The 144,179-nt window shown below is 35.2% G+C and overlaps 2 protein-coding genes and 1 long non-coding RNA gene across 4 annotated transcripts; 1 reads left to right on the forward strand and 2 right to left on the reverse strand.

Moving 5' to 3' along the window:
* The first annotated feature begins 12,252 nt into the window (after positions 1–12,252).
* LOC141544520 (testis expressed protein 56-like) lies at positions 12,253–43,568 on the forward strand. The gene is made up of 3 exons (XM_074270802.1): positions 12,253–12,816; positions 17,608–17,797; positions 43,301–43,568. The coding sequence occupies exons 1-3, from the start codon at positions 12,624–12,626 to the stop codon at positions 43,566–43,568; spliced, it is 651 nt and encodes a 216-aa protein (XP_074126903.1). The 5' UTR covers positions 12,253–12,623.
* ECI2 (enoyl-CoA delta isomerase 2) lies at positions 43,215–76,258 on the reverse strand. Of its 2 annotated transcripts, none has more exons than XM_074270778.1 (10): positions 75,735–76,258; positions 66,044–66,206; positions 63,559–63,657; positions 63,159–63,338; positions 60,248–60,317; positions 54,841–54,943; positions 52,518–52,638; positions 46,155–46,244; positions 44,964–45,107; positions 43,215–43,867 (listed from the first exon to the last, which is right to left on the reverse strand). In XM_074270778.1, the coding sequence occupies exons 2-10, from the start codon at positions 66,164–66,166 to the stop codon at positions 43,712–43,714; spliced, it is 1,086 nt and encodes a 361-aa protein (XP_074126879.1). In that variant the 5' UTR covers positions 66,167–66,206; positions 75,735–76,258; the 3' UTR covers positions 43,215–43,711. The 2 variants fall into 2 exon arrangements, with proteins under 2 accessions (XP_074126879.1, XP_074126872.1); XM_074270771.1 differs by having other exon boundaries at positions 75,599–75,759.
* A 55,365-nt stretch (positions 76,259–131,623) lies between these two features.
* On the reverse strand, positions 131,624–139,671 carry LOC141553171 (uncharacterized). Its single transcript, XR_012485298.1, has 2 exons — positions 139,472–139,671; positions 131,624–132,759 (listed from the first exon to the last, which is right to left on the reverse strand). It is a non-coding gene; the product is annotated as an uncharacterized LOC141553171 (long non-coding RNA).
* Between the last annotated feature and the right edge of the window lie 4,508 nt (positions 139,672–144,179).

The following is a 144,179-nucleotide window of genomic DNA, read 5'->3' on the forward strand; positions in this document are numbered from 1 at the left end:
GATGATAGTTTTTTTTATTATAGGTTTTAATTTACAAGACATATGCATGGGTAATTTTTCAGCATTGACCCTTGCAAAACTTTTGATGGGGGTTGAGGTCTCTTTAAGATTCCTTTCTGATTTCCCAACCCCCATGGCTGACCTTTGATTCACAAATCCTGGTCAAAAAGCACCCTTTTGAATTCCGGGCCCAGCCCATACTGGATCTGAGCTGGCTTGAGTTTTTCAGCCCCTACTATCTGCTCAGGTTTCCCCAACCCCCCCTCCCCCAGTTTCTTCCTTATCTGAAAAGCCCGCTAGGAACTTGGGGTACCACCCAGAACCCCCTTTTAGGTATGAAAGAGCTAAGCTGGAGCTCTCTCTTAGCAGGAGCTCTTCCCCCCAAACATGGTATACTTCTGGCCATGTAAGGGTTCCTGCCCGCCCAGTGACCACCTCTGGCCCTGGCGTCTTCCTACCTTCAACTTTACTTCCAAATCCCTACAATAAACCTTTTATCAATCTAGGTTTTCGGCCTGTAAATTCATTTACAGGGGACACTGCGCCTCATGGGATTATCTTTGCGCCGACCAAAATGGGGTTCCCCCTTTCCTATCTCTCATCACCTTCTGTTCCAACTTTCTCCCTCCTTCCCCCTATCCTCTCCTCCAGATGGCAGGTAGTCCAATACATGTTAAATATGTTAAACTATAAGTTAATTACAATATATGTATACATATCCATACATTTACTTTACTGCACAAGAAGAATAAGGCTTTGAAATAAGGTAACATTAACCTGAGAAGGAAATAAAAAATGGAAGCGGACAAAAATGGAGTGGAAATGCTATGTTGTGGTTCACACTCATTTCCCAAAGTTCTTTCACTGGGTGTAGCTGGTTCTATTCATTATTGAACAAACACTTCTCCTTTGGTGATCTTATCGCTTTCATGGGTTTATCTATCATGTCTATGCATATACTTCGCAAATCTTTATATTCAGCCCTCATCTTTCTCCTAAGCTCTCACTAATTGTCTTCAGGTGGCTCTATCACAATTTTTCATATATTTCTCAAACTTAATACTTCTCAAACAATTCATTGGCTGTCCTACTAAACTTGCTCCTCCTCCATCCCTCTAGAATCAAAGACTAGAAATCATACTCAGCTCTTCCTTTTCCTTTGAATTGCACCCCACCCTATATATCTAATCAACTGCCATGTTCTGTTGATTGTCCACATCTCTTGTTGTCTGTACATTCTTATACAACCTTAGGCCAGGCTCTCATCATTACTCATTCAAGCTGATGGTAATTCCTTCCTCCTAATTTGTCTTCCTACTTCCATTTTCTCCTTTCTCTATCAACATGACTATCAAAATAGGCTTTCTATGGCATGGGTCTGATCAGGTTACTCTGCTACCTAATGTCTCTAAAATCAAATGCAGATTTCTCAGACTAGTGTTTATATATCAATACCCTGTATTACAGCCAAACTTGCTATTTCTTGAACTCATCATTAAATCTTTTTTCTAGGTATTTTTGCATAATCTTTCATATAAGCCTAAAATATACTTCCTTCTTATCCATCACTTTGAAATAATTTCTTTTCTCATTGAATGAATGAATAAAAAAAAGTATTTATTAAGTTCTTATTATGTGCAAAGTGAAGCTACAAATAGAAGGGTAAGATAGATCCTGTGGAGGATACAATACACATAGAAAGTTTATCTGCATGTTAAGTGGAAAGCTGCAAGAAAAGGGTTTCTTCCTAACAGAGCAGGTCTAGATTCTTATTTGGAAGCACAATCTACCTCCTCAAATTACCTTCTGTTTACTTATTTATATAAATGTCCCAGTAGAATATAACCTCCTTATTTTATAGATGCTATCAGTTGATGATCATCATATTGTCAAGGATAGATATAAGTGAGAAGGTTCTTAATAAATTTTGTTGTGCAGTTAGGAAATGGGGTATGCAAGAACAAAGTTGCTCATGGCTGCATGTTGCTTAGCACTAGCTTTTAATTTACTTTTATTTATTATTATTATTATTATAGCTTTTTATTGACAAAACATGCATGGGTAATTTTTTAACATTGATCCTTGCAATCACTTCTATTCCAACTTTTTCCCTCCTTCCCTCAACCCTCTCCCCTAGATGGCAGGCAGTCCCATACATGTTAAACATGTTAAAGTATATATTAAATACAATATATGTGTACGTATTTATATAGTTCTCTTGTTGCACCAGAAAAATCAGATTTATAAAAGTAAAAATAACCTTGGAAGAAAAACAAAAATGCAAACAAACAACAACTGAAAGAGTGCAAATGCTATGTTGTGATCCACATTAGCACTAGATTAAAAAAAACAACAACAATGACCACTCGAATTTCCCAGTGCTTATATATACCACCATCATTTTTCCATTTCCCTGCTATATCTATGTGCAAATGAAGAGGAAAGTTGCCAATTGTGCCAAAATTTTAATCAGCATCTTTTTTTTTAATGTTAATCCTCCTTTTTTCTTTATTTTTAATTTTACTTGATGTAATATTATGTGTAATTGGTATAATATTAAATATTTTGTGATCATTGGAAAAAAAACAAAGAATAAAACCTCCTTGAGAGCAGCAGTTGTTCTTCCTTCTATCTCTATCCCTTGCCTAGAAGAATGGATTTCCACCTATTATTAACTTACTTATTGGATTGAATTGAATTTTAAAGATCCAGCAAGTTCTATCAAACTAGAAAATTTTCAAATATGGGTCTTGTAATATATGATTTTATGCTTCATCCTAGGAGCTAAATTCAAAGAGGCTCACTAAGAGTAATTATGAAATTTGGAGGTGTGGTGGAGGAGACTGAGGAGCAGCAAAGCAATTCATGAGATCATCAATAAGGAGGGATTATGATCTGGGAATATCAGTGAAATCACAGATTCCAGAAAGGTACTCTCAGGCAAATTTGTGTCTTCATTGTTGTTCAGTTATTCAGTCATGTCTGACTCTGTAGGACCTCCTGGGACCATACATAGCACTCCAGCCCCCTTCTATCCTTCACTATATCCTGAAGTCTGTCCCAGCTCATGTTTGTTGTTTCCATGACATTATCCATCCCATCCTGTGCTATCCCCTTCTCTTTTTGCCTTCAATCTTTCCCAACATCAGGGTCTTTTCCAATGAGTCCCGTCTTCTCAACTTGTGACCAAAGTATTTAAACAAGCATTTGGCATTCTAATGAATAATCTGCATTATATGCTTTAAATATAGACTAATTTGACCTCCTTGCTGTCCAAGGAATTCTTAAAAGTCTTCTCCAGGGGGAAGCTCAGTGGTGCAGTGGATAGAGCACCAGCCTTGAATTCAGGAGGACGGGAGTTCAAATCTGGTCTCAGACACTTAACACTTTCTAGCTGTGTGACCCTCGGCAAGTCACTTAACCCCAGCCTCAGGGGAAAAAAAAAGTCATCTTTAGCAACACAAATCAAGTGTTTATTCTCTAGTGTCAGCATTTTTTATGGTCTAACTCTCAGAGCCATACATTACTACTGGAAAAGCCATAGCCTTGATTATAGGGACCTTGGGGAAGGTGGTATCTCTGCTTTTTAGTATGGTGTATGAATTTGCCATCTTTTTTCAAGGAGCAAGTGTCTTTTAATTTTATGGCTGCAGTTACCATCTACAGTCATCTTTAAGCCAAAAAATATAAAATTTAATACTGTTTCCATTTCTTTTCCCTCTATTTTCTAGGAAGTATTGGGATCAATTGCTATAAACTTTGGGTTTTGGATGTTCAGCTTAAAGTAAGTTTTTACATTCTCTTCTTTCCCCTTCATCAAAAGACTTCTTTATTCTTTACTTTCTGTTATCAAAGTGGTTATCTTCTGCATATCTGAGATTGTTGATATTTCTCTAGAAACCTCAATCAATCTTGATTCCAGTTTTTGATTTGTCCAGTTTTCACTGTGAGAAATTTTCCTTATCTATCTACAATAATGTTGCTGCTTTAGGTGGGAAAAGTGCTATTGGTTTAATTTTTGTTTGTATGGGATTTAGCACAGTGTTCTGGTTAATTACATTTAACATAAATAGCTACTCTTCCAATTAATTACATTTAACATAAATAGCTACTCTTCCACAAATTATGGTGGTGGTGGTGGTGGTGGTAGTAGTAGTAGTAGTAGTAGTAGTAGTAGTAGTAGTAGTAGTAGTAGTAGTAGTAGTAGTAGAAAGAGAGTAAATACACAGAGGACATGCATTAAGTCAATAACCACCCTCTAAATGATATGCATGATCAGGGCATGACCAGAATGTAACATGTAATTAAATATAGTTATTTAATGAATTGTTTGATAGTGATGATGTCATCCTTCTCTAAGGTTGGGAACAGAAGAAAAAACAACTCTGGAGAGAATAAAATCTTTTCATATATTAATCAATTGATATTTATTAAAAGTTTACCATGTTAGGCACTGTATTATAGTTGGCATAAGTGCCTGCATTTCCCCTAGTTTATCTTTGTCTTTCCTTTTTTTGAAGGATATTAATGGCCTTCTACTATCTAAGGGAGTTCTTTTAGAGATTTAAACATATAAACAAATCTAAGAGGACAACCTTTTTTCCTCTCATCCTAGCTAGAAGGGATTCTTGAAACACTGGTAGAAAGTCAGGGAAAAGTAAGTAAGAAAAAGGTCACCAGTTTCTTTCAGTTCCATTGAGCTCTATGATTCACATAGACAGATGAAAAAACTTTAAAATAATTCTCTCAGTTAAAGAAGAGGCTGTATCCAAACAACCCTTTTCTCTCCCCATTGACCTCAGGGAAAAAAGGATTTCAAGAGACAAATTTACATTCCCTAAGGACTTTTTTTTGTGAACTTGCAGGATAGCTGAAATCACCTGAGGTTATGAGCTTTTCCCAGAACTGAAATTCTAGCAGCTATAGCAGGAGTTTAGCTGACAAAGGATGCATTTTCTAACCGAAGACCAGCACAAACTGCAGCTGCTCAGAGAAGATGCTTAGCTTAAAGTGCAGGTGCCTTGTAAAAAGCAATAGAGAGCAGCATTCTTTTTAATTTTTTTTTTTAATTTTTCCTGAGGCTGGGGTTAAGTGACTTGCCCAGGGTCACACAGCTAGGAAGTGTTAAGTGTCTGAGACCAGATTTGAACTCTGGTCCTGAATTCAAGCCCGGTGCTCTATCCACTGAGCCACCTAGCTGCCCCGAGCAGCATTATTTTCACCTGAAGTCGAGGGCAATTCTGAATCATTCAAGGTATGAGATGCCCTGGTCAGGCATGTCATTTAGGGGATGGTTATAGGCTTAATGCATGTCCTCTGTGTATTTACTTTCCTTCCACTACTACTACTACTACTACTACTACTACTACTACTACTACTACTACTACTACTACTATTACCACCACTACTATTACTATTACTATTACTTATTATCAATACTACTACTACTACTATTACTACTATACTACTATCACTACACTATTACTTACTATCATTACTACTATTACTACCTACCACCAACACTACTACTACTATTACTACTATCATTACTACTACTACTATTTATTATCAATACTACCACCACTACTACTACTTATTACCATCACCACTACTATTACTAGTACTACTACTACTTATTACTACTAGTACTACTATCACTACTACTATTTACTATCAATACTATTACTACTACTACTTGCTACCATCACCACTACTATTACTAATTACTAGTTATTACTACTACTACCACCACCACCACTACTGCTTACCACCACTACTATCTCTTCTACTAGCTACCACTACTACCAGTACCATTGCTATTATCACTACCATTACTACAACACTACTGTGATAATTTGTGGAAGAGAATATACCCTTATCTATTTAGGGACAGAACATATGAATCTTGTACTTCAGGACACATTTCAAATCAATGAGGGCCTGGGCTTCTTTCCTGGCCAAGTTTCTTGGCGTTATTTTTTCCACTTGGGTTCTTACTGCCACAAGATCATAGACTGAGGACAGAGTTTATGTTCATGAGATGGACAGGAAGAGACAGGAAGTTAACATATCTATATTTTAAAAATATACAGAAGCTATCTGTTCAAATGCAAGGTGATGGCTGGGTAAATACCACTTTCTCATTATAACTACACTGAAGTTCAAGAAAAGAAAAAGTGTCTAGAGACGAAAAAGGTAATTGCTCTTGTCAGAAGAAATCCCATGTATTCCATCAAGCTCTGAATAATCCCAGTTAAGGAGAAATAATCACATTGCCTTCCTGAAAAATAGATCAGTTCCAGTCAGCCCTCAGATTAGACGCCCCAACTAAAGTCGCAGGCTTGCCTTGTTCAGTACCTACCCTATTCCTCATGAGTGAGCCAGAAATAAACCTAACCCTGTAGAGGAGAGCTATTTTCAAACTGGGTGTTTATCTAACTGATGGTGTTTGGGATAATTTATTCATCAAATATTAGGTGCCTTGACATGTAAGATACTGTGCTAGGCACTAAGGGAATATGAAGATTTTTTTTTTAAATCCACATGGTGTTAAGAGTTCCATGGGGAGCACTTAAGGAAATCTCCACTGATCCTTGGTGATTGTCCATTCTCAGAGGACCAAAATGGCATCACTATTCTACAGTCAACTTACAGGACTGTGGCTGACTAGAACAGTACAAGCTTGGAATGCCCTATCACATGTCAGGCAAAAATAGTCCATAGGAACGTTTGGGGTGGATTCTCTAAAGGTGCACATTTCCATCTCTCCCTCCCTCTCTCTTTTCCCTCTCTTTCTTCCTCTCCCTCTCCGTCTTTCCCTCCCTCTCTCTGTCTCTATCTATCTCCCTTTCAATTCTGCTTTGCTCATAGAGCACAACACTTTCTTTGATGAGGGCATGCCATATGATGGATAGTGCTGTGACAGTGTCTCAAATTACACAATCAATTTCAATTTTTTTTCTTGTTGTATGACCTGAGAGACCAATCCATGAGCCTCTGTGTACTTAATTTTTTTCAATTGTTAAATGTGACCGATATTTACCTCTATATAATATCTATAAAATGTTTTGCTTTTTTCAATTAAATAGTCTAAACAATAGCATATAAATATAAATGATACTCAGCTTATTATCTGATTATTCTGGAAGGAAAAGTTTTTTTGACTCCTTTCAATATCTTTCATACTAAATATGTATTTGCTACTACCTGAAAGATGACTGGTTAAATATTATGAAATTATATTGTGACATAACCCCCAGATTTTCTGTGTGGGCTTGCATTGCTTTATGTTTATAGTAAATTACTTTCTGTCCAGTTTATTAGAAACAATTAGAATCCTGGAGCAATATCCGTCAGATGTTTTGCTTAGTTGGTCAACTGGCATTTATTAAGTGCCTATTATATGCCAGGCACTGTGCTAGGCAGTGGAGATACAAATAAATGCAAAAATCATTCTTTGCCACCTAGGAACACATAACGATTGTGATAGGGATGGTAAGAGAAGATAACATGCAGATACAAACAAGATATATAAAGGATAAACTAGGGGTTATCTTGGAAGGAAGGTATTACAACTAAGGATAACTGGGAAAGTCTTCTTGTAGAAGTAGAACCCCAGATGAGACTTAAAGGAAACCAGCAAAGCTCTCGTTCCCATGAAAACTTATCTATTATAGATACTAATGTTTAGGAGTCTATTTTCATTCTTCTAGAGAAAGGAGGGAGTGAAGAGACAGCAAGAGAAATTCTATCCTCTCAGGCTTTTTAAATAATTTGAGATGAGTTAAGAAATCTTTTGTTGTATCAGCCTAGAAATTCCCATGCTCTATTTAATTGTAATTCTAAATATAGCTACTGATAATATTTTTTCTGGTTTATAAAGTGTGTTCTGGTCCTCAGTTTGGAAGATATAATATAGGTTAAAAAGCATCTTAATTTAATTTTGTAAATTTTATATATAATTTGTTGAATGATTATTTGGTTTAAAATATCATTTAAAAATAGTAAGCTCCATTCTCTGTTTGCTCTTTCAATAAAAGCCAATTGCTGAATAAAACACTTTTTAATGTTTACCCTAATTAAATTCAATATTTCATTTTTATGAGTATATACACTAAATTAAATAACGTTTATATATTGTTTCTTTACATAGAAGCATGTGAAGAACTTGCTTTAATAGGCTTCTTTCTCTTTCCCTATTTGATAACCTTTACAAAAAGAGGTGAACGTTAGAAATGAACAAAACAAACCGTAAGCCAAACCTGATTTTACAATTGGGCATAATAAATTTATCTACTAACCCACCCCATGATTAGATTTCTGCAAAGCAAATAATACATTTTAAACTATATATTTTCATTTTCTGTGAAAATTGCTACTGGCAATAATTTCCCTAGACATGAAAATATGATCTATTTGTGTTATTACAAGCCTTACTTACATCCTTCTTTTTGAATCACAAGAGTTGGAAGGTCAAAGAGTTTATCTGTTTCAATTCGCCACCAAACGGAGATATTTCTTACTACAGTAATTCTGACAGATGGTTACTCTATCCAGTCAGTCTCTGCATTATGTTTTCCTAAGTTTAAGCCATTAAAATTCACTCTCTTTGGAAACGAACGCCAAGCACAGCCATTGTTAGTATGAGAGAAACTCACTTTTCAGATCCAGAAAGACTGCAATTTGAATCTTCTCGCTTTAGCTCCGAGCAGGTGAACGTCCTTTGTTCAGAAGTGGAAGAACGCTTCAGAACACTTTCCTTTATTATCTTGGAGATAATCTTCTCTCTTTGGATACAAGTAAATAAATTGTCCTCAGATTCCCAGCTGTGCTTGAATGGGTCACCGTAAGAAGTGGTCAGGATTAAGTCTGCCGGAGTCACAGTAGTCTTTGAAGTCAGATGAGGAATTGGTGTCCACTTAAAAGTCATGTCCCAACTAGAAAAACAAATGAGCACTCCGCTTGCAGCTATGCTGTGGGATCAATTTAGTTAATGAGAAACAGCGAGTAGCCGCTCGGTGGCAGGAGATATATACAGCAGCTTCTCATCACAGGAAAAGTCAGTGCGCTCCTTTGCAATAGTTATTGCACTAATCTGGGAAGCAGAGAAGAAAAGGTTTTACTTATTGATAAGAGTTCTCCTAGAAGAAGATAACCCCTCCAGGGTAAAGCTAACGAATGTTGTGGAGAAAAGTCTGCTAGCTGTTGAGGGGTCTCACTGGGTTCAATAAGTAGTGAGATCTCAAACTCAAGCCTTGCCTTCATCACAGAACGCTCCTGGAAGCTGACCCGAGAGCTGAACAATGGTTTTGAGCAAGCTGATTCAATGTATTTTCCTGCTATCTGTTCTTCAGAACTTTATTGAATCATTCATCTTTTAAGCCATAATGACTTTCCCTTTTCCCTCTCCTCCTCCCTCCCTCCAAATACTGGTATGAAAACTTTTATGAAGGTTCAACATTTAGGAATGTTTATTTTCATTCGCCTTTTCCTAGAGGAGAGCAAGAAAGATTCTATGCTCTAACAGACTATATTCTTAAGACTGTTAAGAGTATAGAATCAGACTTGGTCATTTAGAGTACTTAGAAGCTATGGACACTGATAAGGAGACATTCATAATGATGGCATTTTATATTTCCATAAAGTTCTCAGGAATATTCTGTTGTTTATTTCGAAACTGTTAGGAGTGTGCAGGTCTGGAAAATGCCTTTTCTCCAGATTCTTTCTAAAAGGGCTAGATTTCAATAAGCCACTATAGTAAAATATCTACATGTTTAAAACTTTCCCTTTTAAGATTTCTGTGCAAGTGTTGTCTATTTTGCCCAATAGTCCTTTTTAAAATTACTTTCCATTATCAGTTTACATCTATTACTTCTTCAAAAACATAGAGAAATGTTTCAATGGATTTGTGATCTCTTTAATATGAGCATTTCCATTAGCAATTGTAAAATTTTAGTTTACTTGTGCTAACTAAAAACAAGGACTTTTTTCTGATTATAATAACAGTTAATCTTTTCAAAAAATTATCTATTTTATGTTTAAATTATGGAATTAAACAATCATTTCCATAGCATAGTAAAGTTAAAAAAAAATAAGATTGCACATGAAACTGCAAATCTATTATGCAAAACATTTCTTTTAAATACATAATGAAGTTAACATGTAAATGACTTTTTTCCTTCCCTCAAACATTAGACACAAATATGTGTGTGTCTACCTATATCTCTGTGTCTATATATATGTATATGTAATATCTTCCTTCATATATTCTTTGTAGTTAATTTGAGTATTTATTGTCAAAATTACTTATTTGCTCAAAGGTGTTCTTAAAACAATTTTGCTGTTATGGAAAGCCTTAATCTCTTATGATATGTTTAAATAATGCTGAAACCACTGAATAAAACATGCTGTGTTCAGTTAAACCTTTGGATGTTTTCTCATTCCCAGACCAAATAATCAGCCAAAACAATTATAGCACAATAGCACTCTCTCTTTCTCTCTATGTGTGTATGTGTGTGTGTCTCCTTTTTTGTCTCTGTCTATATCTCTCTTTCTGAATCTCTCTCTCTCTCTCTCTCTCTCCATATATATATATATATATGTATATATATATATATATATATATATATATATATATATACACATACACACACATCCATATATTTAAAGAGAACCCTTCACACATTTTATTTCATTTAATCCCCATAAAAACACTTTGAGTAGATATTTTTATTCCCACTTCACAGATAGTAAATTGAGATTCAGATTAAATAATTTGCCCACTGTCATAGCTAGTAAATTATTTGAGACAAGATATAAAGTCAGGTCTTCCCAGAGCCCAGTACAAGACATTGCCCCCTGTGCCACATTATTCACATGCCAGCTATATGGAACTATCAGGTTGAGTGTTTGAATTTCTCTATTTTCATCTAATTTTTGATAGTATATAAACAGATATTTTTCTTGTGTTTTTTTATAGATACAGGAATCCCATTTTAATGTGTTTTTATGTGAAAGTATTTTTATCTTGTATTTTTTAACTTGAAAAAATGAACAGCAATGCAATCTTAGAACTTTGTGATAACAATTGCATTCACAACATTTTAAGGCTAAAAAGAACTTTTTCATTTATTTTAAGGCTAAAAAGAACTTTTTCATTTGACAGCTTAGGAAATTTAGGTGCACAGAGTTTAAGTGATTTGCCCAAATTAACATAAGCTATTTAAGGTGGAGATTGGCTAGGACTCTGTTCAATGATTTTTCCATTTATTAGAGGAAAATTTATGAGATACATTTCACAGAATCCTTCCATCACTGAAAATATGTCTGTCATATACATTTCAAAACTTATAAAATGTTTCTTTTGTGGCCTGTATATGGTTGGACATTCATTAATAAACTCATAGTAACTTTAAATATTCTATTTTTTGCTGTTCAGAATAACAATTACTGATGTATGTATCAATTTCATACTTTTTGAAAAATGCTGAAATATCAAAAAATCCTTGAAATATGAATGGCTTATTATTATAATGGATAGGAGTTTTCCTATTTATGTGGCAGATTAAGTGAAAACACACTTCTTGAATGTATATCTATGAAGGAAGAAACCAATACCTATTTAATATTACACTCATATTTTATTAAGATGGTTTTAGAAATATTGTTTGTTTGCTAGTTGCAAGGATGGGAGAGTAGAGGGAGATAGCAGGGGACAGAGGGGCAGAACATTTGCTATTAAAAACATGAAATTAGATTTCCTTATATAGATGTCCACTATATAGACTGAACCATTTGTTTATGTTTGCCTCTATAGGCATATTAGGATTAAAAAAAAAGTCTATGTGCTTATTAGAACACGTGGTTTTCTTCATAGTAAATATCCTCCCACTTGATCCTCATTTCATCCCACCACCTACTTTCAGTTCATGAACTATAATTAACCAAACTACTAAAACAAATTTATAGTCAGAGAAATTGAGTCTTAGAGAAGTAGAGTGATTTGTCAAAAACCACAATTATCTATTTCTACTGGCAAAGGTAATTTAGATTATTTTTTAAAATAATTTTTTAGTATTGATTTAGACAAGAGAACAAGAAGCAATTTTCTTTGTTTCTTACCTGTATTAATCTGGTCATTTCTTCAACTTGTAATGATCCACTTTCCTCAGGCCTATTAGAGGATAGTGCTGATGTAACAATGGTTCCCTAGGGACTCTGGTAGGTCTTTGGAGTTTTAATTATTTACACTGTAGTGTACAAGGTATTTTCTGAGGGATAGCAAAGAAAACCAGTGTGTTAGTTCTTTGTACTCTGTTCCTTAGGAAAGTATACAGGTTGGCGTTTCCTTTCTCTGTCCAGAGTCATGGAGAGTTTTTGAGAATCTTATTTAGAATGCCTGGCTTTCTCCGGCCCTTGAAGAAATAGCTTGAGAACTCAGAATTCTGATGCCCTGTCCCGGACATTTATGACTCGCAGAATGTTCATTATCCATGGAGAATAAGAAAATAAAAGGAAAAGGTTCCTGTGCTGTCTCTTTTTAAGAGGAAAAGATCAGGGAAGGAAGGATTCAATTTCATCAGGAAAGATTCAAATTCTTCTATCCCTGTATCTAAATTATCATTATGTCAATGCCACTGGACATCCGAGGTTCCCTGAAATTGCCACCCTTGGCTTTGTATCAGAAGGGGGAACGCTTTCACAAAACTGAAGATATCTCTAGCACCTTTGACAAGCTCTACAAACTTCACTGGATCCTCCCTGATCCTCTGAGGGACTTGCTGTGCACCTTCGTTAGTGAGGAGGATGTTCGAGAAAGTACGTAGGCTTAGGCTGGATCACGGATTTTTGTGTGTGAACATTCCTTCCTTCCTTTGCATGGTCTAGGCAACTCTTGACACTTACGGAATTCTGTCAGTGTAACCTATGCCATTGTTGTAGACTTATGTTCTTGGAACTTTGTGGGCAAGTTGGATTTGTGAGCTTGCCTGTTCATAATTTCCTAAAGGAATTTTTTTGCCTTCAATTTAATATAGCTCAACAAGTACCAATTAAGCTTGTGTCCTCCTTTGTGTCCTAGGAGCTAAGTCAGCAAAAACAAAAACAGTGTAGCCTGTGCTTCCAAGTTTTTACATTATACTGAAAGGAAACCACGAATATAAATACATGTAACATAAATAAAGTAGTTGGGAGCTGGAGGTCATTAACTGGGGAAATCAGGAAAAGCCTCTTCTTAGAAGAATTTTTAGAATTTTGAAAAGAGGCTAAGACCAGGAGGAGGAGCAGAGGAGGAGGGATTGCATCCCAGGTATGGAGGGCAAACCTAGGTGAAGACACTAATGTAGAAAAGTGAAATTATCACGAATAGGATGCAACTGCAAGTCAGTTTGTCAGGAAATCTAGAAGAGAATAAATTTTGGAAGCAGGGAGTAATATGCATTCAGCATGAAAATATAGATTGAAACCAGATTTTTTTTTCCTGAGGCAATTGGAGTTAAGTGACTTGTCCAGGCCACACAGCTAGCAAATGTTCAGTGACTGAGGTCAAATTTGAACTCAGATCTTCCTGAATTCAGGGGCTGGTGCTCCTACTAGCTGCCCCCTTGAAACCAGATTTTGAAGAGCTATTTAAATAGGTTTGTATTTGCAAGGCAAATTCTTTAAAATAACAGTATATAAATAGCTAACATTTATACACTGGTTTAAGATTGCAATATGCTAGACATGTCATCTCATTGACTACTCATGTGATGTCTTTTTGACTGTAGCAAGTGCTTTTAATACACATTAAAAATTTCTATGTGCCTATAATAAAGTTTAGTTAGAAAAACTTCTTGAGGCATTCCTTAGCATCTAATTTTTTTTTTAAAGCTAAGGACACAGACCTAGAATTCCTTTCCTACTTTACAAATATTTTATGTTGGGCTAAATATTGTGGTCCAATTAAATAAACAATGTATACTCTTAGGATTTAGTTTTAGCATATGTAATTGGTTTGTATACTTTTAAATATGTCTCAACAATTAGAAAGAACTGTGAAAAAAAAAGTAATTATCAGATAGCAGAGATGAGTTCTTCCTCATTGCAGGTCGTAAAGCAAACAAAGGTTGAATGACCACTTGTCAGTTAGGAGAAGATTCATATCCAACTCTAGAGTAAACTAGATGGTCTCTATGATCTCTTCCAATTCTGAGATTTACTGTGAGTATATATAAGATTTCTGGGTTTCTGGCTATCAGATTGTTTTTTAGCTGGACTTTAGAAGATATTTATGAACAAAAATGATATTTTGACCTATTCTGCTCTGCAACTGACATGGATTGATCTTGAAAAAATATCTCAGTGTCCCTAGTCATGAGCCTCTTAGAGACAACTTGTACATATGTCCATGTGTGAATGTAAAGTAACTTGGGCTTCTCAAATATGGATATGATGACAGTCTGGATACATTGAGAAATGTTAAGGAATTCCCTGAATTGTCTTTTTGAATTGCTATATTTTCCAGAAACACCCTGATCCTGAGTATGCAGAAGATCCTGAATGAAGGACAAAGCTCTTCCTGAGCTGACATAATTTGTTGTTTGCCTCCCAGGGTGGATTCCCTGTGTGAATTTGGGAGTCAAGACAGGCCCCAGGCAGTCTGTGCTAGGCTGGAAATGCTTGTGCAGTTGGGACCTTGTAGATAAGCAGACCATCATATTTTCAAGGTCTAGCAGTTCCCAAGAGAAAAGAATACCTCTTTTACCATTGCCTTGCTTCTCCTCTTGGGGGGGAGTTTTATCTTTTTTCTCACTTTTGTTGCCCTCTTTCCCTTTTCATGCTACCCACTTTTAGGTGGTGATTTGTGTTTTCTCCTTCCTTTATTGTACACTTATAAATATGCAAACTTCTATGGATTGTGAACTCTTTAGGTTCCACATACATATTCATTCCTTTTGTACTAAACCTAGTTTTCATGTAAGTTTCATGAAGTTGTGATTGCCTATTGACACATAGCATTGTGAAACGAATGGTGAACTAACTTGTCAGGAGCCTAGAATTAAAATCCTAAACCAGATGATTTCTAACTGTATTGTCATGGGCATGTCACTGAGCATCAGTCTACTTCTTTTGAAAACCAGAATACATGTGATATGTGATAATTTTTATTATTATTGTATTTTGTATTATTTGTATATTGTATTATATATCACTAATATTAGTGATAAACTTGTGAATTTGAAAGTGTAATATATGTGTGTTTATGATTGTTAATACATTTTAATTTTATATTAATGGGTCTGTGAGTTCACTAATGTATATTTTCTCTCCATACCCAATCATCTTATGTGATTCTTGTTATACTTGCCCAGAGATCCTCAGGAAGATCTAATTAATTTTTCAGAGGGCTTCCTCTAGGTCTGTTTATATTTTGTGAGTGCCAAAATAGCACTCAGACTGTTATTATCTTTCTGTAATGTTATACATTGCTGGAAATATATTGCACCTTAGTTGTGTCCACCATGCATCTATCTTTCCAGTTACTACTGACTTCTTTGCAACTTTGAATCAGGGAAAACTGAGGTATTCCAAATTTATAACTAGATAACATCCCTGGAAGAACATTTGACTTACAAAGATGAACTTTCAGAAGAAATGGTAAAAGCACAGTGTAATTCCCCAAATTCAGTTCCATCTATTCTTTTCCTATTTTACTAAAGTCCTGAGTCATTATTCCACTATAATGTCTATATGAAAATATGTGTACTGAAGTTTTTGATCCAGGTCAAATTAAATGGCGTAGTCTAAATAATAGACAATTTCCATCCATTTAGTTTTTTCTGTGCAGATTGTTTATTAATCAATCTTTTAAATAATTATGGATCTACACTCATTTCAAGGATATAGCGAAAATATAAGAAAAAATATGTAAATTATGTTTTTATTATGGACTACAGCTTTTTTTTTTCAAATAATTGATTGAAAAATGAAGAGAAGTAAAAGGTCCTAATTGATTTATTATTTGTTGATTACAAAAAAGCATTTAACTTGGTAGAAAAATTCAATTAGGAATGTTTCATGCATATGTTAAGATCACACAAGACTCCTTGTTAAATAAAACCAGGGAATCCTCTCATGTTATTGTAACTCTTTGATTATCAATGTTGATATTAATATGATGAGCATGAGACAGAGAGGTAAATGCTCACCAAAGGTGTTTATCTCTGTTACTGAATATCCTTTATTCTAGAGCCAATACATTTACAATAATCACATGGCAACATGCCACCAGTCTGAGAAACTTTTCAGTATTAGTTATGATCTCTCCCTGTTTGCATGACTGCAACTCTTCAATGAGATTCATGATTTTTAAAATTATTTTATAATTGTTACAATTATCAAAAAATGCAAAGCATATAGTAATAGAAAAATAATCTCATGTCAACTTGCCACTAATTTAAGAAACATTTGAATATTATTTAGCAAAACTGTGCCAATTATTGCTTCATACTTATTTCATCGATCCATTTGTCAAATAAAAATATTACTGCTATGCTCTGTATTTTTGGGAAAAGAGGACCAGAAATAATTTTTTAATTAATTTGTTGTTATTCTAAGTTCAACATTGATCAATTTGAGAGATATCCCAACTGATAGTTTTCTCATCCCTTTGGGCATATTTCTCCAATAATAACATTTTTTAAAAGAGAAACATTTATAGGAATCATGAACAAATATAATTTCACAATATGATAAAACATAGTTACCCAACTAAGAGTAAGACAAAAGTTAATATTTTGCTTTTTTATCAGAACTAATAGTGACTTGAAAGAATGGAGAGATTTTTTTTATTCCTCTCATCTTAATACTTTTAGGAAAAAGTAAAGGAAATGAAAAATCTTAGAGGAAAGCTGTTTCCATCTAAGTTTGGTTCCAATCCTTAGATCATTTTTCTAAATTTTTAGTTTTATTCTTTTTTTTTTTAAACGTAGTTTTCTAAATGAAAAGCATTTTGGCTTAACATAAAAGGAGAAGGGATTTCAGTAGTGAGTGGATATTGTTTCTTAGGAAATTTGATTAAGTACCAATCAAGTTTCCTTTCTTGAGGTGATATTGGGAAGAACTCTAAACTAGAGAAGTATTTATTAATATTTTTAGTTGAACTAAAATTTGAATGTACTTCCACACTTTCAAAAGTATTTTTTGACTATCAGCTACTTGAAAAGTACCATGCTTTTCAAGTACTAAATTACTAAGTCAAGTATCAAATGGCTCAATAATTCTTGTTGAATAAATGAACTGATTAACAATTAATTATTTAATAGCACAAACATTATTGCTTATCAATATTTTCATGGTTAATAAGTGGCCTATGCATTTTGCTTCTTAGTAGGCTTAATGTTAGAATTAGTAGAATGCTAGAATTAGTAGAATTAGAATTAGTAGCATGTTAGCTTCTTGAGGGCAGGTACTGTTCCATTTTGTACCCCAACAATTAATATTATCTTGTAGGAATATTGATAATAGAAGACTATCATTAAAAGTAGGAGATTGATAAATGTTTGCTAAATTGAATTGATAAAATGATACTGTAAGAAGAAATAATACTTTTTTTATTCCCAAGTATAGATCATGAATACCCTAAAGTTGAAAAGGTTTTGAAAGTTAAGAAGCTGCCAAGTGAGATTTATATATCAAAAGAACCAAATCCAGCATCCAGGAAAAGAACCATGTCCAGCATAAAGTATGAAGGAAGTAGAAAATTCAGCTTTCAGGAGAAAAGACTTAAGGGGATTTTAATGTCAGCTATAATTGTAAGGTATAGCTTGCCTCATTTTTCATTTTTTTTGCCTGTATCTGTGATTTCTTTGATGTAAGGAACTCCTAAGTGAAGAAATTCCTACCAATGCAGGTCAGCATCTGACCAGCAATTTACAGAGAATTGACTAGAACACCAAGAAGTTAAGTGGCTTGCCTACCATCACACAGCCAGGCTGTGTCAGAAACCATATCTGCCTGAAACCCTTAGTTTAGCATACTCTCTAGTCACCACACCATATTACCTCAAACTGTTTTCATTACTAAAATGCTATTTAGAGATAAACAGGAGATGCAAAATTCCCTGTGTATCCCAACTCCAAATAGCTCAACTGGACCTCAGTGGGACACATATAACAACCATGATGACAATCATTGTCTCCATTGCTTAAATGGTATTCCCGTCTAATATCCCCTTCTTTAAATCCAGCTTTATAGGTATTTCTTCTGATGTAAGGCATTTCTTGATTTCTTTATTGCTATCTCTCTGCCTCTTCCACTTATTGAATATGTCTTTGTACATACTTCATTTTTATTTATCTCTGTCCACGTTATTTTCTCTAACAGATTATAAGCTTCTTGAGGGCAGAGATAGCTCTTTCTATCCCCAGCATCTAGCACATAGTAAGAACTTAATAAATATTTGTTGAACTACATTGAACTACATTAAACTACTACATTGCTTAAAAGCAAGTGGGAACTATGAGAGACCATGTGGTATACTAGAGAGAACACCAGACTTAACGTCAGGAAGCAACTAGGTAGCATTTGAATAGAGCTTTCTTTGGCTCTGGAGTCAGGAAGACCCAAGTTCAAGTCCAATCTCAACATTCACTAACAATATGACCCTACTCTGTGTGACATAAGTTTACTTGACTCTAAAAATGGGGATAATAATAGCACCTGCTTCACAGAGGAGTTGTGAAGACCAAGAGAAATAATATTTGTAAAGTGCTTAGTGGAACTTAACAAATGCTTGTTTCCTTCTCCTGTCTTCACCCCTTCCCCCTTTCCTTCAGGAAACTTGGTTCTCATATTTATTTGATTATGGGTGAGTCACTTAATGACTTTGGATATTGAGAACAATATCAATGCTCCTACCACATAAACTACTATATAACAAGTAACTTTCTGTATAATAACAATATTACCTACTTCCAAGAGTTGTTGTGAAGAAAGTGTTTCATAAATCTTAGAAGTACTAGATAAATATGAATTACTAAAGTATTATCAATGTGTTTTATTCCTGTGTACTGTTATAGTTTTTTATTAAAAGGTATATAACTCATCATATTTGGTATTGCTCATTGAATAGATAACATATTTAAGATACACCAATGTATATTGATATTATTGAAGTTAACATGACATTTTTCCACATTTTGATTTTGTAAAACATATATGACAAAAGATGAATTCAACAATAGGGAGGAGACTTTGAAATGGCATAGTAGCATCTTCTTAATGCAGCTCCAACTTATCTTTAATTTGTGGCAATTTGTATGCAATAACAAGGACAAAATTACAGAATTTTCAAATTCAAGGGATGTCCGAGTCATAGATTACAAGCAGAATCTGAGTTGGAAAGGGTCATCAGTGGCTATCTGGTTTATGTCATACTTGAAAGAAATCTTCACTGGCATATAAAGGAAAAATAAATATATTGTGCTGTGACAATTATGGAAAGGGTATCTCTCTTAGTTATTGCTGGCAAAATTCTTGCCAGAGTCTTCCTTAATACGTAGTTCCTTCACCTGGAAGATGGACCTCTATCTGAGAGCCATTTGGCTTCAGAAAAGACCAAGGAACAGCTGGTATATTGTTTACTGACATACAACTCCAGGAGAAATGCCAGGAATAGAACAGAAGTCTGTTTGATAATGTTTGTCAATTTGACCAAGGGCATTGATACTCTCAGCTTGTGAGGAATTATAGGAAATTGTGTCAAAATATGGTTTGCCCACAGTTCATCAATTTTTTATATGTCATTTCATGATGGCTTAGGCTCTGGATAATTGATGATACTCTTGCATTTTTTCAATCACTAATGGAGTAAGGTAAGGTTGTGTGCTTGCTCCATGCTTTCCATTATTTATTTGTTTATTTTCTTCCATTTGGGATTTTATTTTTGTTAATTAAATAGTTTTTTATTTCCTCTCAAGATACATGTCAATACAATTTTTAGCCTTCATTTTTACAAGATTTTGAGTTCTAAATTGTTCTCCCCTTCTCCCTTTCCTTCCCTGGTCTGAAGATAGTAGGCAGTTTGGCATTCAATATAAGACATATTTCCATATTAGTCACAGTTGGGAAAAAAGAAGCAGGACAAAAGTCAGGGGAGGGGGGAAAGATTATGAGAAAAAATAAGATAAGTGAAAAAATATGCTTCATTCTGCTTTCAAAGTCCACCAGTTCTTTAACTGACTATGCATAGCATTTTTCTTTTGTGAATCCTTTGTACTTGTCTTGGATCATTATGTTATTGTGAGAAGAGCTGAGTTATTCATAGTCAATAATCACATAATGTTTCTGATGCTGTGTACATGTTTTCTTGGTTCTGATCATTTCACTTTGCATCAGTTCATACAAGTCTTTACAGGTCTTTCTGAAATTTACTTGTTCATTTTTTCTTATTGCACAAAAGTATTGTATATATATATTCAGTAATATATTGAATAATATCATGATAATAGGCATCCTTGCTTCATCCCTGATCTTACTTGAAAGGCTTTTAATTTACTTACATTACAGATAATACTTGGTGATAGTTTTAGATAGATATTGATTGTTATTTTAAAGAATATTCCCTTATTCCTATGGTCACTAGTGTTTTAAAAAGAAATGGGTGCTGTATTTTGTCAAAAGTTTTTTCAACATCTATTGAGATAAGCATATGATTCCTTTGTTTTGTTATTCATATGGTCAGTTATATTAACAGTTTTCCTAATATTGAGCCAACCTGCATTCCTGGTATAAATTCTACTTGGTCATAGTGTATAATCCTTTTGGTATATTGCTATAATTGCCTAGCTAGTATTTTCTTTAAAATTTTTTGCATCAGTATTCCTTAGGGAAATTGGTAAATCATTTTCTTCCTCTGTTTTGGTGCTTCCTGATTTAGATATCAACACCATTTTCTTGTCATAAAAGGAGTTTGGTAGGGCTTCTTTCATCCATTTTTCTAAATAGTTTATATAGTATTGGAATTAATTGTTCTTTAAATGTTTGGTAGAATACACTTGTGAACTCAGCTAGCTCTGGGGATTTTTCCCTAGCTAATTCATTAATGGCTTGTTCAACTTCTTTTTCTAAGTTGGACTACTTAGGGTTTCTATTTGCTGATCTATTAACCTAGGTAATGTATATTTTCATAAGTATTCATTTATTTTGCTTAGATTGTCAGATTTATTGGCATACAATTGAACAAAATATTTCCTAATAATTGCTTCAATTTCTTCTTTATTAGTGGTTATTTCACTTTTTTCATTTTTGATGTTAGATATTTAATTTTCTTCTTAATTTCTTTCTTTTTAAAAATATATTAATCAATGGCTTATCTATCTTCTAGGTTTTTAATAAAATTAGTTCCTAGATTAATATACAAACTCAATAATTTTTCTTGGTTTGTTTTTGATTTTACCTTTCAACCTTATTAATTTCACCTCTGATTTTCAGGATTTCTAATTTGATGCTCAACTAGGGATTTTAAATTTGTATCTTTTTAAGTTTTTTTCTTAATTGCATTAATTGATTTATTCTTTTTTTCCATTTAGTTAATTTTAAAATTTAGAGAAATAAATTTTCTCATAAGTACTACTCTGGCTGCAACCCATAAAATTTGGCATATTGTCTCATTGTTATCATTCTCTTTAATGAAATTGTTTTGTGATTTGTTCTTTGATAGGCTTATTTAGGAGATTATTTAGTTTTCAATTAATTTTTAAACTATCTTTACTACCTTTTGCTGAATATAATTTTTATTGCATTATGATCCAAAAAGAATACAATTAATATTTCTGACTTTCTACATTTGATTTTTGAGGTTTTTATGCCCTATTACATAGTCTATTTTTTGTGAAGATGCCATATGCTGCTGAGAGAAAGGTATAATTCTTTGTTTCCATTCATTTGGATACTATAATACTTGGGGCATATATGTATGATATTGATATTGCTTCATTGTCTATAGTCCCTTTTTTTTTTTTTAGCATGATATAGTTTTCTTATCTTTTAATTAGGTCTCTTCTTGTTTGCTTTGTCTAAGAATAAGATTGCTATACCTGCTTTTTTTTTTTTTTTAACGTCAGCTGACGTTCCAGTCTCTTAACTTTATTTTATGTGTGTCTCTCTGCTTCCAGTATATTTTTTATAAACAAGATATTCTAGAATTCTGATTTTTGATCCATTTAATTAGACAACTTCTGTTTTATGGGAGAATTCATTAAATTTACATTCACAGTTATGATTACTACCTCTGTATTTTCCTCCATCCTCCTGTTTATCCTCTTTCTCTTTTACCTTTTGCCTCTCTACTAGTGTTTTGCTTCTATCACATTTCTTGAGCTACCTTTTTTTTTTTTTTATCAATTTCTCCTTCAACATACCTACTTCTCATTTTTCTACATCCTCATTTCTCGCTCCCTCTCTTTCTCAACTTTTTTCTTTCTTTGAAAGTTAAGCTCTGCTTCCTAGGTAAAATGAGTACTGTCTCAGGTTGATTGCTTTCTAGTTTACCAGTGGAGATAAGGACTACTCTCTATCCTTACAAAAATGTGTATCCAGAATTTAGCACAGCATTTCATAAGGAATTTTTTATATTTTCAGTTCTCCAGTCTTGGATATTATGCTTCTCTGATCATAATCCAAGTTGACATTAACTCTTTTGATTACCATGTTGCTCTGTTAACTCACAGAGAAATTATAGTTCACTAATGTTCTTGCATATTATTTGTTGTTCATTTTCAAAGAGAAACAATGACATCGCAGGGTGAAATTTCAAAAGTTTTTGGATATTTTTCAGCTGAACATGTCTCTTGCTGTACCACTCCCATCTTGTAATTGTGAAATGAATTATTTGAACCGTAAGATTTTACATTCATCTTTATTAGCTTTTATTTTATATCTGACTCAAAGTTCTAACCTTTTAAGATCTTTTTATTTTATTTTTAATTTTTAAATTTTAATTAGTTTATTTTTTGCTGAGGCAATTGGGGTTAAATGACTTGCCCAGGGTCATACAGCTAGGAAGTGTTAGGTGTTTGAGATCAAATTTGAACTCAGGTCCTCCTGACTTCAGGTCTGGTGCTCTATCCACTGTGCCACTAAGCGGCCCCTCTTTTAGGATCATTTTGAGCAAAGGAAGGAAGTGTGGTTAAGGTGCCACTCTTATTTCACTTCAGAGAAATTGTATGTAACAATCATTTCTTCATATGATGTTTTAGTCACAGAAGAATGACTAAGTTGTTTCCATATACATAGGAAAAAATGGAAATAAACTGAAAGACTAGGAGTTTATCAAATGCTTAATTCCTTGAGAATAAGGGGTTTTATATTTGACAGGGATATGTGACTATTTGAAAGTTAAGGAAGATTAATGTCAGGAGGGAGATGAGTGCCTGATCTCACCCATGCTCTCATCAATGTAGGACTTCTATCAGTTCAGATTGTAACTCATGAGTGCTTTTTTTCTTATTCTGTTCTTGTCCATCTTTCCATAAATCTTCCATGGAGAATTTTAGGTACTTAACTGTAGTCTATTTACAATGGTAACAAGTCTTTCCATTGTCCTTTGAGTCATCTACAATTTTTATTCTTTTAATAACATGGTATTTTGGAATTCATCATTGCAGGGATAATGCTGATGTTTAAAAGTCATTGGTTAGGGTTTTTTGTTTTTGTTTTGTGGCAGTGAGCAGCCTGGAATCATTGAAAAATGTTCCATTATTTACCAAATTCTTTCTAACCTGTTCCTATGTTCATTTCTGGTCCCAGCTTGTAATTCTGCACATCATCTATCCTCAAGATAAATGTACTAAAGGCCTACTTCAGTGGGTTATCTATCTAACTGTATGCCATAATGTGTGTCCTATGGATTCTTCATCCTCTTGTTTTCATGTGTGTGACTTGCTCTTTCAATTTTATATTGCATGACTATGATTCTTATAGAGGCGGACCAACAGTGTTCTGAGACTAATACATTCAACACAGTGTAATCCAAGAAAAGGAATATGGAAGGACCTTACCCTATGTATGGAAGCTCTTTTCCAATTGAACTTGGAGCAAGACATCCTTTGTTTCAAAATTCATATAATTTTAATAAGTATCTGTCTCCTTCATTTTACTTCCTTTGATGTTAAAGTTCAAAGGGTCATTGAATAGAGTTGTTTCTATTTTTTTTCCTTCTGTTAAGCAAGATAAAGTATTATCTTAACATATGTACACAGAAGACATCTTGGTAGAAGAGAATTTTCAAATATATATTTTGCTCTGCTGAGTCACCGGTTTTTTGTTTTTGGAATTAACAAATATGGTAAGATTCAGCATTATTTATATTTCTCAGTTAATCGTGACTAAAGATATAACCTGCTATAGAAAATAACTTATGAAAGACATTGACAAAAAATATCATGTTAAAAACTATAAACATTATATACTTGAAAAATTTTCTCTAGCTCTTAACTATCTTTTAACTACAATAACTAGGTAAAAAGAAAAAGAGAACATTATTGGTACTGGAGAAAAATTAGAAGATGTCCTCAGTACAAGCAGGGCCAAAGCAAAAAGATATAGTCCCTCTTCAGTACAATTTGACTTGTTAAATAAGAAAAGAGAGGGGCAGCTAGATGGCGCAGTGGATAGAGCACCAGCCTTGAATTCAGGAAGAGGGGAGTTCAAATCTGGTCTCAGACACTTAACACTTTCTAGCTGTGTGACCCTGGGCAAGTCACTTAACCCCAGCCTCAAAAAAAAAAAAAAAAAAAAAAAAAAAAAAAAAAAAACATAAGAAAAGAGAATGAGAGTAAAGGGACAAAATGACATAGAAAAGACAGATTATCCCCATTTGCTAAGGAAATAATTTCCCTACTGAATCTCAAGAATGAAGAAATTGGATGTGATTAGTATCTTGAATAATATAGAAATACAAAATAAATCCACAAAATCACCATATTTTGATAATATTAACAAAACCAGAAGGAAATACAAGAAAAATTAAAATGACTACTAAGTGGATAAAATAGTTGAAAACTCACCCACCAAAATCTATTTTGTTGTTTAGTAATTTTTTCAGTTGTGTCTGACTCTTTACGACTCCGTTTAGGGTTTTCTTGAAAGATATACTACAGTGGTTTGCCATTTCCTTCTCTAGCTCACTTTATACATGAAGAAATAGGCAAACAAATAAGATTAAGTGATTTGCTGAGGGTCTCACAGCTAGTAAGTGTCTGAAGCTAGATTTGAACTGATGAACATGAGTCTTCCTGACTTCAGGTCCACTGCTCCACCCATGCACCATTTAGTTGTCCCACCAAAGAGACATCTAGAATTTATATAAATATGATTACAATAATACTTCATGAAAATATTTTAAGAGCTATTGAGTACTACATGCACCCTATCAATACATATATTATCTAAATTAATTTATGGGTTCAATTCATTCCAATCAAACTACTAAAAGGACACTATATAACTGGACAAAAAATTAGTAAAATGGTCTTGAATCTCAAAAGAAATGATGACAAAAATAGAAATTAAAAGACATATCTCTCAAAGAAAATGATGACAAAATAGAAATTAAAAGACATATCATTAGCAGAATTCTAATCATAAAATAGTAAGCAGGAAACTATTTGATACTGACTAAAAAAATAAAAAAGTAGATTATCAGAACAGATTAAAAAAGCAAAAACCAGTAGTAATTAAAAACAATAATCCAATGTTGGATAAATTTAGAAAAATAATCCCAGTGCATGAAATTTACTACCTGTTTGCTAGAATTGCTGGGAAACAGGGAAGCAGTTTAGACTTTTAGTTCAGCATAGTATATAATACAATAATCTCATAGTCAATCTGAAAAGATAATAGCATTAAAATGGAGAAAAACATAAGGAGACAGCTTGTATAACTATGATGAGGAAGAGAATTCATATCTAACATTACTCATAGAAGATAAAGTTGGAAATTTCAGTTACATTAAATTAGAAAAGCTTTTGCAGGACAAAAGCAAACAAATACAGCCAGAATAAGAAAATATGATGAGAAAAATTTTAATGGCAAATATCCGATAAATGTCTACCATCCAAGATATATAGCGCATCTGATACAAACATGTAGTAATAAGAGCTATTCCCCAATAGAAAAGTGATCATAAGGTAAGATTTCAAAAGAATGAATATAAGCCATTAACAGTGATGTCAAAGAATTTTCCAAATCTTAATGATGAGAGAAATAAAAATAAAAATTAAAATAACTCTGACATTTCACTTAATACCCACTATATTAACAAAAACAAATGTGGAAAGACAGGCACAAGAATGTAGCTGTGAAGTAGTTCAATTGTTTTGAAAAACAACTTGGACGTATATTAGAAAAATCACTAAATTGTACATATGTTTTGAGTTAGCATTATTCCTACTAAATATATACTCCAAGGAGTTTGAAGATATTTTTATATGTGCACGTTTGTTTATAGCAGTACTATTTGTAGTAGCAGTGAAATGACATAAAAGTGGGTGCCTACCAATTGAGGAATGGATTAATATTTGTGGTATATGAATATTAATAGAACATTATTATGCTATAAGAATGATGGATATAAAGAATTTAGAGAAGCAAGAAGACTTGGATGAACTGAAGTAGTTACATGATGATCCCAAAACAACTCTGAAAGATTTTAGAACACTGTTCAATGTAGTGACCAGTTGTAATATCACTGTTGACAGTGAAAAATGCCTTATACTTCTTCTTAGACAGGTGATAGATTATTATAGATACATAATGAAGTATAAATTGTTAGATTTAGTCAATACATTTTATATATAATTATACTTTCTTGTTATAAGGAGAGTTGTATTATTGAAGAGGAAGCCGTTAGAAAAAAGTTATAATAAAAATTTAAAAATTTAAATATAATAAAACATTTAAAAAAGAAAACAGCTTATACTTGTACCAGAAAATTTACTAAACTGTATAAACTCTGAATTCATATTCCTACTCTGTATCATTGATCCTAAAGGACAAAAGTAGAAAGATCCAGTAAATGCTAAATGATTTATAGTAACACTTTTTGTGGTAGCAAATAAAAAAGTGTGTGAACATCAGTTGAGGACTGGATGAACAAATTGTGGTATATAAGGTAATGAAATGTTTCTGGGCCATAAAGAAACAAATTTCAGTAATTTTGAAAAACATGAGATTTACATGAAGTAATACAAAGTGAAGAAAGGAGAATCAAGAGAACAACACAAATGAATAGAATACTTAAAGGAAGCAAAATTCTAAGTGATTGTAAAAATTAATATTGGTTTCAAAGAACAGATAATGAAGTAGATATCTCTCCTCTTAGCAGAGTGATGAGAAACCATACCGGGAAAACCATTGTGCATATATTTTCATTTTTAATAACTACAAATTGTTTTTGTTTAATTTTTTCTTTCTTACAAGAAGGGTTAATTTTGCCAAGGGCAGGGCAATATAGAAATGAGAAAAACAGAAATGAGTGCGATATAAAAATAAAAGCCATCAAGAAGACATTTTCAAAACAAAGAAAAAAAATCTTCAAAACTACTGTTACCTTCTAGTATTTTTACCAAAATTGGACTATCCCGAAAAGTTTGTTCCCACACTAGTCAAGATCATATCAGGGCAAAGGTTCATGATTTGGGTACTGTCTTATCCCAAGATAAGGAGGATAATGTGAAGTGACAAAATCAAAAGAAATTCAGGAATGGAGAACAATCTTCCAATACCAGGATCCAGGTGAACTGGTTGATTAGTTGGAAAAAGTCAGAGAAAGTGGTCTCAAAAACAGAAGCAGAGATTCCTAACAAGACTCAAGAAGGGGAGGTAACAAGATGTTCAGGCTACAAGATTTGATGTCAGGAAATGGTCAAGATTTTTGTCCAGATTTAGATGAGGAATGAGAATGTAATTTTTTTTGGTAAATTTCTGGGCATATATGAGTTTTAAACCCCTCTGTGTAGCAGCTTCCCTCCATTCTCCCAACCCTACCTTCCCTTTTTAACTTCCATCAGTTGCAGAACTCATTTTGCTTTCACTGTGCTTATTTATCTTTTACAAGTAGTACTATGTACTACTATATAGTAGTAGGTGTGCTCACATCTGCATCAGCTGGAGGGCTTTTTGTGCATCTTTATCTTAACATGTAAATTATGAGGAGACACTATTCCAGGGGGTCTTTTGGTTCCCGAACCTAAGGCAATGGTTTGACATTCGTGAAAGGTCTTCATCAATTCAGGTATATCAAGATGGAAAGTTGGCTCCTAGGTCAATTTCTCTGTTGCATTCTTCCCCCAGCAAATTTTGGCGATGTCTGTATTGTCTACAGGAATAATGGTTTTCTTTCACCAGCAATTCCTCAACATTGAGGGTAGGTGCATATATGGTGAGTGCAGGTCTATGCTTGCTTGCTATGTGAGTCCTGGGAAAAATTATTGATGAGACAGAGTGAATAAATATGGATGAAGAGCATACTAGATGGGACAATGAAAAGGGAGAAGTGAATAAGCTTTTATTTTTTATAAATACTTGCTATATTTCAGTCACTAGGCTAAATGCTCTACAAATTATCTTATTTGATCTTTACAACCCTTGGAGGTAGGTGCCGTTAGGCAGAAAGAAATTACATGACTTGCCAAGAATCACAGAGCTGGTTAATGTCTGAGGATGGATTGGAAACCAAATTTTCCTGATTTCAGGCCCAAGATGCTCTTCACTGTGCTTCTAAGGAAGGCTTCTATTACTGAGTGGGTCAGTTTCTTTTGATAGCCTTTCTGTTTTCAGCTAAGCCTGGGTTCTCATGTGTATCTGGGCTTTCTCATAATATCTGCTCATTTTTCCTGGGCCTCTTATTATTGTGTGAAATGGATCTTGAGTTGACTCTTAACACTCCTTGCTATTGTCTGTTGCTAGCTCCAAAGCTCAAATGTAAAGACAGGGCTGTAAGAGCAGGAAGGAACTAAGAGCAAAAACCATAGTCTGAGTGAAAAAGGAAGAATAAAGAGTTCTTATAGTTTAAAAAAAATGGTGATTAACCATAGCTTGTTAGGTATAAATTTTTACAACTCTCAATGTCTTTTCATCTAAGAAAATTTTACATGATCCCAGGTATAGAAAACAGGTATACTAATCAAACATTTACTGATAATAAATCACATTTTTGTGTCCCCCACATTCAATTACAAGATCCTAAATGGGATCATGACCCACAATTTAAGAAGCTGGGATGTGAAGATGCACATATTGAGCCCAGTTTTGACTAAACCTAATATATTGCATCTATCTTCCCTTAAAGCTTTCAATTCTGTGAGACTGATGATCCATATCCTTACAGAACTTTCAGGTGTGAATACAGATCCTCTTTCAGTGATCATTGAGATATTGTATAGAATATGAGGTATTTCAGGACTGGAAAATGGCCAATATTTTCCCACTTTATAGAGAAAGGAAGGTCAAGTCTATAGATAATTCTGGGCAAAATTCTTTGACATAGTACAAAAGATATGCATCATGAGCATTTAGAAAGGCAATCTATGATCACTAGAAGTATGATTTTAGTTCATGTTAGACAAACTATTTCTCTTTTTTGAATAGGTTATTAGTAGATTGGGGTATGTTGCGCTAATAATAATAATAGGTGATATTTTTATCACATATCAATAGCACAGTGTATAGAGTCAAGAAGATTCATCTTTCTGAGTTCAAATCCAACTTCAGACAATTATTAGCTGTGTGATCCTGGGCAATCCACTTAACTTTGTTTTCTGCAATTTCCTCATTTCTAAAATGAGCTGGAGAAGGAAATGGCAAACCACTTCAATGTCTTTGTCAAAAAAATCCCAAATGGAGTCATGGAGAATTGGATACAACTGAAATTATTGAACAACAAATTTATATACAGCTTTAAGTTTGGAAAAAATGCTTTGCATGGTTTATTTTTTCAATTGTTCTTTTTTTTTTTCTCTGAACTTAACCAACTCCAAATAAAATGAGAATTCCCATATATAAATTAAAACAGAAAAAGAGGATTGTTAATGAAACTTGAATCTTTAATTCTTGGCATATATTATGTATTTCTCTTTTTTATTAATTTTTTTATAGTTTTTATTTACCAGATTATATGCATGGGTAATTTTACAGCATTGGCAATTGCCAAACCTTTTGTTCTAATTTTTCCCCTCCTCCCTGCTCAGATGGCAGTTGACCAAAATATGTTAAATATGTTAAAGTATACATTAATGTATATTTCTCTTTTTTAAAGCTTGTTTGAATAGTCAGGTTGGAGCCATTTTAATTCCATTTTATATCTCCTCATCTTTATCCTTTCTTTGAATTTGGTGCATTGATTTTTCTTTTCTTTTAGCAAGTAAGTGATTTGACTGTACAAAGATGGCTAGTTTGGAAATGATTCCCATGTTGATAATTGGTCATTTTCTATTTGTTAAAATATAACATAATCAAATTCCCCCCCCCCCCCCACTTTTTGGTGTTTGGGTGGTTGGTATTCTCTATGTCCAGAACTATCAGGTTTTCTTGAAGAAAGAAACCAGAGGATAGTAGGACCATAAATTTAGATAAGGAAAGGCTATTGGAGATCATATGGGGACCACAGAGGGGAAAGGGTCACAACTATTGTGACCTGCCTTTGAATCTGAAATCCATCCAGGGATCTTGTGCATATAGGCAGTTTTTAAATAAAGTGTAGACAAAAGTAATTTTTATTCAAAACCAAGCAACTTTCCTTTCCAGTGAAACAAAAAAATTCAAAATAAATGAAAAAAATTGTAATATTACATACCATCTCCAAATAGGATCCTGCAAATTCTATTGATTCTCTTCTAAGTGACAGGACTCATAGGTCTTATTGGGAGAAAATTTTATTTTAAAATCCATCATTTTAAATGGAAAGAGTCTGTTACACATCACAAATAAACATGCCGAAGAAGAAGCCATGACGTAAAATGGCCACTTAATCAACCCAAAGATGTCAAATCTATCTTTGCTGTTTGCTGACCTCATTGTCTCCCCATCAAGGAGGTAGCAGATATGTGTTGGCAAATACCAACTCTACATATTCAAAGACACAATATAGTCTCATTGCCCAATATGTAGAGAAGGAAGGAGGGAAAAGGTGGAGAGGGAAGCTAGAATTCTATATATACTTTTATGCAGAAGATTAGCACATTTCAGTTTTCAGTGATGTGAGAAAAACTTTTTGGCTTTTCCTTTCTTCATAGACTATAATTCCCTAAACAGCTTTCCTCTTTCCATACTTTTTTTATTGTTCTCTTAAAATCATCAAAACATTATATATAACCATTTCCAGGCTCTCTAATTAAACTTCCTCTCTGATAGTCTCTCTCCCTGATATGCTATATGTAACAATTCTCCACATTAAAATGCAAACAGTTCATCCTTATTTAGCTCTTTATGATTACCTATATTTTCCTGTTTCTTTTGACTGCTATGTCAAAAGTTATGTCAAAGTTATGTATTTCTGATTTTATTATCAGGAATGTTTGAAAGTACTCTACTTCATTAAATATCTATTTTCCTTTCCCATTTGATTATACTTAATTTTTCTTGGCAAGTTATTTTTACCTTCTGGACTAATATCTCTGCTGCTTTATAGTGATGATTGCTTAATCCTATATGATCCTGATTGTAGCTTCTCAGTATATGAATTCTTTCTTTTTGACTGCTCGCAATATTTTTCCTTTAACCTGGAAGCTCTGGATTTTGCCTTTAATATTTTTGGGAGTTTTCATTTTGTATTTTTTTTCTAGGAGGAAACTGGTAAGAAATTGGTGAATTCTTTCTATTTCTATTTTGCCTTCTGGTTCTAAGAGATCTGGGAAGTTTTATGATTCCTCAAAATCTAAGTCTTTTCCTTCTTTGATGTTTAAGTTCTTTTTTTTTTTTTTTTTTTTTTGGCCATAGCTTTCACATAATCTAGAGATGCTTTACATATTTTGGGTTTTTTCAGTCTTTTAAATTTTCTTTTAATATTTCTTGATGCCTCATAGAGTCATTGACTTCTATTTAATACATTCTAATTTTCAGGAAGCTTGGGACCAGTGACTACTCCTCCTTATTAGATTGTGAACTCCTAGTGCTCTCCATAGAGGATAAGGATTGTCTTTTTCCTTTCTTTCACAGTGCTTGACACATAGTAGTTGCTTAATAAATATTTATTGACTGACAATCTAGAAAACACATCTAGATTCAGGTGGCCCCTGATCAATATGGTTATTTTACTTGGAATTGGGTAGAGAATGATAGTACTAGTTGGCAGCCATTCCTGAAACTTGCACAAAGTCAAGAATCTCTTTTTGCCCAATCATATTGATGGGAACTCTAAACCAGCTTGTGAACTTTGGTTTCTAAAGGAATCTTAGGGACAATTAAATCTAATTCTCTGGTTTTACAGATGAAAAAGGAAAAGCAGGGAAAGTAAATGACTTCCCCAAAGACCCAGAGTTAATAAATGTCTGAAATGGGATTTGAATGCTGATGGTCTAAAAACTCTGATTTTGGCCCTTTAATAAAACCCATTTGCCACCATTCTGCCTTTAACATTAAAGCAAAAGAGAGCCACACAGAACAGAAGGTCATTTTGTATTTTTCTTTTTTTTCATGAATGCCCATGGCCAAAAAATTCATCCCTTAAGTGTCTAGACTACTGGTGATGAGCCTTTCTCGTATTTAGTTAAGTTGGATAGCAGACTCAAATTTTTGTTGTTGTTCAGTCATTTTTTGTTGTTGCTTTTTTTAGTTGTGTTAGAATAACTTTTTTTTTAAAAATCCCATTAAGGGGTTTCTTGGCAGATACTAGAGTGGTTTGCCATTTCTTTCTACAGATTGTTTTATAAATGAGGGAACTGGGGCAATAAGGTAAAACAATCTGCCTAGGATCACACAGTAATTGTCTAAGGCCAGGTTTGAACTCATAAAGATGAAATCTTCCTGATCTCAGGGCCACACTCAACCAGTTGTACCACTTAACTACCAATTGAATTTATTACTGTGCCCATAGTTGAAGCCTTTCCAATTAGGGCCTGTCAATGCTTGAACACATAGCTGTTGAAAAGTTAGGGCCACCTTCACTCCAGAGTTGCATCATCATTAAAAAGCAGAATATTTCTTAGTCTTCATTTACATATCCTTCTCATGCCTCACTGGGAGGCCTTTCTCACATTTTACAATACTTAACATTAGGGATGCTGTAGCAAAAAAAAGAGGCCCACTAACTTGGATCATTCTTCTCAGAATTCTGTCAGTTATTCAGCATATGCCCAAACGAGACATCTCCAAATCATGTCTTTAATACATTTTCTGAAGATGTACTGCTACAGATGTTATTACCGCTTTAGAACTTGGCAGAAGATCAACTTTCAACTTTTTAAACTACTACAAATCTTTGCTTGATGATGCATACAAGTCAAAACATTACCTTTGTGATGTCACTGGTCCACATAAAAAAAGGACAAATAACATCGCATACAAAAAACAATTACTTATAAATTATATTTATTGATTATGTTGATAATTCAGGTTGTTTTTGAAGGCTCAAAACTCAGAATTTGAACTGGAGAAGCCACGGGACAGCTTATCACAGTATTCTAGATCATTGTAGAGGTTTAATAGGTTCATTTATGTCCTTGCTTACTTTGTCCCTTTCTCCTCCCATCTCAGTAATCAAGAGGTTTTTAGTTTAGTTATTGTTAGTGTCTGTAAATTATAAATGATTAACATTCCATTGCTGGTTACTGAAGAAAGTCATTCTGGTTAAACATCTCTTTTAGCAGTGATGACAAACTCAAATAGTATGTCACATGATTAACTTAGAAAACCACAAACATTATGTTTTAAATTGTTAACCATTTCTCAATGACATTTTAAACTATTTGGGGCTATGCCTGGGTTTGGCACCTCTACTCTTGGGCATAGAAAACGAAATGTTCCCTACATTTCACCCTAAGTCTCACCACAAACCAGGTTTCTAAAACATTAACATTATCTACAAAATATTTATGAAGAAAACCTTGTAAGGTAAAACCACTTTTCAGATATGGCGATAGAGGCTCTGAAAGTCATTTGCCATAAGTCACAGGAATAGTAGTTAAATGGCAGAGTCTGGGCTCAAACCTGTCTTCTACCTTTAAGAACCAGGTTTTGTTCACTATTAGAATTAGAAAAATTAGGAAAAAACTATTCACTAAACTGCTCACTTATTAGAATTAGAAAAAACAACTTAAAAGGTCATTCAATTCTATCCCCATTTTTTTAAACCCAGTTTTTTTTCCCCTTAGGCATTGGGGTTAAGTGACTTGCCCCAGGGTCAGACAGCTGGAAAATGTTAAGTGTCTGAGGTCACATTTGAACTCAAATCCTCCTGATTTCAGGGCTGGCGCTCTATCCATTGTGCCACCTAGCTGACCCACAAATCCATTTCTAAGGCTTTCAAAGGCCAAATGACTTACCTAGTCACATAGATAATGGCAAAGACTGGTCATTTAGTACTCCAGTCTGCAGACTATTTCTTTGTTTTTAAATCAAAATGAACTTAAATACATAAAGAATTTTTTTCTATGTACATAACACAACCTAAAAAGAGGATTCACTGCAAGCCATTTCCTAATTGGTAGTGGAAAGATTCAATTGAAGAAATTATAGTCATTTCTAGTCATATGAAAAAATGCTCTAAATCACTATTGATTAGAGAAATGCAAATTAAGACAACTCTGAGCTACCACTTCACACCTGTCAGATTGGCTAAGATGACAGGAAAAGTTAATTATAAACATTGGAGGGTATACTAGAAAACTGGAACACTAAGGCCTTTTTGATGGAGTTGTGAAATGATCCAGCCATTCTGGAGAGCAATTTGGAACTGTATCCAAAGGTATATCAAATTGTGCATACCCTTTGTTTCTCTTGGATCTGTATCCCAAAGAGATCATAAAGGAGATTTTCCACATGTGTAAAAATGTTTGTGGCAGTTCTCTTTGTAGTGGCAAGGAATAAAAAATGAGTGTATGTGCATCAGTTGGGGAATGGCTGAATGAATTATGGTATATGAATATAATGGAATATTATTGTTCTATAAAAAATGTTGAGCATGCTGATTTCAGAAAAGCCTGGGAAAGACACGAACTGAAGGAAGTGAAGTGAGTAGAACCAAGAGAACATTGTACACAGCAACAAGATTATGTGATGATCAGCTGTGATAGACTTGGCTCTTTTCAACAATGAAATGATTCAAGATAATTCCAATAGACTTGTGATGGAAAGAGTCATCTGCATCCAAAGAGAGAACTATGAAAACTGAAAGCAGGTCAAAACATAGTATTCTTACCTTTTTTTTGTAGTTGTTATTTGCTTTATTTTTCCTCATAATTTTTTTCTTTCATCTTTTGATCTGATTTTCCTTGCACAACATGATGAATATAGAATATATTTAGAAGAATTGCACATGTTTAACCTACATTGAATTGCTTGATGTTTATGGGAGGGGGTGCAAGGGAAAAAAGGAGAAAAATTTAGAACACAAGATTTTACAAAGATGAATGTTGAAAATTATGTATTTGGAAAAAATTTTAAAAACTACTAAAATATGAAAAGAGGTTTCACTATAAAATCATGAATTTATAATTTATGTTTCTCACCTATTTTTGGAAAAAATATATAAGTATGTCATTCCCAAAGTTACTCTGCTTTCTATGCTTCCTTCTACATTTTCTTTTATTCACTACTGTGCTCCCTTTATATTTTTCTCCTTCCCCTCCTATTTTAGACATGGCTACCATTAGACACAAATGGTTATGCAAATATGTAAGACCATACCATATATCTATTTATCATTTCTTTATCTGGAAGTAGATAGAATCTTCCTTCATAGCTTCTTTGTGGTTACTCTGGATTTACTCTGGATACACAAAGTAACTAAGTTATTCAAAGTTGTTTTTAAAACAATATTGCTATTACTGTATACAGCATTTTCTTGATTCTGCTCATTTTTCTCTCTTATTTCATTTATGTCTTTCCATGTATTCCTAAAATTGAGTTCATTTCTAATCTCATATTTCCATTACAACCATATATCTCCAATTGATGGATTGCAATGCAATGTGTCTTCACAAAGAGAATTACTATAAAAATTTTACAACATGTAGTTTCTTTTCCTTTTTCCCTAATTACTTTGGGAAACAAACCTAATTGTGGTATTGGTGGGCATAGATAGTGTAATAACTCTATAGGTATAATTCCAGATTGTTCTCCAAAAAGGTTGGATTAGTTCATAATTCCACCAACAGTGAATTAGTGTCCCAATTTTTCCACATCACTGAAAACATTTTTTTTTGCTTTCCCCTTCTATCATTTTAGCCAATTTGATAGGTATAAAGTGTTATTTCAAGATTGCTTTAATTTGCATTTTTCTAATAAATAATGATCTAGAGCATCCTTTCATATGACTGTAAATTGTTTTGCTTTCTTCATCAGAAAATTGCTTGTTCACATTCTTTGATCATTTATCAGCTGGGGAATGACTCAAATTCTTAATAGATTTTACCAAGTTTTTTTTTTTTTTTTTATGTATTTGACTTATGAGACCTTATCTGATAAACTTTCTATAAAACTCACTCCTGCCTCAATTTTCTGCTTTCCTTATGATCATGGTTACATTGGTTTTATTTATACAAAATCTTTTTACTTTAACGTAATCAATTGTCCATTTTATGCTTCACAATATTCTTTATCTATTGTTTATTCATAAATTGCTTATCCATAAGTCTGATAAATAATATGTTCCATATTGTTTTAATTTTCTTGTTATACTTTTCTGTATGTCTAGGTCATGTGTCCATTTTGACCTTATCTTGGTGTAAATGATGTAAGATATCAGTCTATGCCCATTTTATATCATTGTTCATTCTGATTCCTTCTATTTCTTTTTCTTCTCATTGTAATTACTTGGATTTTCAGTACAAATGGTGATACTGTGCATCATTATTTCACATCTGATCTTACTGGAAAAGGGTCTAGGTTAGTCTCATGAGAAATAATGTTTTTTAGGTAAATGTTTCTTCATTTAAGTAAAAATATCCATTTACACTTATTCTTTCAAGTGTCTTTACTATGCTGTATCTGATAGGTTTTGATATGTCTCATTATTGTTATTCTCTTAAAGAAGTTATTGTTTCTATGATTTATTTTCTATGGTCTCTTATTAAACATAATTTTTACTATGATCTGGAAGATATATTTAATGTTTCTGCTTCTAAGTATAAAATTTTTATGCTTTACTATATGGTCAGTCTTTGTAAAGATAACATCTATCACTGAGAAAAAGGTTTATTATTTTCTCTTTCCATTCAATTCTCTGTAGATATCTATCCTATCTAGCTTATCTAAAATTCTATTCACTGTCTTGACTTTTTCTTACTCATTTTTTGGTTAGATTCTAATTCTGGGAGGGGAAGATTAAAGTCCCTATTATAATTATTATTTATTATAATATAATTAAATTATTTATGCTATTATAATACTAATATTTCTATTTGTGACATTTAACTTTTCCTTTAAAAATTCAGATGCTCTAGTATCTAGTGCATCTGTTTAGTAATTGATATTGCTTCATTCCTGGAGATACTTTTTTTTTATCATAATATAGTTTCCCTGTTTATCTCTTTTAATTAAATCTATTTTAGTGTTACCTTTGTCCAAGATCATGATTTCTTACCCCTGCTTTGCTTTTTTTTATATCAGCTGAAGCATAATAAATTTGATTCCAACCCTTTAACTCTGTATGTAGCTCTCAATTTAGAATGTTTCTTGTAAGCAACATATTGTAAGATTCTGATTTTCAATCCATTCTTCTATATGTTTCTATTTTATGGGTGTGTTCATTCCATTCATATTTAAAGTTAATTGTTTTTTGTTTATTACCATTCATTCTCTTTTTGCTCACTATTATCCTTAACTTTTCAATTTTTACTTTCTCTATTTATCTGATTTACTTCTAAACACTTTCTCTCCAATCTATACTCCCTTTTTTTCTAGTAAATTTATTTATTTTAAATACACATTGCTTTATGAGTCATGATGGGAGAGAAAAATCAGAGCAAAAGAGAAAAATCATGGGAGAGAGAAAAAAAATCAGAAAAAAAAGTGAACATAGTATGTGTTGATTTACATTCAGTCTCCTTAGTTCTTTTTTTGGATGCAGATAGCATTTTCTGTTCCAAATCTATTGGGATTTCTTTGGATCATTGAACTACTGGGAAAAACCAAGGCTTTCACAGTTGATCATTGTACATTCTTGCTTTTATTATGTACAATGTATTACTGGTTCTGCTCATTTCACTGAGCAATAGTTCATGTAAATCTTTCCAGAGCTTTCTAAAATCAATTCATTCATCATTTTTTAATAGAACAATAATATTTCATTACCTGCATATACCATAACTTGTTCAGCCATTTCCCATTGATGGACATCTACTCATTTTCCAATTCTTTATTACCACAAAAAAAGAACTATTATAAACATTTTTGCACATGTGCATCCTTTTTTTTCCCTTGGGATACAGGCCCTGTGGCACTTGGGTCAAAGGGTATGCACAAGTTTTATATCCCTTTGGGCTATATCAGTTGTTATTTGAGATTTTTTTTACATTCTCTTCTACTTTTTTGGTTCTTTTGATTTTGTTTTATTATTGATATCTTATAATATATCATTAGCTTCTCCTTGCCCAGTTCTAGTTTTCAAGGAATTTTAAAAAAGTTTTTAAATATATTTTCCCAATTGATTAACTTTTTCATAATTTTCTTGATTTGCTTGGACTGCTGTTATTTTTTCCCCTAACTTTTTCTTAATTTCTCTTATTTGATTTTTGAAATCCTTTTTAACTTCTTCCAAGAATTCTTTCTCTGCTTATGATCATTTGATGTTTTTCTTTGAAGTAGGAGTGACTTTTTAAACTTCATTCTTTTGCTTTTAACATGAACTCAGATCTTCTCCATCCTCATGGTAACTGTCCAGGGTTGGGTTCTTTCTTCTTTGCTTACTCATTTTTATTTTGTTTTATTTTATTTTTAGCAGTTTATTACTGTAATCAGATTCTAGTCCTGAGGTATGGGGAGTGGTGCCCTAGGCTCAGGTTCATCTTACTCTAATTTTCTGAGCTCTATGTGGGGACCCAACCTCTAGGCCACCCTGAGGGGACCCCCAGATAGTTGTTCCATAACTGCTCTTGCTTTCTTCCACAGCTGCCAACTTCAGTTGTTCAGCTTTGGAACCCAAACCAGGAGCTCTGCTCTCCTGCAACTTCCCCTCTGAGCTACACTCACCAGGTGTGGGTGTATTTTCTCTTGCCCATAGCTGCAGTCTGGGGCTGTGTTCTGGTCAAACTCGGCTCTTCTTGACTCCAGCTGGCATCCACCGCCTCCTCCACAGGTGCACCAACAAGTCTGAGTCTGTATTGTTCCAAATGGACTACATTGCCCTTTATCTTTGTGCTCATTAAGAAGAAAAGTTTCCTAAGAAAATAATGTAAGAAAGACTACTAAAGAAGATGAATATCTGAGAGGAGAAGAGAAGGGGAGATTTGGCCTGAGGTGATGGAGAGAGAAGGGACAAGCCCGGAGCGGAGCGATAGCTTGTGCTTCTGCAGTGGATGGTGTAAGAGGTACGAGTCAGAGGCTGCCATGGCAGGCATAGAGGGGAATCAAGGGAAATTGCCATGGGTGGGCCAGGTGCTAGACCCTCTTACCCAAACTAACTGCTCAGAGACATCTTCAGATCCAAAGAAGCACTTATCAGGTCCTTGTGAGGAGAGGCCCAAGTACTGAGCACACATAGAGCCTCTCAGCTCCCATCTCCGGCATGTGCCCAGCCTAGTGAGCCACAAATAATGAGTCTAGTTAAATAGCAAAAGACCCAAGTCTTTTTATTGGATGGACTAAAATGGAAGTAACCATTATTGACCAATGGTCAGCAATGTTGTCTGCTTCTTATTGGCCATATCACTTCCTGAAGCTGGGACCTAGGGGTCTGACTTTTCTTGCCCTACAGAATCCTTGACCTAGAGATCATGTGACTTCCTGCAACTTGAGCCTAAAGCCTGACCTTCCTGCCCTGCAGACCCCTGGGAATAGGGATCATGTGACAGGCCTGCGAGCCTAACATCTGACCCACTCCATCCCATAGACTTTTTGAGACATCTTCACCTGGTCTGTTCAGCAAGAAGTAATGGGCCAACACTGGAGCAGATGACCACAGAATGCTCACTCAGTCGCGTGCTTTTGGGTCTAAGAATTGTCTGAGCAATGGGAGAGTTCAATGAGGCAAAAAGTAGGCCTAAAAGCTCATCACTTCAAGCAGAGCTGTCCAGTTACCACAAACAGAATATCATTATTTATGTATTTTCTTAAAAGACTCACGGATACTGGGAGAGACTTTAAAAATCATAGTTAAGCTCATTCAGGTTTACAAATAAGGATACAGAAAATGTTACACGGAAGTTACAGACATCCTAAGGACTTTCAGACACAGTGTTGACTTGAGGATGTCTGCCTCTAATAGAGGTGCTCCACAGAACAGGCAGCTTGTACTTCATGTCACAACATAGATCTGTGGGAACTGCATCTTTCACTGACATGTTCTGAAGTAATCCCATGCATGGGCGAATGAATTAAGAAGGCCAGAATTGTGAAGTCAGGTTCCAAAGGATTATCAGCATGGATATAAAAGCCACAATAATGGGGTGAAGAAGCTCTCTCATTGACTTTCAGTAAGGACATCTTCTAATGGTGATATAGCCAGAAGAGGGCTCTCAGGATGATGAAAAGCTGAATGCTGGGAGAAGGGAGGGGAACATGATCATTGTCTTTAAAGAATCTGAATATGGAGACCGCTTTTCCTTGGCTCTGGAAGACGGATACTAGAAGCAATCCATGGATTACAAGTTCAGGAGAAGCTAGTTTAAATATAAGGGAAAAAAAAAACTTTTTAAACTATTGGGATTGCCCAAGAATAAAGATCAAGGACTTTGCTTATCCTGACTCCCGCTGATTCTAAGGCATCCCAGGTTAACTTGGTCTTCACTCTGGGCACCCAATGTGGGGCTCCTATCACAAAAGCAATTTATCCTTGTTTAGTTCTTTATAATTATTCATTTGTGTTACCTTTTTGTTTCTTTTAACTCATGTTGAACTTCAAAATTTCTATGCAGCTCTGATCCTTTCATCAGGAATGCTGAGAAATCCTCTAAATCATTAAAGATACATTTTCCCCTGGGTTTTGCTGGATAAATTATTTTTTTGACTGTAAACCTATATCCTTTGCTTCTGTAATATTGTATTCCAAGCTCTTTGTTCTTTAAGTGTGATGCTGAATGTGACTCCTCGGTATATTAATTCTCTTTTTTTTAACAGGTTGAAATATTTTTTCTTAGATCTCTTAGATTAGAGCTCTGGATTTTGGCTACAACATTCCTGGAAGTGTCCTTTTCTTTCCCCCAGAAGGTGACCAGTGGAGTCTGTTTTTTTATCCTGATTCTAGAAGATCTGGGCAGTTTTCTTTTAAAATTTCTTGAACATGATGTCTAGATTTTTGTTGATGCTTGTCATAGTGTTCATGTAGTCCAGCATTTCTTAAATTACATTCTCTCCATCTGTTTTCTAAGTTGTTTTTGCTTATATGTTATATCTCCTATTTTTCCAATCTTTTGACTTTAATATATATTTTTTTGTTGTCTCATAGTTAGTGGCTTCTATTTGGATTTGGGGTCAATTTCATTTTCAGGAAATTTGTTGCTTGGGTAAGGTTTTTATCTTTTGTGCCAAGCTATTAATTCTCTTTCCAAATCTTCCACAACTCTCTTTTTTCCTCATTATTCCACTCTAGTCCTCCCATTACATTCATTAAAAAAATTCTAGAACTCTTTTAAAATATATTTGCTTCATCTCTTCCAGGAATTTCTTTGAAGCTTTACTTGTAGATGGTTTGAAGTAATTCTCTTTAGGATTTTTTTTTTTTTTATCTTGGGTAGACTTCTCATCATAGCTTTTTATGGAGGGATTTTTTTTTTTGTTCATTTTTCTAGCCCTCTTCCTCTGCACATTACTTATTAGGTTTAGTTCCTTCTGGAAGGAAGATCTCAGCTGGTCTTGTGGTCTTTTTGGAGTATTGAATATTGTATTATTCTAGGATCTCTGAGACAGCTGAGGTTGAGAACCTATAAGGTTTCAGCGCTCCCACAACGTTCTGATTCAGGACAAAATCACAAAGGACAAATTCACTGCTAATTCACTGGTTTAAGCTCTTTAGATTCCTTACCTGGGAATAAGAGTAAACTGCCACCATCAGTTAGGAAGTTCTGTTGCTTCTGATGCACAGAATTGTAGACTGCTCTTTGGTCTGATTTCTGCCCTGGCTGTTCCTCTTTTAGCTTCAGACTAAGCTATAAGTTACAATTGAAACCCTATTTTTCTCCTGGGGTTAGTCACAACTGCTGCTGTTGACTTCTGGACTTGTTCTTCTCAGGCTAGAAACTATTGCTGTTCCACATCAGAGAATACCAACCCCAGGTGCAGAGCTCCTTAAATAAAATGCCTTGAATGGTCGATCCAGAACTGAGGACTGGCAAAACTGCTAGTTGGCACCCATTCCTAAATCCTGTGTTCAGTATATTTCTGAGGTCTTTTTTTGTCTTGACACACAGCCTCTGTGTGTGCGCTGGAGGGCAGCCAGCTGCCTCTGGCTTTACTTGTTCCTAGTGTTCACAATTCTGTTTCCAGCTGGAAAAATGACTCACTATGATATTTTCTTGTATTTCCCCATTAGGATTCCATGTGGTACATTTTCTAGATCTGTCTGGAGAAGTTTTGTGGGGAGGGAAAGCTTTCTGCACTGATCCCTGTTACTCTGCCATGATAGTTTTGGCTCCCTCAATGCCTGGATCAGATGCCTTCAAATCCCCTTTAATATTGAGATTCCTGATTCAGATGCCAAAATTATCTATGAATGATTTCCAGAGGCTATGTTCCCATATCTAGTCTTTATCCTATAGTAAATGCAAATAGGTAGTTGGACAGGGACCTTATTCATATAATACCAAATTCAAATAGGATATAGTAAGCACCATGTATTAAATAAGACAATATTATTAATCACAGGGTTTTTCTTTTATTATCTTTATTACACTATAAATGAGTATAGCTAAGTTAATTTTTTTGACAACATTTTCTCCTTTCATTATGTTAGATGGCTGAGAAGAAGTACAAAACCACCAATGAGTCAAGAATCAGTTGCTGAAGAGATGTTAGTATTTGGCCCTATTGAATCAATAACTACTTTGGGAAAACAAAGTGCTCTAATTATATATGAGAACATAATTTCAGCTTGTAGAGCAGTGTCTGCTTTTTCTACTGATACTTCAGGCAGAAACATACGGTGTTATTGGTTCCATAAATTCATGTCAAAAAACAGAAGTACAAGAAGTTGCAGAAAAGCAATTCTGAATGCTACTTAATATGATTATGTGGTTTCACAGTGAAATATAGTCATCAGAACAGTAGTTTGATAATGGCAAAAGGCATCCTGAATTTAGTCTATCTTAAGCAAGAGAAAATTAATTTTGGCTTCAGAAATGTTTGATCTTCATTTTCAAAATCTTCAGAGTTTTGACTTTCTGTTCATGAAGTTTACAACGGCATTCAAGAATTCATCAGAGACCCATCTTTCACGAAGTAAAATACATTCTTCAAGATTAACTTTGTGCAGTGTCTCTTTTTCAAAACTTCGAATTAGCTGTTTTGAAAACTTCATAGCCTGTAGAAAAATGGAGACAAAAATAGGATAAATATAAAATTATTCCTTCACTCATTCAAGAAAAAATGTTACATGTTGAGTACCCACACATGCAAGGTCCTGGGCCAAATGCTATAAAGTATACAAAGAAGTATCAATTATAGTCTATGTCCTCAAGAGCCTTGAGATCTAATTAGAGACATCATACACACTCTCATAGTGAATATATATATATATTTATATATGTATGTAGATGTACATATATACACATACCACTGCAGTAAAAAATAGTGTTTTAAATGCTATATCAAAATTGTTTCCCTCCAATGAACATTCTAACACCTTACTGTATAAAACCTTTAGATACAGGTTTGTATAAATGCACAATGAGTGATCTAGCTACCATATTAAAAAAGCAAGTGGTACAGTTAATAAATCTACAAGGCCGTCACTTTAGGTATTTGTATTATCAGCTTAGAAGACACCATTTACAGCCCTTTTGTCTCTTGTTCACTTTCTCATAGGGAAATGCCTCCATGTGTCATCTCTGTGGCCTTCCTCTAATTCCATCTATGATAAATTGATGGAGCTGAATAGTCTGAGAAGGCCCTTGTATCACATATCTGCCCCTATTTATATAAATGCACACATACCAACTCACGGAGTTTTCAAGACTCCACCAGGGCTATTCTGATGGAAAAATTCCAGTCTATTAAGTGCCTTGCAAATGACTCAAGATAAACATGATTTTCTTCATTTTGCTGAATTGTGGAGTATGCTTACTAGAAACTAAGGTAGAGAAGGGAAGGAAAAGGATGTTTGTAAACTCAGACTTAAGCTAGTGACAAATAACATGTATTGAAGTCTCTCTCTAAGAGCTTTAGGTTTTCTGAAAAATAAATTGCAAGTCATTGACTTCAAGATTTAACAGTGTTTAAATGACCAAAGATAGAACTTTCAAAGATAACTATCACATAATCAAGATTTCTGAAATGAAAATTTTAGATGCCATTCCAATTCTTATCTTTCTTTTCCAACTCATTCCTTTAAGGCTAATTTCCTCCTTTTTCATAAAGTTATTTCCATAAATCTAATATATGAAAACATGAATACTTACCTTTGGGGGCAGTTGTGCATAAGCCTTCAACCTGGTCCAAACTTCTCTCTGAAAAGTGCTATCAGGAAAAACTTCAGTAATAAGTCCTTGAGCATAAGCTTCTTGGGCAGTCAACTTCCTTCCAAAAACAAGCATCTCAGTTGCCTAAATTGAAGAACAAGGCGAAGATGTTAGCCTGATGAAATAAAGATAAGGTAGCCTGGGGCTGACTGATGCTCTGTGGGCACTGGGACATTTGCTTGGTGTAATTTGTACCTCTCTGGAAAGAGAAAGAAAGGTGACAAGCAGGGATGGGAAAATACAAAGCTTGGTCTTCACTGCATGCTAGTTTCTACCCCAAAAGATTTCATATAAAGTACCAACAGCTCCTAGGAGGCCGTCCCCACAGACAGCCTCTGTGTATGGTGGGGAAAACGAGATATGACCTCAGTATATTTTACATCTGAGTAGCATGATTCTACAACATTATTATTATCTATTAAAAACTTGTAAAAACTTACATAACCACCCTTGTGAACATGGGCCATCTTTCGATACTAAGTCTTTTTTGTTCTGTTACTATATGACTTCTGGCCAGGGCTGATCACCACCCAAGAACTGCCCTGTAAGAGCCTCAATCTACCACGCTGTTATGGACTGATTCTTTCTTCTGCATCTCAGTACTTCCTTATGGGGCTGTCCATCTAGATGGTCTGCTCCCTGACCCTGGGAATTCTGCCTCAAGGGTCAGCCTACTTGATCAGAGTTTGTCTGATCCTGGAGCGGTCAGACCTTGATTAACTGGGAAGAACCTTTTTATAAAAGCTCAGCTCAAATTCAGTTAGCCAGCATTCCTTCCCTCCAACCAATATCTCTTCAGTAAACGCCACAGGTTACTAGGCAAATGTCAAATTCCCACGAGTTAGCTTTGCACAATTCTTCAAAACAATATACAGTGTTCTTTTCTACTTAAGATGATCTTTTAATTTTTTTATTTTTTTAATTAAAGCTTTTCATTTTCAAAGTATATAAGTGGATAATTTTCAATATATTCACCCTTACAAAATCTTGTGTTCTAAATTTTTTCCTTCCTTCTCCTCACCTTCTCCTAGATGGCAATATATTTAAAACAATGAACAAAATGTTAAAAGACATTCTCCCTCATTGGCCTCATTCTCCCCATGCTACCCACTAATATTTCAATGATTTTACCTTGATTGGACCCATTATCTTTGGAAAGGTATAAGAGGAGCATGCCTCTGGACTCTGGCCCAGCTGAATAAATGGAGTGTGAAATGTGGCCTGTTTGAACAAAAAAACAAACAAAAGTTCTTTTGTGATGACTTCTCAATTGACCATATTCATCCATATAATCTATAATTTTATTTTTTGGGGGAGGAACAGATCTTCCGATTTTGACTTGGCTACAAGTACAATGGGACTTGCTCCTACCATTGACTGGCACCTTTTGACCTGTTCTGTTTCTGACATGGGCTGGTTTGTCCAGCTTCCTGCGGGGGAGAGGGAAGGTCACATTGGTGGTGGATTTAATAAGGATACCTGATCAGCTTAAGTCCTATTATAGCTTAAAACTCCTGAACTCAAGAGAAGGCTAACCTTTCTCAATAGCAGGGATTACATGTATGTGCCATCACCATGCCCAGTTTGGTTTTAAATGAATATCAGTTAGTTTAAAATGATTTTTAGTTAACTTGAAAACTGCTTAAAACATGGGCATTCTTAATTTTTCCTCAGGCTTTGAATTTTTTCTGTGCTACAGAAAAAATAAAAGTCTTCAAGAATTTTTGATGGAAGAGAATTAATTTTCAATTATAGTTTAAACTGAAAGTTTAGATTTCATTTAGACTATTATTAGATACTAGGGCTGATTTTTTCCCTCAAGTGCTTTAAAAATTTATAGTTGAATTAGCAAGCAAGAAAGAAATCAAGAGCATTTTAAATCTTCCTCATTCATTTTTCAGATGAACTCTTACCTTTAAAAAATGCTCCTTGATTAAATAAAGCAGACACAATTGCAAATAGAAGCATATAAACAGAATATCTCAGCTATATGGAAAGATCAGAAATCGATATTGATTAGGTATATACTACTAATAAAATTGTAATAGATATATGGGGTATATCTTGGAAAGGAATTGGCTTCAAAGATTTATTGGGGGAAAGGATGTATTTATTATATGACTTTTTTAATATGTAGAAAAGAAAAAAGCAGAGAAATATGCTTTTTTCTCATATGGAAGAAAAGGAAAGTCTTAGAATTATGGAGTGTTCAAGATAGAAGGAACTGAACAAAGAATGCTGAAAATTTTGACAAGAATAGGGATGTTTGGAAGAGAGGTTTTGAAGGAAAACGAAAGAGTGCAGACAAAACAAAGAAAATGTCCAAAGCAAATATGAATACTGAAGAATACTCATAGAGAGTATGATACGGATGATGAGTCAACAAAAGAGACTTATCAGACAGGAGAACCAGGAGATTGTAGTGTCATGAAGCCCCGAAGAAGAAAGAGGTTCTAAATGGAGAAAATGGTCAATAGTGTCAAAATGTTAAGAGGTCAAGAAGGGTAAGAATTGAGAACAGATTTTCAAATTTGGCAATTAATAGATATCTGATAATTTTTGGAAAGAGCAATTTTAGTTTAGTGATGAAAAAATGGAAGTCATTGTAAAGGGTTGAGTAATGACAGGAATTAGAGAGCATGTAAATATAGTGGTTTTTTTTCCCCTAGGAGTTAAACTTAGAAAAATAGGAACAATATTGGAAGTGGATTTTAAAAGAAGAATAAGTATGTAAAATAAAAATAAGTAAAGTAAAATAGGGCTAAAAAGACTTAGGCACATTTGAAGGCAGTAAAGGAGGAATCAGTAGACAGGGAAAGCTTAAGATTAGAGAATAATGTATTGTCCATAGACAATGAAAGTGTTTATGATCAAACAAGAGATAGAAAGAATTACAGGAAATAAAATGGATGATTCGGATTACATGAAATTAAAAAGTTTTTGCACAAAAAAGTCAATGGAGCCAAGATTAGAAAGAAAGTAAAAAGAAAAAATTTAAGGGGGAAGTTTTACAGTTGGTTTCTCTGATAAAGGTCTCATTCCTTAAGCATATCAGGAACTGATCCAAATTTATAAAAATAAAGGCCATTCCTCAATTGGCCAGTGATCAAAGGATAGGAAGAGGCAGTTTTCAAAAGAAATCAAAATTATCAACAGTCATATGAAAAAAGTGTTATAAATCATCACTGATAAGAGAAATGCAAATCAAAACAACTCTGAGGTACTGCCTTACACCTATCAGATTGACTAACATGACAGAAAAGGAAAATGACAGATGATGAAAGGGATGTAAAAAAATAGGTACACTGATGCACTGCTGGTAGAGTTGTGAACTGGTCTAACCATTCTGAAGAACAATTTAGAACTATGTCCAAAGGACTATAAAACTGTATATGCTCTTTGACCCAGCAATACCACTATTAGGTCTGTATCACAAAACAAATAAAGGAGAAAGGAAAAGCATATTTATATATATATGCTTTTTCTTTCTCCTTTATTTGGAGAGAGAGAGAGAGAGAGAGAGAGAGAGAGAGAGAGAGAGAGAGAGAGAGAGAGAGAGAGAGAGAGAGAGAGAGAGAGAGAGAGAGAGAGAGCATCTCTTTTGTGGTAGCAGAGAATTGGAAATTGAAAGGATGCCTATCAATTGGGAAAAGGCTGAACTAGTATGTGGCATGTGATTGTGATAGAATATACTATTATGCTATAAGAAATGATGAACCCACGTAGTTTCAGTTTCTGCAAAATGAACAAAGAAAAACCAGTAGAACGTTTTACACATTAACAACAATGTTGTATGATGATCAACTGTGACTTAGTTATCCTAATTAAAAAAATTATTTAACATAAAACCAGAGAATCCATTGGCAAAAAAATGCTATAATCCTCCAGAGAGAGAATTGATGAATATGTAATACAGATTGAAGAACAGTTTTCTTTATTTTTTCTTGGGTTATCTGTTTTCTTTTGCAAAATGGTTAATCTGGAAATATATTTTGCATGATTTTATATGTATAATTCATAATAAATTGCTTGCCTTCTCAAGGAGGGGGGAGTTCCAGGAGGAAGGGAGGGAACTTAAAAATCAAAAATTTTCAAAAGAAAAAAAATGATGTTAAGATAATAAAATATTTTTTACATTTAGAAATATTTAATGAAATTTAAAAAGAAAAGTGCTATCCATCTCCAGAGAGAAAACCGACAAACTGAGCACATATTAAAAACATAATTTTTTCACCTCCTTTATCTTTTTTGTGACATAGTTAATATAGACATATATTTTTCATAAGAAAAAAGATTAAAAAATGAGAGGGGATGATTAAAGGTATAATCTATTAGAGAAGACAGGAGAAGATGAGATCAAGAGCACATGCAAAGGGCTTAGTCATGGCAAGGAGAAGCCTTGTCTCATAATTACAAATTAAAGGAGGTAAGAGTCAGAACTTCTGAGATGATGAGGAAGGAAGAAGAGGGAGCTCCTGATACAAAGACTCAATTTTCTCAATAAAATAAGAGGCAAGGTCCTTAGCTTGGAATTTCAGAGTTGGAAAGGTCCTTTGAGGATCTCTAGATCAATCCCCTTCACTATACAAATGATAGAATCTGTTATAGAAAAGTGATGATATTAATATTAAATCAGTAATGGAGTTGATTAAAGTTTTGGAGTCTGGATTCCCAGTACAAAACTCTTTCCTTTTCTTTACTAATCATTAACTGATGATTCAGTTAACTTATGTGGAGTATTCTCTCATCAACAGTGGCTTGTTTGATAGGGAATAATGCTTTATTTATTTTTATGTCAATGACAGGGGATATTCCCCCACTTTTATTTATAATACTGTTGGGCAAAATGCTTTGACAAAATCACCTTTTTCTCGTCCTAAATTCTAAAACAGATGAAAAACAATAAAAATTAAGGCAGGATGTAACGTCCTACAACCTGGGTGCCAGCTTTGACTCACCCTGTACTCTTTTATACAGTTAATGCTCTAGTCAAATTGCCCAGTATCTTTATAATCTGCCCTCTGTACCATTGCCTCCCTATTTCTGAGATCTCTTCTTCCAGTAGCTTAGATGTTCTCTCCTATGGGGAGTCTTTCCTAAATTTAAATATCTAAATATTTTTTCCCTTCTTATCTAGCAGCTTTGTGGTGCAGTGGATAAAGTCCTAGACCTGAAGTCAGGAAGATCTAACTTTTAATCCAGCCCTGGACCTTTATGTTGCTGTATGGCCACTCGGTGTATTTCATTTAGCTTTTGCCTACCAAAGTTTCTCCATCTATAAGGTAGAAATAATAATAGCACATACCCCACAGGATGATTGTGAGGATCAAATGAGATGATATTTATAAAGTGCTTTGCAAATCCTTTAGAAAAGCTAGTAGTTATTCTCAGTTTATGCTATATTTATTTATTCCTTATTGCGTTTTTCTAGTTTCCCCCTAGAACACTGGGGACAGGATTTTTTTTAAATCCCTGTATCCCTAGCAGTGTTTTCTACCTATTTAAGACCACTTTACGGTCCCTACTCTATGCTTGTCGTGTACATACCAATTCATATATTATCTTGCTTATGCTATTAGAAGGCAAACTCCATGAGGGTGGGGACTTTTTTCTAATTGTAAAGATATTTTAAAATATATTTTAAAAAATTGAGATCCAAATTCTCTCTTTCTCTTCCTTCTTCTCTCCTTGAGAAGATAAGCAATTTTATATAGGACATATGTATACAATCATGCAAAACATTCCATATTAGTCATGTTTTTAAAGAAAACACAGACCAATCCTCCTGTTCCATCCCTAAAAAATAAATAAAGAAAAAAAGTATTCTTCAGTTTGCATCCAGGCTTCATCAGTTGTTTGGAGGTGGGTAGCATTTTTCATCATGGTTCCTTTGGAATTATCTTGGCTCATTGTATTGTTGAGAAAAGTTAATTCATTTTAAAGCTGACGATTATACAATATTGCTGTTACTTATGAAACATTCTACTAGTTCTCCTCACTTTACTTTGTATTAATGTATATAAGTATGTATATAATGTATATGTCTCCCCAGTTTTTTCCTGAAACCATCCTGATTGCCATGTCTTACAGTACAATACTATTTCACCACAATCACATATCACAATTTGTGTAGTCATTCTCTAATTGATGGGCATCCCATTAATTGCCTATCCTTTGCCACCACAAAAAGAGCTGCTATAAATATATAAATAAATATATTTATACATATAGGTTCTTTTTATTTTCTTTTTTAAATATCTTTGGGATAAAGATATAATAGTGGTACTGCTAGGTCAAAAGGTATTGAGAGAAATAATTCTTAATTAAGTCCATTGAGAAGGGAGCACAAAACTACAACTTCCTTGGTGGATAGACTGATTGATGTGGTATCTAGATTAATTGTTATTTTTAATAATTAGATTAATTACTAAGATTAAATGGCCTGGTGACTGTCCCTTCTCTGAACTGCCCCCTTTCACTTTCAAAATGTCTATAAACCCAAATCTAGAATATACCTAAGCTTAACATCTAGTCAAATGATCTGTTTCATTCATCCCAACAAGGTTCACAAGCTTCTATAAGTTTCCAGCTTTATTACAATAAAAGAAACTCTGGAAAAGAAGCTACCTGGGAAGATGGCTGGATAAGTCAGAAAACCCCAAACACTTCATATTTTCCCCAGAAACAAAAAAAATTGTGCTTCATGATGAATTCAGACCAGTGAAAAACAAATAAGACTTGGGGCAGAATGAGGGTTCTCCTGGGACAATTAGAAAATCCCCAAGAAAGACTCCCAGAAAGTTTGGCCAGTGTAAAGTGTAAACAGATATTAAAAGTGAAATCAGAAAGATTGAGAAAAAAATTTTTAAAGAAAAAAAAGCAATCCAAGAAGATTATGAAAAGAAAGTCAATTAGAAAAGGAGACCCAGAACCTATCTCAGAGAACCATTATGAAAAGCAAATAAGATCATATTTGTTTAAAAAAGGACTTAATAGTGCTTGGCACATAATAGGTGTGGTATATATGTTTATTCCAATGCCTATTTTCTCTTATCTCATTTGATTTGATTGTATAACTTTTAAAGTTGATTATAGCATTAACATCTTATGGTTCTAAGATTATACTTGGGAGAAGTGGATTACAAAGTAATTGATTATATTCATTCATAATTTTTATGATAAATCTTGTATTATTATCAAGCAATATTTTTATAAAGTAGTCTTAGAACTGAAGAATGAATAATATAGGCTACTAATATATTGAACAGCGTGCTTCACTAAGAACAAATCAGCTAATTTTCATGGAAAAAAAAGAGGAGGGTAATCATTCATCTTCTAAACAAAAAGTTGCTTTTATTACAAACAAACAGACTCTGGAAATCTAAATGTAGCCACCAAAATTCTGTGCAATTCATTCAGTAATTATACCACTGTGACAAAGTATTATATTAATAATAATGATAATTTAAAAACAGAAATGAAAATATAATTTACCCTGTCAGTTGCATATACGATGTCACATAGCCCAAGAAGTGTAACTGAGATTCCTACAGCTGGGCCATTTACTACAGCAACTAAGGGCTTGGAGAAATCTATAAAATGATCAACAAATGTCCTAAAAGACAAAGAAAGAAAAACAATAATAATCTACATTTACCCCCAGAACATTAATAATGAAGTTATATAATATAGCAGAAATATTTCTAAGCCTGAGTTAATGGATGTGATCAGATGAAGAGTGTCCAATACAACAGCCTATTTTTTTACATTGATTTTAAATATTCTTTGATCTTCCATTGTATTCATTTTAGATAGTCATCTAGGTAAGGTGTTAAAGGTGTCTGAAAAATCTGACATTGTAAATTTTCATTAGGTTTTCCATTACAATTTTGACACACACGGCCTTGGATGTGTGTATATGTTTGTGTCTGTGTGTATTCCACAAAATTCAAGACTCCAAAATTTTAATGTCAAAGGGTAATATTGACCCAATGGTCTATTAAGAGACTGTGATCCTTTAGCTAAGAATTATCTTTTAAGTATCATGCTACAGTGTCCTAATAGTGGGAATTTGAGACCCTAGAAGGAACACATGGGCCCCCTTCTCCCACTGAAATGTTCAAACAAAAAAAATTATCAAGTTATTATTAAAAGACAAGATTATTAGTTACATTAGCAATTATCATTTTGATTACTAACATTATGACTATTAACACTATTATTTAAGATATTATTAAAAACTTTTATGAAAATAAAACGGGACCCATGCAGAAGACTTGATCATTGTAAGTTGTTCTAGTCATGAATTCCTCAGGGGAAGAAGGCATTGAATGCAGCTAAAATCTGCTATTTGTTACCTCAAGAAATATATCAATTGTAAATGGTCGAAGGATATGAACAGACAATTCTCAGATGATGAAATTGAAACTATTTCCACTCATATGAAAGAGTGTTCCAAATCACTACTGATCAGAGAAATGCAAATTAAGACCACTCTGAGATACCACTACACAACTGTCAGATTGGCTAAGATGACAGGAACAAATAATGACGAATGTTGGAAGGGATGTGGGAAAACTGGGACACTGATGCATTGTTGGTGGAGTTGTGAAAGAATCAGGCCATTCTGGAGAGCAATCTGGAATTATGCCCAAAAAGTTATCAAAGTGTGCATACCCTTTGACCCAGCTTTGCTGTTATTGGGCTTATATCCCAAGGAAATACTAAAGAGCGGAAAGGGACCTGTATGTGCCAAAATGTTTGTGGCAGCTCTTTTTGTTGTAGCTAGAAACTGAAAGATGAGTGGATGTCCATCAGTTGGAGAATGGTTGGGTAAATTATGGTATATGAAGGTTATGGAATATTATTGTTCTGTAAGAAATGACCAGCAGGAGGAATACAGAGAGGCTTGGAGAGACTTACATCAACTGATGCTGAGTGAAATGAGCAGAACCAGAAGATCGCTGTATATTTCAATGCTGTATGAAGAGGTATTCTGATGGAAGTGGAAATCTTCAACATAAAGAAGATCCAACTCACTTCCAGTTGATCAATGATGGACAGAAATAACTATACCCAGAGAAGGAACACTGGGAAGCGAATGTAAATTGTTAGCACTACTGTCTATCTACCCAGGTTACTTATACCTTCGGAAGCTAATAATTAATGTGCAACAAGAAAATGGTATTTACACACATATATTGTATCTAGGTTATATTGTAACACATGTAAAATGTATGGGATTACCTGTCATCAGGGGGAGGGAGTGGAGGGAGGGGGGAGATAATTTGGAAAAATGAATACAAGGGATAATATTATAAATAAATAAAAAAATTAAAAATTAAAAATTAAAAAAAAAAGAAAAAAGAAATATATCAATTGATTCTTAATCAAATTTACGTGGACAAATTGCAAAAAATAGGAATGTCAAATAAGAGATGGGAGCAGTTTAAAGAATTATGTTTTTTTTTAACTTTATTTTTCTTGCTTTTGTGTGTGTATTTGCAAGGGAGATATGTTTTGTATGACTTCACATGTATAAATGATATCTCTTGCTTGCCTTCTCCATGAGTGAAGGGACAAAAGAGAAGAAAATTTGGAACTCAACATTTAAAAATATTATTATTAAAAGTTTAAAAAATGTAATTGAAAAACATTTAACAATAAAAATATAATTTAAAAATAAAGAACTATGCTGGTTTGCTTACTTAGTCTTCTTAATAGATATATGAGGAAAAGTTTTTACTTCTGTTCACAAAAGTACAATTCTGATGAAAAAAAGAAAGGTTCTTTAGAACCAAGTAAATGTTATTCTTACCTTAGTAACACAAAGCCTTCTTTAATTTTCTTTTGAATTTCATCTGGTGGAACTTTTGCCAAATCACTCAAGTCATTCCCACTGGAATAATAATCACCATTTCCTAAAACCAATAAAATCAATATCACCATAAAAGATTTTCAGAAGGAAAAATACAACAGATAAATTACAGAATTACATTTGTTTTTGGTCATATATCTTGACATATTTTTCTTCCTAATAGCCTGAAATGAACTATAAGATATTAATAATGGGGGATTGATAAAAATATGTAAGAAGTTCCAAAGTTGAACATATAGGCCCTGTGAGTTAGAACTTCAAAGGAAGGGTGACTTTCATTATCAGCTATTTAAGGCACACTAACATTACCTAGAATGAAGATGATGGGAGACCAAAATTTAAACTCATGTGGAGATATAGGAAAATAAATCAGATTTTAAAAAGTATTTAGGAGAGAAGGAGTATATGCCATGACAACCAATTGCCTGATTTTGGGAAATCAGGAAATTGAAAAAAGGCCAAAACATTGTGTAGTTAAGTTAGCCTATATATCTAGAGGAAGAGAAAAAAATGGAATGACTTATTCTTGAGAGAGAATCCATTCAAATGGTTAGGAGATATGTAGTAGAGTGTGATTTTTTATCTTATTTGCAATTCAAAATTAATACAGCATTAGGTGAACAATATCAGCAGTGACATCTGATTGTAAGTTGTGGGTTATTTATATTTGTGATATGATTTATTCTAAATTTTAGTTAGAGATTAATGAAAATAAGAGTATTTTTTCTTATTCAAATTCATAGACTCCTTGAAATAATAATAAATAGGATTTACATAGCACCTTGAGGTTTACCAAATACTTTGGAAATTTCATCTCATTTGATCCTCACAACAATCCTTAGTAGTAAATGCTATTGCTTTCTCTACTTTACAGGTGGGGAAATGGAGACAGAAGTTAAGTTACTTGCCTAGGGTTACATTGCTAGCATTTAGCTGCTAGATTTGAACTCAGATCCTCTTGACTTCAAGTTCCAGTTCCCCTGTAGGGAGAAGGTGCTATGCTCCATGAGCAAAGCAAGACTGAATTAGCCCAAAAGAAATGCACAAAAACGAGAGATTTTACCCCAAATGTTCATATGGACTATTTGTGTTAGACCTGTGGCAGAGCATTCTGGGTTTGAATTGTTCTAATGAGCCACAGGTAGACACACCATAACTCAACTCCAGCATAGTGATGTCATTCTGGTACTCTTCAAGAACAAAGGCCATATACAACCAACTGGGGAGCAGAAGGCCCAGTGAACAAAGCTTCCAGGGGCACTTATTCTTCAGTAGGCTAAATATTTACTCTCAGGCTGAACTTAGCAGGGGGCTGAACACTGGGAATCCATCTAGCTATGCACAAACAGGATCTTCTACCTATTTATATGAAGTATATCTAGAAGTCAAGAGGGTAAATTGGAGAAAACAGGACTTGGTTCTCCCACTTTAAGTACCTCTCCCAAAGTCTAACACCCTCTTCTTTGATTATCAATCTATTCTAAATCAGGATTTGCCTAAGAGTCTATATTCTAGGCAAAATCCCAGACTATGATTACTAAAAGTTAAGTTAATTAAATTAAATTAAATTAAATTAAAAGTTAAAAGTTAATAAATATAGTTCGTTTTGGGGGGATATATTCTGATTTTTTTGCTTTAAAATTTTTTAATTTAATATTTTATTTTCCCCATGTAAACACATTTTTTGACTTCTTTTTTTTTGGGGGGGGGTAAGTCCAAGGTCACACATTCATAAGTGTCAAGTGTCTGAAATTGTATATGAACTCAGGTCCTCCTAACTCCAGTGCTGGTGCTCCATACTACTGCACCATCTAGCTGCCTTTTTTTTTTTTTTTTTTTGGCTAGGCAATTGAGGTAAAGTGACTTGCCCAGTATCACATAGCCAGTAAGTATTAAGTGTCTGAACCCAGATTTGAATTCAGGTCATCCTGACTTAGGCTAGTGCTCTAACCACTGTGCCATGTAGCCATCCTTTGACATCCATTTTTGAAAATTTTGAGTTCCAAATTCTCTCTCCCTTCCCTCCCTCTCATTAGAAGGTAAGCAATTTGCTATAGGTTATATACAGGTTATATATGTATATAATATATACATATGTATATATATGTATATGTATAAATATATATATATATATATATATATATTTCCATATTAGTCATGTTGGGAAAGAAAAGACAGACCAAAAATAAGAAAAATAAAGTGAAATAAAGTATGCTTTGATCTACATTCAGACTTATCAGTTCTTTCTTTGGAGGTGGATGGCATTTTTCATCCTAAATCCTTCAGAATTGTCTAGGATCACTGTATCACTAAGAACAGCTAAGTCATTCATAGCTAATTATTGTACAATCTTACAAGTTGCTGTGTACAATGTCCTCCTGGTTCTGTTCATTTTACTTTATGTCAGTTGAAACCCAGGGTGTTTCTGCATCTTGTTCATCATTTTTTATACCATAATAGCCTATACCACAACTTGTTCTAAAAGATTTTTTAAAGTGGACCAAATATTATGTTCTATTACACTATGCAGAGTAAGGTGGCAAAATATAAAGAGAAATTAAACATTATAGTATTGGATATTGTTGATCACCTTCTCCCAAATCTTTGCCCTTTTTTTTTTTTCTATGACACTGCATGATCTTCTGATTCTGTTGTTTTCTTTGCTAGATCTTTTTCCTTTGCCTAACAGTGGTCCTCAAACTTTTTAAATAGGGGGCCAGTTCACTGTCCCTCAGACTGTGGGAAGGCCGGACTGTAATAAACACAAAAGCTCACACTCTGTCTCCGCCCTTCAGCCCATTTGCCATAACCCGGCGGGCCGCATAAACATCCTCAGTGGGCCGCATCTGGCCTGCGGTCCATAGTTTGAGAACCCCTAGAATTCTTAAATGTAGAAATTTCTGAAAATCCTGTCTTTAGTTTTTCCCCTCTCTCTACTCTCTTAGTGATCCAATCCACTCCCGTACTTCATATACTATTGCCACATGCATGATTCTCAAATTTGTCTTTATCCAATTTTCTTTTCTGAATTCCAGTTTAGCATCTCAAAAATAAAAGGTCTAAAAATGACCTTATCTTCTTTCCTCCTATCACTATCTATCACTATCAATATCATCTGTATTCCCAAAGAAAAACTACTTCATATTTCTGTCAATGGAACCTCCATTCTTCTAGCTACCAGGTTCAATACGATAATCCTTTTTGACTCTTCCTTTTCCCTTCTTTTCCCTAGATAAATAATTTTCAATTCCTGACAATTCCTCTTTTGTCTCTCTTTTCCACCCCCTTCTTTTCATTCCTAGAGCTTTCACTTGAATTTATGTTCATGTTACAACATACTTAAAATAAGGCAACAATTGCCTCCCATTTACCCTGTATACTTCTATCAGATGGTTGTTTTTTTTTCCTAACAATATATTGTGGTATCATTTACAAACATTTACTGGTTCTTCACTTTTCATTTAATAATAGTGCAGATTCCAGAGCCTGATATTCCCATAACCTGGCCCCATCTTCATTTTCTAGCTTTATCTTCCAATATTATCTATTCTCTAAACACCCAACATACCAGTCATGCCCTAAACTTGCCCTGAACCTTCTCTTCTTCTGTTTGCTACGGGCTATTTCCCAGGGTTTCTCCTAACTAAATGCTGCCCATTTCTCAAGGCTTGGCTCAAAGACGTCTCCCCACCAGCAGACATTTCTAGCTTATCTGACCTCAATACATTTTTATTAGTATCCATCTCACCTACATTTCTACCTATATCTCTCCCTCCTTTCTCCAGAGTTCCACTCTTATGGCACATAATTAAAGTGTATTTAGTTAAGTTAATATGTATATGCATAATATAAATAGCATGTTATGTTATCTGTTGTTTATGTCTCATCTCTCCTATTAAACTATAAGCTTCTTAGGGAACTTATTTCCTTTTTATCTCCTTTGGCATTCAGCATGGTTTATTCAACAGAGCAAATACACAGTATTTGTTTTATTAATAGGTGGGATAGATGGTTTGCAATCTCCAAAATCTGGGTTTTCTTTCAGTTCTTGAAAAAATAGCTATTTTACGAGATTTTTCAAAATCCTTTAATCATTAGTAAGTTGGAATTAATTTACTTTTATTTTTTAGCAACAGAAATTCATGAAGTTGCCTATAATGGTGTGATGCATCAAGAAAGTATGGAAACCAGGATGTGGATCCTGATTTTTTTTTTAATTTTATAATTATAAAATTTTTTTGATAGTACACATGCATTTTATAACATTATTCCTTGTATTCATTTTTCCAAATTTTCCCCTCCCTCCCTCTACTCCCTCCCCTTGATGACAGGCAATCCCATACATTTTACATGTGTTACAGTATAACCTAGATATAATATATGTGTGTAAATCCAATTTTCTTGTTGCATGTTAAGTATTAGAGCGAATCCTGATTGTTGAAACTTGTTGTGTCACTCTGGCATAGTCCCTTAACCCTTTGAAGGTTCAATTTTTTACTTGTAAAGTAGGGACACAAGGAAAACATTCAATATCATTGAACTACTATATAATTATGAGTAACTATTACTGAATAAAAAGATAAAATTGATGGTCATTCTAATACTAACGCCCTTTTATGTATAAAACTCAATTATTTCTGTAATTAGGAATTTCAATACATTATATCCGGAAGACTACCCTAATAAATTATTAAGATTAAAAGGCAGATCTTAAAGAAATCCTCTCTGGACTCGAGGTCAACACAGTAGAACTAACAAAAAAAAATGGAAAATACAACTTCAGGCACTAATGCTAATGAAATATTAATCTTTAAACTACTTGAATCTACCTATAACTACATGCTTTTATATTATGTTACTAGATTGTATGAAGAATTCCTATCAGACAAAGGAGGGGAGGAAAATAAAGTTGAATGGCTTAAAAGATTTTAAAAAATTGATTAGGCTTTCCTATATGTGGCCCACATATTCTCACACCTAGATAGGGCCTGTCATATATATTTTCACATCAGATTTGGAGGAATGAAGCAGAGAAAAGGTAAAGTGAATTCTCTAAAACCTAAGTACACAAATGGCAACCCATTTATCTAGATTCACAGGGCGCTGATTTGGTAGTGAGTAGGCAAAATGTTGTTTTTATGTTCCTCTTATAGACACTACAACCGATGAAGTCTGAAAGCCAAAATACAGAGAATTCCAACACAAAATGTGGGAAGAAAATTATTTCCCTAGCATCAGTGGATGAGAACGATAGAATTTTTGCAGTTGGAAAGGACCCTTCAGGTCTTATAATTCAACCTCCCACACAGGTCAGGGAACTATCCAAATGTCCCACAAAACAGAATACCTGTGAGAACGGTTAGGGACGAGTCATCCTTGTCCGCAGCTTCTAGGGCTAGTATAATTTCATTATACATCTATAGGAGTTGGGAGAGAAGGGAAGAATTAACTTTGAGAAGAATCATCAACCAATGGCTTTACTAAAGGCCTCTCTGTTAGCAAGCTGATGGGACAGATTGTCCCAAGTTGGTCTTTATCCAGGAGGAGGGCTAAACTCTCTTAGGTTGAATATTCACCCATTTCACTTAGATTATCAGATTTATTGGCACAATTGGGCAAAATAGTGCCTAATTATTGCTTTAATTTCTTCTTTGTTGATGTTATACACTAATGTATAACCTTTTCATTTTATATACTGGTAATTTGTTTTTCTTCTTTCCTTTTTTTTTTTTTTTTAAATCAAATTAAGCAAAGGTTTATCTGTTTTGTTGAGTTTTTCCTAAAACCAACACTTAGTTTATTAATTCAATAGTTTTCTTACTTTCAATTTTGTTAATCTTGTCATTGATTTTCAGAATTTCTAATTTGGTACTTAACTGGGGGGGATTGTCTTTAATTTGTTCATTTTCTAACTTTTTTTAGTTCCACATGAACTCTCTTGGTTTAGTAGTTAAGTGGCTTAGGAGATCAGGGTGCTGTCCCTAGAGTCAGGAGGACATGAGTTCAGAGCCAGCTCAGATACTAACTAGCTATGTGATCTGGGCAAGTACTTAACACTCTTTGTCTCAGTTTCTTCATTTGTAAATTGAGCTAGAGAAGGCGGACTCAACAGCAACATCCTAATTTACTGATATCATTGATGTTTATATATGGTTTGACAGAAAAATGACTTGGAGGACAGTGGTCCTGTACTGGAAGAAAAGGACTCCAGGGGCCATCTTCCCTTCATTTTACAGAGGAGGACAGTAAATCTTAAGTGCTTCCCAAGGTCATGCAGACATGAAGTGAGCTCAAAAGTCCTGCAATTCCAAGCTCTGTTCTTTTTATACTCTACCATGCTGTCTCTCATAAACAACATGAGTGAGATGTAATATGTGATCAAGGATCAATATGTTGATCCTTGCACATGACCCATGGCCCCCAACACTCCCATTAAAATGTAATTGTAAAACATTTAATCAAATAAAAATAAACAGAATGTAGAAAATATTAATATGTGGTTTTCTAAGTCAATGTGTGGCCTGCAGGGATGCTTATGTAAGGATCCTTATCCCCTGTTTCTATTTGAATTTGACAATACTATTCTCTGGGATGGGGAAAGAAAGACTAGTACAGTTACACACAGCAGTGTTGGGAAAAACAGAGATAACATATTGAGAATTAAGATATTTAAATAAATTATTTTATCTAGACTTTGTTTATAAATATTCTTTTATTATTATTTATTATTTATGATACTGTAGAGTATGAATCCAATGGACAAGGTGTACAACCATGTCTCATTCTAGTGTATAAATATTGATGACAACTAACTGCTCAATCTAATTTTTTTTTTTTTTTTTTTTGCCAAGGCAATTGGAGTTAAGTGACTTGCCCAGGATCACACAGCTAGGAAATGTTAAATGTCTAAGGCCAGATTTGAACTCAGTTCTTTCTGACTTCAGGGATCTGTTTTTTAAATGGGGGGATGAACAATTCAATGATGCAGAAGTAGGGAGGCAGAGTGGAGTGAATGGTGGGCTTGGGGTCAGGAAAACTTGAGTTCAAATACTGCTTTGAGTACTTACTACCTGCGGGACTGGTGCATGAGGTACCTTCTAAGACTTATTTATTAAGTCAAAGACTGATTATAATCTTTATTGGTAGAAAGAGATGCCACACTAGGATTTTCCTATGCTACGGAGATTGTTTTGTATAATTTTATGTTTTTGTATTTGTATACAAATTTTTGTATAATTTGAATAATTCAATGATGGGAAAACCAAAGATGAAGGATGGATTGATTCAGGAAGCAGTTCAATTTGTGCTCACAATTCAATAAAAATACTAATAATTAGGATTAATGCACCCTAATCATTGCTTGATTTTAAAGGGTATCTTTGAGGTCTCAGAGCACCTTCCTTCTTCCTGGCAGATCACAGGAGACAAAGCCAGAAGGGATCATACTGGCTATCTAGACCAACACCTTCATTTTATGGATAAGGGGAGTTATATGACATGTCCAAAGCTAGTAGTGTCAGAGATCAGATCTGAACCCGGATCCTTTGATTCCAGCATCAGCTCTCTTCCTACTGTACCATGTTGTTTACTAAAAAGCAAAATTTGGGAACTCACAAGTTCTAAATGCTGACTCAGGGTTTAGTGACTACTTCTCTATTTGCAAAAAGTCTATTTGAAGAGGAAGAAAAAACTTCCCTCTCTAATTGAATAGTATTTTACAGATCACAATAAGGGATTATCTGAAAAACACTGACTATTCTGAAAGTCCATAGTACTTAAATGAGAGGTTTTTTGGGGAAAAAAAAAGGTAAAGGGCAAACTAGCTGTGTGACTTTAGGCAAGTCACTTAACCCTGTTTGTTTCAGCTGTAAAATGGGCTGGAGAAGGAAAAGGTGAACTATTCCAGTATCTTTGCCATGAAAACTCACAATGGATGCAGTGAAGGGTTGGACATCAGCAGTGAGAGTGGAAGGGCAGCTAGATGGTACATCAGATAGAGTGCTAGGCCTGGAGTCAGAAAGACTCATCTTCCTGAATTCAAATTTTGACTCAGGTACTTATTAGCTGTGTGATTCTGGGCAAGTCATTTAATCCTGTTTGGCTCAGTTTCCTCATCTGTAAAATGGGCTGGGGAAGCAAATGGTGAATCACTCTAGTATCTTTGCTAAGACAACTCCAGGTAGGATCATGAAAAGTCAGACATGACTGGAATGAATTAACAATAATAAAAGTACTATTTAAGTATAATTAGTCCTTACCTTATTATTAATCGCATTTTTCTTGGTGGGGCGGTTTAACATGATCTTTGTAATATTGTCTTCCCTGGTGACTACTAGGGTTTCATATTCAGATTTTTTATCGATAGATGTCTCTTGGCTTAAGGATTGAGAGGAAACCAGACTTGATACTAAATCCACATAATTTTGTCTGGCACTATCCTAGAAGAAAGATGACAGACAAATAGATAAATATGGCTAGATAGTTTAGGAGAAATAACAATTCTGTTAATGAAGGAATGCATCATATAGAGCAGCAAAGGAGTCGGGCTGCAGAGCTGGGAACACTGAGCTCAGGCAATTGAACTGCAAATGTCACCGAGAAAAGATCTCTTAATATATAGAAGGGAAAGGACTGACAGTAGCACTGACTGTGACTCACCTTAGACAAGCTGCCAAGAGCATTCCACGCATCCCATTTTGCCTTGTTGACGAAGTCAAGCATTCCAGGCTTTGGTGAGTTACATGGCCCCTCAGTAGCCTATAATAAGTGCAGGAAAAATTCAGTGTCAGCCCTCAATTACAAGTGTATGTCGGAGCTAGACAAACTCGAAAGGTAGGCTAGAGCCAGATAGTAGGGATCTTCCAAGAGGTAAAGGGAGCAATTGAAAGTTTGAACAAGGAACTCCATCTGCACCCAGGGAGAGAACTATATAAATCAACACATGCTATGTTCACTCTTTTTTCTGTTTTTTTTTTTTCTTTTTTTCCTCTTGTGGTTTTCCCTTTTTGTCCTGATTTTTCTCTCCCAACATGATTCATAAGGAAATGTGTTAAAAATGCACATGTATAACCAGAAAAAATAAAACAATAAAAAAAGAAAGTTTAAACAAGGCAATGACATATCTAAGATTATTAGAAAGATTATTTTGGTAGTATGTGAAGGATGGTCCAAAGAAAGGAGATATCTGAGGTAGGAGACTCTTTAGGAGGATCAATTTTCTAAATAAAATAGGAAATGAGCTTATCTGATGAAAGACTACATTTTGAAGGCAGAACTGACTGGGGGGTTGAGGGGAAAGATGAAGGTTTGGAATGATTGGTGAGGAGAATATGATAGGAAGTAAATCTAGATGAATAAAAGGGTAGCAGGGGGAGCTAAATTGAATTTGAGAAGCATTAATTTGGAGTGGTCCTAGTTGATTTGGTTTCATGACCAGCATTGTTTGGGAGTTTTGGAGAAAAGGAGGGAAGAAAGTAGATGGTGGAGGGCTCAGAACAGCAAGAACAATAAGTGGTTAACCTTAAACATTTGTTGTAATTGTTGAGCTGTTTTTTGTTATATCCTGACAGTTATATTGTGACTCCTATTGGGGTTTTCCTGGCAAAGATCTTGGAATGGTTTGCCATTTCCTTTTCCAGCAAGCAAACAAGGTTAAGTGACTTGTCCAGGATACGAAGTGTCAGAAGCTGGATTTCAACTCAGGAAGCTAAGACTTTTTAACTCAGACCGGCACTCTATCTGTGCTGCCTAGATGCCCTCTTAATCCTAAACTGAAATTCTCCTCTCCTCCTTGTCAAAGCCTACTTTCTAATCATGGTGCTCGAATGTCTTCCTTAAAGCAACATTTTTTAAACTATGGGTAGCAACCCTATATGAGGTCATGCAACTGAATGTGGAGGTTATGAAATTATGATTTATTATCAATAAATGTTTGCTTAGTTGTATACCTATTTTACATACCTATAACCTGGGAATCATACAAAAATTTCTCAGGTGAAAAGGGGTCACAAATATGGAATTCACAATATACTTTCTTTACTAAAATCCCTCTGAGACAAGTAAAGAGAACAAATACATTGAGTAAACTGATTTCAGAAGATGAATTGTTTTTTTGCAAGGATCTCATAGCTTTAGGTGTCAGAGGTACTTGGTACCATATCATGCTTTTCTGAGAAGGAAAACAATAAAAACAAAGGATTTGGATAAGTTGATATAAAGCATAATCAATCAATTTAAGGATAATTAATAAATAAATAATTTATTATAATTGGTCATATATGAAAATATTCCAAAAATATTTTTGACTATATTTTCACTGAAAATACTTGTTTTATAAAGGAAACCAAATTCTTCATCATAGGAGGCCAGTAAGTTGAACTCTAAATCAAATTTTAGGAAAGTAGATAATACTCTCCCCTACTAGACTGAGATCCTTAAAGGGAAAAGTTAGGTTGTGTTTTTTTTTTTAATTTTTATTTTTGGGTACTTGTAATACAGCACTCAACAGTCAATCAACAAACTTTTATCAAACACTACTAAGTGTCAAGGGGCAGCTAAAGTCTTTTCCAGGTCTCACTTTGTCTGAGGTAACACACACCATTTAGTGAACAAGCAATTAGGACAATTAGGAAATAACCAAGAGAGGGAAGGTTATAGAATTAAGAGATTTTAGAAAAAGTTTCCTTTAGAAGATGGGATTTAAGCTGAGGCTTGAAGGAAGATAGGAAGCAAAGATGAGAAAGGAGAGCATTCCTGGAATGGCAGATAGCCAGGGGAAATGTCTGGATTACAGAGATGGTACGGGATAAGCATTTCATAAATGCTTATTGATTTGACTACTTACATTTGATGACCTTCAATTATACTTTTTTAACTTTATTTTTTTTGTTTTGTTTTGTTTTTGATCTGTGTTTTTTTCACAATACGACTAATATGGAAATATCTTTTGAATGACTGCCCATGTGAAACATGTCAAATTGCTAGCCTTCTCAATGAGGAGGGAAAGAAGGAAGGGAGGAAGAGAAATTATTTTTCCACATAATTGGGGAAAATAATAATAAATTACAAAAAAGTTTATTTAGCAAAAAGAAAAAACTACCTTTAATTACCACCTCCCCCCCAAAAAAGAACATACTTTGTTTACCTGTTTAAACAGCGCATAGAGTTTTAACTTCACTTCATTTCCTGGATCCTCCTTCAAGAGCTTTATTTGCCCCTTTGCCCTTTCAAAGTCTTCTTGACTGGCTCTCAGAGCCATATTTGTCATGTGCAACTGAAGTGCTGGAAAACCCACGGCTGGAAGTTGCCTACAAACATTCAAGGATGTGACAATTTATAAAATGATTTTTAATGACCCCTGATAACCCTCCAAAGCAATATTGACTGACCCCTTAGCTATACTGTAAATGTTTCCTCCAATGTGCTAACAGTGAACAACAGTTTGAGGTTTTTGTTATTTTTTCCAATAAGGAATCAATGGGAAGAAGTCAATCACACTAACCTAAAATACAAGAAAAAAGTGAAATCTTATAGACATTCATCTCAACCCAGGAAGAATTTTGAGTGAAAAGAGAAATAAAGGCTTCAAAGCAGAAACAGGAACCACATTTTACTTGTAAATCTTTGCAAAGAAAGGAAAACAAAATGCCAATGGTGAGATGGGGATTCAAACTCTGGGCATAGGCTAAGGGAACAAATATACTACCTACCACCAAAACAGCAAACTTGAGGATTGGGCCCTGACCTTAAACCAAATTACAGGCAGCTATTTGGCAGCATAAAACCAATTATATTTTATGCTCTTTGGAACAGAGTAAGGAACTTTACTCAGGCCACAATGATGCTTTCTAATTCATCCAAGTTAGAGCTGAAGGGGCCTTAGATGTCCAATCTCCTTATGTTATGGCTAAGGGACAAGAAGCTTAAAAATGGGAAGGGGTTTGTTTGCCAGGGGCCAAGAAAGAACTAAGTAGCAGAGACCATATTGGATCCAAGGTCTTTGTATTCTAAATGCAGCAGTGATGAAGCTTTTTCCTTTGCCATCCTTAGAATGCTTCATCTTGTCAATGTGTTTACAATCATCCAAACATAGTCTCTCAGAAAAAGTAGTAAAATATTCAGGAGGATCAAGAGTATCAGATGTACAACTTTAGCATGTACATGCAATAAGGCAAATAAATCTTACCACATACTGTAGAGCTAGAAGTAAATAAATACTTAACAAAAAATGCTAAGAAATATGTTAAATAATAAGACTATTACCTCATTTCACCCTCACAACACGAAGATGTAGGTGCTATTATTATCCCTATTTTATATCTGAAGAAATTAAGATGGAGAGAAGTTAATAATTTGTTCAGGTCATACGAGTATTATGTGTCTCAAGCTGGATTTGAACTTTTGGTTTTTTGGACTCCAGGCTTTGGAGCTCACCTCATTTTTTTTTCCCCAGTTGTCCAACTTTTTATGACCCTACTTGGATTTTTCTTGGCAAAGACAGTGGAATGGTTTGTCTTTTTCTTCTCCAGCTCATTTTACAGATGAGGAAACTGAGGCAAATGGGATTAAGTGATTTGTCCAGGACCACACATCTGGTAAGTATCTGAGGCTATATCTAAACTCACAAAGATGAGCCTTCCTAGCTGCCCACCTAGGGGAGCTCCCTCAATTTCTAGTTGAACAAACAGGCCTAGAAAAATTAAATGACTTCCATGGGTTCACATAGTAAATAATTGCCTTATTAAAATGATTAATGCTTATTAAATTAAGATTGACAATGAAATGTTCTCAACTGTAAGAGCCATAGCGTTTCTGGGGCAGTAATCTATTGCTTGGGACCCAGGAGTCTTTTGATATTAGAATTTACGCAGTTTCTCCTTTTTGGAGAATCTGTGAATAACAAGGCAGAAGGCTTAATCCTAGATTCCCCACTGTTGCACTAAAAAGCCAGAAGTTTGCTTCCTTGATATTTCCAAGGCTTACTGGATCTTTGCCCAACCATAGTGCAGGGAGCATTAACATTCAATTACAATCTTGCCTTGATCAAGTGATTTAGCGGATAATCCAAGACTTCATGTGGTGGAGGCGGAACTGGTTTATAAGGACATGTCAAGGAGCAAGTACCCAGGTTTTGTCTCTTTTTTGCATTCCCAATATTTAACACCACATCTGACACAGTGTGAGTATTTAATAAATGTTTTTTTGACTGGAAACTCCTGTGTAGTCTAGGGTCATGATGATGTAGTATTTGGGTGCAAGGGCTGCCTCTGGACGTGTGGTTGGGTTGGTTCTGAAGGATGGGGAATGGGATCAGGATAAACAAATGAAAGAGATGGTATCTAAGCAGAGTACTGGGGAATTCAGGGGATTTGTGATGGTGAAGTGAAGTGGGAGGGTATTTCAGGTAACAGAGACGCAAAGATGCAGATATGGAAGGTAGCCTGCAAGTGGGGTGTTTGGAGAGAACACAGACTATGAGAAGTGAATACAGAAAAAACCTGGAGAAGTTGGTTAAAGTCAGATCGTGACTAGCTTTAAAAACCAAATATAGAAGTTTTTGTTTTGTCACAGGGAAAAGAGGGAGCCACAAGAATTTATTTACGAAGTAGCACTGTCAGAGTAGTGCTTTAGGAAGATCTTTTTCAAAATTGATGGGATAATGGGGAGAAAGTGGAGGCAGGGAGACCCATTAGAAGGCTATTTCGATAGTTCAAGATAGAGGTGATGAAGACTAAATAAGAATGGTGGCTCTGTGAGTAAAATACACATAGACTAAAGTATACAAGGAACAAGACTTGGTAGCTGAGGTTATGGGAAGCATAAGTTGGGAAAAGTTATGGGTGGCTAAAGGTTCTAACCCAGGTAACTAGAAGGATGCTGGTACCCACTACAGAAATAGGGAAGTTGGGAAGTGAGAAAGGTCTGAAGAAAAGATAATGAGCTTCATTTGGGACATGATCCTATGTTTTTTAATTCTGGTGATTCTTAGGCTCAAACTAGATCCTCAGCTTGATTAAAGAAATCAGAATTGCTCTATCACTGTTTCTCTTTTGCTACTAACATTTATGTCTCTGTAGTTTCTGTAGAAATTCCCTGATTCTTGTCCTTGTTTCTCCAATGTCCTCTCTCCAGGGAACTGAGAATAATCAATTCTTCTATAATGCTTGTTTTGAAAATATGAATTTGTAAAATAACTCTGAGGTACCACTTCATACCTATCAGATTGGCTAATATGACAGAAAAGGAAAATGATAAATGATGAAGAAGATGAGGGAGAATTGGAATGCTAATGCATTGTTGGTAGAGTTGTGGACTGATCCAACTAATTTAGAACTATGCCCAAAGAGCAAACTGTGAATAATTTATGATACATCAGTGTATTCCAAAGATACCATAAAAAGGGGAAAGAACTACATATACAAAGATATTTTGCAACTTTTGTGCTGGCAAAGAATTAGAAATTGTTAATTGGGGAATGGTTGAACAAGTTGTGATATGTCAATGTAATGGAATACTATTGTGTAAGTTGGAGAGAGGTAGATTTGTGTTTAGTTAAAAAAAAGAATAAAAAACAATAGTGGAAACAACTAGTCTTACAAGTCAGAAGAGATCTGGAGTTGACTACCACCTAAGACTATTTTTTTTAACCAGTGCATGATTTTGGATATGTTACAATATTTCTGAGTTTAAAGTTCTTTATCTATAAAATAAACATAATCCTCTCTCATCAAGTCTAAGCTCTTTAACAGAAAGACTTTTTTTTTTTGCCTTTGATAAAAAAAAATTATTTTGAATTGAATAGTACTCACAAATAGTACTCACCCATAACTTCTAAGGATCAAATGAGATAAGATATATAAAAGAGTTTTTCAAACCTTAAAGTACAATAAATACAATAATTAAAAATGTTCAAAAACAGTATGGTCTGACTCAAGAGATAGTAGCTCCTATCGTAACAGATCTTCAGAGTTAGAAGACTATTCAGGTAGAAAATGGGTTCTTTTTCACAACTTGGGTAGTACAGTAGATAGAGTGTTGGACCTGGAGTCAGGAAGGCCTGAATTGAAATCCAGTCTCATTGAGAAAATAGCAGAAATCAAGAGAGAATAACTAATATAGGGAAGAGGCTAAAGAACTAGAGCTATTTATTTGAAGAAAAAACTTGTGGGGCAATTGATCTCTATCTTCAAGGACCCTACTTGGACAAAGAGATCCCCTGGATATGACTTACAGAACCCCAGAATTTCAGTTTGAAAACAACTACCTTTGGGTAATAGACCCAAGTCTCCTGCACTTGTATGGATGGGCAAACATGTCTTGTTCTGTTCCTTGTGGTTAACTGCCTTCGTAAGAATTAATTCAGCCATGACTAATGGCTCAGAAATTCGTAAATGTGAGACCTTTATCCTAGTATACTGCCAGTCCCTTAAGGACCAAGTCTGCCTCTCTATTCACAATAAAATCTGCCTTGACTGAGAACAAACTTGTTCCTTGAAATTCTTTTACAGAGACTCCAACTATCCTGACTGATCCTTATCAATATCAATAGCTACAGGAAAAGTTTTTGATAAAATACAACAATTATTTTTATTAAAAACCCTTGAAAGCAAAGGTATAAATGAATTTTTCCTTAAAATGACAAGAAGTATTATCTGTAACAGGGATAAGCTAGAAACCTTCCTAATAAGTCAGGAATCAAACAAGTATGCCCATTATCACCACAATTATTCAATAAATAATGTACTAGAAATGCTAGCAATAACAATAAAAGAAAAAAAGGAAATTGGAGCAATCAGGATGGGCAATGAGGAAATAAACTAAGGCCTTTATTTCTTCTTCTGAAAACTGCCTGTTCATAGCCTTTGACAAGTTATCAATTAAGGAATGATTAATATTCTTATAAATTTGACTCAGTTGTTCTCTTTATTTTTGTGATTAAGCTCTTTATTTGAGAAACTAGTTATAAAATTTCTTTCCCCCCAATTTTTTGCTTTCCATCTAATGTGTTACATTGGTTTTATTTTTACAAAAATTATTTTAATTTAATGTAATCAAAATTATTTATTTTATGTGCCATAATACTATCACTTGTTTATTCATAAATTCTTCACTTAACCATAAATCTGATAGTGTTCCACACTCTTCTAATTTACTTGTGTATGGGATATAAAAATCCTAGAGATTCAACTAAAAAACTAGTTGAAATATGTAATTATTTTAGGTAAGGTACCAGAATATAAAATAAACCCATATATATTATCAGCATGTCTACATATCACCAACCCAACCTTGCAAGAAAAAATAACAAGAAAGATTTAATTTAAAATAACTGTAACAAGGGGCAGCTAGGTAGTAGAGTGGATAGAGCACCATCCCTGAAGTCAGGAGGACCTGAGTTTGAATGTGATCTCAGACACTTAACATTTCCAAGCTGTGTGACCCTGGGCAAGTCACTTAACCCCAACTGCCTCAGCAATCAATCAATCAATAAATAAATAACTGAAACAATAGATATATATCAGGGTACTATTCAAGACAAACTCAGGAACTATCTAAATATAATTTTTAAATGTAATAAGCATAATTATAAAACAGTGTTTACACAAATAAAGTGAGATTTAAATAACTGCAGAAATATTAATTATTCATGGATAGGCCAAACCAATATAATAAAAGTGACAATTTTACCTAAATGAACCTGCTTATTCTGTTTCATTTCAATTAAACTACCAAAAATTATTATTTAGAGCTAGAATAAATAGTAATAAATTAACTGTTCATGAATGGGCCAAATCAATATGATAAATATGACAATTTAACAAATGAATCTGCTTATTCTGTTTCATAACATTTAAACTATCAAAAATTACTTTTGGAGCTAGAATAAATAGTAACAAATTAGTTGTCCATGGATGGGCCAAACCAATATAATAAAAGTGGCAATATTACCTAAAAGAATCTGCTTATTCTGCTTCATCTCAATTAAACTACCAAACTTATTTTTTGGAGCTAGAATAAATAGCAACAAAACAAGAACAGTAGGTCAAGAATATCAAAGGAATTTTAATTTTAATTTTAAAATGTAAAGGAAAGAGGTCTAGTAGTACCTGATGTTAAACTATATTTTAAGGGGGGTAATTATCAAAACTATCTAGTACTGGCTAAGAAAAAGAATAGTGGATCAATGGAATATAAAAGGCATATGATATGCAGTAGTAAATATTATAGTAACCTAGCTTTGAGACAAGAACTCGCCATTTGATAAAAATTGCTAGGAAAAATAGAAAGCAGTCTGGCAAAAACTAGGTATACAGCAGTATCTTTTACCATTTACCAAGATAAGTAATAAAATGGATAAGGAATCTAGACATAAAGGGAAATGTCATGAGTAAATTGTTATTGTTCATTCTCCATTTTCAAAGAGGACCATTCATATCATGGGGTGATGTCTTGACTTTCCAGTGAATTAAATTGAAATGAGGCAGAGTTGCACAAAATTGTCAGTCTCACTCCCCCTTTCCAGAGTCATCAAAGTCCAGTGGCAAATCAAAAGTCAATTCAACCAGCATTGGCCAGGGATGACCTTGGCGTCTTCAATGCTGACCAGGTTCTTGGCCCTCCACAGCATCTGCTTCAGCCACCTTCAAGGTCATTGGAACAAACTGTTTTCATTTGTCCATTTGATGGGTGAAGCTTACATGCTTGGGTAGCCATTCCCCTGACTCACAGGTTACCCTTAACCTAGGTTAAGCCATCTGCTGAGAGGCAGTTTAGCAGGTTTGGACACTAAAGCTTCTTGGAAGCCTTACATGTGGGCCTTGGGTGAAGATGGACACCAAAATCGATGAATGGCCCTCAAAAAGGACTCAGCAAGGCCTTACACAAGAAGTGCTAATTTCCCCTGAACTTCCCATTCACTATTAAGTAAACTAGATGAATATGGAAGATATTATCTAACAGATTTATGGATGAGAAGACTTTGTGAATAAACAAGAAATGAGAGTACTGTGGCATATAAAACAGATAATTATGATTATATTAAATTAAAAAGGTTTTGCACAAATAAGACCAATGTAGCAAGGATTAGAAGGAAAGCTGAAAATTTGGGGGAAGAATAATTTTATAACTAGTTTCTCAGATAAAGGGCGTAATCACAAATATACAGAAAATGGGGTCAAATTCATAAGAATAGGTCATTCCTTAACTGATAAATTGTCAAAGGCTATGAAAGGCAGCTTTCAGAAGAAGAAATCAAAACCATATATACAAAATTCTCTAAATCACTATTGATTGGAGAAATGCAAATTACAACAACTCTGAGGTACCATCTCACATCAATCAAATTGGCTAACATGATCAAAGAGGAAATTACAGTTGTTGGAAGCTATGTGGATAAACTAGGACCCATACATTTTTTGGTAGAATTGTGAATTCATCCAAATATTCTAAAGAGCAAATTGGAATTCTGCCCCCAAATTATAAAACTATTAGGTCTCTTTCCCAAGATGATTGGGAACGGGAAAAGGAAAAGAATCTATAATATTTATAGCAGTTCTTTTTGGGATGGCAAAGAATTGGAAAGTTAAGAGTTTGCCCATCAACTGCAGAATGTTTGAATAAGCTTTGGTACATGACTGTGATGGAAAGCTATACTGAAAGAAGTGATGAACAGGTTGGTTTTAGAAAAAAAATGCATATAATAGAGAGAAAGGTGCATATAGTAACAACTATATTATTCAAGGTAACTGTAAATGACTAAACTATTCTGAAAATATGATAATTCAAATCAACTATAAAGGACTTATGAAGGAAAATGCTATTTACCTGTTTTACATGACTGTACATGTCTAACTATATCAAATTGCTAACACTCTCAATGAGTGGATGTTGGGGAGGGAGGAAAGGAGAGAATCTAGAATGCAAAGGTTTTTTTTATTTAAATAGTATTTTATTTTTCTAATTACTTATACATGTTTTTCATGTAAATGACTTGTAAAACATGTTTTTAATATTCATTTTTAATAAGATTTTGAGTTCCACATTTTTTTTCTTCCTCCCCAAGACAGCAAGCAACCTGATACAGGTTACATGTATAATAATTTTAAACATATATCCATATTTGTTATGTTATAAAATAAATCAGAACAACAAGGGAAAAAAAAACACAAAACAACAAAAGCAAACGCACCCAAAAGGTAAAAACAGTATAAATTCAGTCTCTATAATTTAAATTAATTTGCATTAATGGATGTGAATGGCATTTTCTATCCCAACTCTATTAGAATTTCTTAGATCACTGCATTGCTGAGAAGAGCTAGGTCTATCATAGGCTTTTTTTTTTTTTTTTTCTGAGGCTGGGGTTCAGGGACTAGCCCAGTCTGAGACCACATTTGAACTCCTGACCTCAGGGCGGGTGCTCCCTCCACTGCGCCACCTCGCTGCCCCACACAAGGTCTTGCTGTTACTGTATACAATGTTCTCCTGGTGGAACTCAAAGTTTTCAAATAAATGTTAAAATTTGTTTTTACATATACATAGGGAAAATAACATTTTAAAAAGTTATACACTTCCATAGGAAGAACCGTATTGTATGATTCCCTACATGAAATGCGGGCCTTTCCAAATGTGGAGTGGGGAGGAAGGGAAGGAGACAAGTCAGAACTCAAAGTACAGCAAATAACAAATAACAATTAAAAAAAGTTCTGATTTCTGCTTTCCAGTGCAGATTTCTCAGCTTCCTTTGGGAATGAGTGATACAACCCAGTCTCGGTAGAGCTCCAGGAAACTGGAGTTTAAGTAAAGTTCAGTAAAGCCCCAGTTGCTCTGCGGCGGGTGTGGGGGGAGGGGTGAATCTAGGACCGGACGGAGCTAGTCCGTAGTGCCCTAACCCTGCCGTACGGGTCAGCCACTTCGGATGCCTTGCTCTGTTCCCCGGGGGTGCAGGTTTTCTTTGAGGTGGGCCAGCGGCTCCGGACGCCAGGCCCTTGCAGTGGGAGAAACCCGCTCGGGCCCCGACTGGCGCAGTCAAAGGCCCTAGTCAGTGTTTGAGCTAAAAGGGCTTTTCCGGACTGCAGCAAACGCCAAGTGATGGTTGAAAACACTGGGGTCGCGCGAATTAAATGGTTGCCTAACTAAGGAGTGACAGACTGAAAGGGGTCTCAGGAGTTATTTAATTCGACTTGTTTCTGAATTCCCCACAAATGCAGAGCCCTCCGTTACCGAGCACTCCTGGGAGCTGACATCTAGTTCCTTGTAACGCCCCGGTTTGCATTCTATTCCTGCCTTCGGAGACCAAACCAAAGCTATGACCATTGTGCCATAAGACAACCTTACTCAGTACCAACCAGACCTTTTCTGCGGGCGAAACAGGCAGTAAGAGTAAGGAAGGGTGCTGCTACGGGTGAGGAGGGAGGCAGTGAGAGGAGAGGAGGAGGGAGGGAGGGAGGAGAGGGGACGGGAGAAAAACAAAGAGGACGGACAGTAAGAGGAAGAGAGAACGGGGCAGGGCAGCTGGCTTCTGGTAATGCCCACCAAAACCTGTCCAGAAGGTGGGAAGGCGAGAACGGGAGGACGGCGGCTCCCGGGCCGGAGAGGCAATGTCAGCGGTTCAAGAGCTGGGGCTGAGCCCGGCCGTTAGCTTTCAGGGCCGGACTCTGGCCCTCTCCGCCCGGCCCGGGGCAGCCGCGCTCCCCACGCTTACCTCCTCCAGAGGCTCCCGGGAAGAGGCGGCCGCCTACACGCCAGCAGAGCCGCGGCCGACATCGTGCCGCGGAGCCGGGAAGCGGCAGCAGCCATAGGTTAAGCGAGCAAAGGGCCGCGACTGCGGTTTCACTTACCCTCCGAGGGGCTCCTCCTCTGCCAGCCGCCGCAGCTGCGCCGCCCCGGACACGGCCCGGGATTGGGGAGAGAGGCAAGCAGGAGGAGCCGCGGAGGCGCTCCAAGGATGCCCCGCAATTGTCTGAGGGCCCAGAGGCCCCCGAGCCGTGGGAGCGAAGGCCTTCAGCCGGCCACCGTCCGGGGTTAAGACAAGGAATAACCCGGGGCTGGGGGCTTTCAGCTTCTGCAGGAGAGTGCGGGAAGGGAGGGAGGCGAATTTAGTGCAAAGAGTTCTTTGCAGCGACTCCCCCCGAGCCGGCGAGCCTGTGCTACTTGTAAGCGGCTGTCAGCCCCGCATAGCTGAGAGGAAGTGTGTGTGCGCGTGTATGCGTGTGTGTGTGTGCGTGTGTGCGGTCAAAGTCCTTCCTTTGCCATCCTGAGTGCTCAGGAAAGTGTGTGTGTGGGGTACTGCTAATACTTTCGTGGACATTGCTTGTTTACATCAACCTGATAAGCTGCGGTTAGAAGCGCACGGTCGGGAGAAGTCTGTGTTTGTGATCAAAGTCCTCTCCTTTCCCAGCCTGGTGAGCCGCCTAGGAAGGGGGAGGGGCGGGAAGAAAGGGTGCCGCCAATACTTTTATGAGCTTTGGTTATTTACATTTACGTGATCCGTGCTCAGGCCAAGGTCATCTCCACTTCCCAGCCTTCTGCATCCCTGTCAGTCAACAGGCGTGCACCATCGCTCGCTTCGTGAGCCAGGCTGGGGATACAAAGATGGCAAAGATGCTGTCCCTGCCCTCAATGAGCTCGCACTGGACCGGAATCTCAGTGACTTCTTAAATGCCTCTTCAGAGAGATTTTCTTTTGTAGCTTTTTTTTGGGGGGTGACCCCCCTCTTCCCTTTTAGAGCCAAGAAGGGGGGTAAGCACGGTAGGCAGCCCCCTGGTGGATGTACAATAAGAGAGGGGAGCACAGGAAAACTACTGCTTTTTAAAACTCCAAATAACTTCACTCCAACGGCCTGGAGGTAGTTTTTTTGTTCCGGCAGGAGGCGTGCGTAATAGTGAAGGCAGAAGAATTGTGGTGGGTCCTGGCACAGTGGCACTCTGCTATCATTACTTGGTAATGCAGCTTGAAAACCCCGCACTGCTGGCTTCCTCTTTCCCCCCCCCCCCCCGCCCCTTTTTTTTCCAGTGCAGAATCTTGACCTTTTGTTCCTTCGATGAATTGTGCTATTATTCTTCTACCTCTACAGAATAATACTAAAGTAGTTTGATTTGCATGGCATTGAACATGTAAATTAATTGGGACAGTATTGTCATTTAGGCCCACTCTAGCTATAAGTAATCAATATTTCTCTACTTGTTTTTTTATCTATATTTCTGTAAAGCGTTTGTATTTGCCCCAAGCTATGAACCCCAGTGGGCAGCTAGGTGGTGCGGGTGCTGAGCCTGGAATGAGAAAGACCTAAGTCAAATTCCGCCTCAGACCCTTGCTAGCTGTGACACCCAAGTCACTTAACCCTGTTTGCCTCAGTTTCCTCCTCTCTGGGCAGCAACAGTGAAGGATTTCCCCGAAAAAGCCCCAAGATAATGAGAAAGATTCACAGTGAATAAAAACCTTCACAAGGAGGGCCTTGGAGCCTCTGTAAGAGAGGCTTAACCAGCCGGGGAATGCCTTAGTGCCTTAACCAGGTGGGAGTGGATTGAAACAGGACACAGGCCCAGGTGCTACTTTGGTCTGAGGTGCCAGAGAGGACCCTGAAGACACAGCTTTCTAAACTTCAACCTAAGTCCAAAAGCCAAAGGATTTCTCCGAATACAGGGGACTCTCCAGGAGACCACTCCACCTAGAAACTCAGCCGGGCGAGCAGGCTTAGGGTGGAACAAAACTCCAAAACTAATTAAAAGTTAGGAGCAGGAATAAATCAGAGAAAACACAAACTGTATAAAAAAGATTATTTTGATTCTAAATATCCCCTAAAAGAAAGATTAAGTGACTCAGAACAATTACAAGCAGATTAAAAAAAAAAAAAGATTTTTCTAATAGATTATATGAATACCAAAAAAGAAGTGAATAGAAAGATAAGAAACAAAAGTTTTAGAGGAAAAGATTGTAGAGAATAAATAGCTTGAAATGAAGATGATAAAATTTACTAAATTTAGAAATGAACTTAAAAATAGGAAGGGACAAACAGATATCAGTGATTCCCTGAGACAGCAAGATAACATTAGAATAAAATCAATAGATTTTTAAAATAGAAGAAAATTAAGCTATTTGATTATCAAAAAGAACCAAAAGAAAGGACAAGGAGAAATAGTTTAAAAATCACTATAAAAAAACACCCCATGATTTTAAAAAAAGTCTGAATAATATATTTTAAGCTATCATAAATGAAAACTTCCTATATCTATCAAACCCAAAGAGTAAAGGTAGAAAGAATCCACTGGTTATTCCCTTAAAGATACTCCAAAAAGAAAGGAGCTCATATGGAAACAAACAAACAAACAAAACAAAACAAACCAAACCAAAAAAAAAAAAAAAAAAACAAAAAAAAAAAAAAAAAAAACGTTCTAAGCCTCTGGAAAGAAGTAGTTCTTTTGGCAAGGTATTACTGTCAGAATCTCACAAGACTAGGCAGTTTTTCCTAAAAATGGGTTATCTTGGAAAAAAGTGTAGGCTTACAACTAAGACTAATTACCCTACAAAGCTAAATTACACGGGGAAAAGAAGACTTTTAATGCTATATAGATTAAAATGTAGTTGAGAAATGTTTAACAAAGTGAAAATAGACCATAAGTCTCTGATTTTGATAACACTGGCCAAAGATTTTTCAGCATTTCTGATTAGGGGACCAGAGTTGAGTAAGAACTTTGAGGTTTAAATACAAGTGCCCAGAGAAACATAGAAAGCTAAATTTATATGAGCAACTAAAAGGAGTTTCCATGTGCTACATTCCCATTCGGGATCCCTTTCCTAGTTATTGCCAGTTTGTGGTTGTCTCTTTGTCCAGAACTGAGCTGGCAAAATACACTTACTCTACTTAGATTTCTTGGTTGTTATTCAGCACTTTTAAGAGCTGAGTGGGCTGTTCTACTTCACTTAACTCTCTTATCTTGAGCAGAATTCCCAAAACTGGTATTCTTGTCTCAGTGTATCCCAAGGAGAAGGGTTTGCACACAAATTAATAAGAACTGCCTCCCTTTTAACTTGAGATGGAAAATACCATTCATATCCAAAGAAAAAACTATATAGTCTGGATGTAGATCAAAGCATACTATTTTCACATTTTTTTTATGACTTTCCCCTTTGTTTTGATTTTTTTTCACAACCAACTTAATATGGATATATATTCAATATGATGTATATGTATAACATATTAGATTGCTTGTTATCTTGGGGAAGGGGGAGGGAAGAGAGAGAGGAAGAAAAATTTAGAACTCAAAATCATATAGAAATGAAAGTGGAAATCTATATGGGGAATGGCTGAATTACTGACATGAATATAATAAATACTATTGTTGTTATAAGAAATGAAGAGCAGACCGATTTCAGAAAAACTTGAAAAGACTTGCATGAATTGATACTGGGTAAAGTGAATAGTATCAAAAGAATATTGTACACAATAACAGCAAAATTATGGGATGATCACCTGTGAAAGACTTAGATCTTAGTAATACAGTGGTCCAAGACAATTCTAAAAGATGTAAAGAAAATGCTATTCCCATAAAAAAAAGAACTATAGAATCTGAATGCAGATTGAAGTATTCTATTTTCACTTTTTAAAATTGTTTTTTTTTGTTTTTTTCTTTCTTATGATTGTTCTTTTTTCATAACATGACTAGTATGGAAATGTTTAACATGATTTGTACATATTTAGCCTAAATCTGATTGCTTTCTGTCTTGGGGAGGGGGCAGAGAAGGGAGAAAACTTTGGAAGTTAAAATAATACAAAGATGAATGTTGAAAACTACCTTTACTTGTAACTGGGAAAAATATCAAGTGCAAAATAAAATTCATTTAATGTATACATGGCAAAAAGAAGACCAAGAGCCTTTGTACAAAGAATAAGACAAATTCCACATAGGTCTAGCCTTTTTTATAGCACCATCTCATATCCTTTCTTGTTATGATTTTTTAGTTAAGACTGGGTTTGAGGTACATAAACAATAACAATAGGTAGAGTGCTAGATTTAGAGAGAGGAAGGAAATAAGCATTTATTATGCACTTTCTTTGTGCCAGACACTTTACAGTCATTTCACTTGGACCTTACAACTCTGGGAAGTAAGTGCTATTATCATTCCCATTTTACATTGGAAGAAACTGAATCAGACAGAGATTAAGTAACTTGCCCAGAATCACATAGATGGTGATTGTCTGGATCTGGATTTGAACTCAGATCTTTTTAACTCTAGGCCCAATGCACTTCCTACTTCATTTGACAGGAAAAATTGAGTTCCGATTCTGCCCCAGATATTCATTGGTTGTGTGATCCTGGACAAATTTCAATCACTCTCACCCTCAGGTTCCTTGTCATTAAAATGATAATAATATTATCTGCTCCACAGTGTTGTTATGAGCATCAAAAGTAATAACATATTTAAAGTAATTTATGAACCTAAAAAAGTTGTCTTAAAATATTTTCTCCTTAACAAAGTGGTCTAAAATAAGTTATGAGGGGATACTTAGGTGTGAATGAATCAGCTCCTGTTGTAATAAATTTTAAGCTTTTTTAAAAATTAGGATTAAAATCAGGGAATGAACAAACCAGAAAGATTAAGCAATATGGAAAGAAACCATGAACCAAATTATCCAGAACTCAAACATTTGGTAGTTAAACAGGAACAGTAAATATTATTTTCCAGCTATGTTCAATTGTGTTATCTTGTAATTAAAAAAATCTTGCTTCCAGCTTACTCAGGTCATGATCTCTGTAGATTTCTTAGCCAAAATTTGAAGAGAGAGAGGCAATTTTGAAATCACCAATATGCACTTTCAATACTTTAGCATTTTTGTCATTCATAAACACTCTGAAAATATTTGATATTGTGTAAATACCGATCTTTGCAGACCAAATATATTGCCTCTAGTAATTCACCAAAACTCATCTGATCAGTCTGCTTCTGGCTCACCGGCTAACCTTATATCATCAGCCCCTATACTGGTCTCTTAACTAAATCTGTTTCTTATTCTTCTTTCCTTTTTACTCTTGAATAAAGGCAGCTAAGCAAAATGGTTGATAGAACACTAGGCTTAAAATCAGGAAGACATCTTCATGACTTCAAATCTGGCCTTAGACACTATATCACCCCTGGCAGGCCACTTAACATTGTTTGTCTCAGTTTCCTTATCCATAAAATGAACTGGAGAAGGAAATGGCAAACCACTCCAGTATCATTGCTAAGAAACCCTCCAAACAATCAGACCCAAATGAAAACCACTCTTGACTGTCTCTTAATTACATTTTTTCTTTTTGTTGTCATTCAGTTGTTCAATTTTTCTGACTTTTCATGACCCCATGGACCAAGAACAAGCCCTTTTATTCTCCACTATCTTTTTTTTTATTTTTTAAAATTTTTTTTTTATTCATTTTTCCAAATTATCCCCTCCCTCCCTCCACTCCCTCCCCGCTATGGCAGGTAATCCCATACATTTTACATGTGTTACAATATAACCTAGATACAATATATGTGTGTAAATACCATTTTCTTGTTGCACATTAATTATTAGCTTCTGAAGGTATAAGTAACCTGGATAGATAGACAGTAGTGCTAACAATTTACATTTGCTTCCCAGTGTTCCTTCTCTGGGTGTAGTTATTTCTGTCCATCATTGATCAACTGGAAGTGAGTTGGATCTTCTTTATGTTGAAGATTTCCACTTCCATCAGAATACATCCTCATACAGTATTGTTGTTGAAGTGTATAGTGATCTTCTGGTTCTGCTCATTTCACTCAGCAACAGTTGATTTAAGTCTCTCCAGGCCTCTCTGTATTCCTCCTGCTGGTCATTTCTTACAGAGCAATAATATTCCATAACCTTCATATACCACAATTTACCCAACCATTCTCCAATTGATGGACATCCATTCAACTTCCAGTTTCTAGCTACAACAAAAAGAGCTGCCACAAACATTTTGGCACATACAGGTCCCTTTCCACTCTTTAGTATTTCTTTGGGATATAATCCCAATAACAGCAATGCTGGGTCAAAGGGTATGCACAGTTTGACAACTTTTTGGGCATAATTCCAGATTGCTCTCCAGAATGGCTGGATTCTTTCACAACTCCACCAGCAATGTATTAGTGTCCCAGTTTTCCCACATCCCTTCCAACATTCATCATTATTTGTTCCTGTCATTTTAGCCAATCTGACAGGTGTGTAGTAGTATCTCAGAGTTGTCTTAATTTGCATTTCTCTGATCAGTAGTGATTTGGAACACTCTTTCATATGAGTGGAAATAGTTTCAATTTCATCATCTGAGAATTGTCTGTTCATATCCCTTGACCATTTATCAATTGGAGAATGGTTCGGTTTCTTATAAATTAGGGTCAGTTCTCTATATATTTTGGAAATGAGACCTTTGTCAGAACCTTTCCTTTTAAAAATATTTTCCCAATTTGTTACTTCCCTTCTAGTCTTGTTTGCATTAGTATTGTTTGTACAGAAACTTTTTAGTTTGATGTAATCAAAATCTTCTATTTTGTGATCAATAATGATCTCTAGTTCTCCTCTGGTCATAAATTCCTTCCTCCTCCACAAGTCTGAGAGGTAGACTATTCTCTGTTCCTCTAATCTATTTATGATCTCATTCTTTATGCCTAAATCATGGACCCATTTTGATCTTATCTTGGTATATGGTGTTAAGTGTGGGTCCATATCTAATTTCTGCCATACTAATTTCCAGTTTTCCCAACAGTTTCTTCCGAATAATGAATTTTTGTCCCTAATGTTTTCATCTTTGGGTTTGTCAAAGATTAGATTGCTATAGATGTACCCTTTTTTGTCCTTTGTATCTAATCTGTTCCACTGATCTACGGGTCTATTTCTTAGCCAATAGCAAATGGTTTTGGTGACTGCTGCTATATAATATAGCTTTAGATCAGGTACACTTAGACCACCTTCCTCTGAGTTTTTTTTTCATTAGTTCCCTTGCAATTCTCGACCTTTTATTCTTCCATATGAATTTTGTTGTTATTTTTTCTAGGTCATTAAAATAGTTTCTTGGGAGTCTGATTGGTATAGCACTAAATAAATAGATTAGTTTGGGCAGTATTGTCATCTTTATTATATTCGCTTGGCCTATCCAAGAGCACTGAATGTCTTTCCAATTATTTAAATCTGATTTTATTTTTGTGGCAAGGGTTTTGTAATTTTTCTCATATAATTCCTGACTATTCTTTGGTAGATGGATTCCCAAATACTTTATACTCTCAACATTTGTTTGGAATGGAATTTCTCTTTGTATCTCTTGCTGTTGCATTTTGTTGGTGATATATAAAAATGCTGAGGATTTATGTGGATTTATTTTGTATCCTGCCACTTTGCTAAAATTCTGAATTATTTCTAATAGCTTTTTAGCAGAGTCTTTGGGGTTTTCTAAGTATACCATCATGTCATCTGCAAAAAGTGATAGTTTAATTTCCTCATTTCCTACGCTAACTCCTTGAATCTCTTTCTCTGCTCTTATTGCCGAGGCTAGCGTTTCTAGTACTATATTGAATAGTAATGGTGATAGTGGGCAACCTTGTTTCACTCCTGATCTTACTGGGAAAGGTTGCAGTTTATTTCTATTGCATATTATGCTTACTGATGGTCTTAAATATATGCTCCTGATTATTCTAAGGAATAGTCCATTTATTCCTATACTCTCATGAGTTTTTAGTAGGAATGGATGTTGGATTTTGTCAAATGCTTTTTCTGCATCTATTGAGATGATCATATGGTTTTTATTAATTTGATTATTAATATGGTCAATTATACTAATAGTTTTCCTAATATTAAACCAGCCCTGGATTCCTGGTATGAATCCTACTTGATCATAGTGTATTATCCTGGGGATGATTTTCTGAAGTCTTTTTGCTAATATCTTATTTAAGATTTTAGCATCAATATTCATTAAGGAAATTGGTCTATAATTTTCTTTCTCAGTTTTCGATCGACCTGGTTTAGGTATCAGTACCATGTCTGTGTCATAAAAGGAGTTTGGTAGGACTCCTTTATTCCCTATTTTTTCAAATAGTTTATATAGCATTGGGGCTAATTGTTCTTTAAATGTTTGGTAGAATTCACATGTGAATCCATCTGGTCCAGGGGATTTTTTCCTGGGGAGTTGATTAATAGCTTGTTCTATTTCTTTTTCTGAAATGGGACTATTTAAGCAATTTATCTCCTCCTCTGTTAATCTAGGAAGCCTATATTTTTGGAGGAAGTCATCCATTTCACTTAAGTTATCAAATTTATTGGCATAAAGTTGGGCAAAGTAACTCCTTATTATTTCTCTAATTTCCTCTTCATTGGTGGAAAGATCCCCCTTTTCATTTGTAAGACTAACAATTTGATTTTCCTCTTTCTTTTTTCTGATCAGATTTACCAAAGGTTTATCTATTTTATTGGCTTTTTCATAAAACCAACTCTTGGTTTTATTTATTAATTCAATAGTTTTTTTACTTTCAATATTATTAATTTCTCCTTTTAATTTTTGTATTTCAAGTTTAATTTTTGGTTGGGGGTTTTTAATTTGGTCTTTTTCTAGCCTTTTAAGTTGCAAGCCCAATTCGTTAATCTTCTCTTTCTCTATTTTCTTCAAATAAGCCTCTAAAGATATAAAATTTCCCCTTATTACTGCTTTAACTGCATCCCACAGATTTTGGTATGATGTCTCATCATTGTCATTATCTTGGGTGAAATTATTAATTGTTTCTATAATTTGCTCTTTCACCCAGTCATTCTTTAAGATGAGATTATTCAGTTTCCAATTACTTTTTTGTCTATTTATCCCTAACTTTTTACTGAATGTAGCTTTTATTGCATTGTGTCTCCACTATCTTTTTAAGTCTATTAAAGTTCAAATTCATTGTTTCCATGATACCACTTATCCATCTTATCCTCTTCAATCCCATTTTCCCCTTTCCCTTCAATCAATCCTAATGTCAGGGTCTTTTCCAATGAGTTCCATCATTTCATTATGTGTATTTGACTTTCCAGTGATCAGCCTAAGTTAATTATTTTAAGTATTGACCTACTTGACTTTCTTGCTGCCCAAGAGACTCTCAAAAGACTTCTCCAGCACCACAATTCAGAAGCATTGATTCTGCAATGTTCAGCTTTCCTTATGGCCCAACTCTCACAGTCACGCATTGCTACTAGAAAAATCATAGCTTTGACTATATAGACCTTTGTTGGTGTCTCTGCTCTTACATTTTCCCTAGACTATTGCTAGATTACCTTGGCCTCTAGTCTTTCTCTTTCTATAATATATCATACACATAGAAACCATAATACCTATAATGTATTCTACAACTATGTACACAAAGCTAACCCTTTTCATAGAACTAATCACTTTACTCCATGTTTAAAAAAATCAGTGGTTCTTTAGTATTTGTAGGATAAAATCTAAATTCTACCCTACCATTAAAGTCCTTTTATTACCTGATTCCAGGCTAGCTTTCTAGTCTTGTCTCAAATTATTCCATTCTTGAACTTTATACTTTAATCAAATTGAATTTAACATCATTTCACAAATCTCTCCTAAGCTTTCCCACTTTTGTCTTTGTTCATATTTTTTCTATATGCTTGGAATACATCTATCTCTACTTTCCATTCATTAAAATTACATTCAATCTATTTAGGATTCAATTCAAATGTTACCTTCTCTAATACTGTGGTGATACTTTCTCTCTACAGCCCAATACAACTGGATGCCATTTCTTTTCCCTCAAGGTTCTTATAGTGCTTTGTTGGTTTTTCTCTATGCTGTTATTTTCTACTTTGTATTATAGTTATTTATCTACATATTTCATCTATATAGCACTCTACCTGAGATTATTCCTTCAACTTGCTCTTGCACCATAGGGTGGCTATTGTTTTGGACTCTACAATTAATTCTGTGGTTCTGCATTCCTAATGTTATATAGTCCATAAACTCTTTGTGCTTTCCATTAACAATCAGTAGAAACAATTGTTGTTCAATCAATTCAGTCCTATCCAAAATCTTTGAGATCCCATTTGGAGTTTTCCTGGCAAAAATCCTGGAATGGCTTGCCATTTCCTTCTCCAGCTCATTTTACAGATGAGGAAACTGAGGCAAACTGTGTTAAGTGACTTGCTAGTAAGTATCTGAGGCTGCATTTGAACTCATGATGTAGAGTCTTCCCCATTCCAGGTTCAGTGTTCTATCCACTGCATTACCTAGCTGCCTTAGATACAATTAGCCTTTAGCAAAATCAATCAAAACAGACATAAATATCAGAATTTTTAAAAATTACTCAGATGGTACATGTGAAAACATATAACATAAAAATTAAAACATTTTCCCTGAGGCTCACAGCTTCCATAGAAAGCATGGAATCAGATTCTAAGGTAGTGGGGCACACGTGTGGATTGCATGTGGTTTCACAGTCTGGGGTTGTAGGGTTTAGAAGTTTGTTATCAGTTTGTTTATTTCATCCTCCCAGCTTCCAGGATCTGCTTCTCTCCCCAGTCCAGCTCTTGATTAGGCAAGGACCACAAGCTGCTTCTTTTCTGGTGTAACTGTAGACATGCCTATTTAGAGTGTGTATTTCTGCTTGCTCAACTGTAGCTCTGAGTGCATGGAACCAATGAGTCATTGGATATCTGTCTGGGTATCTCCCACTATACCTAGAGTCTAAAATGAGCTCATTGTTGTAGCCAGGTTGGGTTGCTTTGATCCCAGGTATCTGAAGCCTTGAAGACAAGGTGGTGGGGTAGAGCTGGTGACCAAAGGGAAAGTTAGTCCTGGGAGGGCCAGTATGGAGAAAAAGCCCTGATCTGGGAAGAATTCATCTCCATCCTCTTTTCTCCTTGGGAGTGGAAATAAAAGGATATGTTCAGCCAACTTTATTCTATAGTGACACCTGCTGGTTAAACCAAGAGGAGCATGAATACATTCAAATTTCACAATACTTTTAGTCACATGCAGAATCTCCCATTTGGAAGACATTCAGAAGCTACTCTGTCCGTTTAGCTCCTGAACAAGAAGTTTCTCTATTACTTAAATAAATTCAGGAAGAAGAAGTCATCCAAGGGTGCTCATTCCACTTTTGGATAACTATCTTTGTTAGGGAGACTTTCCCCTTTACATCAAGTCTAAATCTGCTTCTTCTCAATCCCAGCTGCTCCTGATTCTATAAGGTTTGGCTAAAGCAGAGCTCTCGCCAAATTTTGGCTTCTAGCCTTAGGACAATTTGGATGTGTCTGTGAGCTATATTAGTCTATAGCGGAGTTAACAGCATTCACTGCCTCTTAAGGCTCATGGTGTCACTGGAGGGGTGATGGTGGAAGAGGGATTAGAGCTATCTGAGTTTCAGGTGTGGGGTCTTAAGCTGCTTGGTTTAAGAAGCAAGAGGCATTTGGCTGAGATCCCAGGCTTTTTAACTCCAAGAAAACTGGTCAACATAGCATATCAAGACTATTTAAATACCACTGATTTCAATCTCTATGTAGCTCTCTACACCGAGGGTATTCATTTTAAGGGAAGAGAAAGCAATTGGGATGGTTGAGACTAGGGTAGCCAACCTGAGAACTACAGAGATGTGGAACATGAGAGTGGGAGGAACAACTGTCCAATTCAATTTTCAAGCCATTGTGGCAAGGCTTTCTGTACTGAGAGGTAGTTACCCTCATATTAGCTATGAATGTTAGAGAAGTTTGTTTCACAAATACTTAAGAATGGGGGGTTTGCATTCACTCTAATAAATGTGTGATTGTTTTAGTATTATTTTGCTATTTGTTGATTAATTTATTAGTAAAAATGCATATACCTTGCCTGTTTTTTGGCATGATTTTACCTGTGAAGCACAGAGTAAGACAACATCAGTGATTTAGTACCTGAGACCATTCATTAAACTCTTATCTGGTCTTCATGTTAGATGAGAGCTGGAGCCATATATCAGGACACAACAATCTAGTGGAAAGTCCACTGAAAATATACTTTTGAAACTGGAAGAGATTATAATTATTTAGAATACAGCTAGGTTCCATTTAGTACTAATAATGAATCCCCCTGAAGTGGTCCCATTATTTGAATCTACACTGCATATTTTCATTAGTCTGGAACCAATGACCATATTTTATATAATTATAACTTGCAATAGTGTGAACTCCAATACATTAGTATTTCATGGAACTCATTATTTGCATTAATCCAGGACCTAGCTATACTCTCATATTTGAACCCTAATTTGTATGAATCCAGGCATTGGTACCCAGACTTCATGTACTTGGCATTTTATTCCTGTTTCCATTTGTGTTCTTGAATAATCATCTGACATGTAGAAATATAAATTTATAATAACTATAACTAAATTTACAATAATTATAAATATATTTAAATTGAACTTATATTAAAATATATTATTAAATATAGTAAAGTATGTGTGAGTTATGTAAATATATTTGTATTTTATAAAATATTTATGTAACCACAATAATGTCAATATAGCTAATAACATTTAATATATACCATTTAATAATTTATATTAAGTAAATAAAATATTTGAATGTTAAAAATATTTACTTAAGAATAAATTAAATTTTGATTTTAAAATACATAAATATCATGAATATACAAATATTATATATGATTAGAAATAAGTATACACGGTTATACATATAAGTATATATATATTAATACTACATACATGTGCACACACACACACATATAGACAGCTTAACTGGAAATTTCACAATAATGCTGGCAAATGGACTGCTAGAAACCAGATCAGTTTTGTAAATGCTTCATGACAGACCCCTTTCTGATAAACTTTAGACCGAAAGTTATCTTTATTATATGTACATCTTTGACAGTGTAATCCTTTAGTGATAAGATCATAGAAAAAAAATCCCTAAGAATACATAAGTGAGGAGTCATCCACAAGAATTGAAAAAAATAAATAACCTGAGCCCATGAAGTCATGATCTATCTCTGGACTTATATCTGATCTTCAAGTTAGAGAGGAGGTAGAGCTGTATCCCATATATAAAAAAACCAAAACAAAACAAAAAACTCCGTGGAAAGTCCATTGAGGATATACTTTTGAAATTGGATGAAATAAGGAATCAGTATCTGGTATTTGGAAGGGACTGATATAGACCACTAGATGGTGTCATTAATAGTCCTGAGCCTGGAGTCAAGAAGGCTCTGATTCAACTTTGTCCTCACACACTTCCCAGGTGTGTACCCTGGTTGTCACTTTCCTCACCTGTAAAATACAGATAATAGGAATATTAATCTTACATCATAGTTGTGAGTACAAATGAGATATTTGTAAAGTGTTTAGCACATTGCTTGTTTCTTTTTCTTTTTTTTTTTTTTTTTTGATCTGAGTTTTCTTGTGCATCATGATAAATGTGGGAGTATGTTTAGAAGAATTGCACATTTTTAACCTACATTGGATTACTTGCTGTCTAGGGGAGGGGTAAGAGAAAGGGAGGGAGAAAAAAAACTGGAACACAAAGATTTGCAAGGGTGAATGTTGAAAACTATCTTTGCATGAATTTTGAAAATAAAAAGCTATTTTTAAAAGTGTTTAACAGATTTCTTAACATTTATTAAGTGCTAAATAAATGCTAGCTATTGTTATTAACTTAGACAAGATCCAGAGTGATGGTGTCCATTAACAAGGTTTCATTCATGGCTTTTAGAGATGGTGAATTGAAGTGCTAATACAGAATAATAGATGAGAAAGTTTAACTTCATGAGAGGGTAAAGCTAACTTTAACAAGTAGTTAGTGAGTATGCTTCAGTTGGTCTCTATATACAGAGAGGTCAAGTGGAAGAAAAAGAACAGGTTGTTTGTCAGCCAGTCAATGGACCTTACTAGGTCCTTACTAAGACCTAAGTTCTTACTAAGTACTAAGTACTGGAGATGCAGAGAAAGGCAAAAACACAGTACCTGCATTAGAATGAAAGAGACACCATGCAAGACTCACACATACATATCTATAGATAGGTATAATTATCTATAGACTGGTACACATACATATATGCACCTGTGTATTGTGTGTATACATATACATATATGAAAATGGAAATTAATTTCAGGGAGAAGTACTAGCAAGAGCAAGGGGAGGGGAGAGTGGTAAAGACCTACTATAAAATGTAGAATTAGAGCTAAGTCTTGAAAGAAATTAAGAATTTAATTGGTAGATGTTATGAGGAAGAATATTCTAGGTGTGAAGACTACCAGTAAAAAGGGCAAAAAAGCTGAAAAATTAAGTGTAGCATTTGAGGAACAGCAAGAAGATCAGTGTCAAAAGATCACAGTAAGTGAATGGGACCAAAATGTAAGAAGACTGAAAATGTGGAAAGGGATACAGTTTTGAAGATCTTTAAATGATAAAAAGAACATTTAATTTTGATCCTGGAGGTGATAGGGAGCCCGTGGGGTTTGCTGAATTGGAAGTTGGGGGGTAGTGACATGGTCAGAATTGCTCTTTAGGAAAATCACTAAATGATTTTTTGAATTGAAAATTGAATGAGGGGTGGATTTGCATTTGAGTAAGGAAAGACTTGAGGTAAAGGAATCAATTACAAGTCTAGTGTAATAATTTGAAGGTAATTAATGAAAATTCATACCAGTGAATAGAGAGAATGGAACCTATATGAAAGATGCTGTGAAGATAGAAGCAAGACTTGACAACAGAATTGGTATATGTGATGAGTGTGAGATAATAATAGGTTTTAAAGTGTTATGAATAATTGAAAGACATCATTATGTGTCACAAACGCCTGAATGACTGGGAGGATGATGGCACCCTTGACAGTAACAGGAAAGTTAGGAAAAAGGAGATTGTTTATTGGGGAAGGATAATGAGCTCTGTTTGGGGCATGTAATGGGTCAACTGATTTAAGATTTACAAAAGGCAGCTGATGATGTGAGACTTGAGGTCATGAGAGATATTAGCGCTAGATTTATGGGTCTGAAAATCAATTGCATAAAGATGAGAGTTGAATCCATGGCAACTGATAAAATCACCAAGTGAAATAGCTTTGAGGGAAAAGAGAAGAGGATCTAGGACTGAGCCTCAGAGGACATGCTGGTGGTATGGATTACATAGGTAAAGATCCAGCAAAGAAGATGGAATATTTAGATAGGAGAACCAGGAGAGCCAGTGCCATGAAAAAAATAGAGAGAAAAGGGTGCCTGACAGTGTCACAGGCTGCAGAGAGGTCATGAAATTTGAGAAAAGACTATTCAGTTTGATAAATAAGAGATCAATGATAACTTTGGCAAATACAGTTTAAATTAAATGATGAGATTGGAAGACAGAATGGAGAGGGTTAAGAAGCAAAAGTAATAAAATCTAGTGTAGTCAGACTTCTCAAGGAGTACAGCCACAAAGGATACAGGGAATATAAGATAATAGTTATGTTGAATAGTGAACCACATAACTAAACATTAGACAACCAATTAATGGCAATCATGTTTCTGTAATTTCTTTGTTTTTGATTTTTGTTTCCTATAAAAATTCCTTTTGGAAAATTCCAACCTCATTTGACTTAAATTAAAGGGGGAAAGGAAATTTATACAACTAAGTCAAAAGGAGCATGAGACTGCTCACAGAGATCAGGCCATGGTGGTGGTATTGGCCATTCCAGCTTGGAATTACGGGAAGAACCTTTGGAACAAGGGTAGCTATCATAGAACCACATAATTCTAAAAACTGGAAGGAGCCTTAGTGGCTATCTTATCTAACTCTACACTATGTACACCAAGTAAGAGATTATCTACTCTCAGTTTACAGCCCTTCAAGGGGGAGGAACCCAGCTCTTTTTAGAGGTAATTTATTCCACTTTTAAACAACTCTTAATTGATAAGGACATTTCTGATATTTAGTTTAAATTTGTCTCTTTGCAATTTCTATCCATTACTACTGGTTCTACTCTTGGAGTATGACTAGGATGAGTCTAATCTTGACTTTTACAGCTTTTCAATCATTCTGGGAGGAGGTCAACATGTAGAGGAACTAGAACGTTGACCACGTCCCTTTCTCAGCTTAACATGGAAAAATCTCTCTTTAAATGAGATCTTGAATTCTCCCTCTCTTCTCTCTTTGTTGAGCTATTTCATTCCCCACCAAGAGATCTCATTCACTCTTTATTATCTACTATAGGATCTCTTCTGTACACTTATGAAGATGATTTTTTTTTGTACTCAAGGCTTTACATTAATCCCTAGTGAATTCAGCCTAGTGCTCTCTAACCTGTCAAGATCCTTTTGGTTCCTGACAGTCTTTTGGTGTATCAACTTTTCCTTCCAGCTTTGTGTCATTTGCAAATTTGATGAACATTCTCTCTGTACCTTTATCCAAGTCATTAATAAATATTCACCAACATAAGGCCAAGCACAAATCCTTGCTCTTCTCTGGAGACAATCATTCTTTGAGTCCTGCCATTTAACAACCTCTGAATCTATCAGATTATATTATCATCTAATATTCATCTCTTCACCTTCTCCAAAAGAGTAAGAAATATGTTAGTGAAAGCTTTACTAAAATTTGATGTAAGCTTTACCTATAGCATTCTCCTCATCCAATACTTTGATAATTTTGCCTCTTTCCCAAGGAAAATGAAGTTAATCTGGCATGATCTTTTCTTGCTAGCTCTTTGCAGTTACCATGTACATTTTTTGGTACTCAAGGCTTTTACATCCTTAGCTAACATCCTTACCTACAAGGAAATAGCCCACACATGCATTTTGTTATTATTTTAAACAGATAATGAGGATATTGAAGTTTGTAAGAGTAGGAAGAATGGGACAATCACTGCTGCATGCCAGGAATTCTGCCTCAAAAGTTATTCTACTACATTAAAGGATTTAAGAATTTTCTTTCCATGATCCAATCATTCTAGAGAGTTATTTGGAATTATGCCTAGAGAGCTATAAAACTTTGCATACCCTTTGAAACTACTGGGTCTGTATCCCAAAGAGATCATAAAGGAGGGAAAGGGACCCACATGTGCAAAAATGTTTGTGACAGTCCTTTTTGTAGTGGCAAGAAACTGGAAAGTGAGAGGATGCCCATCAGTTGGAGATTGGCTGAATAAGTTGTGATGTATGACTATAATAGCATCCTATTGTTCTATAACAAATGATGATCAGGCTGATTTCAGAAAAGCCTAGAAAGTCTTACATGAACTGATGCTAAGTGAATTGAGCAGAACCAGGAGTATACAGCAACAGCAAGATTATATGTGATCAGCTATGAGAGACTTATCTTTTCTCAGAAATACAGTGATCCAAGATCATTCCAATAGACTTGGCATGCAAAATGCTATTCACAACCAGAGAGAGAACTATGGAGACTGAATGTGGATCGAAGCATGCTATTTTCTTGTTTGATCTTTTTTTGCTGCTTTTTTTTGTTTGTTTCCTTGCTTTTTATTTCTTGTTGTTTTTTAGGTTTGATCTTATTTTTCTTGAACATGACAAATATGGAAATATGTTTAAAAGTATTTTAAATGTTTAGCCTGCCTCAGATTGCTTGTTGTCTTGGGAAGGGGGGGATAAGAGAGGGAGGAAGAAAAAATTTAGAACACAAAATCTTACAAAAATGAACATTAAAAACTATCTTTATATGTATTTGAGAAAATAAAAACCTGTTGAGAAAAAAAAGTATTCTCTTCCCTTTCCTCATTTCTGTGTGGGGCATCAGTAAGCAGCACTTTTTTTAAATTAAAAAGATGATAGAGTAAAGGCAGGGACTCCCCTGAATTCTCTCAAATTTTCCTTTAAACAATTTAAAAATAACATCTCAAATCAAATTGGCAGAACCAAAAAAAGGTCAGGATGGAACATTTTTCTAGCCCAGAACAACTTAGGAAAAGTTTGTCTCAATGGAATAGTGACTGGATCTGTAATCCATCAAAGATCAATTAGCTCAGGAAGTGCAAGGGTACCAGAAGCAATACTGGAGGGTATTTCCTCAGCTCAACTCAGAGAGTAAGAGGATTAGACAAGTGATCAAAGGGAACATTTGCTGGCACTGCATACAGAAACCTTATCAGATTGGCCACACATTGCTCAGGGTGACAGTTCCAAGAGGAATACTAGCACACATACTTGTGGCTGCAGGAGTCTGGGGATACTGGTCATAGTTTCAGGTCACTCACAGATGAGAGTACAGGGCAGGAAAGCAGAGGCCACACTTCTCTTTAGATCATATCATCTTGGATGAACCAAAGTCCTCCAGACCTCCAGAGCGAGCTACGCAAAGAGGAGCAAGAAAGGGACAGGGGTTCTCAAACTACGGCCTGCGGGCCATCTGGCCCACTGAGGACGTTTATGCGGCGGCTGGGTTATGGCAAATGGGCTGAGGGGCGGAGACAGAGTGTGAGCTTTTGTGTTTACTACAGTCCGGCCCTCCCACAGTCTGAGGGACAGTGAACTGGCCCCCTACTTAAAAAGTTTGAGGACCACTGTACTTTGTGTATGCTTTCCCTGCCAGATTCCACTTTAACCAAGGTAGAGTCTTTGAGAGCTAACTACTTAAGATGTTGACTTTGGCAGGAATCAAAAATTCCAGAGCCATACTTTTATCACCTGCAGGAAGACCCATACTCTAACAAAGAACTCCTTTTCCTACAATACCTAGCAATTATAGAAGCTTTTTGGTTCCTAGCTGGTATGTTTTTTAATACTAATTGAAGGTTCTGATGTTTCTAGGCTATTGCTTATATTTTCCCCATCTTCCTCCAGAAATTAAAAAGCCTACATAAGCAAGTACTAAAGAACTTACTCTCTTTAACCCTACAGAACAAATTAGTTATTACTTTGTTTTAACTTAAGGGCAAGTCGCCTTATTTTTAGAAGTATCCACTCCCATTTTGGTCCAGTAATATCTATTTCATATCAGTTCTAGGGTTTTCCAAAGTCATTCTGTAGTGTTTTAATGACAAAGCAAAATACCTTAGTAATAATAATGAATAGGGTACCAGTTATATATAGTGAGGTTCAGTATTTCATTATATAACCCAATTTTTGTCACATTTTCATTACCATTCTCTGAAGAATAAATCTTATATCCTCGAGGAGGAGAACTATTTCACTTCTTGGTTTTTCATAATTCTTTAAAATAATAAAAGAGTATTCATATAGATTCTATTAAATTCCCAGCATTATGTTTGGTCATTTACACATATATTATTTCATTTGATCTTCTCAGCCTCCCTGGGAGAGCAATGCTATTATTACTAATTTTATTTTAGAATTGAGTAAAGTGTGGCAGAGATAGTGACTTGCCCAAGTTACCAAGCTAGCAAGCCTCTGAAGTAGGATTTGAAGTCAGAGCGATATTACTCTAGGCCCAGCACGCTATCCCTTGCACTACCTCTATGTCTCATTTTCATTACATATTTACTTCCATTGCCAGTTGTCTAAATATAGTCATCCTCCCAAGAGCTGCCAAACTGATATTCCTAAAATATAAATCTGTCCATGTCACCTCTTTACTGAAATATCTTTAATGGTTTCCTCTTGATTCTAAGATAAAATACAAGTTTTCCATAATCCCTCTCCCACTGTTTTTTTTTTCATGTTATTCCCCATCATATTCATGTTGTTCTTAAAATGAGATACAATTTCCCTCTATGCCTTTATACAAGTGCCCCTCCGCATACATAGAATATATTCCCTCTTCATTTTTTCCTATCCCTAGTTCTTTGTTATTGTTTTGTCCTTCACTTACTACAAAACAATGCTGAGATGTTATATTTCAATAAGACCCTTCTAGACCTAATTATTAGTATTTTCTTGCATATTACTTTGCATATACTTTGAATATAATTTTGTGTTATATTTTTCTAGTATAACACAAGTTCTTTGAGGTCAGGTACTGGTTTTTGTTTTTGTATTTGCCTGCTTATTCTCGTTTTAAAAGTTTTAAAATTCATTTTAAACTTAAAATACAAAATAATTAAAGAAAAAATTTCCATATACGCAGCAGAAGAGAGGATTCAATATAAAACACTATATTCCATTTCAAGAAAACATATAATATATGCACACACATACATATTTTGAGCTTTAACTCTAAGATCTTCATTACTACCCCTGCTTTTTATTACATAATAAGTTCTACTCCGGAACTTTATTTTATGTTTATGTATATCTCTCATTTTTACATTTCTTGAAAGCAACAAATTGAATTAAAAAATTTAACATGTTATTAGTTTTCATTTTATGGACAAATGCATCACATTCACAATCTAAACTATAATTTCTTGTTGTATATATTCCTCCTTCTTGTTTTTCCTCAGTATCCTTCTCATCCTATTCCTATCCCTCTTCACTTTTCTACTTTACTTCTAAACTTGCTTAGAAGGTTAGAAGTTTAGTTTTCTGCTACCTTGCTCTCCTATTCCTTAACCTAAGCATTCCTCCAAGAATCCCATCTTTATTTTCTCTCCCACTAGCCCTCACCCTATCCCTTCGCCCTCTAGTTTCTTTCTGAATTTGACGATATAACCTTTATGTATATATATATAAAATATAATATATATACCCTTTATATATATATAAAGATATACCCTTTATATATATATAATATCTTTATATATATATATACTGTGTTCTTTAACTTATTCCCAAGGAGAATAAGTTTTCAGTACTATTTACCCTTTCCCCTGTTTGTTTCTTCTACACCAATTTTTTCTTTTTTTTGCCTCATTTGTATAAGATAATTGCTCTTTTTTATTTTTCCCCTACATGTTTATATATATATATATTTAGAATCACCCCTTCATACTCAGCTCAACCTAAGCTGAAATTGAAATCTTTCAAACTACCCAAATAAAAATAAGTCATATAAGTACTGATATTTTCTTATATAAGAAGCAAATGATTTGACCTTAATGAGTCCCTTATAATTTGTCTTTAATATTTATATTTCTGCTAGATGTTGTATGTCACATTTTCCCTTAAATTATGCTGTTTTTGCCACAAATACCTGAAAGTCTTTTAGTTCATTAAATATCCTTTTTTCCCCCCCCCCCATTCAGGATTATACTTAACTTTGTTGGGTAAATTACCATTGATCCTAACCCTAGCTCTTTTGTTCTGCAAAATATAGTATTTTAAGATCTAAAGTCCTTCAATATAACTGTTAAGTTTTGTGTAATCCTTATTGTAACTCCATGTTACAAAAATTGTTTTTTTCTTTTTGCTTTCAATTTTCTCCTCAGTTTGGGAGCTGTGGAACTTGGTTATGATATTCTAAAAGTTTTCTTCCTTGGATCCTTTTTATATGGTGATTGGTGGATTTTTTTTTTTTTTCTATTTCTGCTTTGCTTCAGGGTAGTTTTCCTTGATAATTTCTTGTAATCAAAATTCTTTTTAAAAATCATAACTTTTAGGCAATACAAATTTATATTATATCTCTTCAATTTGTTCTCCAGATCAGTTGTCTTTCTGATATATTTCTGAAATATTCTGAATATTTCACATTCTTTTCCATTTTTATTCTGATTTTTTAAAATATTTTCTTTGTCTTAAAAATATCATTAGCTTTCCTTTGCCTGGTTCTAGTTTTCAAAAAAAATTCTTTTCTTCTTACAGTCTTTCTCTGTTTCAAGTTGATTGTATTGCTTTTTTTCCCTTTCTACTCCTCTCCCCCATCTTTCTTATTTAATTTAAAAAATTCTTTTAATGTTCTTCCAAAAAATCTTTTTGTGCTTAGGAACATCTGACATTTCTTATTGAAAAAGTTGTGTTTTTTTTTTTAAAGCTTCATTATCTTCCTCTGAAGATGAAACCAGACCTTCTCTATCCCCATCATAGCTAACTACGGTTGGTTTATTTCTCCCCTGCAGTGGCAGCCCAGCTCAGTTCTGTATCCGGTCAGCACAGCTGTGCTTGGCGTCCTTAACAGAGGACTGTCCTTCACTCTTCTTGTACTCCTAAGTTAGAAAGTTTCTACAGCTGAGGCTGCCTCCCAATGCCAGCTGTCCCTAGGGCTTGCTATTTGTTGATTCTGCAGAATGACCTGGAGGTATTTCTACTTCTCTCCGGCCAAAGCTCTCTCCTGGGATAACCTCGGGTTGTTTTAGGAGACCAAGTGCTTTGGTCTGATTTTTGTTTACTCCTGCTGCTCTATATTCCCTCTGAGGCAACGTCCTGTTTTTTTCCTATAAAGGAAATCTGGAAAGCTAAAATTTTTCTGACCTACTACCCTTCCCTTGCTATGTGCTCTCCCAACTATATTTCAAATTTGCCATTCATGGTATCTATTGTATCTCTCTCTCTCTCTCTCTCTTTTTTTGTCTGTAACATTTTCTCCTAAATAGATCTACCTTTTGCCAAAGAGAATGGCCACATGATCAAACCTCAACATTTGGTGCTTTCCTAAATTGCATCATCCATCCACACTGAAGTGACTAAGGAAACTAATCATAGAGTTAGCAATGGGAACCAGGTGTTATGATTTTTATTAACCATACCCTGTATCCCTGTTAAATCATAGTACTCTATGTGAAACTTGAAATGATTCAGCAGGTGCTTACTGACATGCATACAGTGCCATAGGTGATGAAAGGGATATAATTAAAAAAATGTGTAAGGCACAGGCTGTTGGGCAAATAACAGCTCGGGCAAAGTCATGGAACTGAAAAGTATAAGTAAAACTCAGAATGCATCTATTTATATCAATTTCATCTCATTGATGGAAGTACTCTTAACAATGGTGAAGGCTGCATCCCAGCCACACCTTCTCATACTGTGCTACTCTTGTCCGTGACCTTTTCTAAATCCTTTGAGTTGGGATACATTAAACATTCTGGTGGTCTTTTGGATCTCATGACATTGCATGAATATTGATGGAAAATGTAGCCTGTTCACTTCTGGCTTTCACTACATAATTGTTCTATCTCCTTAAAGTCTTTTCCAACTCTAAATTTATAATTCTATGATACTATAATCTCTCTGATGACATCCTTTATGGTATTTATTCTGCACCATTTTTAGTTAATATGTTTTGGGGTTGTCCCACACACTACACATCTTACTATTTTCTTTGGCATAAACTTTAACTTTAATTCTGACATTTCATCGCCCAGAGCCATACAACATCAGATTTTCCTCATTTTGATGTGAAAAAAGATATGATTTGCTTAAGGGAGAATTTTGAGATAATCAAAAGCATTGTGCATTTTCCAAAATGGAATCTGATCTAGTCTTTATCTATTTAAACTTGCCAACCTAACAGTCTTTCCATATAGATGCTTAAGGATTAGTTCTATAGGTTGTCCATCTAACTGCATATCATAATCTAGACAATAAAAATTCTTCTTCAAGTATTATTTCTTGTCTTTTGAATTCATATTATTCTTCTTTTAGACTGTATACATCAAAATTTTAAAAATCAATTTTCCCCATATGGATAGTTGGACCACATGGACAGTATCTAGTGATTATAGATCTCATTTAAGAGGCTGTAAAATTAGGAGGTGTGTAATTATCATGTTATCCAAAAATAAAAGGTTCTGGAGGACCTTGTTATCTTTCAGGAATCCCTTTTGGATTCAGGAATCCATGTGAAATATCTACTATAACAGTGGCAAATACCTTTTTTATACATGACTTAATATATGTATTAATATAGTCAAAGGATCATTGAACATTGCTATTTCTGTTGCAAAACTTAAGGACTTATATGGTATTAACCTATGCATGGGAACTTCACATTGTATTGTTGAACACTTAAGGATGCATTTTTCCCCCTCCCAAATAAATTGCTTTTTAAAAATCAACAAATAGTAGGTATAAGTGCCATGTTGATTTTCTTGTAGACTCATCAATGATGTGTCTAAAGATGTGGTCTATTGTAGGATATTGTTTGTGAAGATGTATTTGTTCTTTTCTCATACTTTCATATCTCCCCATGATATCACATGATATGTGTTTAGGTAGTTCTCACTGAGATTTTGCAGAGATAGGAAAGTAAGCAAGTTAGGTAATAATGATTGTCATTTTTTCTATCTCCATTTTTATTGATGCTAATAAGATACACAATTTTCCCCAAGAACTGTGCATTCTTTTTTCTTTTAGAAATCTAAATAATAATCCCTCAATGCCTTCAAAGTTGTACCACGTATAGTATGAACCTACTCTTTTTTCTATTAATGTTATTCCTGTTCTTTCATGCAGCACACCAGAGTCTATAATGTTAGAATCCAAATGTGACAGTTTCACATCATTGATGAAGAAAGGATTTTTAAAAAATAAATATCTTGACAGATCTTTTCCATTTTTAATATATTCCTTCCAGTTTCATATTTAAAGACTCTTGAGATGATTTGACTTAATTGGATTTCTTGCCAAGATTTTTATAAACTTGTTCCCATCTCTGTTTCTTGATGTTGTATTAGGTGATAGTCTTTATAATCTTATATCTTCTGGCTCCAAGAGTTTATATTCTATTTGAATATAATGAACATAATGAATGAATGTTGAACTTATTTGACAAGAATTTATATATATTCTGTATTGCTGTTGTCCTTCATTGCTGTGTATCCTTTTTGATAGTAGGATCAAGTATTTGCTGGCTAATGCAGTTTTTAAACTCTTCTGGTCTCACAAATCCTGGAATCCTTTGTCTCAATTCTTTCTTAATGGGCTTAGTGCCTGGCTCACTTTTTCCTTCTAGATCCCAAAGCCTTCCTTCAAACTAGGAGACCTTGATTCCCTCAAATATCCTAACTTCCTGTTCCCTCTACTTACTTAGTTCCCATGCAGGGTCTGGAGTCAGGAAGACTTACCTTTCTGAGTTCAAATTTGGTCTCAGACACTTACTAGCTACACGACTCTGCTTACCTCAGTTTCCTCATCTGTAAAATGAGCTGAAGAAGGAAATGGCAAACCACCTCAAAGGACGTGACAGAGTTACACACAACTGAGAAACGAATGAAGAAAAATAAATTTAATCCTTCAAAGGTTGTGTATTATACTGTCATCTCTTGTTTTTTGGATCCAGATCATTCTTCTTCTAGACTGTATGCATCAATATGTGTATTGGGGCAACCGAGTGTGGGGGGGAACTTGTTCACCAAATGCTGATGTATGATTGTTGTTACTTTTATAAAGGAATATTTCAAGGCTACTTCTCCTCCATGGTCTGTCTCTCTTCCCATCTTACTGTCCCCTCCACTCCCAACCCAATTAGTCTTGGCAAAATACCCTGAAAAAATAAGACGTGTTGTATCATTATATATTTATATATATATATTAATGTTTCTTGTCCCTTATTTATTTTTCCACATAATCAAATGACAACAGCATAGCTAGTATTTAGGGCCTTTAAGGGTTACAAAAAGCTTTGTAAGTTATCTCATTTGATCCTCATGAAGTCCCTGTGAAATAGATGCAATTGTTATTTCCATTTTAAAGATGAAGACATTCTCTGAACCTGAGAGATTAAGTGAATTGTCCAAAGTCACAGCTACTAAATATCTGATTTGATATAGCAGGATTTGAACTCAGGTCTAAATCCAAATCTAACACTCTCCACTAAAGCTACCTAACTGCCAATTATTCTGGGCTCTATTTGACTTTTGAGTGCTATTAGGTATTCCCAGTTGGCATAATTCAGTGAGAAGCAAATTTCAGCAATAAGCATCTGTTCCATTTTATTAACTCTGTTCCATTTCATTAACTCTGCCCAAACGTGTGTATTGGGTTGTCTCCATAACTCTATCCAACTTTCTAGTAGCTCAAGGAGCATATTTTCCTTCTTCTCTGCTGAGTGAAATATTCAGGCAGGAGTAAATAGTGATTAGAACCATCAGGAGTGACTGTAGAAATAATAGCTAAGGACTAAGTCCAAGAGTCTTTCCACTCACTTTCCTCGCCTGTCTAGCCCTGTGCCTCACTTTTAGTCCACCAGGGGCTCCCTAAATGGGAAGACAACACCTGGGCTATAACAAAAGAGAAACATAAGAGGAACACAAACAGACTAATCAAATTATTCTTATCAAGCAAGCAGTTTGAAATGTTATATAGCATCTGTGATTTGAGGTTGAAAGAGCTCTTCTTCTCTTTCTGCAAGATAATCACTCATTCTTGTTGATGAAACCAGGTGGCTTTCTCTGGAAGGAAAGGTAATTAAGCAGTCCATTTTCTGGAGGAAATTAAGGGAAGAAATAAACCTGAAAGACAACATGGATTCTGTTCCAAAACAATCAAATCATGCCTTTTTCAGTGACTGAGAATATCCTCTACCAAAGTCTCAATTTTTTCCAGGTGTGATGGCACATGGTGTTGATTCTGTTACTGGAGGATATTAGGAGAGTGGGGAGGAAGAGAGGGGGGTATGGAAAGGAAGAAGGAAAAAAGGGGGGAAAGGAAAGGTAAGAAAAAAGGAAGGAAATAAAAGGCAGGAAGGAAATAAAAGGCAGGAAGGAAAGAAAGAAGGAAAGAAAAAAGGAAGGAGAGAAAGAAGGAAGAAAGGAAAAAAGGAAGGAGAGAAAGGAAAAAAGGAAGGAAGGAAGGAAAAAAGGAAGGAGGGAAGGAAAACTTACTGTGATGCAGCATTATACCCTGGAGACCCTTGGTTTTCTGAAAGCTCTGTCAGAAGGGCCTAAGTTGTGGCAGGTGATACTAAGCTGGAATGACTTTGAGTATAGACCTGGTGATGAATTGTGTGTCTATCATCTAAGGACAAGCCAGAAAAAGTGTGATGAGAAAAGACTGCTGATGGCAGGGAGATGGCTTTTTTTAGCCACATTAATTCATGAAGAACTTTTCTGAACTTGAGCTGCCTTGCTGGAAGAAATACCCACAGTAATGACGTCCCGGATCTTTGAACTATACTGAGCATCCACAGTATGTTATAATTAAAGTGGATCTTAGGTTCTTCCTTGTAGATGACAGTCTATCCCCTGCTTTGGCACACCGCAGGCTTGAGATGCCCTTTCTTCTCCCTTCTGCCTCTGGATTCTTGCCTATTAATATTTTTAGAGAAATATAGTCATTTGCAGGTGGTTAATAAATACTTATTGAATTGAATTAGATATTAGAGAATGGCATTTGGGTGGCAAAGAGGATAGATTGCTAGACATCTTCTGGAGTATAAATCTACCCTTAGAAACTTTCTAGCTGAGTGACTTTGGGCAATTCACTTAGCCCTGCCTTAATTTCCTCATCTGTAAAATGAAGAAGAAAATAGCAAATTATTATCTTTGCCAAGAAAATGGGGTGAGAGAGAGTGGGACTGAACAAAACGGATTAAAGATCTCTTCCAGAATTTATAATACAGTAAAACAAGAAAATTCAAGTCTAAGAAAATGCATCTTATCACACACAAGATAAAGAAATGAGCTCTAACAGTATATGCAGGTCCTAGGAGTCTATAGGACCTGAAGTACTGAAAGAAAGAGAAAAGCTATGAAACAGCTTTGATAAAAAAGAAAAAGATTGATCCTTACCCAATACTCTCTGGTGCAGTACTGCTGGGGTATTAGGTTGATAACTCATTGTTGTAGTTTTATGATAAGTCTATTCTATCTGGAGTCTTGCTTGGTTTTCCTAGATAGTGATATCTCTGCCTGCCTTTTTTCACTTGTAGAAACATATTAGAAGCCTTCTTCTTCTTCTTCTTCTTCTTCTTCTTCTTCTTCTTCTTCTTCTTCTTCTTCTTCTTCTTCTTCTTCTTCTTCTTCTTCTTCTTCTTCTTCTTCTTCTTCTTCTTCTTCTTCTTCTTCTTCTTCTTCTTCTTCTTCTTCTTCTCCTCTCTTCTTTCACAATAAGACTAATGTGGAGATATGTTTTACATAATTGTACATGATTTAGATTGTTGTCTAGAAGAAGAGAGGAGAAAGGAACAGAGAAAAATTTGGAAGTCTTTCAACTCTTTCAAAAAATGAATGTTGAAAATGGTCTTTGCATGTTATTGGAGAAAATAAAATACTATTCATTTTTTAAAAAGAAATCATAGACGCTTCAAAACAAGACTCATCCTTTTTTACAGTTGTCTACAATTAAGAGAGACATAGTTTCAGGTCAAAGTCGGATAGTAACCACCTTACAGGTGTTCCCTGTACTGGCTGCGCCACACTTCTCCAGTATTGTTTTCAGTTTTGCGTGTTGCAGTGTCAGCACAAATAATAATAGTAAATTGATATTAATTTAGAATTTTTCATAGAGTATTTCACTTAAGCTTCCCTCAGAGGCTTTTGAGGAAAATATGAGAAATGCCATCTTCTATATTTTACCGGTAAAGGAACTGGCTCAGAGAGTTTAAGTGATTTGTGCAAGATAAATTCAATTCCAAAAATTCTCCAACTATGTGTCAGGTACCATGAGACATTTTGGGAATACAAAAACTAAAATGAAAATTTTCCCTCTTTTCAAAGAATTTATATTTGCCTGGGAGAAATAGGAAGGACAACATAGATATGGGTAAGTTAATGCAATGTAGATTCAAAATAAGCAGAGTCACCTTGCAGGAATCAGCAAAGGGCTCAAGTAGGAGGAGATGACTCTTCAATGGAGCTTGAAGTGCTAAGCTGTGGAATGAAGAAGAATATTCTGGGCACTCAAAGGTACTGAGGTTGGATATATAATGGAAGTCTTTAAGTAGAACATTTTGGCTAGAATATAGAGTATGGGAAGGAGTCAAGTAAAATGAGGTTAGAAGATTAAATTGGGTTCCTGTAGTGTGGGTCTCTGAATGCCAAATGGAAAAGTTATATTTTGTCTCAGAGATAATAGGGAGTCATTGAAGCTGTCTGAGCAAGGAGTAACAGGCTGAGACTTGTGCTACAGCAATATTAGGGGAGCTAAGTGGAACAGTGGATAGAGTTCACAGGGTCTGAGGTAAAGTCTTATTAGTTATGTGACTGGGCAAGTCACTTGCCTCAGTTTCCTTACCTGTAAAATGAGGTAGAGAAGAAAATGGCAAACCATTCCAATATCTTTGCCAAGAAAACCCCAAAATGGGGTCATGAAAAGTGAGACAGTATTGAAACTACTCAACAACAACATAAGAATATCACTTTGGCAGCTATGTGGATGATACATTGGAAAGCAGAGAGACCAGTTTCAATAGATAATAAGCTAGAGAAGAGGGTCTGAATTACATGGCAGCTGTGTGATTAGAGGGAAAAATATAGATATTGCTTGCATTTTGCTGGGTAAGGTGAACAATCCTACCTCCTCTTGTTTTTCTTTCAGAATTATTAAATAAAACTTCTGTTCATACTTGTTGATTAGATTTTGGAGAAGAGGTGAGAGACATTGAAGAATTTATGATAATTGGAAAGTTATTAACCTGAAAACCCATTAAGATAATGTGTGGTATGGCAAGTCCTAACTCAAAATGACTACTCAGAGATTTCTCAAAGTGAAGAACAGAAGTTTTATTAGTCTCTCCAGAGAAGCAGATGGTCACTCACTTCTCCAGAGAGAGAAGACTGATTTCACAGAACTTAAGGGCGATTATATGGTCATAACCCACAAGAATCCATGACCCCTTCCCCTTATCCGGTAATTTTCACTGCCTGCTTAGATGGAAGTAGCACAAGTTTGTTAAATTCTAGCCAAGCCCATATAGTTGACTTTTTGCAGCTGTCTTTACCTAAGTTTATGGTGGTCAGTTTACAGATTTTGCAGGTGTGTTTGCCTAAGTTTATGGTACTTGAGCTAGTATTAGCATTCTATTATAAGGTTTGCACAAAGAATTTCATTTTCCAAACCCATCAGATCTTCATAAACTAAATTTAGGTTACAGGTTCTATCTACCTTAGTTAATAATTTTCTGAGAAACCACATAATCCCTCACAATGAAGAGATTTATTTAGAGGTAAGTAATCCATTAAGCCAGAGGAGTTAGTTAGAAGGTTTCTAGAATAACCAAGGACACTTACATTACCCCAGGTTTCCTCAATCAACAAATAGAGATGGCTACTTTGGGCTTCTTTAATATTTCCAGGCCATTAAATCATTACTCATGTTTTCTCTAAGCAGTTAAGATCCAGGAAGTTATCTCAGGTATTTCTGCTAGAAGAGCAAGCCTTTTGCTCTTCTTCCCAGAGCCTTAATGATGAACAGATCTTTGATGCTGAGTCTTGAATTTCCCGCAGTTATTATTCTGAGAAGTCCTCAGTTTCCCTGTTTCACGCAATAGTGATACCTTTAACAGAAATAGGAAAATTAAGAAGAGGGTGAGTTTAAAGGGAAGACACTGAAGAGTCTATGGGACATTCAGGTAGAGATGACCAGGCAGTGGCAGATAGGAGACTGGATTTCATATAACTAATATGAAATAGAGTCTAGACTTGAAATCAGCTTTTCTTACTCTAAATCCTATGTTCTTTCTTTACTGTAATACTTCTTTCTTTGGGGAATGCAAAATCCATAACTATGTAAGAAACTCTGAATTTGACTAGTTGAATTTTACTTTGTTAAAAAAAAAAAATCGGATCTAAAATCCCAAGTAATTCTAGGAATGCTATTATCAAAGCATTTGAAAAATAGCAGAGAGTGTGCTCTGTACAATGTAAGTAAAGGTGCCTTGAAAAAAAGTCCATACCAAACCAGAGAGACTTGTCCTTTAAAATATCAAATAAGCCTTTTGTCTCCCTTCCACTGTCCCATCACTCTGTTTCTATACACTACTTTCTTGACTCAGGATGGGATTTGAATATTTTGTCTTCTAACTAAGGTTTCAGTGGAGTATGTTGAGGGCAGGGAGTATGGAGGTATGTCTATCTGTGTGTGGGGGTAAAGGGGGTTGATGGGGTGAATAAGACCCTAGCAAAAAAGACCCCACATCCTGGGTAGCTAGGTGGGTCATAGGGAGGAGCATTAACTGAAGAGATCCTGAATTACTGTATACAATTGGGAACTTAAGCTGTAACCTGGGTAAGCTAGAAGGAGCACTGAAAGGATTATCTTGTCCTTAAGGGGTCCCTTTTGTCCTTAAGTGGGCCTTTGTTGCAATGGGATCATGTCTGAATTTCTTGCAAAGGCAAAATTATCATGACCCCACAATTACAGTATCCAGTCAGAAGGCCAAGCTATAAATGTCAACTCCTGAGGTTATTTTTTCCTATAAAAGAATATGCTGGTACCCCACTTCTTTGCTAACTCCTTTTAGGAACTTAGCCTTCTTACTAAGCATCACAATACTGGGTTCATTAGGAACTGTCCACCTTATAGCAGCAACTTCTCTAGGAACCTTGCCTGCCTTAAACCAAGCATCTTTCCCCTTGTTAATGTCTAAACTTTTTTTTTTTTTTTTTTCCCTGAGGCAATTGGGCTTAATGACTTAATCACATAGCTGGGAAGTGATAAGTATCTGAGGCCACTTTTGAACTCGGGTCCTCCAGACTTCAGGGCTAGTGCTCTATCCACTGAGCCACCTAGCAGCCCCCTAAACTCCCTTTTGGAACTCAGTTGCCAATGCATAAAAAAAAATCTTTACTTCTTAATTTGGAGATAGTCTAACCTACATATTTTTTGAGATACTTCATGATACTGAACCCCAATATATTTTGGGGTTCAAAGACTGGAAAGGCTATGAAGGAATTTAAATGCCAAACAGATTTTATATTTGTTCCTGGAGGTGATAGGGGAATAACATGGTCATGTTTTAGGATGTGATTTTGATAGCTGAGTGGAGGATAGAGTGGAGTGGGGTGAGACTTATAGGCCACAAGACTACTACCAAATGAAGGGTATTCAATAATGTCAGATACACCTGAAAGCTCAGGAAGTGGGTTCAGAAGATGAAACACCTGGATCTTAGACTTCTTTTTAGTCTTAGTGGTGGTAGGATGGAACAAAAGCTTTATTCTTCATTTATTGGGCAATATCTGTCAGAGACGATTTATTAATAATAATGAGTTCCTGCTTGAAGGGAGAACCAAATCGACAAAGCTTCCCTGTTAATTGGAATTCTTTCTCTCCAGGCAATGTCTGCTTCCATTTAATAGTGTTCAAGAAATAAGACCAAATAATTCAACAGCAAGATGAGACAATATAAAGGATAGGCTATGGCCTTTAACAATTCAAATAGAACTATAATAATGTTAATATCTGTGTATCCTCAGGTAAATAGCTTTCTTAAACCAATTATTTTCTCTTTAGTCACTCCCTCTGTAATGATTCTTAATCTGGGATTTATGAACTTTTAAAAAATATTTGATAACTATTTTAATATAACCTGTTTTCATTTTAATCCTATGCTTTTTATTTTGTTACAATCGTATTAATTTAATAATTATTAATAATTAAATAATTATTCTGAGAATGGGCCTATAGGTTTCTTCTGATTGTCAAAGGAGTGTCTGAGTCAAACTAATCTTTTTTGTTGTTGTTAATTTTTTAATAATAGTTTTTTATTTTCAAAATACATGCAGAGATAGTTTTCAACATTCACCCAATAAAAATCTTGTGTTCCATATTTTTCTCCTTCTTTCTCCCCCTCCTCCCTCTCCTAAACAGCTAGTAATCCAATATAGGTTAAACATGTACAATTCTTCTAAACATATTTCCTCATTCATCATGCAACACAAGAAAAATCAGATCAAAAAGGAAAAAAAAATGAGAAAGAAAAAAAAAAAGCAAACAAACAACAACAAAGGTGAAAATACCATGTGGTGATTCACCTTCACTTTTCACAGTCCTCGCTCTGGATGCAGATGGCTTTCTCTAACACAAGTCTATTGGAATTGGTCTGAATCACCTCATTGTTGTAAAGAGCCACATCCATCAGAGTTGATCATCACATAATCTTGTTGTTGCCGTAGCACAAACTTGTCTTGAGAATAATATGTGATTATTAATTCTAGGATCTCAATTTTAATATGACTTTTCTTAAAGTTGTTTATAATTAGCAAGAGACATCACTCTCATTTACTCGTAAATATAGAATTCTCTACATTTTACTATAGCAAATGCAAGCCAACAATAATTGCAGATTCTGTCAGCTTGAACCAAGAAAAAAGGGCCCAATCTCACTTTAAAAGGTCCATTTTGCAGTTTCTAAAGAAGAAAGATAGAAATTAGGGACATATTCAACAGTCATCTTCAGTTTCCTTCTCCATGTTTCTCCAAATGGCTCTGGAATTCCATGTGTCTACCTATCAAGAAGCTCTGACATCAATTTAATCTCTTATTCAGGTCCTCAGCTTGATGTAGCACTCAGTATTCTATCTACCAGTCTGAAATCTTGTCTCTTTCCAAATATGTAGCAGCTTACAAAGTACCTCATGCTTGCTAGGAAGCTCAGTTATTTGTAAGATTATATGAAAAATGGGGTTCAGGTTCTTCTTAACAACAGGTTCCTCTTAACAAACAGGTTCACAGATGTTGTTATAAGTGTGAATTTTGAGTAACCATACTCCCAAACTGAAAATTCAGGATTTGCCATGTCAAGCCATTCTTATAGATGAAATTATTATGTATCATCCAAAGACAATCATTCAAGAAAGGGTGGATTTCCAAGAATGCTCTCTTATCTTCTTGGAGTGCATTATTTTATTGCACAGTTTCACCCATTAATGCAAAAGGGAATGGTCCCCTGTGGTTGTCTCGTGCATAAATGATGTGAAGCTTTCCCAAATCATCTATAGCTATTTCATTTGGTTCCTTTCATTAATTAGTTCAGTAGCCTTTTCTAATTGCCTCAACTAATATTCTTTCAAGACTTAAATATGCATTTCAGATTGAGAATTTAGTGTTGTTCTCATTCCAAAGGTATCCTGTTAAGTCAGTCAGAAAACAAGCATTTATTGAATTTTATCTCTATGACAGGAACTAAGCTAGTGCTGGGACTACAGAGAAAAGCAAAAACATAACTCTTGCTATCAAAAAATTCACATTCTAATGGAGAAGACAAAATGCACTACAAGTCATTGAACTCCCTCAGCTTCAATTTCCTCATTTGTAAAATGGGGATAATGATAGAATGTCCTTAGTGGATTGTGAAGATCAAATGAAATCTATATAAAGCACTTTGCACATTTTAAAATATTGTATAAATATTGTTATTGTTACTTTTAATCATTCAGATGCATGTTACATACAAGTATAAATGTGATAGAATCCTTAATATTGCCCCCAGTTCTGATCCAACAGAAATGACTATAGCAACAAGCAGGTTTGCATGCTCTATGAGCACACTATTTGGTTCAGGTATACCACAGAAATCAGCCAATAAGAAAGTAGCAACAATAGGATGCAGAGCAGGATATTGGACTGCAAATCACAGAAGGAACTTCCTTCCTTCCTTTCTTCCTTCCTTCCTTCCTTCCTTCCTTCCTTCCTTCCTTCCTTCCTTCCTTCCTTCCTTCCTTCCTTCCTTCCTTCCTTCCTTCCTTCCTTCCTTTCTTCCTTCCTTCCTTCCTTTCTTCCTTCCTTCCTTCCTTCCTTCCTTTCCTCAATATAATTCCTGAGCACTATCCTTCTTTTCTGTCCTATAGCTGAATTTATGATAAAATCAGAGTAGTTATAATATCATTATCATATAATAATATCTGCCCGAGTGGACTTTTCTATATGCATTTTGATATCCACATGTGCAGTATGCTAGTCATTCTTATTATTGTTATTGTTGTTGTTATTATTTCCATAAATAGGTACCACAAGTATAAGCTGGGAAGAGCCAAGGTTTTCTTGGCTCATGTCTTTCTGATACCTGTGAAGCTAATGATCCACTTGGATATCTCTGTTCTTCTCTTGATACTTCTCTTACTCCTTAGGGGGATGCTAGAAAGTCATATTTACCCCAGTTTTTGGAATAAATGCCTTCTCAACTCGCTTAATAATTTAAAAATGAACTCTGGGATATGGTCAAGTTTCCTGGGCCTGTCACAAACAGGAGTCTTGCTGAGAAGTCATTCACATTTAATCTGAAGTCTGTAACTAATTGTGTATCTGATCACTTACTTTAAAGGAGGGTATGGTTAAATGAATCACTCAGAGTTATACCTTCAAGGCAGAGGTGAAGGAGGAGGTAGTGTGGGAAGATTGTTGAGTGATGTCAGGTTGGGGAGAGAAGGAGGAATTGATGAATGGTCTCATTTTTTCCCAATGAAGTATGAGAAGGTGGGGGGAGGAAATGCTACCAGGAGCTTAGAAAGGATGGAAAGGTTTAGAATATCTACTGGCATGAGTGGATGGGGAACTGATTAGGAAGGTGCAAAGAGATTGTCTTGCTGCCTTGAAGGATAGGTTGAGACTATGTAGGATAAATTGATAAGAGGATCCAATCTACATGTTTAATGCTTTTCTCCAGCTCTATTCATCAGGGTGAATAAGGGTGAAGGAAGCAGATGACAGGAGTAATCATGGATGGTCTCGCAAGGTCATTATCATTGTTGATAATTTGACTAGGGGTCTGCAGGGTAGAACTGATTCACGAAACGGGGTGAGGGGGCAGATAAGGAAGGGAAGAGAATGTAGCTGATGATGAGATGTTATCTGGGAAAGAACCAAGGGTTGAGGGATTGGAGATAACTTTGAGGATGGGGACCAGGGTTATGAGTCACAAGGCTTAGGGGAAAGTGGAATGATAAAAGATTTTGATCAGAAAAAATAGTTTTGGAGTTCATGAACATGGAATCAGGAGGTAGTTAAATCCCAGTGAATGACAGAAAGGCATTCATGAGGACTCCCATAAGGGATTAACATACTAAATGTCTTCCTATATATATGTATACATATATACATATGCACATATATATATGCATATATATATATATATGTCTTTTTGTATATATATTTATCTTTTGGGGAGAGGGGGAGTCCTGAAGTGCTACACATTCACTACCATGAAGCACAGACTTCGATGGCTGCATTGGCTAATTCTCTTCTTTGGAGAGAGGGTCTAGTCCAATTACCTTACCCTTTTTCTTCAATCTCCATTATAACTAGATTCTTTTTATACTGAGATATACTAACTCAAAGATGGAGACCTTGGCTTTTGGCCCCATATTGGGGGTCAACAGTATCTGGTTATAAAGCTTTGGGCAGTTTCACTGTAGTTTTGGTTTTTTGTTATTTTGGAGGCAATTCTTTTGCCCACAGCTAATAAATGTCTGAAACTGGATTTGAATTCAGATCCTCTGACTCCAGGATGATGCTCTATCTATTATAGCACCTAGCTACACCTTTTAATTTTCTTTTCCTTTCTTTCTCCTCTCCTTTTCCCTCTCCTCTCCCTCTCCCTCTCCTCGCCCCCCCCTCTCTCTCTTCCTTCTTTCCTTCCTCCCTCCTTTCTTTCTCTCTTCCTTCCTTTCTTTCTCCCTTCCTTCCTTCCTTCCTTCCTTCCTTCCTTCCTTCCTTCCTTCCCTTCCTTCCTTCCTTCCTTCCTTCCTTCCTTCCTTCCTTCCTTCCTTCCTTCCTTTCTTTCTTTCTTTCTTCTTCTTTCTTTCTTTCTTTCTTTCTTTCTTCTTTCTTTCTTCCTTTCTTTCTTCTTTCTTCCTTCCTTCCTTCCTTCCTTCCTTCCTTCCTTCCTTCCTTCCTTCCTTCCTTCCTTCCTTCCTTCCTTCCTTCCTTCCTTCCTTCCTTCCTTTCTTCCTTCCTTCCTTCCTTCCTTCCTTCCTTCCTTCCTTCCTTCCTTCCTTCCTTCCTTCCTTCCTTCCTTCCCTTCCTTCCTTCCTTCCTTCCTTCCTTCCTTCCTTCCTTCCTTCTTTCTTTCCTTTCTTTCTTTCTTTCTTTCTTTCTTTCTTTCTTTCTTTCTTTCTTTCTTTCTTTCTTTCTTTCTTTCTTTCTTTCTTTCTTCTTCTTTCTTTCTTTTCCTTTCTTTCTTCTAGTTAACTAGATGTTAACTAAATAAAACAAAATTTTAGGGTAACAAAAGGGAGAAAAGCCTCAGTCACACACTGATCTTTTCATTTTGATTGGTTTCTCATTATGATACCCAGCAGATGAAGCAGGTCCAGAAATATTGTTAAGTTATTTGGAAAAAGTTATTTGACCAGTTTACTGGTCACTGCAGAAATACCATTCCCCTATTTGATCACTGCTGACCCTGTGGTATATGCCCTGAAGGTTGGAAGAAAGTAAGTAATCCAGGCTGCTTTTACAGAAAAGAAAGATCTAGACTAACTAACAGAAGCTGAAAAAAAAGTAATATTAAAATTGTTGTGCCTGAGGTATGAAAAAAAGAAAAGGCTATAACTTTGAATCTGGAGTTAGTCTCTAGACCTGCTGTTTCTAAACTGCTTAGTCATTTCTGGGGGAGCAATGGCTTTGGACTTTATTCTGAGGAATGTCTTTCCCCAGGCTTCATTTGTAGGATTCTACCGAAAACAAGGGGGGGGAAAAAAAAGCCAAGTTTGTTCATGTCCTGTTTTTATTAAAACTCTTTATTCTTGTCCCTGTGAAGCTTCCTATTGAGGGCCTTTCCTCAGTACTTCACATACTCAGATGTCCCCTTATCCTTAGCAGAGACCTACAGGTAATTGCCTGGGGCTAGAAACAGCAATAACAGTTTTTTAAGACCAGATAAAAGACATCTGAAAGGCTACAGAATTTTTGGTTCTAGGTTTTAGGGGGAAAATATCCTATTTATAATTTCAATATAGAATTTAAAAGTCCCTTTCACATTTTAAAAACACACGTGTGTGTGTGTGTGTGTGTGTGTGTGTGTGTGTGTGTGTGTGTGTGTGTAAATGCTCACAAAGTGATTAGAAAAAATGTTTAGAAGGACATTCTCAAGGTCTCTCTTAAGAACTTTAGAATCGTTTGTATGACATAGGAGACACAGGCACAGGACTTCCCAGCATGGCGTGCCCTCATCAGAGAAGATTCTGTGCTCTATGAACAAAGCAGAACTGAATTAGCCCATAGGAGACACGGAATGCCCAAAGTTAGAGAAGCCCCCCAGATGTTCCTATTGGTCCAAATGGTCCCATTTGTGTCTGACCCGTGGCAAGGCACTGGGAGCACATATTGATCTGATGAGCCACAGTCAGACTGTAACTCGACTCTAACAGAGTGATGCCCTTTTGGTCCTCTTGGAGTATGTAGGACAAAGAAGATTATGTGTATTCACATCCTTCTGGATATGGCCTCACATGAAGGCAAATCTCATCCATCCTCCCTTCTCTTAGGGAGACTATGATTCCTTCCAGGAGGGGACCAAGAGATGGAACCAGAGCCCAGTTAATCTGCTCTCCTAAAAGAAACAATATTGGGATAGAATTATATCTATTCACCTCTTTAATTATCATTAATCTGAAGGAAAAGGAGCATACTATTTAGCCAAAAATTGATCCTCTTCCTACCAAATACCAGTCTCACAATGAATTCATAACAAATAAACCCATTTATTCAACTCAATAACAAAAAGAAATCTGAGAAAGAGACATAGATGAAAATATATCTGAGTAAACGAGATCTCTCTCATAGGGAATGATAAATCTGTGTCCAATTAAGAAAGATTGTTCCAAATCTTCCCTAAGGGGAAAATTTCTTGAAATCTTTAGTGTAGTAAACTAGGGGACGGCCCCAAATCTAGGAACTTCCCTTCCACCTCCCAGGTTCTGACGAACTTTGTATCTCACAAACTCCACTTTTGATGGAGATTAATTATTCAATGTTCATTGTATCTCACAATGAGCATTGAATAATCAATCTCCACCATGAGTCTCATGCAAAAGAATTTTGAGTTGCCAGCTGTAGATTTTTATTACATTCAAAATAGGGAAGAGACCAACTTTCTTTTTCCTTTTTCCTTCTTCCTTCCTTCCTTCTTCCTTTCTTTCTTTTTTCCTTCCTTCCTTCCTTTCTTCCTTTCTTTCTCTTCCTTCCTTTCTTCCTTCCTTCCTTTCTTTCTCTTCCTTCCTTTCTTCCTTTCTTTCTCTTTCTTCCTTTCTTCCTTTCTTCTCTTTCTTCCTTTCTTCCTTTCTTCCTTTCTTTCTCTTTCTTTCTTGTTCTTTCTTTCTTTCTTTCTTTCCTTTGTTTCTTTCTTGTCTTTCTTTCTTTCTTGTTGTCTTTCTTTCTTTCGTTCTTTCTTTCTTTTCTTTCTTTCTTTCTTTCTTTCTTTCTTTCTTTCTTGTCTTTCTTTCTTTCTTCCTTTCTTTCTTTTCTTTCTTCTTTCTTTCTTTCTTTTCTTTCTTTCTTTCTTTCTTTCTTTCTTTCTTTCTTTCTTTCTTTCTTTCTTTTTTCTTTCTTTCTTTTTCTTTCTTTTCTTCTTTCTTTTTCTTTTTCTTTCTCTTTTTTTTCTCTTTCTTTCTTTCTCTGTCTCTTTCTTCTTTCTTTCTTTCTTCTTTTCTTTTTTCTTTTCTTTTTTTTTTTCTTTTTCTTTTTTCTTTTTTTTTGCTGAGGCAATTGGGATTAAGTGACTTGCCCAGGGTCACACAGCTAAAAAGTATTACGTGTCTGAGGCTGGAGTTGAACTCAAGTCATACTGACTTCAGGGCTGGTGCTTTATCCACTGTGCCATTTAGTCACCCCATAGACCACTACTTTAAATGGTTTAGGGAGCTCTTAAAGAGGAACTCCTATCAATTCAGTTTGACACCTTCTTTGTGGCATAAGAGTTACCTAGATAATAACAATAACAACAGCAGCATTTATAGAGTGCCTATTATGTGTCATGTCTTGTGCTAGGTGCTTTATAAATATTATCTCATTTAATCCTCACAACCCTGGGGGTTTAGGTGCTATTATTATCCTTATTCTTCAATTGAGGAAATTGGGTAACAGAAGTTATATGGCTTGTTCAGGGATTTATTACTTTAAACATATAACAAACTGAGTTTGTGTGAAGACATGGACCCAAGTTTTCCTGGGTCCAAGGCCTCTTGGCCTCTCGATATGATTTGTGGGGACCTCATGATTGTTGATTTTGTTTTGTTCCCTGCCAGAGTGATCTCTTTTTCCTCAGAATTTTCTGGCATACCCTAGTAAGGTTACTGGATACTTTGGAGCTCATCAATGTCCATCCTAAGAACTGAAATCAATACTTTATTAGTAATGTGACTAGGGCAGAGAAAAGTGGAAAAATTTCCTCTTTTTACTTGGATATTAATGTTTTTTGTCTACCATATCACCTTGTTGACTTGTATAGAATTTGCAATCCAATCAGATTGCCAGATAGTTTTTAAGTGAATTAGCCATATACTTGAATCTAAATATAACAAATGAAATTTTATTTTCCCCATTAAATGACATTTTATTAGATTTATCCCGGGGTTATTACATGTCAAGATTTTTGAGTCCTCTCATATTCCAGCATATACTCTCTCAGTTATCAAAATAAGCTAATAAATGTGTGTGTGTGTGTGTGTGTGTGTGTGTGTGTGTGTGTGTGTGTATCTTCTGAGGGGAATAATACTACCCAACATTAATTCCAGACAACACAGCTATGAGGCCCCCACATGTACTTTTGTTGTCAAAGTTCCCAGATTAATATGATATTAAGGCCTGTTTTTTCTTTGAATTATTCCATATTCTCCAAATCTCTCTCTTTACCTCTAACTGCCTGATAATTTTTATTCCCTCTATATAATTCAATTCTTATAGCCACTAGTTGTCCATCCGTCTTACTCAAAGATCCCTGGATTTGAAATTTGGGTAAAGGAAGATGGATAGCCTAGAAGAAAAGTTAAATGAAAAACTGCAGGCTCTCCTTCTTACCAAATGGAGGCATTAGGAAGTCTTTGTCTTTGTTCTCCTTTCCTCTTACTCCAGATAATCATCATCATCATCATCTTCTTTATTTATTTATTTCTTTCTTTATTTATTTTTTGAGGCTGGGGTTAAGTGACTTGCCCAGGGTCACACAGCTAGGAAGTGTTAAGTGTCTAAGACCACATTTGAACTCGGGTCCTCCTGAATTCAGGGCTGGTGCTCTATCCACTGCGCCACCTAGCTGCCCCATCATCTTCTTTATGATATATAAATTTCCTGTTTAAGAACCTGTAATGGAACATGCCAGGGATAGAGAGTGGCTGCAGAGAGATAGGAAACAATTTTTGATAACTTCTGAATGAATTCTTAGCATTTAAATCAATATATCAGTCAACCAAGTAAAAGGTAAAAAAATTCTTATGAATTAGATTGTACGAAGAAACCACAATTGTAAATGTAAGAGGATGGAATACTGCCTCTTGGGAGTGCATAATGAAAAAGAAGGAAGTCTGAAAAACCTCCGTAGTTTTAATAAGGTTGGAAAAGGGAAGAATTTGGGGGGGGGATTAGATTTAGATAGTTTAGATTTGAAATATCTATGCAAAATCTGGATTAAACTATTAATAATCAATCAACTTTTATTAAGCACCTAGTAGTTGCCAGGCACTATGCTAAATACTGGGGATACAAGAAGAAAAACACAGGCCCTGTCACAAGCTCACAGTCTAATAGGGAAAACAACAAGCAAATAAATATATACAAATAAGCAATATATCAAATAAAAGAAAATAATTTAAAGGGACAATTTTATATATAAGTGGTAAGTGGGGATGAAAAGGGAGACCATTATAAGAATGTAGAAAAGCCTGAAAAAAATCCTTGCTGCTGAACTATAGTGTAATGCGGCTTTTAGTGGAGATAGAACAATAACTGAAGGCCCTCTGGCCTTGGGGGGAATGTAGCTGGAAATGATATATTTCTTATCCTGAGTTATCTGACACCAGCTTATTCTTTATGATCAGGATGTCATGGCTATAAAAATTGCCGGCTGTCAGATAACAGCCTTTTGGTCAGTGCTAACTAAGTTTCTGAGACTAATGAGCAACAATAATGAGGTGTTAAAGTCACAAAACAAAGTTGGATGTCCACTACTGGACTTAGTGATATTTCAGGCCTAAAACCAGAAGGTCTCCTTCTGAAGATCTTCCCAGAGAATTATGGGTATTGCACTTGTCTATAGAGTCAGAATTAGATCACTTCTCAACTCCATCTCTGCCATAAAATTAGCATGTCAGTAACATTAAACTCTTGGTTTCTCTAACTTTTTCCTATAAATTTATTTTTTATTGCTCCTGGTTCTTTGCTATTTTCTAAATTCTAATGGCTATTGCCTCCAGAATAAAACATAAAATTCTTTCAATCTCACTTGAACTGGCTAAAAAAGGGAAGAATGAACATACACAAATACAGAGTTGGATATATTCAACAAGGAAGGAATAAGGAAGGGGGAGAAGGGAATCATTCAAAAGGGAAATAGAGGAGAAAGAGAAGGAAGGAAGAGATTAATACTAATCAAAACAAACTCTAGGAATATATAAAAATATAACACTTTTGCATTGGCAAAAAAGTGGAAAATAGGATAGTGGGAGCCCATCAATTGGGAAGGATTGAACAAGTTATGTTGTTTAAATGTGATGGAATGCTATTTTATTGTAAGGAACGGTGAAGGGGATGGTTCTATCAAGGTCATACTGTCTTTGCCAATTGCAAGTAGTTCACAAGCTCCTATGGGTTAATAATGTGACATATATCAGCCAAAAAGTCTTAACTTGGCTTTAGGCTGCATAAATAGGGGTGTGATATTCAGAATGAAGGAAATAATCTTTTTGAACTTTTCCCTATTTACACAATTTTATTGTTGTGTTTAGATCTGGGTAATATATTTTAAGAAGGACACTGGTGTGCTAGAGAAGATCCATTGCCTTGTGGCAGAGCCTCCATTCCCCTTGCCATCATGGTTGCTTTTTAAGCTGAACAAATGTGAACCCTCTTCCATATATAACAATCCCTTAAGACCTGAAGAATCTGGAAAACCTTCAATATAAAGTCATAAATATGATTAAAAGGATAGAGACAAGAGGACAAACCAAGATGAAAGAAAACTGAGATGTCAACAGGTAGAAAAATCAGTTGAAGGATGATTTGCTAATTTCTTAAGAAGAAAGTGACCAGGTGTTCACCAGAGGAAATAATAATTGGAAATGGTTTAGAGCTATAATGTTCAGAGCTTAAGAAAGAATTTTATGACATGAAAGATTAGAAAAGGTTAGGGGAGAATATTGTGGAATTGTTTTCTGGGACATATTTTTGATTTGTTTTATTGCAATAAGTAGGCTGAAGTTAAATTTATTCTTGAGAATATTTTGGAAAGATGGTAGAATAAGTCAGAAAATTCGAAGGTCTCCAGATTTTCTCTACAAATAAGACAAAATTGTGCCTAAACATAGAGCAGTTAAAAATAAACAGGAGTTGGGATAGAACAGAAGCCCTTTTGGGACAATTGGAGAAGATCTGAAAAAAAAAAAATATATATATATATATATATATATATATATACACACTTTCTTGAAATGGAAATCTATTGTGACATATACACACTTTCTTGAAATGGAAATCTATTGTTACATATTTGGAATCTTACACTTATGACAGTATTTTTTATTTTTCTCTTTTTTCTACCTTGTATTTAAGTTTTAAATAAATAAATACATTTAAAAACAAATTTTAAAATTAAATATCTTTAAGTGATTTGTCAAATCATAATTGAGCACCATCTTCTCAACACTGAAGAAAATATCATTTGTTTTCTCAGTTAGAAAGCATTATATCTTAGATAACCCTGGAATTGGAATTGGAATGCCTGTATTTGAATCTTCTCTATAGCTTTCTAGCTATGTGATATCAGGGAAGATGTTTAATCTCCTTGTAAAACAGGGATGATAATGCTCATTCTCAATGAGAAGGAGAGGGATAAGCAGTCTATGTGTGTTTAATTTTGACTTATTCGGTGCTCAATCAAGCAATAAACATTTATTAAGCACATACTATGTGCAAAATGCTGGAGATACAAAGAGGCAAAAGATAGTCCTTGATCTTGAGGAGCTTACAGTCTAATGATCTATGTGCACAAGCTATGTGCTGTCAATGTGGCTCATTGGGTCATCATGAAGAAAATACTTTGTAAACATGTAAATGCTGTATAAATATGTATGAATAAATATATTATTTTTAAAAATAATTTTGTTTTTTTTTTGATGGATCATTAGGCCAAATATCTCCTTCCAGAAATTAGCTAAATAAGGGAAGTTTATCCTGTTGCTTTCCAGACAGCTGATTGAGAGTGGGCAGAGAGTAGGTGTGGAGAGTTTGTGGTAGGAAGAACTGAAGTTAGCAGAGGAAGAAGAAAGATACATTACAAGATAATATGACTAATATGACCTTGTCAAGAGAAACAGTAATAATTCTTTTTGAAGAGAGGGTGGTAGTAAGCAAATATCAAGTATCCCAAATTCTTGAGAGCAAAAAAACAAAAAACAAAAAACAAACAAAAAAAAAAACAAAAACAAAAAAAACAGTGTAGCAACCTAAAATGGATCATTCATTAAACAAGCATATTTTTGTGCATGTGTTCAGTCATATCCAGCCCTCTGTGACCCCATTTGGGGTTTTCTTAGCAAATATACTGAAGTTGGTTTGCCATTTTCTTCTCCAGTTCATTTTACAGATGAGTAAACTGAGGCAGTTTTAAGTGCCTTGCCCAAGATCATACAGCTAGTGTTTTAGGCCAGATTTGAACTCATGAACATGAGTCTTTCTGATCCCTGTACTTTATCCACTATACTACCTAGCCACTCCAAACAAATATATAGAGAGCACTTAGTATATATAGCACTTATAGGTTATAGAAAGAAATGGCAAACTACTCCAGTACCTTTGTCCAGAAAATTCTAAATGGTGTCAAAAAGAATCATAAATTAATGAAAAACAACTAAATAATTATAATAAAAATAATAAGCATTTATTTTACATATATGTACATATATATGTGTATATATGTTATATATAGTAATAGCACTATCTCTCAGGGTTGTTATGAGGATCAAATGAGATAACAATTAAAAAGCACTTTACACTGTCTGGTACACAGTAAGTGATGTATAAATGTTACTAATGATGATATGGATGTACTTCCTTCTGCTAAAGTGAGAGATGATGAGAATATCCCTGCTCAGGAGTTGACAGTCTTGATAGTGAATGTATAGAAATCATTATAAAAATGTTTGGGCACAGTCTTACATTTGGAGGGAGAAGATTTCAAAAGATTTGGAGAAAGGAGAGGTAAGATCCAGTTGTCTAAAATTCTTCAGGGGAAATTAGCCAAAAAGGAAATACTCAAGAGTAAAATTCTGAGCACACAAAAAGAAACAAATTCTTTTTAAAAATATTTTAATAGTTTTTATTTACCAGATATATGTAATTTTACAACATTGACAATTGCCAAACCTTTTGTCCTAATTTTTCCCCTCCTCCCCCTTTCCTTCCCCCCCATGGCAGGTTGACCAATACATATTAAATATGCTAGAGTATAAGTTAAATACAATATATGTATACATGACCAAACAGTTGTTTTGCTGTACAAAAAGAAACAATTCTAATGATAGAGACCAAGGAATAGGTGTGGAGAATTTTGTGTTCAAATTTTCTAATGAAATTATATTTTGCAAGTCATGAGATCAGTGAGTGAACTAGACTTTGTTTCCTGGCAAATACCTAGAATATGTTGTTAAAGATGTGGTGATTGAGTATGTACAAAGAGAATGGCGATCACTAAGGATTTGCATGATTTCCTTAAGAACAAATTATTCTAAGCCATCCACCTGCCTACAGAGAGGCAATAAACAACTTAGAAATGCAGATTGAGACTTTTCTTTTTGGACCAGGCCAATGTGGGAATTTGTTTTCCTTTGCTGCAAAGATTTTGTTTTTTTCTTTTTTGTTTTTAGGGAGGAGGAAGTTGGGAAAAAGAGAAACTAGATTTTTATTAATTGAAAAAATAAAGTTTTAAAACAGAACAGGTTATGAGTTTAACCTTGTTACCCTAATTTTGATAGTTACAAAAATGATTAATTAGATAGATATAGTTGTTTTAGTTTTTTATTGAGGTGCAAGAGAAGAATATGGTTCTCCTCATACTTCTCAGTTTAATTGATATAATAACAGAGGACTCAGGATGTAATCACAAGATGCTAATTATAATGTAAAGAAATGTCTATTCTTGGCTACCTTTATGAGGCATTAACATCTTTGATTGAGTCAGAGGAAGGAATAATAAGAAATGTCTGAGTAAGCAAATTGGGCTTACCTGTGGGGCTTTAAATAGCTAGAACCTGGAAGAATTTCTGCCATTTGAATCGAGAAGAGGAAAGATTACAGGCTAGAAGCTTCCAGAGGAGATTCTCTATAGGGAGTCAGGAGAGAATTCTCTCCTCCCTTTACTGCATCAGCTATGTAGCTTTGGGAGATGCTATTGAATCAGTAGGAGGTGCTGCAGTAGGACACACTAGGGGCCAGAGACATACATTCTGACAGATGTAGATACAGAGAAATAGTCACCAGAGGAAGGAAATAGCTTCAAGCAATGGGCCCCCTGCTAGCAGAGACATTACTATTATTCTCAACATCGATGCTATATCTCGAATTGCGGAGAGCTATGGGAAGCCTTTATGAAGAGAGAAAGGATTTTAAGGGACTACAGTATTAACTTGTGAGTTGCCTTTGCCATACCTTGTACCTAAGGTACCTCATTAACATTGTACACTGTTTTAACCCATTTTTCCTTTGGATTTTGTTAGTATTTATGGGAGTGGGTCCTACACTCATGGGGCAGAGGGAATGCTTTTGTAACTACTGCTCTTGCTATATTTTTTAATAATTACCTTTAATAAGTTAATTAAGTCTATTGATTGATTGTTAAAAGGAAGCACACTGGTGGGGGCTCACAAGATGCAATAATGAGAATAGCCACCCACAGGATCATCCCTAGAATCTAATATAATATCTTCCTTCTTGAGAACCCAATCTGCTAGTCAGAGAACAGGTTGGTAGTCTAAAGGGTTGCTACAAAAACATGACAAAGACTTCCTGCTATTTTGGTGGATAAGATATAGAGAAGTTGGCCAGATGGTAGTTAAGTTAGGGAAACTGAGAAATAGTTGAGTGACTGTATCCAAGGATTATTCATTAATAATAGTTTAATATCATATAATAGTTTATGATTTATATATATGTATAATATATATAGTATATGATTTATAATCATATAATAATAGTTTAATATCAGTTTGGAGGAGGTCTTCAGTAGTATCTCAGGGATCTATATATGGCCCTGTGCTAATTAGCATTTTTATTATTGTCTTAGATGAAAATATAGTTATCACAACTTGCAGAAAATTTGCAAAAAATTTAAGAAAATTAAAAGCTAGGAAGTATATTAACATGTATACATATATTATATACATTATAAGCACATACATATGTATATATACATATATATTACATTGAATGGTAGAATAAAAAGAACAACCCCAAAGCAAAAATCCAACAGTTTAGAACATTAGGTTGAATCCAATATGATGAAATTTAATTGACATAATTGTAAAGTCTTACATGGATTTAAACTATCAAGTTCACAAGTACAAATAGGAAAAATATCTAGATAACAGATTTTCTGACAAAGTTCTAAATTTTTAAAGTAGACTACATGCTCAATAGGAGTAGTTTTATTATTATATTGTAATCAAAAACGGCTTCATTAGGCTTCATTAAAAAGCAAAACTGTCTAGACCAAGGAGATGAAAAACCTGATGTACTCTGCTCTGGTCAAGCCGTATTTCTAGTATTGTTTTTACTTCTCTATTCCATTTTTGGAAAGATTTTGATAACTCGAGGGTTTCTAGAGGATGATAACTAGGAGAGTGAAATATCTCAAGATCATACCATATGAAAATCATTAAAAGGTTTTGTTCATTTCATTCTTCATCAGTTTATGAAAATCCTCAAAACTGTTCATCTTTATAAAATTGATGTTATAGTATGCATTGTTTTTCATTCTGCATTAGTTCATATAAGACTTTCTGTGTCTTTTTGAAATTGTTTTCTAAAGCAAGAGATTGTTTAGTCATTTCAGTAATGTCCAGCTCTTCCTAACACCATTTAGGGTTTTCTTGGAAGAAATACTGGAGTAGTTTTCCATTTACTTCTCCAGTTCATTTTACATATAAAACTGAGGCAAACAGGGTTAAATGACTTGCTTAGGATCACTCAGCTAATAAGAGTTTAAGCTAAAATTTGAATCAGGTCTTTCTGACTCTAGGCTTGGCACTTTATTTACTGTACCACCCAGCTGCAAGAGAAAAATTTGAATTATCATATAATAATTACATATGAAGAAGCTGAAGTTTACAGAGAGCAAGTGGTTTATTTGAGATTATGCAGCCAGAATGAACTTCTCAATTCTCAATGTTTCCTTATCCTAGTTTCGGGGCAATTTGAATAATAGTTGTCATTTTGCTTAGCCCTTTCCTTTGGGACAGCTAGGTGACTCAATAGTTGGAGTATTATGTCTGGAGTCAGGAAGTACTGAGTTCACTTACTTCATGTGACCATAAACAAATCATTTTACTTTTTGTCTGCCTCAGTTTCCTTATTGTAAACAGGGATTATAGTAGAACTTACCTCCTAGGGTTGCTGTGATCAAATAAGATAATAATTGTAATGCACTTAGCACAGTATCTAGCACAGTATAGATGCAATAAAAATGTTAGCTATCATTACATTATATTTTGTATTAACATTATTTCATGCGATCTTCACAATAATCCAGTAAAGTAGATACTCTAGACATTTTAATGTGAGGGGAGACTGAGCCTCAACGTTTCACACTTTTGCTTGTGGCAGAATTGGGATAAGAACCCTTGTCTCTGCTTTCTCCCAGCCTGTGTTCTTTGTATTAAGCCACACTGCCAGCTTTGAGACTGCTGGCAAATTAGCTTTAGTAAAGAACGTCATTCTATACCAAACATTCAAGAGAGAGAGGTTTCGGTGAGTAGGAAGAGAGAGTGGATTTTACTTGGTATGGCAGGTGTCTCCATGGGCACCAACTGCGGACCACTAACCCCTTTCTTCCTCTGTGATTTCTGCCTATTTCATCCTATAGCTCCTCTATCATAGTTCTATCAAGACACTGGAGAGCCTTGCTGGGTTTTTGCTTGTTTTATTGTTTCAAAACGACCAATTAACAATTCATTCTTCCTCCTTGAATAGGCTCCTTTCTTCCATCTCCTCTGTAATGTGCAGCCATTCTTTGTGGCCAAGACTTGACTCAGACATGAAGTACATGGCTTTACTTACTTACTTTCCAGAAGTGGGCCTGAAACTCCCCAGTGAGCTCATACAGAAGTAGAGGAAGCTCTTGTATTCTAAGTTAGTCCTACTCATCCCTTAGAGTCCTGGTTGGTCAGGACCCTTCCTTATAGACCTACATACTCTCCTTATCTTGCCCCCCCCATATGTTAATAAAGCTTAATCTCCTTGGTAGAAGTCAATATTAATGAGGTTAATTAAGCATGCACAGTAGCAAGAGCATTGTAACTGACAACCCGGTGGGATTGAATGTCCATCATGTCTTGTGGTTTTTGAATTAGCGCTGGCCCAGATAATATAGATCACTAGGTTGATTCCCCCAGTTTCTTATTCTAATAGCCAAGTTAGCATCTCTGAAACAGAACCTTGCCATCCCACCATTCCTTACAATGCCATACTACATAGAGTTCCATAGTTTTTTGGTCATGGTCTTTTATTCTTGTAAAGGACCAAAATGACATGAGTACATTAGAGTCAGTTTGCTGGGTCTGACTGTGGCTGATTACTGATATAAGGTCAGAATATTCTTCCGCATATCTTTTTATTGGAGGTATAGTGGTATACAGTGAATAGAATTCTGGACCAGGATCGGGAAAAGCCGAGTCAAATCCTGCCTCAGATACAGCTGGGCAAATCACTTCATCTCTGTCTGCCTTAGTTTCCTCAACAGTAAAATGGGGATAAGAATACCTAATTCCCAAGGTTGTTGTGAGAATCAAATAAACGTAAAGCAGAGAGCAGCCAGATAGTGCAATGAAGGACTCGAATTCAAATGTGGCTTCAGACACGTAGCAGTTACTACCTGTGTAACCCCAATTGTCTTGTCAAAAAATTAAAATAAAAAATAAAATAAAAGTAAAGTACCTTGAGAATCTTGAAGCAATATGTAAATTCTAGCTGTTATGTATAATTTTATCAAAATGAGCCTCAGCTGGGGGAGTATCAATGCTGTAAGACTGTTATTGTTTGTCCTGTTCTCGAAGAAGACCACGTCATCAGAGAGGGGATGCCATGACATGCAAGTGGTTTAAGAAAGGGAGGGCAGGACAAGGCCACTGCCTGATTTTCCCCTCCAGAGCCAGAGGCAGATCAGGAGGACTGGAATGGCCCTGATGAAATGGGAGATGTTGGCCTTTTTAAGCCAAGGTCTTGTGACCTCCTCCACTGACTTGTTCTTTGACTTTCAGAGAATCTGTTGACTAAAGGCAGCCTTTTGTTCCCTGCTAGTTTTAGCCAGGGCAAGCTCCACAGACAATACATTATCTCTTTGATCTATGGTTGGTTGTCCTTTCCAAAGAGAATCATCTTGACTGGTGTGTAAATTGGATTTAAGTGAGTCAGAATTGCACAAAGTCTTCAACTTCATTCTGTCTTCCAGTCATTGAAACCCAGCCGTGATGACAGCCTGGGGTATAGTGGACGACCTTGTTGTCTTTGATGTCTGACCGAGCTTTAAGCCCTCCACAATGTCTGCTTTCAGGATCGCTAGAACAAACTGTCCTCATCTGCCCATTCCACTGGGGGAAGGTTTCCCTTGCCTGGGACGGACATCCCTTGGCTCACCCACGGTTTGAGGCCTATTAGCAGCCTTTAACCTGGCTCAGCCCATTTCCTGGCGTTGCCACTGTGCATGCTAAAACTTCCTGGAGCCAGGTGAACACCAAATGATGAGCAGCCCTGAAAGGGGCTCACAAGCCCTCACACCCGAGGTGCTAGTTCTTTTTGAACACCCCTTACACTGTTGGGTCAACTTGAGCAGCTCAAGTGGTGTCTATTGATTGTGAAGAGCCTATCTACAAATTAGTCCCCAAGGCTCCCACTTACCTCTGGCAGCACTTGCCATTCTCCTGAATCAATTCCTAGAGAGTGAGATCTCTACAGTAAAACTTCATAAAAAACAACATTTTTCTCCAGAGCAAGATTATAGTTTAACAGTATCATAAGTAGCTGATAACAAAGTAGATCCGACTCTTTCCTTTCCCCCTCCCCCAAGTTGGCTCAGCTACCACAAAAAAACTGGAAAAAACATATTTGTTGAGACTCTACTGAGCCCCAAAAGGAAGCAATTGGATGGGGCTGATAGTTAAAAAGCCTTAAAATTAGTTGCAGCTGGGGAAAGTGGTTTGACTTTCAGGTGTGGCTGATCAGCTCCTCTCAACTAATTAAGGGCTACTGATTGCTTTATGGGTTTCAGCTGCCTCTAGTAATCTTAGCCAGAAAATCAGAACCACCCCAATGAGGATCAGCCCCACTCTCCCCTTCTTCCCCTTGGACACCAAGTCACTTTTAACTTTGACCGGGAGAGGGAAGATTCGGAGAGCCATTTTCTGGGGACTCAGTCCAAGCTGCTTCTTTGTTTACTAAGTAAATGAAGTTAGTGATCCAGGTTAGATTGATTCACAAGCAGATGCCCTAGGTACTAGGGAGTGATCATATTATTCAATCACACTTTTATTTGAACTGGGGGAGGCTCGTTTTTTTTAAGCTAGAATGAGAAATGGGGTTTGACAAAATGAGAAGCAGGATAAAGGATAAAGATTAAAGTTAATATTGATTATTAAATGATACAACATAATAATATTCCTCAATACCCAGTGAAAATTCCCAGAGGGGACTGTATAATACCAAGAAGAGATTCCAGATCTAAAAAAGAAGGGTCTAAGAGTCATTATGCACTTAGATTGTGATCTCTGGTACTCAGCCAATGGGGAATGAAAGGAGAGAATTGGATTTTCCATATAAAAAAGGACAGGTATCGATTCCAAGAGTTCCTATTCTATAGGATACCCACCTCTGCAGTTGTATGGTTAAAGACTTTTAATTTCACCCCATCCAAATCCAATAGAATTATTTCTCAGTGTGAGAACTGTGTGACCGATAGCAGAGCAGAATTGTAATTCTATATTCTAGCTCAGTCTGGAGCTTGTAAAGGGAATAACTTTGTCTCTCTGAACCAGAGAGATTTCTAGTTGGCTAGTAGTACTTAAATCTAATCTATAGAAATTCCAAATGGGGAAGAAGCTTATGGGCCTATTGCTTAGACCCAAACACACACCAGGAATTTGTAGAACTTGTACCAATGATGTGGAAAAGTAACTTTAATCGACCCCTCCAACCTCCATGCTCCGAGCTTTCATCATCCATCCTATAAGCAAAATTTCTTTGACTGTCTTGTTTGCGTATCTAAAAAGCATACCCTACTTCCTCCTGAATCACTGTGTAGTTGGTCACATAGATGCACATGTGAATATTTTTTCTCCACCAGGACCCATTTTAACTCCTCCCTAACTTCTTAAACCCAGTTCTTACTTCCCTCCCTTTCTTCCTTCCAACTTAAAAAAAAAAAAAAAAAAAAAAAAAATCTCCCAGAACACACTGCTTAGTCATTTTGTTTAATGCCTGTGAACCCTTTCATGTCGATAAGGGCATCCTTTGTGACTGTGAATTCTTTACACTGGGAATTGTTCTCCTACTACCTAGTAGTATCTGTGTACTTTAGGTACCTGATACTTCTTCAAAACCAGGAGGACAGAAAAAAATTAATTTCCCCAGGATTTTGTCAGACAACTTTGGGAATACAAAACATATAGGCTTCTACTCTGAACTGTCCCTGAGATCATGAAATAAGCCCACATTCAATACCCTAAGTAAACAATAGCAGGACCTGCCCAGAAATTCTTTCCTGAAGTATACAGAGCCTGGCCCCAACAAAGAGTCAGAAATCAGGAAAAAGGATGACAGAACGAACAAACAAAAAAGAACCTACTTTTGGCAACAATGACACTCAAGTCCCAGAAGAGACTGACTCCAAAATATCTATAATCAAACTCTCAAAGAAAAACACTTTTTGGGCATAAATTCAAATATATTCCTGGACAAGACGAAATAAGAGTTTGTAAAATAATTTTGAAATGTTTTCATAAATGAAGTGAGAGTGCTAGAATAAAAACTTGAAAAACGTGTGTCAGCTGCGTTAAAAAATTGAAAAGAGAATTAGTAGCTTGTTATGTGCATGTGTGTATGTATATGTGTATCTATCTATCTATCTCTATCTATCTATCTATCTATCTATCTATCTATCTATCTATCTATCTATCTATCTATCTATCTATCTATCTATCTGTGTGTGTATATATAAGAATATCCATGGTTAATTGTAGCCTTCTTGGGGTGGGGCTGAAGGAAGGAGCAAAAAAGAATAAAGCAAAAAGTTCACAGTAGAGAGCAAAAGAAAACCTACAAGGAAGCTAAGAAAAGATGGGTAGTTCTGAACACAATGTATAGTATTTACTATATAGGCTTTCTTGAAATGGAAATTTATTGCTTTGAATTTTCTCTTATGTTCTGTGTATATATCAACTTTTTTCTTTTTCTTTTATTTATTTGTATTTAAATTTTAAATAAATAAATTTATTTAATGTATTTAATGTTGTTTAATATGTTTGTTTTAAATAAATTAATTAAAAAAGAAAAAAAAAAAAACTCCACAATGAAAACTCTGACAAACAAAAAAGACAAAACCCAGAACTTCCAGGTTAAAAAAAAATAATGGATAGAAATAATAAAACCAAGAACTGAGAAATCATAGTCAGTATATATGTGATTTTGCAGCTACCACTATAAAAAAGCAGACAGTCTGTAATATTAAATTCCAGATGTTTACACTCAAGAGTAACATCCATCAAAACTGACTACAATGTTATTAGGAGCACAATCATCTTTAAGGGAATGAAGAACTTCTAAGAATTCCTGATGAAAAAATCAGAGCTGCATAGAAACGTTGAAATTCAATCAGTTTTCAAGATACATAAAAAGGTAAGCAAAAATGTGCAATTATAAGGAACCAAATAACATAAATCATTTACACTTTAATAGAGGTGATACATATGTCCTCTATGAATTCTATTATCATTAGGAGTAATAAGGGAAGTTTAATTACATAGAATTTGAAATAGTTCTATTATGTCATAATGATCTTAAAAGAAGAATAGAAAGAGTAGGGAAGAGGAATGAACTAAGAGGCAGGGAAGGGAAAGCAAGATTAGAGAAAATTATCACATATAGATAAGATACACAAATCTTAACCCTAGAGGATTAAGGTAAGAGATACTTGAACCTTACTCTCATGCAGTTACAGAAGGATTACATACGCATTAACATATATACATAGACACTTGCACACTCTGTTGGGTACATACATCCCACTCAAGGGAATTATCCTCTCTTCTATTCAGCTCATTGGGAAAAGAGACTTTTTTTAATCCTAGGGGAGAATGGTTGAGGAAAGAATTGAATAGTTTTAGAGACAAAGAGAATCAGAGAGAGAAAAGAGAGAGACACAGCGATAAACAGAAAGAGACAGAGATAGAGAGACAGAGAAAAGGACAGAAAGTGAGAGAGAGAAGGAGGAAGAGAGGGAGAGGAGAGAGAGAAGGAAGGAGAGAGAGACATGTCAAGGGTTTGGGGGAATGATGTATTAGTGTGGACATTTGTTTCTAAGCTAGAAATATTTGAGTTTAGAATAATCTTAAATTGATTAAAATTAAATACATTAAAATAGTGTTTAGCAGACCCGTTTAAGCAAAATATAATATGAATATTCTTCTTATATAGAAATATGTGTCTGAACCTAAATATCTTATTTATATATATCTATATGTAATCTTAGAGGATTTTCCAATTTTTTTTTATCAATCTTAACATTCTTTGTATAAAATGGGATTTTCTGCTATAGTTATTTAAAAAGTGGATATCTATTAATAATTCAAAATAATTATGAGTAACATTATTACTAATGGCATATTTTAGGAAAACTTGGACCAAAAAACAAGTGTACAGCTCATATCATTAGTATAATTAATAATATGAAAACTATTTGGGTTTATCAATGAATGCCTAGTACATTAATTATATGCTTAAGATTTAGTAGTTATAAAATCATAATTTCACTAATTTGAACAAAAAGAAAATTATTTGTATGGATTCTTTTATGAAAAGTGAAGACGAACAATACATTTTTATTTTTGTAGAAAATGGAGGGCATCACTTGGTAAAGTTTGGAAACTATTGCCTTAAGGTATCATTTTTAGATTTAAATATTCTTTTTTTTGCTTTTGAAAATAACACCTGGAAAATATTCTCTGAAGGTTAGGGTAAGAAGGGAAGGAGGGAAGAGATGTCATAATTGGACATTATTCGGTTTTGAAGATGGTGGAAGAAAGCTAAGATACTTTAGGTTCCTAAATTCAAGAAGTCAATTATATTAAACACACACATAGACACACAGACACACACACAAACACACACCAGAGGCTCAATATCTCAAGCCAAAGGTTAAATATTGGTGCAGATTTAGAAATCTGCACCAATATTTGTATCAATTAGTGAAAAGAAAAAGCTCTAGGGTCAAGATCAAGGTTCTCTGGGAATAATAATATAGATCCTACCTCATTGTTGTGATAAAAGTGATGTGTAATATGGCAAGTTCTATGTAAACACAAGTTATTATTTCTCTAAGAAATCTGGAGGATATGATTCACTAATTAACATTGTTATTTGTGGGCGTATAGAGAAAGAGCTTTATATCTTTGGGAACAAAGAAGAATTAGAATTCAGTTGTGATGAGTATGAGTATATTTAAGGAGAAATGATGCTATAATGGATGAAATACTGAGTGACCTTAATTCCATTCTCAGCTTCACTTAATACCCTGTGATATTGTATTTTTTTATCTTTATGACTTTCTTCTAAGCTCTAATAAAGTAATTGAAAAATGCAGGAAGTTCATAGATGTTCTGAACATAATTGAGGCTAGATAATAGACTCAGGCTCGTATTTTCTAGTTAATAATTTCTTAAGCTCTAAACTCTAGTTTGATTCATTTTCAGAAGTCAGAGGCAGCTCTACTGTCCCACTGTCATTTTTCAAACTTTCATGAAATACTATTGGTCTTGGTGACATATGCTCACTATACATTCTGTATTAATCTATTCTTCTAGCAATCATACATTCAGTTCCTATTGAAGTAGTATAAGGAGCTAAGTTAGGTCATGAATATCTACCATATGTTCTCATCTCTTCTTTCATGGGCAATTCTGTTGAGCTTTTTGTCTGATCAAAACTCTAAGCAAACATTTCCTCAGGAAGGATTTTTTTCCTTTGAGTTATTATAAATATACAAAGGATGAGTTAAATGTCTAATTGGAGAAATTCTTTTTACTATTGTTCTGAGTTTATAGTTTTACCAAGGCAGAACATTTCCAGAGGAAAAAACTCTTTCCCACAATTCAGATGAGTGACTCATCTCAGACTTAAGAGAATTGCTTAGGGCACAGAGGAATTAAGTGAATCACCAAGAATCACAATCTTTCATATTTTAAAGACAGGAGTTGAATCTAGGTTTTATAGATTTCAAAGCTTGCCTCTGGTCATAAACAGCCATCGATTTTTGTGGCAATTCTTCTGTGTCAGTCCCTTATTCTGCAGCCCCACTTGGATCACTTTGCCCACTTCTAGGATGACTCTGGCATAATGAAATTTCACAGTCTCTGGGTCCAGCTTGTTGTGTTCTCTGTGAAGGGATGCTGTTAGTTTTGACCAGCAGCCCTTTTCTTGGAAGTTTCCGCATCTCCTCTTCTGACCTGCTTGAATTTGCCCATGGCCATATAGATCCCTTCTTGTGCATCATGTTCTAGCCATTCTTCATGTCAGAGTGAGAGAAGTCACATCTCTTGGGGCAGCTGAACTCTAAAAGAACAATTTTCAAAAGAAGACATGAAAACTACAAACACCAACTGAAAAAATTTTAGAAGTCATTAAAAACACAATAATATAAATTTTAATAGCTCTGAGATATAACTTATAATTATCTACTTAGCAAAAACATAAAAAAAGGAAAACTATTTTTGTAGGCATTTTTGAATGATGGTCACACTATTTACTACTTGTACAACTATAAGCTATGACTTGGTTCTATTGTTATAGAAAAGAATTTGCAATTATGCAAAGAATCATTTATATATTACATTATTTCTATTCTTCCTGTTGTTATACTTTAAGGAGATTATCGACAGTGAGGAAACCTTAATGTAAAAAAAAACAGTAAAGTTAGTATTTTTTATAGTAATAAGCTACATAAACAAATGTAATGGAATATGGTTGTGCCATAAGGAATGAGAAAAGTAAGAATTCATAGAAATCTAGGAAGACATATGAAACGACAGCCAACTACTATGATAATATACAGTCATTGCAAAGCAACATCAAAAATAGAATCCAATTCAATGGTCAGTGTTGTAACATAGCAAATTCTTCTTTTCTGATAAAAAATAGTAAATTATCAAGTTGGCAACTAACATGTAACATCAGTCACAATTAGAATATTAGGCAGTTCAATTTTGTTGGAGATGTTTGAGAAGTATCTGTTGTGTCAAAATAATATTCATGAATATTATTATTAAGCCTTATTAAAAGATTATTCACTTTCAGTGATTTACATAGGTATAAATGATACTGCTAGAAGGTACCTAAAATACTCTAGAATATTTCAGCAATTAAAACCATAGGAGCATACACTTTTCTTCATTGGTACACAATTTCTTATGAAGAATAGAGAAAAGAAAACTTGACTTGAAAGGTAAACTTGACTAAGGAAAACAATTGACTTCATTAAGAAACTAATGTTTGAAAATGGGATTTGGACTTAAGATATAGGAATGAGTTTCCAGGCCAAAGACAGGGTGTACCTAACAAAGACTGGTAAGAATATTTGATTCAAAAGGATTTAAAGCTAAAAAGGCTGCAGGAAGAAGAAATCTGCTTACATAAATATCTCAAATAGAGAATTACCATAAAAGGCTACCTACAATGAAGAAGAAAGTAGAGTCATCCAGAAATTCACAAGAAACGAAACACAAATAAGGAATCAGTAGTAAAACCCCTACCCTCATATGTCTCTACACAAATGGCCAAAGGTTAGTTAACAAGCAAGAGGAACAAGAAATCTCTTGATCTCATCCACATAAACATTACTGAGATTTGGTGGGATGAAATTCTTGTGTGGAAAATCTCTCTGGATAAGCATGTCTTAGTCAAAAGTAACAGTATAGGTAAAATCAGAGATTAGCATGGTACATTAAAAATAAAGAACAAACAAACAAAAGAATAAAAGCAGTAGATGTATATGAGGAAGTCCAGATAGTGGGGTATATGAGGATGTGGTGTATGAGGACAAATGAATAGTAGGGAGTATAGGATAAGAGGCCATGCTGGGTAAAGTTCAGAGGGAGAAACAAGAGCGATTTTATCATTGGGATATGCTTTCAAGCCATTTGGACAGAAAAAGAAATATAGATAAGGAGTTTGGGGAGCAGGTCACAAGACTGTAGTGACTGGGGATTCCAATTATCCAAACAGCTGTTGGAATTCTCTCTCTGCCAAAGGCTAAGTACCTAAACATTTCTTGTCTTAACAGTAGTTTCATCCTGCACAAGATGGAAGAATTGACAAAAGGAAATTCTATTCCTGATCTAATTTTTGCTCCTTGTTGGAGTGCAAATGATAGGAATTCTGAGGGAAAGTGAACCCTCCCCTCTAGGGTATATGATAGAAGAAAAGAAATAGTCATAGTCAGACATGTACTTTAGATTTTGCAAAGCAAATTTGAAAGGGTTTGGAGGAAGGTTGATAGGATCCCACAGACTAAAATTCTATCAGAATAGTGTAAGAGAAATGGGGAATGTTCAAGAAATCTGAAGACACAAAAATGGAATTCCAATGAAGAGGGGAAATAGGATTTACCTGAAGAGATCAATTGTAGGTAATTAAGAAACAAATTTAGATTTTATAAAAGAATTATGCACTATATAAGAATATAAGTCATTCCCCAATTGATAAATGGTCAAAGGATATGAATAGGCAGTTTTCAGATAAAGAAATCAAAGCTATCTATAAACATATGAAGAAATGCTCCAAATCATTTTGATTAGTGATCATACCTATCAGATTTGACAAAAAAGGAAAGTAATGAATATTGAAGAGTATGGAGGAAAATTGGGATACTAATGCATTGTTGATGAAGTTGTGGGCTGATCCAAACATTCTGGAGAGCAATTGGGAACTATCCCTAAAAGGCAATCAAACTGTGGGTATCCTTTGATCCAGCAATACCCCTAGTAGGTCTGTATCCCAATGAGATTATAAAAAAGGGAAAAGACCTACATGTACAAAAATATTTATAGCAGCCGTTTTTGTGGTGGCAAAATATTGGTAATTGAAGGGTTTCCCACTAATTGTGGAATGTTTGAACAAACTATGGTATATGGATGTAATCGAATGTTATTATGAAATAAAAATGAGGACTAGGCAGATTTCAAAAAAATCTGGAAAAACTTGTGCAAGCAAACTCAAAGTGAAATGAGCAGAACTAGGAAAACATTGTGCCGTGTCAGCAACATTTTGTGATGATCAATTATGAATGATTCAGCTCTTCTCAGCAATACAATTCAAGACAAGTACAAAGTAAAAAGTGACTAAGGAAAATGAGGGTATTCGTGTCCAGATAAAGAAGTGATGAATTCTAAGTGCAGATTGAAACATTTTTTCACTTTATTCTTTTGCATAATTTTTTTCCTTCTGATTTATTCCTCCATTTACAACTGTGACTAAGAGGGAAATATGTTTTACATGATAACACATGTATAACTTATATCAACTTGTCTATCATTTTAGGAAGAAGGGAAGGGAATGAGGAAGGGAGAAAAATTTGAAACTAAAATCTTGTAAAAATAAATGCCAAAAATTATCTTGACATTTAATTGGAGAAAAGAGTATTATTTTAAAAAAGGATGGATTGGATTAACTTTGTTCACTGCTCATCAGTAAAGATTTTCTGCATCTTACAAAAAAAGAAACATATACATATATATATATATAATATATAGTAGAAGCAAGGCCAAGTAACAGAAGATTTATATAAACAACAAACAACATGATCCCTAAAAAATAGTCATGAGTCTAAATGCAATGAAAGCAGAAAAGCAGTCTAAATAGAAAGTATGAAAAGAGAGACAAAGAGAGAGACAGAGACAGAAAAAGGCAGACATAGACATAGACACAGAGACACAGATAGGCAGACAGAGAAGAGACAGACAGACAGTTGGGGAGAGAAGAAGGAGAGAGATATGGGGAAGTAAAGCACAAGAAAGTTGGGGAATTAAGGAAAGCTTTTTTGGATGGAGTGAAAAAGAACGAATTAAGTGCTCATGTCCCAAGCACTGTGCTAAATTCTGAAAATACTAAAAAGTGATATTATCCTTTTTCTCAAAGAGCTCACATAGTAATTGAAAGAGACAACATCTGTAAGAATGTAGTTACTGGGCTAGAAAGTCCCACTGATCCTTAAGATTCAAATAAGAGCAGATGAGAAAGTCCAAGGGTTCTTGGGGTGTAGTTGGGAAAGGGAGATTTTGGTAGCATCTGGGTGGCAAGGCTTCAAGCTAGGGCCATTGGGGAAGAAGGACTCCATGTCAATCTGGTGGGCTCAACCTTATGGCATGCTATAGTAGCCTCTGGGGGGAGAGAGAGGCTTAAAGTAAGGGAATATCACTTAGGATGGGGGTTTATATTGTGTGCATTCATTAATTTATTCACTGGACAAACATATATGGAGCATTTACTATTTGTGAGACACTGTTAAGCTGAAAAGCTTCTGTATTTATGCTTCTATAATTAGATTCATCGAGGCAGCCAAGCACTATCAGCATTATTGAGTTTATTGTTTTTTAATTTTTATGCCTTTTCATAATGATTACAAAGCCTTCAGGAGGTCATATACAGGAAACTAGACACAGGGAAATGTCATCCTTTCAGATTCCTGCCTGCCCTTTCCATGAGATTAAAGTGAGATAAAAGTCTTAAAAATCACCATGTTCTTCCAGCAAATTCACTCTGTGCTTTTCTCCCTCTAGTTCCTATTACTTTTTTAGATCAAAAGAATGTCATTCAGTCTTATGCTTTTGGAGCTCATGCATAATATGTGAGGAAAGAAGGTTGTGATCCACTGCATGGCTTGTCCTGTCTCCTGTTATTTCCTGATCTTGGCTAGTTTCATGATTCTCTGTCTCCAAAATCAATGATTGAATGAAAAAAAGATTGACTAGATTTCCAATCTGAGAAAACTTCACCCCCTGACCTTTTTTGGAGGAAAGGCGACATCATAGGGTTGATTCAGCAGAAAGTTTTGAGTTGTTGCTCATTTGTCTTTAAACTAATGGAAAGCAGATTTTAAACCCCCTATATTCTTATTTCCTATCTTCTTTTGGTGAATTTATTTTCTTCACTTATGCAAACCCTTAGCACCTATTAGGCTCTAGCTCACATTTTATTTCCTGTAATGCAGATTCTAGTCCAGGGTGGGAAAGAGTTCGAATGCACTATTGATCACATGGCATCAAGAGAAACAGTCCATAAAATTGGAGACAGATGCTCAGGGAGATGGAAAGGTAGGGAAGGAAGAAAAAGTCAGTAACTCTAGAAAAAAAGCAGGCAATAAAGAACAGGTGTTTCTATTCTCTTTCCTGTTGAAGGAGAGCTAATGGGAATAATCAAAAAGACTTTAAAATTAAAACATTAATAAATTAAAACAAAAATAAAAACAATTAATTAAAACAATTAATTTCCTAAAAGAAGAATGAGCTCAAGGAGACTAAACAATTTTTAAAAATGTGGTTGGTTTTTGTATTATATTCACCTAAATCCAAATGGTTTTTGTATTATATTCATTGTGAGAAAGCTGAAGATCAGAAAGGATGTGATGGGACAAAAGTCATGCAGGTTGTTAAAGCAAATCTGAGATTAATCCCAAGTCCTCTGTTTCCATTAAAATACATCGTTTTGTTCCTCTTACATTACTGAGATGTTTAGGGTTCTCTGGCTTGACATTCTCTGCCCTTGATTGCTTCTTGAGGTTTTTGGTATATTTATCTATGTATTCATCCTTCTTTTCTTTTTGAGGGCAAAAAGTGGCCTTCTTCCTCTCTGAGGCTAATACACACACACACACACACACACACACACACACACACACACACACACACACACATTATTTTTTTTAAAATGAGGCTAAAGGACTTGCCCAGGATCATACAGTTAGTAAGTGTACAAGGCTGGATGTATTGACCTCAGATCTTCCTGGCTCCAGTGCCAGTGCTCTGTCCACTATGCCACTATCTGCTCTTGGAGCTAATCTTTCTAGCTGTGTCTTTGATTTTATCTCCTTCCTGCTTTTCCAGAATCTTATTCCATTAACCAGTCCCCCTCCCTCATTCATATATCTTTAAGCCTCCATTTTCCTTGTGATTCATCTATTTACAGACATACTCATCCTAAAAAAAGGCATCAGTTCAATTTATCTAGCCTTCCAAATTATAATCCCACTTTCTCTTTCCTTTTATCACTTAATGATTTACTATTTATAATCTGACTTTTACTATACTCTCCCTGTTGAAACTGATCTATCCAAAATTACCAGTGATCTCTTACTTCTTTTCTTTTTTCTCCAATTAGTCCTTCATTTCCTTCACTAATTCTTTTGTCTTCTTCCAACTCTTTTATTTTGTTATTCTACAAAGTTTAGTCCTTGACCATATTCTATTATTTCAATTAATTAAAAAAAGAATAATAGCTTTTTGTTTTTCAAAATACATACAAAGATAGCTTCCAACATCAATCCTAGCAATAACTTGTGTCCCAGACACTTACTAGGCAAGTCACTTCACCCCGTTTGCTTCAGTTCCTCATCTGTAAAAATTAATTGCAGAAGGCGATGGTAAACTATTCCAGTATTTTTGTTAAGAAAACCCCAAAATGGAGTCATTTAAATCAGACGTGACTGGAACAACAGAACCACAATAATAACAGCAGGTTTTAAAGAGGGCCTTCTTAAGGATAATAACAGTGACATTAGGAAGGTGGGATGGATCTAACAGGTATTGCCGAGAGAAAATCAACAGGAAGTGGGAAATGATTAGTTTTTTCCCAACTTCACGTTCCTTGGGAAAAAAGTTTTTTAGAAGAAAAAAAATACATTTAGGTTAGAAGATGTTGAATTTGAGGAACTGACTGGAAATCCAAATGGAAATATCCATCAGAAAGTTCTGAATACAGGTCTGGAGTTCAGAAGAGAAGCTAGAATTAGAGATAAAGATTTAGAAGATAATAGCTGAATCCACAGCAATGGATGAGTTTGCCCAGCACTCTATCCACTGAACCATCTAGTTAAATATTAAATTCATGTTCTGGAACTTCACAGTTCCAGCAATTTGACCTTGGCAACCTAAGCCAAAAACTGTGTCATGCAAAGGGAATGTCCATCTCCTTTGCTTTAACTAACATTTGAGCAGAATTGTCTTAAACAGACAAAAAAAAAAAACCCCAACCAAACAACTTTCCACATTCCTACCTTTCCCAGTGTGCCGCAATAGCTTTTTAGTTGGCCTTTCTTTTACTCTTTTCTTTCTCTAATCCTTCCTTTGTTTCTTGGTTAATCTTCCTTATTTCAAAAATCTGATTGATTCATGAGTACTTTCCAAAAAAACAAAAATTCAAATTCTAGCTGTCCATAACCTGGCAAAGCTTGAACTTTAGAGCTTCATTTCATCCTATTCCCTATTCATATTAAAAATAAACAAATGAAAAAGGCCTGAGCGAGAAAGCCATTGTCCTGGTGGAAGTACAAAAGCTGAGGTCAGCAAGCCAGATCACCCAGTCAGATCCTCATAGAAATGAGCCCAGGAGGGCTGACAAATTACTTTGACCAGCTTTGACCTGCCTCTGAAACCTTAAAAAATGGCGGTGTGACCCCAATGGCTGAGTGTAGATGGAATTTAAAAGGTTCTTCAACAAGGAAACTGTGTAGGGCTTGACATTAATTTTATGAAAATTACCCAGCCTGCTTCCGACAGCGGCCACATAAATTGTCACCAATTTGACTTTCTGACATATGGAGCAAAGTGCTCCAGAACTCAGAAAGATGGAAGATGGAGATTAATATACAGCCACACATGGCTGCCAGCACAATTAATCTCTAATGAATTTCCATCCTACGCTGTAGCTGTATCAACAATGAACTGAGAGTGAAGGCTGAATGGAAACCCCCCCACTGATGTCTGTGTAGAAAGGTTAGAAAGAAGAAATTATTTCAAACTCAAGCAGAGAATGACATGACTGTGCAAGAACCTCAGAAAAATGCCAAAGACCACACTTGAAGCTCCTCTCAAAAGAGCATGAAAGTAAAAAAAAAAACAAAAAAACTGTTGCTGCTCACAGATTTCACTCTGAGAGAACCAGTGAGAAAGCCTGACAATTAGGTTTCCCATGTATAATTATAGGTCTTTACCAGTATGTAAGCACCACAGAGTAATTGAATAAATTAAATTTTTTTCAGAAAGCATTTATTATATTTTTGTCCATTTGTAAATGTAGAGTGATTTATAAAGTCCATACTCTCCACCCTACATATGTAGATTTTCTTCCTACCCATCTCTCCTAGACTTCTAAACAGTCTCCGTGTCCAGAGAAAGTAAAATACATTGCTGCCACAAAGATGAGTGTCAAGGAAGGAGAGAAAATGAATTCATGTGGCACACAGATGGTTCTCTCAGTGAGAAGAATAACCTCAGAATAGGATTTTTTCCCCAAAGAGCAAATTGTGGCCTGTCATAAACAGGCTAAATGTCATAGAGTAAAAAGCTTTCTTCCTCCTTCCCCATGATAGCCCTCTCCTTTTAAATGATGGGCAAGAGAGATAATTTATTTAATTATAATAGTATATATGTAATTATTAATATATATATAGTATGCATATAAGTATAATCTATAATTAGCTGGTGCTATGTGGAGCCCCATCCTCACTCTGTTGACTTGTGCATGTCCCAAATGAGGTGGAAATGTGACTTTTATGCTCTGTTCTCTGTGGTTATCAAAAAGTCCTATTCCTCAACTGGACTTCTTTCCATAGGATGATGTCATCCCCATAGATGGGAGTTTTCTTGGTGTGTATTAATTTGAATCAAAATGATCACTGGGACCATGCTTGCCTCACACTGGCAAAGTCTGCCTTTTTTATGATGGTCTTGTATTCAATGAATGGTAGTCACATGGCAGTTGTAAAATAGATCCCTCCAGAAGCAGACTCCGACTAGGATTCTGCATATAGCCTCCCCCCAACCCCTTTTAGCATAGAATCCATAAGTCAATAAGCAGGGCTTAACAATCTGAGGATACTGTTCAGTAATTCAGTCAACCTATGGACTCTAACAAGTCAGGATCTTCTATTTTCCACTATCTCTCAGTCTGACCAAACTCATGTCCATTGTTTCCATGACATTAACTATCCATCTCATTCTCTACTGTACCCTTTTCAATTTACTTTCCATTTTTTCCAATATCAGGATCGTTTTTAATGAATCCCTTCTTCTCATTATGTGAACAAAGTATCAGAGTTTCAGCTTCTGTATTTGACCTTCCCCTGGATTTTCTGAATTAATTGCTTTAATTATTGACTGATTTGATCTTTTTTATATTCAAGGAATTCTCAAAAGTCTTCTCCAGTGCCATAATTCAAAAGCACTGATTTTGTAGTGCTTGCCTTTCTCTGTAGTCCACTTCTCAGTCATGCATTGCTATTGGAAAAAAAAAAACATAGCTTTTACCATCAGATCTTTGTCAGCAAGGTGATACTTCTGCTATTAGTATGCTGTCCAGATTTGTCATGCTTTTCTTCCAAGGAGCAAACATCTTTTCATTTCATGGTTGCATTTGCTGTCTGCCGTGATCGTTGAGTCCAAGAATATAAAATCTGACACTGCTTCCATTTCTTCTCCCTGTATTTTCCAGGACATGATAAGGCCAGTTGCCAAGATCTGAATTTTTTTTAAACTTAAGCTTCAAGCCAGTTTTTAGACTCTCCTTTCACTCTCATCAAAAGGCTTAATTCTTCTTCATTTTCTGTCAGCAGAATAGCATTTTCTGCATATATTAAATTGTTGATATTTCTCCTGACAGTTTTAGTTCTGGCTTTTGATTTGTCCAGCCTAGAATTTTGAAAAATGTACTGTGCATATAAATTAACTAAATAAGGTGGCAATATACAGTCTGTCATGCTCCTTTTTCAGTTTTAAACCAATATGTGATTCTAGAGAATACAAAGCATATTAAAATATCTACCGGGTATCTGCAAGCTTGTTGTTTTCTTAAATTCTGGAAGTCCCCTCATTCATTGGAGTTCAAGGCAATGAGTACTGTGAATTCTCCTTGAGATGACAAAACGATGGAATGATAGTTCCCATAGGACAGTTGATTCACATTTTCTATAGGACTAGTCATCAAGTATAAATGTGGATATTTTATAAACAAGATCTTAATTTCCTCACACCAGAGCTTAGAATAGGAGGATCCAGTGAGAATTAGAACTGAGGAAGGTCAGTGATTTGTCTGCCTCACTTCTTGTCAACATCCCTGATACCAATTTCCAAAACTCATGGTGGGGTACGTGTGTATATATGGGGGATGAATGGTAGGGGAAAGGCAACAGCAAGAATGACACTAATTCTTCTAGCTCAGAAATTCAATCTTAATAATAATGGTGGATGGGGGAAATTAGAAATTAGAAAGGGGAGAGGCCAGGGAGATGACTTCTAAAGGCATAATGATATGAGATGGAGAGATCAGAGCACACCTAGATATTCTGAAACTAATTCGGTTCTGTTTACCACATAGTGAAGAGGAAGATTTTGAGAAGGAGAACTAAAGTGCATTCCAAAAGGTACTAGTAAGTGAGGATATTGGAGTGAAACTATTCAAGCCTGTAATATTAGCATTCTTGGATTCCAAGATGGACTTTTGATTTATATTAAGCTTGCACCTACGAAAACCAATAATATAATTGCCTGATAGAATTCTGAAGGTACTTCAGTTTAGGTCATCACTAAAGTAGTTAGCCAAGTAGAAAGAAATGGTTAAGATAAGTTGTGTCTATATTCTTACATTGGTAGACAATAAAGATATTGCTGGTGCCTCAGAGATAATAATTCCATTGTATTATGTTCAGGCAGGTCACACTTGGAATGTGATATTCAGGACTAGACACCTTTTAATGAAGGCCACTAATAAACTGGAAAATGTCCAAAGGTGGCAAAATTTCTGCCCTTGGGAAAGTTTTGAGATGAGTTCAGGAGATTATGTCATAGGGCTAAAGCCAATGGAGTTTCTACAGTAATTCTATTACTAACATGGTGGGTAGGAAGTGGATGACCACTAAGCTGCCTAAGGAAGAGTGAAGAGAACCCAAAAAAACCTAGAGAAGGTTAAAGCTTTGGTATCATTTGGGATTGGGTCTGTGAGTGGCCACTGTGAGTGGGTAATCTAGAGAGACCTAGTCTCAAAAGAGGAAGAAAAGGAGAAAGGAAGAAAGGAAGGGATGAAAGAAGGAAGGAAGGAAGGAAGGGAGAGAGGAAGGCAAAGAGGAGGGAAGGGAGAAGGAGGCAGGGAGGAAAGAAAGATAGAAAAAAGGAAGGAAAAAAAGAAAGAAGATAGAGAGGAAGGAAAGAAGAAAGGAAGGAGGGAAGGAAGGAAGGAGGGAAGGAAGGAAGGAAGGAAGGAAGGAAAGAAGGAAGGAGGGAAGGAAGGAAGGAAAGAAAGAAGGAAGAAGCTTGAATTCATGCCATATGAGGATCATTTGAAGGAAATGGGTGTATTCAACATTAAGAAAAAAGAAATATCTAAGGAAGACAAGATAGTTGCCTTCAATAATTTGAAAAGCTGTGATGTGGATGAGGAATTATATCTGTTCTACTTGATCCTAAAAAGTAGAACTAGGATCACTGGTACAAAGAAAAGCTTCCTAAGAATTAGAATTATTCAAAAAATGAAACAGGCTACCATGAGAATTCAAATATTCAAAGGTTTTCAAGCATGCTAAGATAACCACTTAGTGGATATATTGTAGTGGGAATTTGCATTCAGTTAGATCAAATATACACTGAGGCCCCATGAGATCCTATAAAAAAGCTACTTTCCCAGCTTACCCAGGCATCAATGGCCAATTCTGAGTTTAACTATATCCTGTTTCTGAGATTTTAAAAATCGAGAAAATTCTGACTTGAAATATA

Source organism: Sminthopsis crassicaudata, chromosome 1 (genome assembly GCF_048593235.1).
Source record: "Sminthopsis crassicaudata isolate SCR6 chromosome 1, ASM4859323v1, whole genome shotgun sequence".
In the NCBI taxonomy this organism is placed as follows: Eukaryota; Metazoa; Chordata; class Mammalia; order Dasyuromorphia; family Dasyuridae; genus Sminthopsis; species Sminthopsis crassicaudata.

What these genes read in the sequence shown, in the direction of transcription:
- LOC141544520 (XM_074270802.1), top strand. Translation starts at nt 12,624, where the DNA reads ATGTCAATGCCACTGGACATCCGAGGTTCCCTGAAATTGCCACCCTTG. An exon ending in TGAGGAGGATGTTCGAGAAA is followed by an intron (nt 12,817 to 17,607) that starts GTACGTAGGCTT and finishes TCCCAAGTATAG; the next exon opens with ATCATGAATACCCTAAAGTT. An exon ending in ATGTCAGCTATAATTGTAAG is followed by an intron (nt 17,798 to 43,300) that starts GTATAGCTTGCC and finishes TCATTATGTTAG; the next exon opens with ATGGCTGAGAAGAAGTACAA.
- ECI2 (XM_074270771.1), bottom strand. Translation starts at nt 75,693, where the DNA reads ATGGCTGCTGCCGCTTCCCGGCTCCGCGGCACGATGTCGGCCGCGGCT. An exon ending in AAAATGCGATTAATAATAAG is followed by an intron (nt 60,318 to 63,158) that starts GTAAGGACTAAT and finishes CAACTCCTATAG; the next exon opens with ATGTATAATGAAATTATACT. An exon ending in TCGTATATGCAACTGACAGG is followed by an intron (nt 46,245 to 52,517) that starts GTAAATTATATT and finishes TTGTTCAAACAG; the next exon opens with GCCACATTTCACACTCCATT.